The 144,179-nt window shown below is 32.5% G+C and overlaps 1 protein-coding gene across 3 annotated transcripts; it reads left to right on the top strand.

The window, feature by feature from the left end:
• Window positions 1-25,829: 25,829 nt before the first annotated feature.
• LOC107165210 (uncharacterized) lies at window positions 25,830-141,832 on the top strand. 3 transcript variants are annotated; one of them, XM_015513346.2, is made up of 6 exons: window positions 25,830-26,153; window positions 79,563-79,601; window positions 122,370-122,642; window positions 136,248-136,460; window positions 136,540-138,260; window positions 138,945-141,832. In XM_015513346.2, the coding sequence occupies exons 3-6, from the start codon at window positions 122,585-122,587 to the stop codon at window positions 140,259-140,261; spliced, it is 3,309 nt and encodes a 1,102-aa protein (XP_015368832.1). In that variant the 5' UTR covers window positions 25,830-26,153; window positions 79,563-79,601; window positions 122,370-122,584; the 3' UTR covers window positions 140,262-141,832. The 3 variants fall into 3 exon arrangements, with proteins under 3 accessions (XP_015368832.1, XP_015368831.1, XP_015368833.1); XM_015513345.2 differs by lacking the exon at window positions 79,563-79,601; XM_015513347.2 differs by lacking the exons at window positions 25,830-26,153; window positions 79,563-79,601 and adding an exon at window positions 118,257-118,375.
• The last annotated feature ends 2,347 nt before the right edge of the window (window positions 141,833-144,179 follow it).

Genomic DNA, 144,179 nt, shown 5'->3' with positions numbered 1-144,179 from the left:
TTATAATTAATTTCTGGCTCGGACCCAATATTGCAATCGAATTAAAGCAATACTATCCTCGTCTAGTTTGACGCATATAGCAACGAATGAATTAAAATATTGATTTATTCTGTGGCTATACCAACATAAAAAGCATTTTTGTTACCAGTACACGTAATATAACGACGACGACGACGCAATGTCCTTAATTGAGAAGAGTTTTTCAAACAGTTGCTGTATCCAAGTTGTTTAGCTTCACAATATATTTATCATTGTTATGTTTATTGAATCTTAATCTTCCCAATAAACATATTTTTTTTTGACGTTCTGAGTTGACATTTTGATTTAAAAAAAAATTGAATCTTAATTTAAGAATGTAAATATTTCTTTAATAAATGTATATAATATCTTTTCTAATTTTTGTAAATATTGTAATAAATTAGCAAATGCTAAACAAACCAGAGACAATAATATAGCGCAAAAATGTTTGATAAATTTAAACACGACTTAACAGTAAAATTAAGTAGTCCAATGTGGCTACTGAACGGTAATCAAATTATATTTTATATCACAATCTCGCAAATTGTTGAATTCTGTATAATTATTTCTAAAATTTTTTTATTTTAAACCGTAAAGATTGTTGTAGGTACGCGTTTAGTATCTCAATGACTGACCTGACAATGACAGTCCTGACCTTATCGACGATGACAACATTATATTATGACGACCGCGCGTGGAATGCATCGGATCTGCACTGGACGGCCAAAAAAATTAAGTCACAATCAGTTGACTGGTGGGCGGGGGAGGGGGCGAAGAAAATTTGTCACGAGTGATCCGTAATAATTGTTATGGGGAATACCAAACGACGGTTCGTGATGTGCTCAACGGACGAGTCAGCATCATCGCGGTTGACGGTCAAATGAAACATTACAATATTTTATCGTATTATTAAACGCATTTCGTACAGGTAGGTACCAGCTCTATGTGAATATGATGCTCAACTCTATGGTATAAAACGGTATGACATGTTATGTCGTGGTGATGTATGTAGGACCACCGCCGCGTCGATAGGATAGGTTTGCACACGGACACCCGGTGCTACGGAGACGACTATGGCGATATGTGTTGCCGAAGAAGTTTCGTGTATTTTTCATCAATCTCTTGCCGTGAAGGAAAAAAACTCGTTAGTTTTCATAGTAATATGAATATCATATTATTATTCATGAATAAGTGGCCATCGATAGACGTACAAGCTGATGTTTTTGAAATTCTGTAAATTTAATTTAATTTTGTTTTATTATTTTATCTTATATTTCATATACAAATCTTCAACGTCATATCATTGTAAAAAATTTTCTTACCAGGTTTTATAAAGATTAAAAATAATATTATTTCATTATTATTATTTTCCGACTGATGATACGTCGTGATCGCCTCGTAAATATTTTTAAACGTGTGACGTATCATGCCATAATACAAAATATAGGTATTTATGTGGCATACTGTTGATCGGTCCACTTTTGTTTGATTTTCTATTAAAAAAATGTAACGTCTTAAAATATTTTTTAGACATTGTGCAATAAATCACAAACGACATAATAATATTATTAGGTATGAGTATGATTATAACTCTGTGTTAGTGTTAATTGATCACGTGTGATACATCATATAGGAATAATAGTAATAATAAATCATAATATGTTTATTATTATATTAGTACAAAATATGTTTTTGTAATATTAAGGTAATCGGTGCATTTTAATTAAATTTGCTGATTTGTCAGCGTCTTCCAAAAATTGTAGAAAACTGCTGCAACGTCTTATAATATATTTAGTTAGACGTTGTGCAATATATATCATAAAAAACATAATAATAATTATAAACTTTTATTACGACGTGTGTGATAATAATTCTGAGCTAATGCGAATTCATCAAAAATTAGATTCTACCCACTGATATGGTTAGTATAATACTATTATAATATTATACACATAGGTTAGACCTTGGATTTTAGACTTTTTTTTTCTTCGTTAGTTAATACCTAATGATAATAAAGTATACAATGTTATTATTGTTTTTGTCTTATGAATCTGTTATTGAAACGTATAATAATTATATATATATATATATATAATATGTTGTTTTTTTTCACTTCATGTCTATCGTAAGAACTACGTCCTGAATACCATACACATATAGTATTATAATTAATAATATAACATAAGAACGCGCGAGAGTGTGTAAGTAAAACGTAATTAAATTTTGTGCCTCCGAATTGTTAAACAATGAATGGAGTCTTATTGTAACTTTCGAGAAAATAAAAAATATATCGAGGCGGGTTTTTTTCTGTCAAATGTTTCCTGAAATTCACAATAAGTGTCTTATATTATATTTTATTCGTGATACTGCGTACTTACATGGCGTCTACGTGAAAAATGTTTTTTATTAAAAGTTTTCATCAACTCGTCTATCTCAGATGGTGTTTAAAACAACATTATTTCCAAGATCGCGATTTCGCGTTGTACGGCTTCCGTGTCGATTAACTCAAATAAAACTTAATACGACGATTCGTCGAGCGCGCTCATTTTTTTCATTTTAATGCATTTATTTTAATTTTAATTTTAGGAAGTTGAAAGTATACTCACTTAATGGCTATATATTTTTTAATGTGTTTTTGCATCGTAGGTACATAAATACGTGATTATATGAATATATTTAAATATTGTAATAGGTCGAGTAGCTTAGAGTTAACATAACTTAAAGTAGGTATAGATAAAATGTGTGGTGTGCACGGTTACTCGTAAACTACTCATCCTAATTTGGGTTTTGAATGTTTTGATGTATCGAAATACCGAAAAATATATTATTAATTTAAAGTGATTAAATTAAAACTGTAACTTGTAACGTAAAACGTAAAAAAAAAAATTACAACGATGACAGATATTTAAAAATGTTTCCAAAAACATGAATACTTAGTGAAAAATGAATGTCTTACGTCTAATATTTCTCGGTATCCTCCACACGGCAAGCATTGTGTACGTTATATTATTGTTACAACAACAACAATAATATCATATTATGATCGTTTCATCTACCTACAACCATAATAGAACTTAGAACAACAACTGTTGTTGTGCATAAAACAGAATAATGCTGTAAGGCCCGCCGGAAGTTATTATAAAACCCGCGATTACAACCACCCCTCGACTCGTCGTCGAGTACCTACATGGAATTAAAATATAATATACACACTGCAGCACATGTATGACGTTATGGGCGCGTATTTCTCTGACTTGTGCAATCGTAATAATAATAATAATACGTAGGTAGGTAGGTAGGTCTAATATTATAATAATATTTAATACTCGACGCGGCGACGGCTCTTATTTCGATTTAATGCCAAGCGGTATTAAAAATGTGCGCGTGTGTCATATAGGTACCCATACACGAGTCTGTAGCATTGTGATTATTATTATAGTATAATAACGTATACAACCAAAAAACGTAACAATTGTGCGAACGCTGTTTCCGTCGGATTTACACGGCGGGCACGCGATTCTTCTACATCGACGTCGCACGGGCGAAAACGCCGTCTCAGAGACAATGCCCATTGTGTTTTTCGTATTAATTTTTGCAATATTCCCAGTGATGGTGGAAACTCGTCCGGGAAGGAGAAGAAGACTGCTTCGCCCGCTTGTGTGCGCACACGCACGAACGCTCTGAAATAATATACAATATATTATAATAGCTGTACAATGTATAATACAGGCACCTGTGCGATATGTTTTATTCGTCAAATGTCGTATATAATATTATATACGTAGGTATAGCCGGTGTAGGTACATAAAATATGTTGCAGAGATTCATAAACGCACATTACCACCACCACCACCGCCCCCTCCACTCCACCCTCTCACACCAATTAAGGCACGAGGAATGAGGGGACGACCACATGGGGGGAGGGTCTACGTATTCGCGGTACTTATTGCAGAGTACGATGCCCGCGATACCTACCTATCTTCATGATTGTAATATTATAATCGAACGTGTTCCGACTGATCATCAGAGACGCCCTAAGCAAGTTTTTCTCAACTTTTTTCTACGAAGACGCACTAATACATCAAGCCTGATTAAGTTATAATGATAATATTTCCATTTCGGTTTAGTTGATAGGAAACATTTTAAAAAGTTAAAGGTTAATAGTTATTTTAATCTTTATAGACTAACGCCACTTGTTACATAAATAATCAAAAAAAATGTGTGAAGTTAAATAAGAAATTTAAATTTAAAAAGTTGATTTAAAATCAACTTCGGTAACTGAAATTGCTTAACTCGTTAATACCCAGGATTTTAATAATATACCCATACACATGGATGGGACTTATCGTGCATTCAAATGTGATAGAAAAGCACACCTGCAGTTGCCAAAGTGATGGTTACGTGTGATTTAAGTGTTAATGTATCACAATGAACCGTGATCATAAGTAACTGCCACAGTACTAACAATTATATACTATTTCATGACTTAAAATTATTTTCAAAAACGCAAGTGTTTTTTGAAAAAATTAACTCCTTTCGTTAAATCATCATTTATCCGGTTTTAATATCCCGTTCGTACATCATATTATATAATTAGTATTCACCTTATTGGCGAATTTTTTTATGAACCTTTATAGGTTATATTTATTTTTTATTTTTTTTTACAAGAAATAAACAATATGTATCATAAATTATATCTAGACACAATAGGATTATATGCTAAAAGTTAACAGGTCATGAAATGTTATTGAAAGGAGCTACCCATTGATGACACTTTCTGTTAGCTTGAATAGTTTAATTTAATAACATGCCTAAGTTAATTTAATTTATACATTTTTTTTTTTTTAAATCAATTTAATTTAATTTAAGAAATCACGGCACCACTTATGCTTCAAACGCCTCGGAGGATTTCCAGGTATCGTGGGAGTGACCAAGTTTTTAACAAGTTGATTTGGATGATTATTTAGGCGGCAATGGAATATTTATATAAAAGATTTTTGCTTCTTCATTAATTGTTTTGAATCTTAAGTCAGTGTGTAGTGTATGATATGAAACGTAGGGTGTAGCATCCATCAGTTTTTTAAATGCAATATTTTGATAGGTTTGGATTTTTTGAATATTTGTCTTTTTCGTATTGCCTCAAAGTTGAAGGCCGTAGGTATATAGGTTATATAAGTTTATAATTTCGAATACACGTGCAAACGTCACCACAAATCTTGCAATTTGTATCATTAATCAGAACAGTTTTGCCGCTTCTATACTCACAAAAGTACTCGTAAAGTCATAAATATCATATTTTAATAACAAGAAATAAGCTATGAATATTTACTATGAGCTTTAATTGTTAAATTTGATAAAATCTGCATGAGCGGCGTTTGGGTGCTATATGCAAATGAAAATCGTATTTTATTTACGTGTCTCTGAAAGTTATTAATTTTCATTTCATTATCCTTTATATTTCATACCGGTCATTCACACGTACTGAAATGATTTTCGGACCAAAATCCGGGGACAAAAAGTCCGGTATGGAAATAGTTGAACAAAAATTCCGGGTTCATTTTTTGATTGCCGGACAAAAAGTCCGAAATTACAAAATTCACCATTCAAATTTAATTTATAATTATAATTTACCTTATATTATATAATATTATTATGTAGGTATACAAATGTAATATTATAGGGCGCATGTAAACTCCCCTAAAATTTCGTAAATTCCCCTAAAAACATTTTGCTACCGTATTACACTCACGTAAACTCCCCTAAAAACCTTTTGCTACTGTATTACACTAATGTAAATTCCCCTTAAAATATTTTAATAGAACCATTTAGCGTAACCCAGAGGACACCACGTGGAGGCGGTTCTATTTATCCTCCAAAAATATTTGTGTTTTGTATTGCATTTATATTATTTTATTCAATTTTATTTTGAAAAATTATTTTTCATTGTCATACTAGATACTATATGTCTAGGTTTATTTAAACTATAATTATTTTTTAATTGAGTAATAGTGTGAAACTGTTTTTATATAATGGAATGTAGTAATTTTTTGTTCTTTATAATTTTTTATTAACTGGTTTAAAAATTGTTGTCGTCTCTTTAATTTATTATTATGGGAGTTATTTGTTTTATGAATACTTTGTAGTTTTATGTAAATTTCTGTTTGAATATTTTTTAATGTATCTATAAATATAAAAATGTTTGGATGACTGTGATTAAAATTTGCATTAAAATGGGCATGAAATGATTCACATGCATTTGTCGATTTTGTCAATTCAGAAGAATCTTCTGCCCAGACTTTTGGTGGAAAAGTTGCTTCTTCGTCAATATACGTATTTTTTAAATAATTATAAAATTTATCCAGGCGGTCATCGTTTGGTTTAATGTTATACAAGTCAATACTAAAACAGTTTTCAACATCTTCTGATGTTTTTGTGATTTAAAAAAAAAAAATAATAATAATAATAAATTTGTTATTTAGGGGAGTTTACATAAGTGTAATACAGTAGCAAAATGTTTTTAGGGGAGTTTACATAAGTGTAATACAGTAGCAAAATATTTTTAGGGGAGTTTACGTAAGTGTAATACGGTAGCAAAATGTTTTAGGGGAGTTTACATTTGCCCATATTATATATTATAATAGTCAGTTCATAATATATAATTATTATTTATTTAAAAATGTGATTGTAGTACTTTTATTGCATCATTATATTATTGTACTTTTTTTATATTTTCTTATTTTTCATTATTTCTTATACCTAACAAAAATATTACGGAAATCCACTATAGTTTGGTAGGTACGTGCCTATATATGGATCTAATGCGTATCGCAGCTGTTTGTCTACAGTTTATCTACCATTAATATAGCATACCTATATGCTACAACAGCGTTAATCAATATTATTACTACGATTATAATATAAATCAAGATAATATTATATTATATTGGTACCTATAATATAATTTACTTACATTTATATCATATGACTTTTTGTCCTCGGACTTTTTGACCGATTATCTATTGAAATATACCTACTTATTTATTAAAAATGTAAACGTAGTGTAGATATCGAGAAAATTTTTATGAAAACTTTTATATAATATATTAAATTCTGTTTGAAAAAAGCATGGTGGCTGAAAAGCCACATTTTCATATTATCTGTTGTCAAGGAAATATTTTGTATTAGTAATAATAATTTATATTGTTATATGAAATACTTATTTCTGCATAACTATTGTTTTGTGACAAACGTGTTATTGAATAGTGAAATGTTTGATTTTTCTTACCGTTATATTATTTAATAATATTGTAAATAACTCAACATGGACAGAAAAAGACAGCGGATCAACCCAAATGGTGTAGAAGGCGGCGACGAACGCAGGAGAGAAATTGTGGCTGCGGCAACTGAGATAGTTAATGGTCAACTAGAAGAAGTTATTGCGGTTTTGGAGCTAAGCGAGGAACAGACCACTAGTACACCAGCTGACGATGTTCGTCCAGTGACTATGGGTTTAGATGAACAAAATTCGTCTAGAGGGTTGCTGGACACTTTTTTTCAAGAAATAGCCTCTGCCATTGAATCGAGTCACCTACAGTCAAACGAAAACGATAACAACAGCGATGAAGATGACGCAGACAACAGCCTTGAGCTATTGTCATTTTCGACTGCTGATCGATTTGATTTCAACGACGAACTTGTGCCAGTAAGCACGCGGTTTTTCAATAGAGACACGTGGTGCCCTTCAGAAATGCGATCTATGAGTGTGAGTTCTGATAACCAGTTGACAGTTATCGATGATTCAGGGACAGACCTCCGAAACGAACCACGTCAATTAATCGTTTCTTCGCCGTTAATTCTGCCTCGTGACGAGCTGCAAAGATGTTCATCAACAGACGTTTTTACTGGAATTGACGAGGCATTTGGTGATTTGGTGTTGGTCTCTGAAACACAATCTAAAAAACGCAGGTCATTACTGTCCGCACTTGGAAGGCGCATTCTAAGTACAGGCAGAAAGTTATTTTGTTTCTGCGGTGGTCGCCAGTCACGACGAGGTATGGACGTAGGCTATTTTTCTACTTGCAGTTCGGAAGTCACCTTCCTAATACCGATCTTAACGACCTGTTTTTTTAAACTTAGGTTCAGCAACTACCACATAGCCGACTGTCTGTTGGTACCAGTTAATAAGTCTAGCATGTTTCTGGCGCTCGGCGCAGAATGGGATTGTCGATGTAGAGTCGATTAACTGCACGCCTGAGTGGCTAGTATTGAGATGTGGTAAATATTGACCAGCATTACTGTTACGATACCACATAACATAACACAGTGATAAAATAAATAACATTTTACAGTAGTACCGACTCGGGATATATAAATGTGTTATTTTGATTTGCCTAATAAATAACCCCGGAAAAAATAACCCTATAATAAAAATAATTTGTAAGTAATAAAGTATAAATTTGTAATACAATGTCAATAATATATAAATAAAAAATTCTCATATTTTTAAATGCCAACTTTTCTTTGCCCTTCTGGCTCTCGAAAATATCTAGACTATCTATTACTATTCAAAAAGGAATTAAAACAAATGCTTAGCGAATTATATAGTATATATACAAAAGAACACTGTAGTATCGAATACAGAGAAATTAACACACTACACACACAAAATTGATGAACTTTATAAATTACTGCATTACATTACATTTAAGATAAAGTTAGTAGTACCTTTCTTATCCGTTATAATATGTCACTGTACCTAGTTATTGTATATCTGATCGATATGACATACAGACTGTGCTCTTAATCGTTTTTATCGTAGGTATACAATATAATTTATCATTGAATAAAAAATTAATATTATTTGTGGGAACATAACAATTGTAAGTAGGTAATAGGAAAATAGGTATTTTATACATTTTGCATTGATTTGAGATTAATTAGCAAAAACTCATATTATGGGGTTATTTTTCCGTGGGGTTATTTTTTCGCGGTACCGTTATTTTAGTGGTGCGCGTTATAAATTGTATACATTTTTATGAAATATTATAAATATTATAATGTTAAAAATCCTCTTAACTAATACGCAGAGTTGTGAATTTAAAATTTGAGTATTTTTTTTATATTTCATATTAATATATTATAAGAAAATGGATTAGAAATTTTTACAAATCTAGATTTGTATATTTTTTTTCAGCATGAAATTCAGAGCCATTAATTCAGTACAATTATTTAGCGATGAGGGCAACGCACTTTGACGCGTAAGTGACAATAGTGATCATCTGAATTTTTACGTATTTAAAATACGCGTTGAGTTTCGTCGTGTTAGTTGCGTTCCCATCTTCCGAAATTCACGGTAATCCTATAAATGCGGACATCCAAATATCACAACGGTTGGACGGTAAACAAACAGTATGTACGTTTAAAGCTGTATACGGCTTTTGTGATGGACACTATCGGCTACAATGGGTAATCTACGATGATGTATCTTTGTACGACCAGGTTGACAACTTGTTGAAGGGACGAGAAGAGAATGATATAGTGATGGCTATGGCAACAGAGATAGTTAATGATCAATTAGAAGGAGTTATTGCGGTTTTGGAACTAAGCGAGGAGCAGACCGCCAGTAGACCAGCTAACGATTTTCGTCCAATAATTATGGAATCAGCCAAACAAAATTCAGCTAGAGGGTTACAGGACACTTTTTTTTCAAGAAATAACCTTTGCCACTGAATTGAGTCGGCTACAGTCAACCAAAAACGATAACAGCAATGGATATGACGTAGACAACAGCCTCGAGCTATTGTGACCTTCGGCTGTTGACTGGTTTCACTCTGCGAGTAAACTTGTGGCGGTGAGTAGCACACGGTGTTTTCAGCGTGGACCACGGAAGTTGTGATTTTCTATCACTTTTTCTTCCACTTTGTTGTAGGTCATCGGCTCAGGGTAAAAAAATTTATCTTAATCCTTCTTATTACACAGTAGCTGTAGTAATTTAATTAATTATTTCAATTTTCAGTTATAGATACTAGTTATACTTACATAGAAAGTATAAACATGATTTTCACTTAACGTATCATTTTTCAAATTAACTAGAAATAGTTAAGCCCTAAGTGGTTAATTGTAACTATGAGTTCTTTAATTCTTTATGTTATTAAGATAATTATTACACTACTAATTAAGAAGTAGGTTGAAACATTTTTTAGCAGTTAATATCAACCTTTGGTAATATATGAGTTTTGAAAGAAAAACAATTTTATCATACTTATATGGATAATACTAGATAGGTGTAACCTTCCTATTGTATACTCTATAGGTACTATTTTATAATATTTATAATAAAGTAAAAATGTGTTTAAAATTCATTGATTATATTATTACAAAAAGTTCATATTTTGGTTAGTTTTTCAAGTCCCTCATATATTTTATTTGAGGGCCCCTAAAAGAATGCTCCAGGCAAATACTGGATATGAGCATACTTCATATAAAATTATTTTACATTATGCTAATACATGTAAGATTTAAAACAAATTGTAATAGGAAAAAATATTATAATATAAACATTAAATACTCATAAAATAAATTGAATGTACAATAATTTAAATATTAATAGGTATTGTTACTTATATAATATATACCATATTGTTACTTACCATTATGGATTTTGTACTTGTCTATGGAATATGAACTATGCTTGAAATAAAATAAAATTTCAAATTATATAAATAATATAAAATATTTTATGAATTTATGATTTGATATTCACTGTTATTAATAACAGTGAAATCAACTATCAGTTATAAGTTATAACTAATTAACTTAAAACTTATAAATAAAAAATAAGGGAACGCCCGTGACTTCACAATCATACATTTATAAAGACGGTATAGATGGTAACGTATCTTCTATACACGTGGTATAACCTCAATCGTGTAATTAACCGAAAAATGTATACAATTTATAATGCGCGCCATAATTTCATAACGCGCACCACTAAAATAAAATAACACATTTAGATATCCTGAGCCGATTACCTACAACCAAGTGGTGAAAATCGTCATCTTCATCGCTGTTGCTATCGTTTTTGGTTGACTGTAGCCGACTCAATTCAGTGGCAAAGGTTATTTCTTGAAAAAGGTGTCCAACTCTCAAGGTGAATTTTGTTTGGTTGATTCCATAATTATTGGACGAACATCATCAGCTGATGTACTGGTGGTCTGCTTCTTGCTTAGTTCCAACATAACTCATAACCTAACCTAACCACATAACTCCTTCTATTTGATCATTAACTTAAAGATAATTATGCACAGATATATTTTATATTTTGTGATCCACGAAAAATACGATTAATGTTAATTCAATGCATCTATTAAGTTATTTTTTTTTTCATATATATTGTTTTATAAATTATACCTCTTAACACTAAATTTTAAAACTTAATTACTATGTTATAAATATTTCTAAAATTTAAAAATGTTCATCTTAAATACATATTATAATCAATAAAAAAAAAAAATTCTATTTGGTGAATTATACTGTATCATAACTAAATAGCCAACCTATTAGACAGACAGTACGCTATGCATTTTTCTAAATAAAAGTTATTCTCTGGTTCTCTCTTATAATATAAATGCATACCTAAAATAGTTATGTATAATAATATATTTTTTTCTGTCACATCCCATTTGGAACTTACATACGCACCATTGTTTTTTACCAAAGGAACATTGTCACGTCTCATTTATTTTTATATTCGTATAAGAAATGTAACATGCGTACCTTTTTCCATCATTTAGGAACTAAAATATGTGTTTTTTTTTTTACTTGCTACGTCCCTTGTAGGGAAATACCGGCAAACTTCCTATTTTCGTTAGCCATCTTCTACAAAAAAATGTATATTGGTTAATATTTTCGAGAGTTAGACATATTATGGGTTTTATATTTTATTATTATCTGATTAGTGGTAAAAAATAACAATAGGTTTGTATTGTATATTATATTTAAAACTTCAAAAAATCAGAATTTGAATACATCCGTTGCTGAATGAAAAATTGGCGGTAGAGGTGAGCAATATCGGTGAATCATCCTAAAATATATTATTACATAATGCTAATGATCATAAATCGTTCTCTTAAATTTTTCCAATTTTATGGAAATCAATCCGAACGATAGATGATTATATTCACATAATGATATGAGTGTATTTTAATATTATGATAACACGCTTCGTTGAAATTTATTGACGCTTTCAAAAGTTTCCTGGTACAACTGTTTCGTATTAATAACAATATTATAATATGGAAATCGATAAACTCGAACGCTCGGCCATTACAATATACAGCATTTAAGACGAATGGGTGGTGAACTTGGTGATGTTGCTTGAGAACTGAAAATTAAAAAGAAATTGTAAAGTGTAATTCATATTTTGTTTGTAAAAAAACAAGAAATGTTTATGTATTTTCAGTATTATTAAGTTCTATTATGGTATTGTCATTGCATTTTATCTTCGCAAAAGTTATTTGTTATTTTATACTGACTGTTTTATGTTATATAAAAAAACTGCTAACAACCATAAATAAACCAAATGATATCAATTAAGACAAAGAGAGGTAATTACTATGTTTTTTAAAATGTTTTATGAATATTATATTTTTTTTTTTCTGTAAGCGATAATAATCATTGGTTTTAATACTTCAAAATTAACTGTGCATAACACGACAGTTGTTATAGGACCAAAATTTTAAAATTAAAATATAATAACATGTATTCAATACCAAAAATCCAATATATAAACTCAAGGGGAAAAATAATGAAATATCATTAATTAATACAACAAAGCTTCAATATCTTTCTTAAAAGTCTTTTATAATTATTCATATTTTAAATTAAAACTAAAAAATTGGTTTTACAATATTTTATTTCTAGTACTAAACTGTCTTTCTTTTATTTTATATATTCATACATGTCATTAATATGGTTTAAAAGGTCTTATTATATTTGATTTTATTAACTAAACTATATTTTTGATTTTTTTCATTATTATTATAATTTAATCTTTTTGATTTATCTATACTTTATTGTTACTATATATTATTAAGTACTCATACTCAACGAAACGAGGTTCTTCCTCAGTGTAGAGCGATTTCATACCAAATGTTTTTTCATACCATATGTTAATTCTTGTTACTAGATGTAAAAAAATAAAATAAAATACATAATATAAACAAATATGGTACAGTGTACAGAGTCATATTTCATAGATTTTCAAGTTGAAATAACATAACTGTGATATGTTAACTTATAAAATGTTGTCATTCAGAAAATACATATTTCTTATCTGTTACGCGTGGAAATATCATATTTTATAAACACAACATTTTATTTATTATTTAAAAGAAATATATGTAATGGAAATATTTGGGTAAATTATTGTTGATTGGATGTCACATACCAGACAACCATGAAATATTACAGATAATTTTTACTTTATTGATACGTGCAAACTATTCCTGTTTAATTCCAGTAAGATAAATATAATATGTAATCTCATCCAAATTTGAATTTAAAACTACTATAAAAATTCAGTGTATAGTTTAGATATATTTTTTTGCAGAATTAACCACTTACGTAAAATCTTATTTTAAATTTTCAATCATCAGCTATGAAAGTTAATCGTTTTATAAATGTTTAACAACTAAATGATTTGTAAATTTTCATTAAATAAATTTCGTCAAAACTTAAACTTTAAATGGTTATAAAAAAAACGACTGTTATATTGAATTTTTTATTTTAACGTAGGTACAGTGTAAAATGAAATATTAAAAGAAAATATTCAACTTAACGGATTATTTCCATATAAAATGCAAAAAGCTAAGTTATTATTCAACTATTCTGGAAATTAAGCTAGTTCAGACTGTAAGTTAATTAGAAAATCAACTGCCAACTAGTTAATTTAAAAAAAAAATGACGTTTCATTAGGTCAATTCTTTCCATTGTAGGTACTTCACTGCGATCGCACGTTTTGGTTTTCAATTTTATTCCGCCGTGTCGTTTAAATAATATTCCACCCACCGTTGCACCGGGTGGCGACCACCGGTATTTTACGCGTTTAATATTCATACAAATATTAAGCGATTTGGGCCGACTCCAATAACGCAGCTACTTCTTATACTGCTACTATTATTATTATTATTATTATTATAGTTGTAACTGCCAGCGAGGAGCAGTTTGGTCCGCCAAAACCCGTTATTCGATCTTTTTCCCGTCCATTTGATAATAGACATTTTTCTCGATTGTGTAACGATTCCACGCCACACGAACGAGCTACACACCGACGATCGGTTCGGAAGGTTTGGTCATAGAATGCCTACAATAGTCATATATTATATTTTTATTACTACTATTGCTGCTGCCTGCACCGATCTTATCGTCCGATCGCGTCATATTAATTATAAATTATAATATAGATTTTACCGGATCGTATTTATGTCAAAACTCGTGATGTGGAATAATAATATTTTATTCAATCATCCAGAGAATTATAATATTATACCTCATCATCGCGGTAATTATTTTTTTAAATGTCATCCACGCATTATATTACGTATAAAAACGACGGACGGACGCCAACCCGATTTACTACACTCGTAATAATATCCGGAATATTGTATTATTATTATAAGTGGCCTGTTCGACGTTAAAAATCGAATAGAGAATAAGATTTCAAAAATCAAACCAAGTTTAAAAAAAAAAACCGACCGCACTAAACTCATCGAACATATAGTTCGGAAATTATATGGGTAGTTTACACGATGAAATCCAAAAAATAAAATAAAAAAACGGAACATGTCATATTAATATATTAGGTACGTTTTGAACGAAAAATAATTTGCATTTTGGTTAAGCTAAATAGGTATTATATATTTTAGTTCGATTCGACATTTACTTCAAAAGCATCACCGTGGTTATTGTTTGGCACGGTTCGAAACAAAATGTTTACGTTACCTATTATTAACTGTAATTATTTCGATTAGTAAAACTTATTATAATTCGTTTATCTATCTTAAGCCGATTACAATAATTATGTTATAAGTTGTAATTTACGTCGTCAAAATTCAATACAAACGCTTTCATCTCAAACTTGCAAATCACCGAAACCCCCTCATCCAAAACCTCTCTTCACGAACAATCCCGGGCGACCCTGGCCGACGTTTAAAACGTAGGTGGTGTCGTGATCTATTAGTGGACTAGTTAACTAGCCCACTATAATCACAACTATCTCGCCATGAAGTGCTATTACCACAGAATAGATTTGATCAGAAGGGACACTTTCAATGTAAACAAAAACGTGGCGGCCATGTTCCCGTTGTCTACTTTACCAATTTAGTGTTATCAGTTAAAAAACTGGTATCATAATTCATGATTTAATTCAAAACATTTACATTAGGATTATTAGAAATCTTAGTAAAATCATTTGTTACACATTTTTTAGTGTGTACTGCTTTTTAACTGCAGTTAAAGCATGCAGAACATGTTCTGTTGTGATCTGTCGTTTGTACTTTTTTGAATAATACTGTGCATTAGAATCATTAAATAATAACATACTCTTTTTATCTTTTTCCTTCTCAATCTATTTTCTTATTTTTAAACCATAATCTTAATGTACCTCTACTATTCAAGCTTGCCGTCAAAAATCATGATCTATAAATTTCAAAACTACATTTTAGTTTCTAATAAATCAAATACCTATATATTTTATTTAATAAAACGTGTATTTTTTTCCAATATGTATTTAATATGAATACCTATTTAATCATATATTTAATATATACTAATCTTAAGCAGTTGCTAATTTTAAAATTAAGAATTTTAAGCAATTAGTAAGTAATTTGAATAAAACTAGAGTTGGATCTATACATTTTTGAAAAACATTGTATTTAACATTTTGTTTTTCTGATATGGTTACACTGTTTAGCCAACGGGAAGATCGCCGCCACGTTTTTGAGTATTGGGTATCTTTACGGTGTTAATTTTTATCAATGTCCAAGCCCTGCTATTACTGAATATAGCTTCTTCAACCAAGCCAACCACGTAGTCCTTCTATATAACCCTCCATTGTGCTTATTGTAAATTTCTGTTACAGATTGTACAAATTAAAATAAATTTGTAAAAAAAAAAAAAGGTTGTAATTTGTTTTCTACATAAAATATTATTTATAATAATATAAATTTATCGTTCATAGAAAAAAGGTACTACGTTAATGCCATATTATTTACCGACATTTGGCGAATTATTGAAATAGATTGTGATGGGTTTATCCCATTTTCGTGTGTTCTTAATGTAATATGTATCCGAAGAAGCACCGCAGCTCAACCTTGTACTTAGATAAAAAAATATTTTCCGACTGATGGTTAATAATGTGAATTAATAGCTATAGAATATCGTTCAATTTTCAAATATTGTATTAGTTAGTAATTAATTAGTAGTAGGGCTCGTATTTAAATGCTTCTAAAACCTATCGAAAATAATGCTATTAAACATTTGTACAAAGTTTTAATGTGTGAATGCAATTTCTTATTAGGTTCCTACTGAATTTATAATTTAGAAGTAAATTTAAAACGATTTGTTATACATTTATTTGAAGAAAAAAAACTGAAATTTAAAAAAAAAATGTATGAAAATGTATGACAATAAACATTTCGCATTGAACTCCCGGCCTTTAAGGTAAATAGTTATTAACTACCGTGGTAAAATGTTGTTGACACTTTGACATTGGCAGTAACATATTGATGTTCTAATCGTCATAATATTATATGAAATATCGACTATTTTCGTTTCCAAATGTTTGCATTATACAACTACGGGGACCAGATATTGTATACAATTTAAAAAAAATTGCATATTGTATTCAACTTTAGCATATATTTAAAAAAAAAAATGTTATCTATGTTATGTATAAACTTTTTGCAAAAAATTGCAATATGTGATTCATTCGTGATAGTTGAAAAACTTTATGACGTACCTACAACCACTGTATTATTAATATTCAAAAATGCATTTAGTTGAAACTTGAGTTAATATAAGGCAATAATTTATAACATTAGGGAAAATAATAATATTATTAGACTGAAATTTAAAATAAAAAAGGAATGCCTACAGTTGCAGCACAAATGCATGATAGTATTTAACACTGTTAGTAGACACTAAGACAAAGCAATAAAAACAAAAAAAAAATACTACGATAAAAGTACGTCTGCGATCACCCGATGACCATATTATTATAAATCAAAACTGATAAGTAAAAAAGAGGACATCCCGATTCCCGATTGCGTCCCGGATTTAATTTTTTTACCTTGTATATAGCCTGAGTGCGTCCGCAGTCTTATCGAAAAATTATAATGAATAGCCCGAGTAGTGCGTCCCCGGTCTACAGATATAAGTACTTATTTATAGTTTATTTTGATTTCGCAAAAATACTCAAATACATACATATATACATTAATTATAAGTATTCAAAAATTTTTATTAGGCACTCGGACGAAATTAACCGATTAAATTATAATATATTATTATAAATGCCATATAGAATACTATTATAATATGGTATACTGTTGTTATTTTTTAAATTACGTTTAGGAATGTTTAAACCACATAGTTATAGTGTGTAGGTACCTGCTCGGGGTACTCCTTCTTTGTTTGTGACAATAGGTGATACATAATTCAAACATGTGTATAAATTATCATTAAATTATCAGTGGGCCAGGCAATTGTAATAATTATAATAATCTATTTTCAGCCTCTTTGCATTAGGCACTTGGCATTTTATTCAGTATTGTTTTTACAATGGTAACGAAACACCATGATAAATTATTCAATTTTACCAAATTAAAATGATGAACGATTTAATTTTAAGTGGTTGATACAATTTGTATTATCGTTTATATTCATTCGCGAACGGCGAAATCATTCACTAGCATTCGATATTAACTATCTATCTCTATGTTCAAGCACATTGGATTTTCAGTAAAACACGTATATTGTCTTGGCATTTTATTCAATATTGTTTTTACTGGAGAAACTACGATAAATCGTTCAATTTTTCTAACAAATAATTTAATTTTAAAAGGTTTATACGATATTATCAATTTAAACTGTTGCCTTAATTACCTGATTCACAGAGCGAGGATGATATCATGTCATTATCTACAAATTTTTTGAGACAGCGAATTCTTAACTTTGGTAGAAAATATTTTGTTCAAGTTATGTTACGAATAAAACTAATATAATAATGAATAAAAAAATTAAATTACTGTCAGATATATTTTGAGTATTAAGTAGTATTATATTGTTAAGTTTAAGTAATGCACAATTTTTTTAAAGAAAGTGCATAAGAATTCTAGTGTTCTATACATAAAAACTTTTTATTCTTCCGAGTATCTGATCTAATGTACATAAATCTATTAGATCAAAATATACATTTTTAAACGATACAATTTTCAAACCATGAATAGCATAACAAAAATGGATGAAACTATTTTAATTTATATTTTTATCGTATCGTCGACATATTTTATTATTGATAAAAGTCTTTTATTACTAACTTACATTGATCATATTAAATGGTGATAGAACATTTTATAATTCTATTAAACTTACAAAATACAAGCTATAATTACGATGAGTTAATTTTTCATGAATCATGACATAGACGACCCTTTTCAATTCTCAAATTAGCATACCCCACTAATTATTTAATAAAAAGTTTTTAGATCTAACGATGCACAATTGAATTAAGCAAATTTATGCAAACAAACTATTTCTGGAAAAATTGAAAATACAACATTTTCAGCCTTCTTGAATTTGCAATTATTCACTGTTGTCTTGAGATTTTCTAACAGAATTGTTTTTACATTTATAACACCACAATATAATACAAACGATTCAATTTTAAACGGTTGACGGATGATACGATATTGTCACTTAATTCGTACAATCATTTTTATTAACCCGCACACGACAGAAATCGTTCACTCGGTATTAATTACATATATTATATTTATCTTTATACAGAGTGATTCACCAACCATGCTCACCCTCTTTTTTTCTTTAATAATGAAATTATTCAAAATCTGATTTTTGAAATCTTAAAATATACTCAAAGACCATATTTTAAAATTCTTGAGATTTCTGGACCACTTAATGAGTGTCCTGTGGCAATAAAAACTTTTGTTTTTCAAATGAAAAACCTCCTTCTTTTTTACTGTAAATTGTTTAGTGGATAATTTTTCTAAGAATTTTAATGAATCAAAATCAAAATTGGAACGAGTAGTTTCCTAGTTTTTAAAATGTTTGTACTAACTACTAAGGATAATAGTCTATAATAATCGTTTTACAAAAGTATAAAATACTTAAATATAAATGATAATTATTTTATTTTTAAAAATTATTATTAATACTAATACTAGTATTTTCAAATCTACCATATACCACATAATATATCTTATAAACCTAAACCATGGCCTTAAAACACAACTTTAATCACTCAAAAACTAGTCATTAGAATTTTGATTTTAATACATAAAAATTCTCAAAAAAAAAAATATATATGCTAAATAATTTATAATAAAAAAGGGCGCGGTAGTTTCTCATTTCAAAAACACAAGTTATTATCGCCATAGGACACTCCTTAGGTATTTAGGTGGTACAAAAATCTCAACAATTTGAAAATATAGTCTTTGAGGGTATTTAAAGATTTCAAGAACCAGACTGTGAATAACTTAATTATTAAAGAAAAAAGGGGTAAGCATGCTTGGCGAATCACACTGTAAATACATATACACATAAATATATATATTTGTAGATAAATATATAACATAAAAGTCGATATTAGTACTCGAGTATGATATATATATATAACACATGTATATCACATTGTTTTGATATATATATGTGTTTGTGTGTGTACTCACCAATCTCAACAAGACAATTATTTGTGATAGTGCAATTATTTATTTTTTAATAGCGTTTACGCTGCAGCTGTTATAATAATAATAAACAACTAATTTAATATTTATTCCGATTGACATCCGTATGACTTGTAATCATAACAATATTGTTAGCATTGCCTTAAGCCCGTTTTGTATTAGGTACTATTATTTACAGCCGTTCCGACCATATTGTGATTTTGTGTACATGATATAATAATAATCCTATAATGGGTAGTTACACTTTTTAAATGGATTATAATATGATAGCATGTGTTATTATTTCGTTAAGACTGTTACTCACTTAACCAGTGTTAAAATATGACACTTTTATGTCGAACAGAAAAAATAAATATATTTATATTATTCTATCAACGGGATTTTATGTCTTTTGTCTCTTAATTCGGTCATAAAAAATGCATAAACTTGTTTTTGCGGTCCATATTCCCTTGCAGTGGATAATTTTATTGTTGTGTTGTCAAAATCATAAAACGACAATTTATTTTACAGTTTATGGAAACAAACATCGCGTATGTAATAATAATTTAATTGTTATTTTACCGATTAATAATTGACATATATCTGGAGATTAATTAAATTAATTATTCAACTATATATAGGCACTATAGCAGTAGGCAGAAAAACAATAAATTCATTTTTATCGAAAAAAATGAAAAAACGAATAAAAATAACATTTCTCTTATTTTATGAACTAAAATTATAATGTACCTAATATCATTACAAATTTAACAGAAATTGCCAAAGCTTTAGATTTTAAAACGCATAGGTACTTATTTATTATTATTATTATTATTTTTTTTTAACTATAATTAATATTATTTTACTCGTATGATTTGGATTAAAACAAAAAATGTATAAAACATTTTTTTTTATTGTTATTATTGACCGTTTTAATCTAACTTTTAATCAAAAAAGTTTATTGCACATCGGTTCCGTTATACACGTGACCATTGTGGTTTTTAAAAATATTTTGATTGTAAGAATAATAATTTTTGTAATAAAGTATTAAAAGTTTGAGAACATTAATCTTATCCTCATCGCAGTGTTGGGTAATAATTTATTTTATTTCGATGTCATATATTATAATATCGACGACTTTGGTTTCGGATATTGTATTATTATAATGTCGTGCTGAAACCGAATGCGTTAAATGGGACATTTTAATTGCACCGAAAATCATGCGAAATCATAATTATAATAATATACCAAACATTCCGCGATTATCTGCCGGACATCTTTACACGATTTACGCTTACCTGATATAAATAATGACCCTCACGTTTAACGTATTACAACGAATTTCGAAACCTTTAACAATGTTTACACTTGAGTTTCCTAATTTTCACGGCAACTCAACCGAGACAAAACGCTATTGGAACTACAGCACGTGTCCAATTTAGGTAGGTATCCATTTCGGGAAGGAGCTTCAATGATAATTTTGCCGAGAATTCGTATATTGTTGATATAATATAAAATTCATACTAGAACTTACTAGCAATGGAAACATGATCCGCAAAAAGGTTTATTAAGAAATTACAGTAAATGATTTAAAGTTTGTTAATAAGTTATCGGTTTACAGTTGATTTACACGAACGTGAACATTTGATTTATCTGTTAAATCATGAGCACAACATCAGATTTGCACAAAATATTAGTATACTCCTTACAAAAGTGTTTAATCTTAATAATGTGTTCAGTAAAAAATTGCGTTACATCGGTTTTGAATTTACATCGTTCACTAAATATTTCTATGATGTGACTAAACCATTTAAAAATATAATGTTATATTTTAAAGTTAAATGTTTTCAGTTTTATTTTTCTGTAAATTTATTTTGTTGTTTTTTTTTTTTGTTGATAATGTTGATGAACCTCACTCGAAATTTGATTGAATTATTTCTTAGTTGATAAAATGTTCGTACTAAGGATTATTACAGTTCTTAAAAATAGTTTTACAAAAATACGAAGTAGCTAGACGTATAATATTAGAATCAGTATTTATTATACTCGGGTCATTTTTACATATGATCATTGTTTAAATATACATTAATTACTAAAATGTTCATATCTTATAAGCCTATTACTACATAGACCTTTTATAACCCAAAAACTACTCATACACATTTTTAAATTTTTTCATATTTTTACAATCATCCACTAAATAATTTACTGTTCTCGTTTGAAATAAAATGTTATATCTATTAGAGAACACTTCTTAAGTAGATACATAAAAATCTCAAGGATATGAAAATATGGTCTTTAAGCACATTAATAATTCTAAAAATCGGACATTTAAATAACAACATTATTGAAGAGAAAAGGAGGTGAGCATGTTTGAAGAATCACTCTGCATAAGGTAATATTTTGTTAATCATGTATAACACTTATCATACGATTTGTTTATTTTATTTTCTCATATAATTAACAATCGATTTTATTATTATCAATTATAAAAACAATAAGGATAATGGTGGCCTCAAAAAAATGCTTAGATATTAGGGAGGGATAAAGTGTTGCAATTTTAAACTAATATTTTGTAAAATAATGTAAAGATATTCTACTGTTGCAATAAAGTTTATCATTATTATTAACACGACAATTATAGGAAGACTGTATTCCTCTTCATTTACATCATCAGCCAGTGAATAATTAGATGAACGTTAAAAACTATAAACAAACCAAAAAAATAACTTTATATTCCATCTCGCCATAAACCTTTTGACATATTATTTTTGTATGTTAAAAAAAATAAAAATATTTTTATTTCTTACACAATTGTTTCAAATGCGATAAAACAATAATATTATAAACACTTTCGTGCTATAATAGTTGTCACGTTTTGTCAGCGCTGTTTGTCACATAAACATTTAAAAGTAAAACTCATCGTCGTCGTTGTCGTCGTCTCTATGACTATTTCGCACGACTCGTGCAGTGCATTTGATAAATGTTAAAAACCACACGTTTAACTTAATTTCGAAACATTTAACACAATCAAAATTGTAATCGTCTTTACTCAACCGTTAACTCATTCACGTTCGTCGAGTTTGAATTAAAAAATCATAGTAATATATTGTACACGCATTAAAAACAGTTATGAAAAAAATGCGGGCGTATAATATATAATTTTTTTTTTGTTTTTAATGTACAACACTGCTGTGGATTGCCACAAAACGTTTTCTTACCAAACTGTTTATTTATTGCTAATGCGTTTTTTTACTTATTTTTTTCTATTGTTTGAATTGCCATAAATTTAACACCAAAATTACGGTTTTGATTGCAATGTAGTTACTCGACTAGTATTGCGTGGACCTTGAAAAACACAAGTGTACGCAAATGTTAATAAATTAAAATTAAAATTTCCTGTTCAGGTAGGTACCTATGGTATAAGTCGCGAGATATTAATTATGATTTATTGGATCTTCTCAGACGTCTATGTGACTAATGAGCGTATTGCGTAATATAAATAATTATAGTCTGCACGTTTGACATGTCCGACGACGTTCACACAATATACCAAAAGTAAAAGCACCGACAGATCGTTGTCCAAAAATTTCAATTGAAAATGTTCAAAAACAATTATTTGCGTTTTTTTTTTTTTTTTTTTGAAACATTATTTCGTTGCTGATAAGTTTTTCAAGTAACTAAAATACTGTGATCTAATTAAAAAAAAAAATCACGTCTGTCAATCAAACACGATACTAATAAAAGATCATTAGTACCTTCTACTAAGCGATTAGGGCAAAAACTTACGTCTTACCAACTATGGAATGTGAAATATTTTAATGGGCTTATGAAAAGATACTAAATATAATAATATATGATTACCATGGTTCATGACTGCCGACAATATTACGTACAATTAAAATATAATATCGTGTACATGTTTATGACAAGTCATGTACATTTCAATTTGTCTCTTGTTGGAACGTCTTTAGTTTAATTGATTAATTTGTTTTCATTCTGTACGTGCTGTGTTTCTAGACAACAAGTTTGACATATTATTATTCTTTATTCAAATTTCAAATATGCAAATACAGTTTAGGTATCACACCATCCGCAGAGAAAATAAATTTTAAATTATACAAATATTTTAATTCGTGAATTTTTTTTAAATACATAATTATCATACATATTATACTATATACTGCAGTAGAGTATTAAGTTATTTACATAAAATTTTATTTAAAATAAAACGCTAAGCCGTATCATAGCCATAATAGCAGGTAAAGTGTTTCGTTTGTGAAAAATAATAATTTATTGTTTTTGAGCGTTTGAAAATTTCATGATTACAACACTATAATACATCAGCATGATAAAATGTATTATTTTTATCTAAATTATGATAAATTTAAATTTGATAAATAAATAATCAGTAAAAAATTTTAAATACCTGACAAAAATATTAAACTGTTTATCATGTACTGTTGTATAGGTCTTGTAGTAATAATATTGTTTTTATTATCTTGCCCATCATAATATTATAATGGGTGGCTTGGTGAGGCACGGTCGTGAACTTAATCTGCAGAAACGCATTGAGCGTACGTACGGATCCGTACTAACTAGTTGCTAGCTATCGGATGGGTGACCACCCGGGAATTTTAGCAACACATCCTTGTCACACATACATGAATACGTGTTACAACCTACCAACTTAAAAACCTACAAACAAATACACAAAAATAACCCTTACCGTACCCAATCGGCTGTGTTGCGGTACTTCCCACTAATATTTGGTAATAATAATAAAAAATATATAGGTAGGTATATAATGTGTAATTTTTGTACTTATAAAGTCAAAATTAATTTTAATAATTATTCTTGGATTAGTGACAAATTATTATCGGACACTTTATCTCCATCATCGTAGTTGGTTGTCCAATATTATAACATTATATGTTTAACTGCGGTTTATCCCAAACTCCAATATAAAAATAATAGGTATGTTATAATACAGTACCGTTTTATTTTAATAAACATAACAAACATGAAACAATACAAGCCATACATTTGCATAAAAATTATAAATATTGTAACTTACTTTTGAATACTTCAATAAGAAAATCTGGACCTTTTAATTCGTTTAAAATATTTAAAACAAAATCGTCAGACATTTCTGCACATTAAATATCAGTTTCTGTAATTAGGTATTCGATATTTGTTTTTCAACCATTTGATGTTGTTAAATTTGAGGTAACATTTAATATAGTTGAAATAATTACTATAAAATAAGTCGGTGCAGCAATATTTTTTTAACTAATTGATTTTAGTACTCACAATACTTAATACATTGTTTGTTACAACTAAATAAATAATTACGCCCAGACAAAATAATCCAACTATTTACTATACTTAACCAAATTTTTTTTCCGCGTGGACCTCGCATTTTCTTATATATTGTAGACAACGTGTGCTGCGTTTAATCTCCAACCTCGGGATTGTGCTCCCGTGCGAATAATTTCGTAAAATCGATCTATAACGCAATCATCGGTGTAGGCGGCGGCGGTGTGCTATGAAACACGACGGAACGTAACGGAAATAAATTACACCTATATAATATAATTATTATTATTACAAACTAGAGGTGAAATGTAAACACACGCTAGAAAAACGTTCGAAAATAAAATCGAAAACGATCGAATAACACTCGCCGATCGCCTTAACCCATTACCGGGTAAACGGCGAAAACCGCGCGTTTTTCCGGCGACTTTAACGCCGCTGCTGCAGTCGTTGTCATCGTCGCCAGAGACGACCGGTCGGTGGTAAGGACGGCGGCGGCGGCGAGAGCACACGTTCGCCCGGCGAAATGAACGGACCGCGACGACGTCGACGGCGGAGGTTTAATTTCTTGTGCAGTCACCATTTAGACATTACCCGCGCGTGTACACTCGCCGCCACACACATACACAAGTCCGCCGCCCGTCCCGTCCGAACGGAAATTCTTTCACGCGAAATCACAATCATATTATAACAACATCGTAACAATATTTTTGATATAATATCATATTATCAAACTGCATTTTTATACACGCTTGCACCGGGACAGAACCGATTTTCGCCCCGAAGAAGGACGACGATCCTCCGCCGCTGCCGCTGCAGGGCCCAAGTGCGGCGCCACCAGCCGTCGAATATTATACACAGGTAAAGACATTTTTGGGAATTATTATTTTTTAATTTCTCATCGGCGACGCATTCGCCGTCTCAGAACACGTTCGAACACGGGTTTTGGATTTAAAATTTTTTCTCGCCTTTCTACCTTTGTTTTTTTTTTTTTTTTTTTTATGAATTTTGGTCATGTTATTTTAATAATAATAAAATGGCTATAATATTTACAATGATACCTGCCTATTGTACGCCCGAGACTTGAACGATAGTCCACAAAGCTTGTGATGGTTTTTATTGCGGAAACGTCACAAAGGTTTTCTCATGTGTACACTGTACATAATATTAAGTTATCGTCGATAAAAAAAAATTATTTATTTATAAATAATTATAAAACACTATTGCACGGCTATAAAAATAAAATGCAGTGATTTTGTTGAAACTTAACATAAAATATATTATAATATTATGTTTATCATTAAAAGTAACGAAGATAAATATATATACATATATATTTTTTTTTATAAAATTTCATAACATAATTTAATATTAAATAAGCGTAATAGCTATATATAAATGAACATTAAAAAAAGTTTTAATTAGAATATTGTTGAGCCACTTGATTAATGAGAAAAAATATAATTTCAAGACGGGAATATCGGAAATTGGTGGCCAATATTATTAGTTATTGTATTTCCTTGAAATGGCGTATTGTTTAATATCAGGAATGTAATAAATTCCATAAATAACATTACCAATAGTTAAATAGTTGGACATAAAAATGTTTTTCCGTGTATAAGAAATATTAAAATTGGTCGGACTTTTTTTCATATTATTTTTTCCTGAAAATTATTATTTTTTTTATAAGTATTTACATTTTTAATGTGTACAATATTTATTTACCATTTACGTATTATACCCATGTATTTGTTAAATTATTGGAAATGGTTTAAAATGTATTTATCACGTTGGAGTGATTTTTTTTTATTTTTTTTTTTTGTAAATACCTACAAGAAAATAAATTTAGAATTACACGAATAACTTTTTAATGTTTCATTATAAAATCATGCTTTTATTTATTCGAATTATTTGTAGATTTGTTTTAAATTAAGTTTGTTTTTTGCTCTTTAAATAAAAAAAAAAATAATATAAAATATTTTACTATACCATCAGACAATAATACAATACATATTATTATTGTTATGACCATGTTTTAATGCTTAAAACTTTATTTATATTAATAACGTTTAATATTTTACATCAACTTCCTTGCATGAGCTAAATTTTTTTTCTTTGAGATGTAGAAAAATAATGATATTGTTGATTACAATTACCATAAATACATTATAACAATTAAAATAATATAACAATATATATGTATATATATAAATTTTTTTCTACCAATATTGTATGGTAATTGTTTATGCGTGATTTAATTGTTAATAATAATGCTGTAGTTTTTTTTTATCTATTAACTATATTTTTTATTAGGACAATTTTTAATATTATTTTGATTAATAGATATAATATGTTATATTTATTTAATATTTTTTCGTATGCAATTGGATGCATGATAAATTAAAACAAATGAAAATGTAGTTTTTTTTTTTAACTTTAAAACCTATAGTTGACCAATTTTATTTTAAATAAAAATCAATAGTTGATTAAATGCGTTATTTTGTTTTCGTCGAATATATTTATTGGTGAAGCTAGTCAACAACATTTAATGCGATTACCAAACTTCTTTTAAAAATTAATTTCAATTTAATGGCTTCTGCATTTCAAGTCGTCTAACTTAAATTTTTTGACAATGGGCATACTCAAATGTACAGACACTATTATTGTTTTACTTGTAAGAATATTAAATAATTTTCTTCAGTTGTATTGATGGCAGTGACGTTTTTGGAATGTGAGAGAGGTTGGGAGGAGGGTGTGATTGCAACCACCGGTATTGGACGTGATGAATTTGTTTTGTTAAATAAACTCTATAAAAATTAATAACTATGATGACAATATATTACTTACAGTTTATAATTAATATTAGGTACCTATTTACGTAAGTCTTAAAAAGGAACGACAGTCATCTACGGAAAGATATTTGAAATAATAATTTATTTTGAATATTTTTTCGTGCCGAGGTTTTAAATTCGTCGCACCTCCCCCTAAGTTTGATCTAAACCATTATATTATGTACCGATCAATAGTCACAGCTGTTTCATACAAAATATATTATACATGCATATTATTATAACGATAATTACTATTGTGTTGACAATACGATGTCATGGGTAGTCGATTCGTTTCCCACATATCGCGTTGTTACAATAATTTCCTATTTTATAAATAGGTAGCAATAATAATAATAATATTGTATTATGGACGGCCAACGCGCATTGTTTGCCCACGACGACATTCGCAGTTGCGGCCATTGTGTCGTAGTACGATTAAAATGTTTCATCAAATATAGGTTAATGACACGATTTTCAAAAGAGTCCTGCAACAAAAAGGTTTGGTACAAAAAATAATATTACATTATATTATAATATATTCGGGAACGACAATATTTTTTTTTCATCCGCCTTCTAATAAATTTCGATACCAAAGTTGCTGTTTGCGTTCGCACTTTGCGACGGATATCCGAGTCGGACGAAACGTCAGAGTAGACAGAGATCACGCGCTCATAATATTATTTTATGCTCACGGTCGTGTGCTGGACGACGAGGAGAAGTGTAAATCGCGAGGAGAGGAAAAAGAAAGTAAAACATTATGTTATCAAATAATACGTTTTGTGCACAACTCGTCGTCGTTGCTTATATTGTTTTGAATATATTATTATTGTTCTCATTTTTTTTTTTTTTTTTATATCATTCCGTTGTGCGTTATCATTATCACGATAATATTATTAATATATACGTATGACCAACGATATTATATTATAGGTACGCGTATTGGCTTTCGCTCGAAATTTTATTTTAAGGATCTCATCACGGAATATATCTTAACGATTTCCATAGAGACACTCGCCCATCGCACGTGGCACCCCGCGGCTTTACACACACACACACACACAATATATATGCTACGAAGACGTATATCACGTTTATATACTTAAATATTAATAATAATAAATGGTTAGTATACCTAGGTATACGGACATTAATAAAATGCATAGGTATCACACTCTCTCGGTATAATACCGCACTGTTATTAGAAATTCACTTTCGGTCTTAAACTGCACGATATAAATAGGCTCTAGCTGGAGACGTTGACCTTGTTTTCCTGAAAAACATAACGTTTCATTAGACGCCGAAGTGTTACCAAGGTCGTTCAAACCCTAGCGCCGCACCGAGGTACCTATATATACCGTCAGCAATTATGTCCGTTTCCGTTTTTAAACCGTGCGGTGTTTAAGTACAGGTATCATCGGAATGCGTATTGGCCATAAGGTATATAATAATAATATTTTTGAAATTATTAATGATATTATTACAGTAAATTATACCCGGCTAAGCTTGTTTTCAAAACGTCGAACGAAAACGTTAAATCATTTTGGATTTTACCTAGGTGTAGGTATATACATGATGTATACTATACAACTATTATAGACGTATTCGAAATAATACGTTGGCGTTATTAACTACGTATAATGACGTTTTTGGTCTCCATTCTATTCGTACAGAGTCGTCTAAATATAATATAATATTATATTGTATAGGTACCTACGTTTCACGGAATAACACAATTATTATAAATAATCGTCTGTGATGTAGGAGTTGCGTTTTTATTCTGTTTTTTCTTCTCATCTCCGACCCATTTGTAATGAGTTTTTTTTCCCCCAAACTCTAAATTCTATTACGAAATTTTAATTTCTTGTTCGCAAGTACCTATAGTACCTTCAGTATATAATTTCCAAGGTCAAAACTATATTATAATAATAATATTATCTATTGTACAGTAGTCTCGGTGCATAATATCTCATATAAGCACGACATGTGCCATTCGTACGACCGTCGACTTCTTCACATTAACAGTAAATAATAATGATGATATGGTCGCGTGTCATGTTAAGCAAAAAAATAAATAATAGTTCGGAGTTAAACATGGTATATAGGGCAACGAAGTCGAGTCGGACATGCTGGTTTTATTCTTTTTTTTCGCAATTTATAGTCCTTAAACAATTTAGTAAGACGAAGCCTCAAAAGCACTGCAACTTGGTAACTTGGATTTGGAAGGATCAAAAAATGTTTGCTATACAATATAATATACAGAGTGATTCTTATTCTGAGGATTTTTAAATGTACTTGTTTTGCCATGTAATGCCTTATAATGCTATATTATTTTCTCACGACTTCTTATTTAAATTTTATGCACGATTTTAAGAAATTTCCTATCGTTCATAACGACTTGTTTTTGAAATCAAGGAGATCTTCTCTCCTAATAATTGTTGATCTGATGACTTTTTCAAAAATGTCGGCGTACTTAAGAATAGATATTTAAATGAGTTTAGATTTTGAGTTTTTCACTTTGTAGACTGAGGAATATTAATATATACAAAATAAACATACTAAAATTACAGAAAATAGAATAGTTAAAATTATGATTTGGATAGGTACATCGACATTTTCAAAAAAAAAAAGCTTAGTTATCATACCTACATACTCACACTGATTAAGATTGTTTTTATTTAAAAAAATATATATATAATTTTGTATCGCCACTCATACCTATCGCTATGCACTCCCGAATGGAATAGAAATCTGAATAATTTCAGAATTAGGTACCTATAGTCGGATCTCGAATTTATTATTATACTTAAAAGTTTCAAAAATCTGAATTCAAGTAAACTCGTTGACAAACAAATAAACGGTTGCAGCATATTATATGATATATCTGGTGATCAACACGCAGTATACAGTAATAATAATATTATGACGAGTGCAGATTCGTCCTGTCGAAACCGGAAACGGGAAATACGTAACACGATAACCGTCCACTTGGTTTCCAATCTTTCTGGCAATTTCCTCGGAAGCTCATCGTCGTCGTGTCGATGTAAAGTTTGTCGTTAGCGGAACATCTAGGAAACGCGAAATTTTCAAATCGTTATATTCTATACTAGGCAGGGAAAACCATGTTATCACGGCGTGCAACCACATATTTTATACCTACACATAAAACGGTAATCGGCGTTTTATCTTCAGTGACGCGTCTGCCTCAGTTACCGTGCGAGATTACAACAACCGCTGTGTTGTTACACTTGAATATCATTACGGTGCTATCGAACGGAAAATGGAAAAAGTCGAGGATAGAAAATCCCATCGTAATAACGGTATACGTTTTTCTTACTCATCTGCACATTCCCCTCGACGTCTCGTCGCCGGATTGCCAATTACCGGCTGTTACGACGGCGGACGTGTTTGTAACGCTTATTACGCGCGTCTAAAAAGAAAAAAAAAACACCATAACGATAATAATAATATACCGCATACCAGATACCGAGATGACGGAACGACAGTAAAGTTGTACCTATAGTAAGTTATGGTTAGTCGTCGGCCGGAGCGGTCGGCGGCTGCGAAACGTCACTCCGACGCTTGTCCAGCAGCAGTCGCACTGCTGTCGTCGAACTGGTTTTACCGTGGCCGCGACTTGGGGCCCCGGGGCGGCAGTTTTGTGCGAGCGCAGGTCGTTTCGGCGGCGGCGGATTGCACTCTCGCCCGGGCAATGTCAATGTCGATAACCCGATGGGGGCCGGACCGGTTGTCCCGCGTGCACTTTCCATTTCGACGCGGCGAATTCCACCTGTTGCAGACGAGAGTATAATAATCCGACGACGACGTAAAATCGTACTATTATTATTCCTAAAATAATAATGTACACCTCGTTCGGCTGTTTCGCATAATATGTCACAATCAAGAGTAATTGATTTTTTTTTCCCACTGGCACAAAGGCGCTGGTTAAATGCAAATTTTATGCGCGCGCAAAACGAAAGCGTTTCTTTTCCTCCGCGCCGTGTGCAGTTCACGCCGAGTGCTAACAATACCGGATGAAGTGTTCAACTCGAGAGCAGTCGAGACACCATCGTCATCATCGAAAACGTTGATGACGGTTTTTGAAAATACATTTATTTTTTTGGACGAATATTTTTGTAATAAGTACCGATTTAAAGTTTAGAAGACCCAGCTGTACCCTCACAATGTTCGTCCGTTGTAACTGCGACCGTCGACATTTTAAACGAGTACGCTATATAACAAATAAATTATTCTTATCCGATATGCTACGAAATATGATATTAATAATGTAGGTACAATAATGTGTTGTCGTTCGAGAGAGTAAAAACTTTTGTAAAAAATTAGGACAATAAAAATAGTAGAAAATATATTTTTATTCCATAAAATGTTGTTGTTTGGTAAAATTATGTAAAAGAAATATTTTCAAAAATGTTTTATCTAATATTATGTTTTCTGAAGTAATGAGAGTGTCTTATTTACGTTAAACGTATAACCCCGTATGTATAGGTATGCATTTTTTTTATAATAATATTATTATGTAGGTACCACACGTGCGAAGTGAGATCCAAGTCCGGAATAATAATTTATTTCGACGTAAATAACATACACAACATATGATAATAATATAAAAACGCGAAACCAGCCTCGTTTTTCGTTTTAGAATAAAAAACAATTACGCGTGTAATAATATATCCAGACATATGACTACGAGAAAGCCAAAGTTTTTAAATGTTAATTTAGAAACGTATTACGTAGGTACGTAATATGATATTATAAAGTACATTACCATTTCTACTATAATATATTAAATTGTGCAACAATAATAATACGATAGCCATTATGACAATGCAAAAATATGTCCAAGTTCATAATACACTTAATTTGTATAACATATATATATATATATATACGATACAGTATAATATACAATTAGTGTACATATAATGTATATAATTAGTACATTAGATCAACACGTAATAATAACACACACACACGGCTCGTAACATTAACTCGAACTATTTTTTTTTTTTTACTATTATTAATTATTAATTAGGTAGTTAGGTATCTGTAAATAAAAAAAAAGCAAATCATTCGGCTAAGCATGCATTGCTTGTAAAATATTTGTATAATTTGAACAATTTTTATTCTAGACTCCGCGGCGGCGTTAACCCTGAACGTTTATGAATGAATTCCGATTACGCTGTTATGATGACAATCGCAAACGTACGAATCATAAATGTAATATCACAATGACATGAAATAAACCGTAGGTACGACCTAGTGAGGAAAATTGATAGAATATGTCGATGTTGACTCATGCCAAATAAGAATCTCGATAGTTACACGCGACGATCCGACGGGTGAGCTAGCCACGAATCTTTAACAAAACCATCGCACTGAAACCGCTCGTAGTCGATGACAACAGTTACGTGCCTTTTAACCGGTTACTTGGTCTATGGTTACGGGCTTCGAGTGGTCGATATCTGAATGGTATAATAATATTTTTGATGCAGCCAGTTGATTGGTCCGGGTAGGTGTTTCGGTCGGAAGAAAAAGTCGTCGTGTGTAAGTTGTATGCAGGGATGTCCGGTATATTCAGTATACGCGAGGACGCCACGGAGAGAGGTCGACATCTGTGTGTGTGTTCGTAGCGAGTGTGTGTAGTATACCTACATAGTATTATATATTTATATATCTATATTCTATGTGAGTATGCATGGAAATAGGTGGAATGGAGGCAATAAAATTGCTTTTTTATTTTTACCGGAACAAAAGACTCGTCCTATAATAAGATTTATACGTCGTTTGTTGTCGTTGATATTGTGTGTGTGCGTGTGTACGCGTACACGATCAGCGGCGGCGGTGGGAAGTATGAACGCCACCATGTTGCCCAATTTATTATGGAAAAAAAATAATAATAATTCAGACAACAAGGGGGCCAGGCTGTTTTCCGAAATATGCATAATAATAATAATAGCCAGACGTGGGCATTTCAGCGCGCGCCATGCGGTAGAGTAGCAAGCAAATAATGTCATCATAAATCCCGGTGACCGGGTTTTTATCTGCTTTTTGCCATTTAAATTAAAGTTATAAACGGCCCTGAGGAATTTTATTTGTATTTTGTGTATTATTAAACGCGCGTACCACATCCTCGTCACCCGGCGATATTAAACGGCTCGCTTTATATCATAATACACAGTAATAATATCATAATGTTAAAATAATATTATATACCAGCTACGCGTGTCCCCTCATCTGCGCCGACCTGCAGCGACGGAACAATAATAAATATCGTCGTGCTAGACCGACGTCAGACGATCGCATCGTAATTATTAAGTTATTTTGATTTATACGGTAAATCAGGAAAAAAAAAACCTCTCAGACAATCTAGTTGCTGCAGTCTTGTCGTCCAGTGTGATTATAATTATTTTACACACCATCAGCGTTCGAATAATTGGAACGGCAATAATTATTGAGGGAAGACGGTAGATTTAGTTGAGAAAACATCGTTTCATATCAAGCAATTAATACAGTCCCTCTCCCCCAACCCAATATAATCAGCCAAATAATCAAAAAGATTCCACAATGCTCACTACGGGTACGACCAATCGGTTTTTTGATGAAAAATCTATCTATTCGCTTTCCGACATACCTACCGACTTGAGTCTTACTCCGATAATGATAATTTTTAAATTTTAAATTTAGAATTAAATTTTATATTTTTAGAAACTTGAAATGCCTACGTCCTATCAATTCGAAGATTCGAACACTACCTATTATTCCATTCGGGTGACTAATGTATCGTAGTATTAATCAATTTTTGTCCAGATAAATGAAACTTTAATAACGTTATACATTACATGTACACTTATAATATGTATATATGGGTATATTGCGGAGCACCCCTATAGTCAAGTGAAATTATAGAAAACGGAAGCTTTTTATGGCACGACGAGAACTACGAAAAAAAGAAAATGAAATTCGTGTTGACGTAGCGACTGCGAGGGGGTAGAAAATGAAAATGTCACACGCGAAATGTGACGAACTTTACGACATCCCCCCCTTACCCATAATAAATAGTTATGTAGGTGAAAATCGTCGTCGGAAAACTGAAAACGCCGAGCGATATTCGTCCAACCGTCACGAACGCGTTTTCTAGGCGTTCGTCTACCACACGCGACACACGCGTTGGAAAATATCCATTAAAGCACGTAAAAAGGGCGTACACGATTGGTGGTTTGAAAACAAAAATATAATAACATAATGACAAACCGAATATTATTCGTTGTAACAGCTCTTCGAAACGCGTCTGCCGTGGAATGGCCGACCTTTAAACTGTTCACTGCGCACCTCACACGTTCGTGATACGATGCGAGTCGGTTTCGAACACAAAATCTTCGAAACTGCGAAATGAAACTGCACAAGTGTTAGCACTCTGCACGTATTTACCGTATATTATTTTAAAATGAATAATATTAGTGTTCAAGTTCGTGTGTGTGTGTGTGTGTGTGTGTGTGTGTGTGTGTGTGTGTGTGTGTGTGTGTGTATCTTTAGTGATGCCGTGAAGGGGTAAAATACACAACATGGTTATTGGTATATAAAATTATATTTATTATAAGAACGATGCATAAGCATTTGTTATTATTATTAGAAAAATGATTTTGATATATTTAAGAATACAACGTATACAATGATTTGTATGACTTATATACTGATACGTAATAAATTTAAATCATCACTTATCACTAAAATTATATTTACGTTAGATCGGAACCATGACTCAAGTATTAATTTACTCAAAAATAACACGTGTAGGTATAGGTACTATTGTTGTTTTTTATTTTTATTTTTTCACCAAATTATTAAGTAATATGATTTTGGTCATTAGTTTTATAGACTGTGGTGTTCGATTGTTCATAGCAGTTAAGATGACACTATACACGGTTTTATACCGCATACCTTATACCGTATAATGGATTACAATTAAAATGTGAAATACAGCACTTGACAACACTCTATGCGTATACTATTCTGCGGGTGTTTATTGTCAGTATTACATAATTCTCTACGATCATCTGGCAGGTGACAATAAATGTTTCGCACTTTACCGGATTTCACATAAATTTGAGCGTTGTGGCTAGCTTAGAACTATATAAGTATACATAATACGGTTACACAACACGTCGAAGACGAGATGAACGAACAAATGTTAAACTACTTAAACCGCGACACTGCATTTGGTAATTAATTATCATTATTAATATTATAAGGTCGCGTACAGTTTGTCATCACATGCCACTCAGTTCGTATACAGTTCGTGCACTGCTGCAAACATATACCTATCATATAACTGAGTTAGGTCAGGCATGTATACCTTGGTATGTTATTATGCAAACAGTAAAATCGGTTCCATTGCTCATGCGTTTTCATCAGCAGTATGTTAAATGTTTTTCGCTAAATATACGCGCGTATAGTATACATATAAATCTTAATAATAGTTATGATACCGACACTACCCCCCCACCCCCACCAAGAAAATATAGTTTTTATAAAACAAATGCACTCTGTGGTTTCGACGATCGATAATTTAGCTGTGTTTAATGATGGAATTTTACGCGTACCTATGCACTACTGCAGCACGTCGGATCGTTTTTTACTTTCATTATTTTTCAATAAATAAAATTATCATAATAAAATTATTTTAACATACTCGCCGACTATTTTTGATTTTTTTTCCGTCCTGTAATCATATAATATACGATATTGAAAATTGTATCGTAGTGGCAGTTTGTTAATGATGGCCAAATTCGTCCGCGATATGGGTGAAAAGGAAAGGGGGGGGGATCGAACAACTATCGGTTGGATACCTACGGCATACATAATATTATAATATCATACCGGTATATATAAAATATGCAATAAAGAAATGAGAAGAAAGTAGATACAAACCAGTTGTGCGGAGACTATCATCACCGTGTTTTAAATATGTATATCTACCTCATCGTTGTTGGACTGAAGGCGATAAACGAGAGCAATAAATAATAATATTATATAGTCAAGGTTAAGACGACGTTATTAAGATGAAAGTGCGGTAAAATACATTTAATTAATGGATAAGTTGTCCGTGATGTGATAGTGATATACATACCTATGTAAATAATATATACAACAGGTATCTGTTATACACATCATTATTTAACGGTTCAGTAAAAATCGTCTGAATAAATTAAAAACGAAACAAATAAGTACTTTTGATGTTTATATATTATGAATTCGAATTGTCGAACAAAAGTAAAAAAAAATTAAACGAATCGGAAAAAGGAAACTATCCCATTAAATTATTACAATATATTATTCATTATTATACAGTCATTAATGGTACGAAAATAAATTGCCGCAGAGCGGACATTACGACGGAAATGTGTATATTTTATTTGTTGTTCTAGAATTGGAAAAGGAAAATTAAACGCCGCATTCTTGAAAACCGTGGTTCGGGCATTAAATAAAAGCGAACATCGTTAAGCGAGCTATACTAGCAATAGTTGTATAGTGAGATGGGTAGGAAATCGATATGGCTAAAACGTTTTAGCACCGTGGTAACCTTGGTAGCGAGTGGTAACTTATAACTATACACGTATGAATTGAAAAATATTTATTTATTTTCGTTCGTGGCTTTTCACGAGTATAATGTATCTGCGGAGGAAACCTGCTGATTTTGAAATCTTCGTAAAACATATTCACGGCTGCGACCTCAGATCCGGGAAATTTAAAACAAAAAAAAACGATGGAGACTGGTATCGGCCACTCCCTGGTTGGTGGAGGAAGACGTGAAAGTCGAAAAACGATAGTCCCGTGACCTGCAGCAACCCCTGGTCAGGGCTGCACCACACCGGGGCAATGGCAACACGCAATCGCCGAGTTCAATCAAGTCAGTCATTGTATGTGTGTGTGCGCTCCCATTCAATGAAAACGCGTGTGACTGAATGATAATAATAATAATTATTATTATTTTCCGACTCATCGCGTGAATGGTCCGTTAAATTGCGAATAATCGCTCGCTCGTTGTGCATCGGCCACTTCGTCCGGCCGCACCGCGTCGCTTTATTATTATTATTACTGCAGAATCGCATAAACCACGGTAAGGTATATAATAGCAGCGGTATCTAGGTATAGGTATAGGACGTCAGCTGATATTATTGTTATTACAAAAATCGATCTGCTAAGCTCGTATCGATCTCTGAAACGGCGTCGGTGCGGCTGGTTGGCTGTCTGACTGCAGCAATATATTCCATATTATTATTATTATTATTATTATTATATTTATATAAAAACGTCGTCGTCAATCACCTTCGGCTCCGAACCGTGGCGGGTGGAAAGACTAAACGGCGCGTAATCGTCAAAAATATTTGGACGGTGTCTGTGTGTGTTCGTGTTTTGGTGAGGAGGGAGGCGAGGGCTAGAGACACGCAGACAAATGGCTGTTAAATATGTATAACGCCCCTACACACACACACACACACACACACATACGCTCAGCGGCGGCGCAAACATTTCGTACACAAAAGTTGCCGGAAAATCATAAATCATCGGGACGGTGTAATATGGGTTAGGTGTGTGTGTGTGTGTGTTAACCCCTTCACCGCCACCACTGCCACCACCACCCTTGATCGACGGTTGTGGCGGTGGTATTGAAAACTCCGTAAAAACGTGTGGGCGAAGTGAAGCCAGCAGCAGCAGCAGCAGTAGTCGTGGCGGCGTTTCGAGTGCGGTGCGGGCTGCTTTCGCGCAAGAAATTTAAACACAATCCATCAACGTCGAAACTCTGCCGATCGTCTTCACGTCGTCATATGCGGCTCATATACGTACGATATAATATATTATTATTATTATTATACGCCGTCGGAATCGCGAATTTCATGAACGTTTCGTTTTCCAGTGCGTGCTGCAGATAAGACGTGAAAACGTTATGACATAATAGTTAGTGGGCCGCGGTGGTGGAGTGCGTGCGAGGGTAGAACCATCACGAGCGATAAACCGTCGCCCCGACTCGAGGTTGTGGTGGAGGTGAAGAAGAGGATGTGGTTGGTTTGGGGTAGACGGACAGGTGCCAGACGACGGATCGTGCTTCGACGGATATTGTCGTTGTAATTCGTTTTTAATCGCCGTCGCGGCCGTAAATAACTCAAAAGTCATTAGCGACGGCTGTATAACGGCCACGCCCCTCTCGTTCGAGCTATTATTTTCGTGTTTACCACCGCCCGCGAGTCGTCTGAAGACTGAGAATGAGAAACGACGATGTGTGCGTGTTATAGAACTGCGGAGGAGCTGAAGGAGAAAAAACCTCTGAGCGCATGAAAAAAAAAATCACCGACGACGTTATGATTAGAGACAACACCTCGCGGCCGTATAATATACGACAAACGTAGACGTACGGGAAGAGGGAGGGGGGCAAGACGAGCGTGTGTGACCACGGCAGGAAACGTACCTAATATTTTTTTCGCGGATTACGAAATCGTCGTGCGAGAAGCTCCTTTTTTCGTTCCTGTCGCAATGAAGTGAAAGCGGTGGTGCGTCTCAGTCGTCGTCTATGCATATTAGAAGGCGCAGCAGTTATTCAAATGAATAATAAACAAATACGATTTTGGCACCAGGTGTGTGTATTTTAATAATAGGTTTGAGTGTGTAAACACGCGTATTTCTATTTGACAATATGTCACATCGTCGTCGAACCTATACTTCCTCTCCCGATTGCAGAAAAAACACACTTGGCCAGGTGATATAACATCTACGATTGCAGTTTTCCTCGTGGTTTTTACCTATATGAATATATACACGTTACAATAACATGTACCTATAGGTATTATATGAGTATTTATATAATAATTGTGTGTATATGCTTAATCAACGATTAGGACGTATATAGACAAACAAGTTGGTCTTACACTACCTGCGTGGTTAGAAATAAATAATAATAATAAAATAATACAAATTATCGTCCTGTTCCTCACATACTGCAGATGTGCCGCGCAGGACTGCGACTTGGAATAAATCATCGTGTGGTGCCGACGAAAAACGACGACCGTTCATCGATCTATCATATAAAACAATAATATCATTGTAGATGATTGCAGTCTCACGAATATTCATCAAAAACAGATAACAACGACGACGAAGACTACAAAACACGCGGTGGTGTTGGCGGCAAAAACTCGGCAGTCTCGATCCTATTGTGCAATTGGACAGCTCGAAAAACACGACTATATAATAATATATTATTATTATTATGCCCGCGCGGCAGTGTTGTTATTATAATATTACTATTATTGCGGCGGTGGCATCGAATTCGAGTGTATAAAAAAACACATCGTCGGCGTTCCGATACCGTCCACAGTAGAATATTTTTTAACGATCTCATTGTTGTGTTGGCGTTAATTATAAATCGAAATTATTAAACGAGCCGAGTCCTACAACAGCTGCAGTAATAACGAATAGGTACGGAATTTCACTATTCTCTTTTCGGACGATAGCTGCTACCATCGCATAACTCATGTAGCGATATAACATAATAATAATAATTATTATTATAATATATACCTAGATACTATACATATATTTATATATATTATAACGTTACGCGAACAACACTCAAATAACACACGTAATGACCATTAATTTACATATCACAAGCCGATCGCTAATGATAATAATAATGCTCTCATCATAAATTGCATTGTAATATAGCGTTGCAAGTCTATTCCGAGTTCTGCGCATGACCGAAATATTTGTATTCTCGTACCTGGTACATGGTATATTATAATGAAATTAAAGCGGCAATCAGTTTATATAGGTATCAATAGCAACAATAATAATTTACCTTCGTCTTTCTCACTCTCACTATCTCTCTTTCGTCCGGTTGTCAGTCTGCAAGTGATAATCACGAACAAACTTTCAAAACACAATACGCTAGTTTTTGGAGTCTTGGCCATATATATAATTCTGTCTCCAACCGATCGTGTGTGTACAATAATATCATAAAACCTGTGGAAACAGATAGTGTTGAACCTCACGTCGACGTCTTGTTTCCGCACATAAATTGTGTGTATGTGTATAAAACTCGCGCACATAGAGGATTGTTGAGTACATAATATTATTATTATTATTATAAAAAGAGAAAAAAATACAGCGTTGATGAATAATACAATGGATGGTTCGGTGATTTATATTTCGAAACGTTTCTAATACGAATGTGCTGCTGCTGCAGTGGTGTAATATATACAGTCGGCGCATAATATTCACATAAATAATAATTATACGGATGAGGCGCATTTTGTAAATATATATTTCCATCTGCGAGTGTGAATCCGCATAGGTACACACAATATATAATTCTGATATAAAATATTATTAATTCGCATGCACATTCACCGTCGGGGCATTAATAGCATTTGTGCTATTCAGACGATATGACGAGATATTCGACTATGCCGCGGCTGCGGTAGCGGTTATTGCCGTAAGTTTGCATGGAAAGTCGCTATAAATTTGCAATTAGTATAACCACGATGTGTCTTATCGACGATGGAGCACCCACCGATATTGTAAGAACTATAATTTAAGACGATTTTATAGAATTAATAATAACAAATATTATTATTTATTCGTGGACTTAGAGTCTGCAGTAAATACCTGATTGGTATTATTATTATTGTCATGCGTCGTTACTTATTCAACAGTTCAATCGTTTGACCCCTGCAAGACCTAAGTCGTGATGGTACTAACCCGTTTTCACCTGCAATTAAAAATAGCACGAACACGCATTTGGTTGAAGCTTGTAGGTATATTTCTGATTATTACGATTTTTTCAAACGAGTTCAAAACGTGATTTGTTCGTTTCTATATGACGGACTGTAGTCTTTAACGGCCAAAGACGATGACACCTAGAATTCCTTAGAAAACTGTAATCAATATTTTAATTTTTTTTAATTTTTAATATTTACGATCTGTACAGAAGGTGCGAATAAATTGTTTGAGAATATAAGTAGAGGATTGAAATCAAATTGTCGAATGGAGATACCAAGGTTCAACAACAGCATCTCAATATTTAATTTTTAATTCATATGTTTTTTTTTTCCAAAGCTGTTCAACTGGTTTCCGTAACAATTAACGTAACGTTCATTTGTCTTAATCACGTGTTATTGTTAATATTTAAGTACATTTTGTTCGTTTTGAGTATAATAGATATTATGTACCTATTATATAGCTACGGTATTGATCAGTTAAACGACTCTGACGGAGTATCACAGAGCAACTACGCTTCCTGCTTACACGTGATGTTTTCTTTTCTTCATAGTTGCAGTTATTTATTTACTGTAATATCGACGTCGTCATCATTGGTGGTGTGAGCTGTAAAAGTGGTTTTTGATTAATTGTCGTTTGTGTGGATGGAATATAATAAAATATCGACACGTAATAATCGCATGTTTTTTATTATTACAACGTGTGCCGGACGACGACGACGGACGAAAATACGGACCCGACACGGCCTTTTGAGGCTTGTCGAAGATGTGACTTTCGCCGTGACATCAATACCGACACACACACACAGACGTGATGACAGAACGACAGATTTACTGTGAATCAAAAAAAAAAAAAAAAAAGAAAACAAATAAACAAGGCTCGTAATAGTGTATAATCCTCAAACGGAGAAACGAAAAAAAAATAAAAGTTATTCGATAATAACGAGAGAAAATGTAATCAGGAAACGGCAGTGGCGATAGTATATATTAATGCGCTCTGATTCGGACTGGCGGAAAGCAAAGACTACGAGCGCGGGCTCATTAACCACACAATATACCACACATACCGGAGTTAATACCGCGTGCGAGCATGCATGTGGTGAAACACGAAATATTATAATATCTTCAATACTGTAGTAATCTTACGGATACATCAGCTGATGTACAATGATATTATAATAACATATAGTGTGCCGGTCGTAAAATAATATAATCCGATTTGAGTTTTGCGACAGTTTTTTTTTTACACTGTGGCCCCTCAGGTGGGTTCCTACGGTACGTTTCCGAAACTTATTTTTCTCTCCGTCCACTGCAGTCACACCGCCCAAATTGTATGATAATATAATAATAATGCATTTCGCTTTCACCCAACGACGTTGCTTCGTTTTCGACTATATTATGTACCTACGCGTGAGGCCGTTGTACGATTGAAATGCGATCCGGATTTCGAATCCTGTTCTTCGATCCGATCAATCGTTTTAGATAAATAATTGGAAAATTCCACAATTATTGAGCGTTTTATTTTTATTTTTTCTACCATTTCGGGAATGTAATAAAATGATTACGACCGACCACGTGCCATCGTTTCGCGTAATAACATATATTATTATATATAGACGTTCATCTGGTTCACAAGACCACGGTGGTGCGTGTGACTTCCTGTTTGCTCACGCACACACACACATATTTGTATGACACTTGCGGAAGTTTGATGTTTAATTCCGTTATAATTTCATAGGAACAACACATCGCGTGGAGAAGGTGAAAGCGCATGATAAATATATTGCGCGGAGTTACAATATTATTGTGAACAGATATATATATATATATATATATATATTACTAAACCGTGAAAGCGTTTATACAGCACAGCGAACCCGCAAACAATGTCTGGGTTCTTGTTGCAGTTGGCCTACCCGGTTTGGAGTTGTTTTTGTGTGTGAGCTTCCCCGCCATCGGTGGTGAACATCTGCGCGCCACACCCCGCGCCGTCTTCCTCCTACATTTTTGGCTTCGGACTTACATAGTTTTGGCGTGACGGATGTGCGGTTTGGGCTCACTGCAGGCGGCGGCTGCGAGCTTCCGATTGTTTGTACATGTCGACCATTAGTCAAATCCACTGAACGAGGATCGTTATCTATATCAGTCCGACAACATATTATAATATAGACGACGCCACGACGGTGTGTTGATGTGGGTGCTGACGTGGGTGGTGTCGAGGGTGGTGACCGGGTAGAGACCCACTCTGTTGTTCTCGCGCCAGTAGCGTCGAACGAAAGACCGAACAGAACCGAAATTGTGACAATAATAATATAGATACATACTAACCATAAACCAGCCCATCCGATACCAAATAATATATTTAAAGTCGCGTGCTAACATGGCTCAGTGATGCAGTCCGTTTAGTTTAAATATATATATAAGTATACATTGTACCGTATATCAGAGTGACTATGTGTCCAGCCTAACCTAATCTAACCTAACCAGCGCCACCTATCTTTACACGGTGGAAACGTGAAGAGGACCGGTCTATTAGAAAAAAGTCTATGGTACCAACATATTATATTATATTATAAACATATTATGACGTGCACAATACCTCTGGATTGGATCTAAAGCGAAGTTGGTGTGATTGGAGCGGCGATTTACCTCATCCGTTCTCAAGGAGATTGTACTGTACGTGAATAAGCCGAATAATACGTGAAAAAGTGTGGCTAACAAATCGTCATCTTACTCGTAGCATACTCTTGTAAGGCTTTGATACTCTTTTTTTAAATGCATTTTTTATTAAAATGTAAATTTTAATTACTATAACAATATATAAGCGATTTCACGGAAAATTCCATCTACTTAATATTGGTTATTAAAATAATGGATAGAGATTAACGCGCCAGTGATGGTTAACCATGATGATGCATCGATTCATGCAACTAATCTATACTCAAAGGCGGTATTTTGAAAGATACCTATTGAATATTGTACGCCATTTCTCGTTTGCGCTAAACATAAATTATACGCAACACATTATATGCGCGTTCACTGTAACTGAATTGAAACAAAAAGATCAAACGACAGTAATAGTAATAATGTTGCACTATAAACATTCTTCGAACATGACTGTATGTAAATTATTATTATTGGTATTTCCGCTCAAACAAAGCATAACTATTATTCAATTATGTCTAGTGAATCGGATTATTTTGATTGGTCTAGTACGGTCTTATATTATAATAATGCAGTTGATGTTTAATTAAATTGTATGTTTAAAACACACCGTGTTATTAATAGTATTATATATAATATATGTTATATAAACCCATCGCAAACACACACTTATATTTCTAATTAACTTTGTACAGTGCAGCGGTACCATACGGAGGTAGGTACGTATCTAACTTGATAAAGCGAAAACATATTGGTTTGTTCAAATTATATTAAAGTCAGGTGGTAAATAATAAAATAATATATATATATATATACATTATGATATATTATGCAAGAAACGAACGCTTTGTAAAAGTCTATCTCTCTGTGCGGGATAACGCATAATAAATGTTATTACCTAAATCATGAAGTACTAGCTATAACTACTGTTTTATTTGTATGATATATTTTGTAAGTACGCCATATTTGTGTTATGTCTCTCGCCGGAGGTCGCTCAAAACCAAAATATATTCTCATTGGATACGGAATTTGTGACCTGCAATCGGATTCCATATACATTTACCATGATATTAATTAAAGATTTCCATCGATGTTTTCTAAGAAAGTATATAGAAAGTATATTTGTACCTATATAAAAAGCTACCTAGTTGATTTATTTAAACTACTTTAGTTCGGTATGTTTTTGGCTTGTATATTAGTATAGTTAGCCGATGGGATTTTCACTAGAATTCTATTGTACATCTATCTTCTATCCGTATAAAAGTTTTTTTTTGAGTGCCATTACTCACTGCAAAACTTCCTGTAGGCATTACGTAGTGATACGTAAGGTTTGTAGTGATACGTCTTATCTTTGTCTTCGAGGTATTTTCTCCCAGCACCAATTTTTAAATTAGGTGATAGGCCATCGGTAAATATCATACTACACCAGTTGTGTTATCTATCTGCAACAACATTTTCAATGTCGTTTCAAAGTTCTCGAAAAACTTTTAGACGATACTTATATACCGGGCGGAATTCAAAAACTTAATACTTTGAAGTATTAGTATGTTTAGTTTACGAAATAAACTATCGTTATTGCAATCTTACCACTCAATAGTTTGAGGATAGTTTATTCACAGGTATTTGAAATTTATCAATTATTTACTATTCGCGGTTGATCTGTTGATAATACATAATAATAATGACGATATACGCGGTTTTCTATTATATGTTACAGAATTTAATGGAAAATTACTCAGATTATAAGTCAAATATTTTAATGGAAGTCTACATTGTGATGTAGATGTTTAAAATTATTTCCACTCGTTTGCGATCAGTTGATAATTATATTTTTATTTATGTCGTATACATTGACTGGTTTATACCATTTTTTCAGTATCCAAATGTTATATATGGCATGCATATTAATATAGTCTATTCAGGTGTTTATTTTAAAATAAATATTAAACCTTGAGATTTATAATGTATCGATAACATTTTTTAGCCAAATTTAACGGTGAAAATTTTCGTAAAATTGATGATAATTTCTAAGAGTTATTAGCTAAATATTATAAATGGTGAATTGACGATGAGAAAACTCAAAAGCGGATTTCGAATGCGTCATGTCGATTAAAATATCGTTAAAAAAAATAACAATAACTTGTAGCTTATGGAAAACTCGTATTTCGGTGGCTTATAATTTGTCAAGAAGCTATTAGCGAACGTTTAAGACGGAAAAAAAGTTGGACGATAATTAAACGATGGCTCTAACATCGTGTTGACGAACAATGGGTCGTGAACGCTGCGAAGGGTGTGATGGAGAACAAAATAGCGTACGACTTTCGTCTCCAATTCAGCCATAATATAATGTTGGCGAGGACAATACAGTTTTAATGATGGCGGTGACAGCGCTTTAGTCTCGTGATGATTCACCACGTGAAGATAAAAATTTATCTGACTGTGGTATATGATTTATTGCACGTGTTCATACTATATAAGACGGCAATAATTATCTTGCTATTCAACATGTGATAAAATGTCTTTAAAAAAATCCATGGGTAATAATATTCACATAGAATTGATACATTTTAATTAGAGGTAAAGATCAAACTATTCAAAACTCAATAACCAATACAAATTTCAAATTAGATCAAATATCATGATAATGTATAAAATCTGAAAAAAAAAACTGGAATAACTCTTATATTTTTCGATGACTAAGAGTTTGATTCATAACTATTCAATTCAGTAGCTCGTTGCGAATTAAGTTTGGTATTAAATAAAAATATGTTCGATTCAACATAAACCTGCTCGGTTTGAGACCATATTTTTTAGTTTTATCCACATCTAATAATTATAATCGAATAAGCAGAGCGATATACAGGCATGCGGTCGTACTGAAATACCATCTACCCCTTGAAACTAAAACTACTTTTATAGCCCTCTAATGCCAATTAGGATTTCGGCCTGCAGTAACGTTATATAACGTACATATATACATGGTGCGTTCCTTTAATACGCTGTTGCGGCAAGTTATACACACGATTACCCTTATGGGCCGGCTAAAAGTCGGTCTCATTAACAGCAACCATGAGACCAGTGCACCGAAAATCCGTTGTCCGTTTTTCCTCAGCCGACGAATTGGTTTCCCGCCACCGTCTCCACCGGAAGGGGTTGTCAGGCAATTAGCCTCCGGGAAATGCTCTCCGCATATAATAATCATAATAATAATATTCTCGCAAATGGAAAACTGCTAACGAATAATAATATTCATTTTCGACGTCCCTTCCAAACCAGCGGCAGCTATCCTTTCACATCCCTCAACAATATCTCGGACCACGAGAGTGGTTCGGCCGCCGAAACGTGGACTGTGCTACTGATTATATTGCTGACAGTTATTATAATAATATGAAAACTATATACAACCAGCTGTCCAGCCATACCTATACCTATAAAAATAAAACAAAAATCGACTCGTGACGATAATTTAAATGTGCCTATAGATAGACCGGTTTGATTTGTAAATACATAAGATGTGATTCGGCTTTATTGCTTGCTAGGTACAATACAAAATATTTGTATAAAATATCAATCATCATTCATCAAACAAACATTTTATGAATATTTCAGCATTTTAAATTTAAACGATCATCATAATAATTATGGCAGTGGACCACATATTATTCTAAGATAATTAACCTTACATAATGAAGGATAAAAGTTTGTCTTGTGAAACAAACCAAACATGTATAGCTATTGGTTATGATCGGATCAAGCATAATATTATATCTTGACCATTAAATATAAATTATACACATCTAATGGTCGAGTGGTCAATAAAATCTAAAAGTCCGTTATGGCAGTAGCGAAAATTACATATCTAATAATATTTTATTAAATAATAATAATAATATAAAGACAGACTGTGTCATTGATTTTATCCATATTTTCATTTAACTGATTTAAGTTTCAACTCAGACACGGCACAGTACTTTTCGACGAGAACGCTCAAATTTAAAAACAAAAAATCTCACTATGATATTATAATATATTTATATCAACTATAAAAATATGAACTTCAGTGGCTATGAACATTCAGCGACGACGTACCTACTCAAATATTGAGCCACGAATTAGCGTTACGATAATAATTTACGCGTTTCCCAGAAAAAAATATAATGATAATAATTATCATACAATAATTTTTGACCAAACACGGCATACCGAAATAATAATAACAATATTATATTACCTAAATCATGTAGGTATATCGAACCTTTGTGCGTAGTATAATATTATTTTATTATTTTTGATTATGCGCTCACTGTTTCGCCTGCCTTACACAATATTCTCGCCGCCGCCGTCGTTGCGGTAATCGGTCACTCGCCAAAAACATAATATTACACTGCACCTGATTGCGTATACCTAGGTACCGTATATACTGTATAAATATAGATCATCGTTCTCTTTATAACTGCCTAACTATACCATATTTTTTCCTCGTTTACCGCCATACACATAATAATGTACCTACGCTCTTATATTATTATTATTTCGGCTAATATATATTTATATATATATATATATATATATAAATATTATATTACACCGAACACGTATTATATACGTACGATATAATATGTGTTTGGTAAACATATATTATTATACTATATGTACTTACGCGTATCTATTATATCTGTATATTATATCGGAAAACGAACCTTTATGTACCACGGCGGTGATACCGAGCTCGTAAACGATTTTACGGTTGTTTCGCCGTAATTATGTAACTCGTCTGTCGCGATAAACGACACGCACATCAGAATAATGATAACATACTGCATTGGAAGTATAATGAATAATGATATATTGTCATTAAAAATTCGTTCGGCCGCCAAATGTTTATTCTATAATATACAATGTATAGCTACTATAAAGGTGTACAAGCTATATATATGGTTTGTTTTGAAAAAATATAAATTTCGTTAAAAACACACACACGCACACAGCATCGACCACGTTAATGCGTTTGTGACGTTTATACCGCGGTACTGGTAATGTCACGGTGTGGGTAATACCTTGGTATGTGCATCTGGTAACGTGGTAAAAGCGCATTTTCACAACTTCTTCGTGTGATTGGATGTTACTTTTTTGCTGCAGGAAAACCAAATCGTATTTTCGGATTCAACGCTACGCCGTGTGACGCTCAAGGCGAGGTAACTATGGTTACAACTGTTAACCATATTGGTTTAAAAATTGAGTCGTATTCAATTCTTGGTATCCTCGGTTTTAACTTGGTTATACCACTGCACCAAAAGTTAAACGTCCGATCAGAATGTGGTTTGGTCGACACGACGTAGCTGTGAATCCAGCTTTAAACCAATATGGTCATAATTTTTTGTAACCACAGTATAATTACCACGCCCTTGCATGACACGGCTGTGAATCCGGTTTGAGTACGAATAACCGCGAGTGTTTGGTCAAAAGCTCAGTTGCCCATGTGACGTCACAACGAAACTTCTTCGCGATAATAGTGCGATATTAAATAGATCGATAGTATAGTAAGTTGGCACGAGGACTCGCGTGCAACTGTCGGTCGCATCAACCTTGAGTGTGTCGTCCGATTTTCTTTTTCCGAGATGAGTTGAATATAATAATATATTCACGACACGACTTACAATGCGACAACTCGTCGGCATTGAAACGATCGATTGTATATATCATGCGATTTTGTCCGTCTCTCTCTCTCTCTCTCTCTGACGAATACGTAGGGTTTCCGTAAAGTTGTATTTTCTCCAGGGCCTCGGTGCAGGCTGCAATCGGTAACATATTATTTATTTTTCTCGTTAGATCTACAATAAAATATAATAAATTTACACGTTTTTATGCGATCCGTCGAGTTTTTTTTATTATAATATAGACCATGAAATCGCATAAACACGCGCGCGCCGGCATCATAATAATGTTTTGCATAATATACTATGGACTTAGGTTGTGCGGTGCGTAATCTAGTTCAGGAACTTTATAAATTATCATAACGATAATGATATTATTACCGCGTCATGTCGTCGATATAATATTATATTAAGTATTATTATTATTATGGTCGGAGGTCGAGTGCGATATGTATTAACGACACGGCCGCCGGTGCAGAGTGCCGGTCACAGCTGTCATCGCGGACAAACGAGCCAAGTGCTGGTGCAATACCAGAAGTATACCACGACAACCGCTCTTAGTATACCTACCAACGGTAATTATTACAGACTTGCTAGTCGTCGTGTGTGTGTAACAGATATATATACGCTCGTTACAAAACAGTAGAAACCGTTTGAGTGGTCAGATTGACACGTACACGTATTTGGTTTGTACGAATGATAGTAATAGTAATAATAATAGTGTAAATGAGAGGAAAAAAAAACGTAATTGTGTATTTGTGTTATATTATTATTATACTTGTGTTGTACGATGTAGTTAGATAATAATATTCATGGTGCTCTGCACTATATATAGCTGCTGCAAACCGTTTACGCGCAGTGAATTTCTTCGATCCGGATGATTTATTTTGTTTGCGTGGACAAAACGGAATAACAAATTTTCAGAAAAAAACGAAAAAAAAAGGAGTAAGCGAGACGGGCTATTACATTATCCGACAAAAAGAGTGCACACGTATACAATAATAATAAGAATAGTATTGGCGGCACTCCCAAAGTTAAAAAAAAACAAAACAAAAATTCGCAAGTTTTAGAACAATATTTACTATACTTGGCATGAGGGCCACCAGGTCATAACCCACGTAGTTAAGTTGAGTATACAGGGTAATTCACCAAGCACGATGTGGTCTGCGCCATCGCAGCCATCTTATTTTTTATCCATTTTGCTCTTCAAAATCTGATTTTTAGAATTTTCAAAGTACATACTTAGAATTGGTCATGTATTAAAATTTCTTAAGTTTCTTTATAGGGTCTTCTCGATGATCGTCCGTTGGAGTTACACAAAATTATTTCTGTCATAGACGGTTAATTATAATTATTACAAACGGTCTTAGCAACGATTTTGTGTGTAAAGAGACTGCTCTCCAGAACAAATCACTTACCATTCTAGTAGTTAAGAAATTTACTTTCAACAAATAATCACTTTCAGAGTTGGCCACCGTCATAGAATTTGCAATAAATCACGATTACATGATGAATTGAAAACGATGACGTGTAATTGGGGGTGAGTCGGGAACAAACGTTTCTTAATTGGATTCTAAACTTTCATATACTAAATTGAGTCATTATGGTAAACATATTCTCGAAAATAATAGAATTAATTGAAATTTGTGTGTTTTGGAGGTTTAGGCAACCGCAATCATGAGGTTATCAAGTGTTTAGGGGTGGTGGTATTTTAAATCGTATGGGTTTAATAATAGTATTAATTTTGTCCTCTCCAGAATATAATATTTATTTATTTGTTTTAATTAACAATTACAAGTAATATTTTCAAAATATTTTGTATGAAATGTTATGCATAAATTATTAAAAACTCACAGGCTGTCGCCTGAAAGTGATATTAACTAAACTGTTATCAATAGAATAATAGTCAATCAATTTAATGATAAAAATTAAGAACATTTATTTTCGCTAAAAAAAATTTGAAAAAATTAGATATGAGAAACTCGTCGAACAAGAAATACATTTTTTTTTATTTAATATTATTGAAGACTGAAGAGTATTGTTACGATAAGCTAAAAAATACACTGTTATTATTTGGTGGACATTTAGAAAACGTAATAATGTAATAATTATTCAAGTCGAAATAGAAGTGCGGTAACGGGGATAAAAGTGGCCAAACATGTCGTCGATATAATTTCATTTAGATGTCAGAAGAAATGTCATTTTTTAATGCTCTACTTACGAACAGGATACCTAAATGTTTTATGGTTAAACCAATCATTCGTAATATTATTTGTTCAGCAAAAAAACATTCAAATCGATCAGATATAAAAATTCGAGTCTTCCTGCAGCACCATCCACAAATCGTGTTTAAAATAATAATAATAATTTATCAAACAACATATTATTATTATGTAATGTTATAACATTTTTATTTTTACCTTAAAAATTGTACGTTTAAAAGCAATATTTGCATCGTTTTTGCATGTCGTTTAATTACGACGATGAAGTATCGTTGTTTTTGTATTATCGCGTACACAGAGAAGTATTGTTGTCTTTGATGGACATATTATGTGCGCCTAATTTATGATATTATTATTATATTGTATACCTAACCGCAGAGCCGCACAATGTAACATAATATTATTATTACTTAATAAAGTGAAAATATTAAAAATTGAACGACAGCCGACTCATTACCACGGTATATATATACCTATATACCTCTATAATTTATCTAGGTATATATACCGATTATTATTAAATTAATTGTTTATGCGGCGTATTGTACCTACATTATATTATTATTATTATTATTGATCACGAACAATCGAATCATGTGCGCATGCGCGTTTCCAAGCTTGGTGCAAAATGAGTTTACAACATCCGTAACAATCGCACGACGTGTAGCAATGAGTATGCGAACTATTATTACCGTTGCGCAATAATTCATAATAAAATAACAATAATATTATAATAACAGCACAAAAGTGCATCTCTCGCAAGCAGCCGAGATACCTACCCACTACCTTTTATCAGGTATATACCTATATATACGGTCGCAGAAAAGTTGTGTCAAAACCAATCCGACCCGAACCAATAATTGCACATCGACGGTTGCAGAATATTTAATAATGTTATTTCAATATGATATTATATTGTTTTATTACGTCAAACGTTTGATCATCGTTCTGCTTTTAATTATTATTTCAAGCGGAAACGTTCGAGCATTTTTTGTTCAAATACTGATACATCATAATCATACGCTGTTCCTGACATATTGTTATTATACAAGTATAGGTTTACTTAGAAATACAATTTAAATAATAATATGACATAATAATATCGTTACGAAATATCGTGTTTTATTGTCCGTAGTAGTGCATTTCGAATAATTGGCTCGAATTGAAAAAAAAAATGGCAAGACGAGTGAAAATAGTATCTCGCTGAAAATAATAATAATATATTATACATTTTTCCGAAATATGACTGAAAAGGATAAAACGTCGTATTATTATTATTATTATTATTATGATACACCCGACTTTGAACGGTTTCTTCTTTGTCCTAGTTGTCGTGATTTTCATGAAGTGTAATATTCGAGATCGAAGAGAGAGAAAAAATGGTTTTTATTCAAAAATAATAACACCACCGCCGACAATATATACGTACGCAGTGGAAATTCATCTGTCGAGATACTTCACAATATATTACAATACCTGTTTAATGATATGCATAAAATATTATTTACCGGAATCCTTTCTCACCCCTCCCCTTTCTCTCCTCTGATCCCTTACTCAGAATATCGTAATAAACATAGTAAAAAAAATAACGACGAGCTCACGCAATATATAATAATAACATTAATGCTTATTTATAATGTTATTGCGTTCAAGCATACCTGGTATATGGTATGCTACGTGACTATATACCAACACGTAGTATAACCTCGAGGATCAGGCAGATGTGAAAATAGCTGTGTAATTGGCAATCTTCGTTTATAATATTATAATGCTCGACATTTCTATTTACCTGACCTACTCTCACCCAACCACCCTCTCGGGCAGTGTGTATCGGACACATAGTAAGAGGTTTTCGAAGGCGTTCCAAGCCGCTGCAAAAGGGTGGAAAAAAGCATCACGTCTTGACTATTACTTCGTGAAATTAGCGACGCTAAATGTGTAGGTAGAAACTGCATGCGTCAACTGCTGCAGTGACCTTAGAGTTTAAAAAACAGTAAAAGTTAAATAAATTTGTTTTTTTTTAGGAGAGAGAGAGGTGGATAAAGTATGAAAAAAACAAATTGCAAAGAGAAAACACGAATCATACTATTATCGACTACAATGTTAGTGGTCTTGGCGACTTGGGGTCCATACGGGAGGAGGGGCAGAATCGTAGGTACCCATATGCAAATGTATATTAAATATATTTTATGCGTATTATAAATATATTCACTCAAGCCAAATTTCGTGGGGGTACAAAAGAGCATCTGGTATTCTGGGAAAAGTTCATCTTTAAAACTGTGGAATTTGCATTTTTGTCCCGCGTGCATTAAAAACGATTTCAGCATACTTTCCACAAAAAAAAAAAAAAAAATAAGCACCGCTAAAGTTTATTTACAGGGGCGACGGATTTTCATTTGAATATGCATCGCTCCACGATTGTGTTGTTTTAGGTACTATATAATCTCTCTCTATCTCTCTATATATATATATATATGTATATATATATGTATATATATTATAAGTTATACAGCCATATTGTCTGCAGCGTATTGTATATTATTATTTCTCGAGAAATAATACATAGTCTCGTTTCAGAGTCGCTGCACGAGTTTCAGTCTGAGTGACGTACTGTGAGGCTATTTATTCTTCACGTTGACTAATAATCGAACACACAAAAAATATTTTGAAATAAAACTGCTGAAGATACACTGTATGTACTGTAGATAGTTTTTTGATACATGATAACCGAATTTAGGATGACTTGAACGATTAGTTAATAATTTTTAAACATTTTTAAAAATTATATGAGCGGAGTTGTGTAACAACATTTTGCTGTTTAACTGCTCACCTATACTCCACGCTGCATATCTAACCTTTAAATATTCATTAATTAGGCATTCGTCTTAAATTCGATTTATATTCATCGAAATACTCAGAAAAATAATTTGCATTCAAAGATGAAACACAAACTGTCGAAGTCGAAAAAACTTACGATTTTCATGTAAAAAATATATATTTTTTCAAAAATGTTTATACTTTTTAAAGTTACGAGTTTGTTACGATGAACGAATGACACGTCACAAAATTATAATTTTTTATTATTGTCTTGCCCTCCATACTCACAGTACGACCTCCGTCGTGAGTAATATGTCGTCCGCCATTTTAAAATTGTTGATTATTAATAACGTAACGCGTATTCGATTCGTCAAAGATGTTAGTCACCCTTTGGCTTTGCGGTCGTCGACGTCATCATCTGTGCGTGATGGGCGATGGCTGTCGTCTCCGTTATTGAATCACAGCCAAACGATGATCCAACGATGAAATAGTGAGGTCGAAGTTAGGTTATTAAAAAAAAAGTCGATCACATGACCGTCGGAGAAAATCTTTCGATTTTAGTCACTGCACGCACAAAACAAATGTGTAGTCCATCGTGTTAAAGGTCAACGACAAGTCTAAAATTATTTTGTGTGTTTTAAAATAATATTTCGTCGGTGAGTTTGAAACGTTTGTGTTTATTATTATTATAATATTCCATTTGATTTATCGCTCAAGGAATTTTCGATTCCATTATTCCACGATACTCAATCGTTCGTTAATATGTTGTATAGCTCACAATATTGTCACGCGTCTAAAGTTATTATGATTATAAATCTTTTATTATTTACAATTATTTTAAACGATTTAAGACATTATTTTACTTGCCGTTTTCGTGAAGGTTATGTCGTGTGATCGCGTCCAAAATATGATATCGTTCAGCCCATGATCTTGAGACTTAGTCAATACATTTTTAAATCTTTTCTAAAAACTACATTTTTTTTTTCGGAAACAACGTCTCATGGTATTGAGTTGGTTGCAAACATAATAAAAATAAATAAATAAAAATGTGTCATTATAAAAAAATCAATCGAGCTCAAATAGTTAAGGTCAGTAGCTCCCATACTATGACATAGGAAAATTCACAGTGCACAGACAACATGCCGTATTGTTATTTGTTATTATCAGCATCGTCATCATTCGTACGTGTATAGGCGGTCGGCAGCTATCACGTGTGCGCATGTGTGAAATCTGCCGATGAAAATAACGACTAACACAAAAACTTATATATTAAGGTCGACGAACCTTGTGGTCGTAATATCACTCATTTTTTCAACCGTTTCATGGAACTAGGGTTATATATATATATATATATATTATGACGTAAGTGACGCAACCGCGTTTGCGGTTACTCCACGACTGCAGGCTAAAACCTATAGCCACGACGGCGTTATAGTTCGCGTGTAAGTATATGCGTGTATGTGGGAGTTAGCGTCAATTCAGACCCACATTTTAATATTTTTGTTGTAATCTAGTGTTCTACTGAAAACATAAAAAAAAATTTAATTCGCAATATAATTTACAAACCTCAAATCTATGAACGTTATTATAGGTCTATCCACGGTAAGTTGGTACTCAAATTTGCAATAAAGCCATGAACCACTGCTAGACGTATAGTCTGAATTTTTGTGTGCTATTTTATATTTTTTTTATAACATCAATAAACAATCTAGAATAATTTGGTGTTGGTGTCAGACACATTAAAATAGGTAAATTTTTTTTAATCACTCCCCTCCACCACCCTCCGAGTAACCGGACAACACTCCTACTAATCTATTTATTGTACACAAGAAACCCAATTGCATAGACTAACCTAAGCCGTCACTATCGCATATGCTGTGATGTTGGAAAACCCATAGATCTCGACTTTCTGTTTTCATCGTAGTTGAGTTCAAAGATGCTTTTTTCAAGAAACATATTGAATTTAATTACAACACTGTTGTCGACCGATTTTCACGTCTTCCGTAGTAGTCGCCCACTTCAGTGTTCATTCAGGTAAACTCCAGAGAGGGGTGTTGAGGAAAATTCCCCTAAAATTTAATTCTCCTCTTCTCCTTAACGAATAAAAATGTTGACATATTGTATTTATCAAAATATATTTTACAATAATCGTTATTATCATCACTAGAACTCATATCATTAGCTAATTGTGTTCAACAAAATTTGTTTTGTTGTATTATATTATTTTATTTCAAACTTTTCCGTATTGTAACTATTTGTAATAACTAATAAAAATGATTTTATTTTGATATTAAGATATTATATTAAATATAACTCCTCCTAATAAAAGTTGTCTGGGTGTTCCTCTTACTGGTCGCATTGCTGCTATGCACACCTTTGTTCGTTAAAGTTGAAAAATTCCGCTTGTACGGAAAACTTCAAAGTCTTGTGAAATAATAAGAGAGAATTAATTTCACGTTAAACGCGTCACGCATGGACGCCAACATGATAACATGTATTATTAATTTATCAAAATATGAATTGGGCAGGTACGACGTACCTAATATTGTAATATTTGAGTTTTGGCTGTTGCGATTTTCTGTCAATGTCACTGCCGCCGAAATCTGTACCACACACCCCATCCAACCCACTCCACGCTATCTAACTGCCATGGCTATTTATTAATATTTATAACAATAGGTGATCAATTGTTTACAATAGTTATCAAACATAACAATAATAATAATATACAAAACAAAAACAGTGAATTTTACCGTCTCCTCATGTTTTCGTACTTTATTTTTTCTTTCGTTCGGTTGTGGTGAATTTGGGTTAATCGTAACGGTTCGAACCACATCGACGGTGTTAATAATAAAATACTCACTTTATGCATGCCATCGTGTATGGACGCTCGTTTACAATTATTTATAGACCCGATGGTAATAATATTATTATTGTATGATGGGTACGCGTGCTACCTGCAAATACCGAACACGTACATTATTATTATATTACGTATTTGTAGTAATTAACGCGCAGAGCTGTAACGTTCCAATTAACCGGTGTTACCGTGTATAACTGCACAACGTCTCCATCCCCCCCCCGCCTGACAATGTTTTTTTTTCTGTCTCACGCGAGCTATTATTTTCGGATCGTTTGTTCTGTTGCTCAAAAAATATTATTAATGTCCGCAAAACTATTTCCGAATTAAAAAAAAAAAAATCGACGCGCCCAATGCACGACTGCTTACACTAGCTCCACCGTTGCAGTACTTTCAGTTTATCTTTATCGTTTTGAAATTTACAAAAACAACAACAACAGCAACAATAATAATAATATTATGACTGATAATTTTATTATGAGACACAACCAAACGGAATTAAACAAAAAATGATTGTATAAAGTACAAATCTAATCACAATAATAATGAAATTAAAAAAAAAAATTAATATTATAACAATACCATAAGCAGTTGGCAAGAGAGAACGTATTTTAATTATTTATTTTAATGTTATCAGGTTTTCATTTACCGACCGATTTTAAGCCCTTTGCGCTTAGCGAATTTAACAACTGTCGGATGGATGGCAAAGAGAGTGGTGGATAGGGTAGGAGCGGCAGGTCGTGTCGTCCACCTGCAAAAAGCCATCTCATCGAGCCACACGAACGTCACGCGACTGACTAAACGAGTCTATGAAATTTATAATAATAATAATAGTAATTTATAATAATCTATAAATTATTACCATATTTATTTTATTAAGATGATGAACATGCGTGTGCTAGTTTCGACCATCGGTGTTCTGACCTTTCTACATAAGACAGCGATGACTAATTATATATATATATATAATAATAATAATAATAATATTTATTATTATCACTATTCATTTTATATCTCTGGCCTACGCTCAACATAGACAAAACGCATTTAATTGTTTACTCATTTTTTCTCTAAGTAATTAGAGAATAATATTTTTTTTGACATGTCTATTTGTCTAAATATTGTCTCAAAACAATTTAAATATCGTTTAAATTTATAAAATGTATTTGTTTATTTTTCAGGTCGAATACGAAATCAAATAACAATATATATATATATGTCATTCCCTCAAAAGTATTATTCTTTATCTTTTTTTGTAATAGGCGATCACTTACTAAACACATAAAAAACAAAAAATTGTTCTGCGTAAATGCGTTTTGTCTATGTTGCGCGTGGGCAAGAGAGAAAAAACAATTAGCGCACTGACATCCTCTCAACACCACCACTACTACAGAGCACTAGGTATTATGACATTGTGTAATACGCCGTCTTATCTGATTGTACTCACAAATCAATCCTTTTTATTTAAGGCTAAGTGTATATCGCGGTATAATATTATAACATATATACCCAGGTAGGCACTGACTTATTTTCCGCGAATGGTCATAATCATTGGGTCCAGACGACGGCGGTGGCGTTTTTTTTCGCGTGACCTATTATAGCGGTGATCGATTGTAGGAGAAGAGCTTTTTCTCTGACCGGAAAGTCTGCCAACGACGGATGTGCCATTCGGTGTGGAGGTTGGGGGGGGGGGTGCGGGGGTAGTTATTCGCAGCACTTTAACCCTTCGTTGTATTTACACAACCGATCACTGCTCTTTTATATCATATAAATAATATATGCACTAAACCAACAGAGACGGCGGCGGCCAGCAAAATGGATGACGTCCGATGCACACCATCGGTCGGCTCACCTGCATCCCTCGTCTATATTATATCATATTAATGTGTAACGTCTTAATAATATTATGACGCAAAAGTGCAATGATATCACTTCCACGTCGGGGAGGGGGGGACGAGTAAGACGTTTCCTTTATTCCGATGACCAGCCTCTGCAAACTGCAGTATGGTAATACCGTTTATTCTATTCATATTCACATGACACGTTATATTAGGTAATATTCTGATGTGTCATCGTATCGTATTTTTGTTTACACCACACTTAACGGCGGTGACCAACCGACCGAGCTTAAAGTTTATCAAACATCCCCATGTAATTTTTTTTACTCTTGTCAAATCCTGACCAAAGTTAATTCGGATAATACATATTTCTATTCAAACAAACAAATGAAACGCGTGCGTTTAATTGCTTTTGGCGATGTGACATCGGTTCGATCGATGTTCGTTGCGCGTTCGTTTTCTGTCGATAATACTCTGGAGAATCGATGGAAAAACACGCATTAAACGGATACGAAAAACTTATCGACCATCATGGGGCTTAACAGAACGACAACGTCGACGACATCGCAAACAAAAACAACTAAAATAATAACAGGGGGAAAGTTTTTCGCGTCGTACGAGCATAATATGTCTCGTCGGAAATAAAGTCGGGAACGTGCCGGATGGGAACCGCTCATCAAACAGCGTGTGTGTATACACAAGAGAAAAAAAGTTCGAAAAAAACATGTCGAGTTTGGTATTATTATATAGTTGTTACATATTCTTTGTGCAAACTCTGATTTTCTTCTCGGTCCGACGCCGCCAAGTCTAACTAATGCACGGCGCACTGTGTATGCAATATTAATGCACTGATGCGTTGTAGGACCATTGTGCTGTGGGGTGGTATCCGCGCATAATATACATAATGTACGTACAGAGCATAATATTTCGTGTGTACGTGACACAATGATATGTTACGAATAATTTATGCGATATCTCGATATTATTACGATCATAAGTCGTGAATTCGTAAATAGTACAAGATGTCTTATAATGTGCATTTTTGATTAAATCCGAACCATATTATTATTATACATACATCGGCTATAGCGCAGCAGCAGTTTAGGTTAAGGTAGGTACAAAAGTGCGTTTTATTTCTCCCACGTAATAACATTACGGATAATATAAATTATAAATACAATACCGAGCGCGTGATGAGTACATCACACGAACAAAGTCTCGAGTATTATTATACATTATGTACTTCAATTATTATTACTATTATTATCATCACCTCCGAGTGATTAAGAGCATGCTGTCGCTCGCACTCGGTGTCTGCTGTGAGTCTTTACAAAGGCATTCGAGTGTCATATTGTGTATATAGTAAGATTATATTCTTATAACGTTGATATTTCGACAGAAAATCTCAGTCCAGTTTGCAACTACATCTTGTCGTTTTTCCGATTGGCTACCGACTGTTCGCCGTGATAAAAATTTCAATTGAAAAGTCGTCGCTTTTTTTTTAAGTGAACTGGACATTTTTAATAATTATCTACAGTATTTTTATTCTTTAAAATCGCTAAGTATTGTCTGATCTGATAACATTATTATTCTTATAATTCCACCAAAAATGATTTTTTTTAGTTATTAAATGTTAGTATTGAAACGGTTCTCATTCGACATAGGTTCTCATTCAACATAGGTTTAGAATTTCATCTGTTTTAATTCGTTTATGAAAGACGTACTGAAAAATTACGACTAACATTACAGGTTATATTTTAATATTCGAGAATGTCTTTGACTTATTTCTAGTACTGTATTAGAAAACAATAATAATATTATAATTGCGATTATACAGCGACGCTATATTTCTAGAGACATGGTAGTAAAAATGTCTAATGCTCATAAAAATGAAAATATCTTTGAGCTTCCTGCAACACGCGTGCTCTCGTCCACCAAACACAAATGTTTTTCGATGATATTATTCCATTGACGTTTCCCTGTTCAATGGGGTTTGAAAATGTCTTATTTGTACAAACAACCGCCGTTTAATATAGTATATAATATTAATTTAATCGTCCCCAGAAAATTACCTAACCTTAGATGAGAATTTTTACGATCGGTACAAACCATCTATACTGACGTCCGTTCGTAAACATCAGCCGTTTTACCTTATCTCTAACCATTCCTCTTGATCGAGTTTTGAGAAAAATTTTATCCGCACACACACAAACTCGTTCGATGGAAGACCGTTCTGTATTTGAGAGTAAAAATAGTACTTACCTAATATCTACAATTTTCTACCACCATCACCCCCTTCTCTACCATCAACCACCCCGATTTCATCGCAAACATCTCTGCAGAAATGTCTACGGTTTATACGAAATCAAATTGTTAGCACGGTACTCGTGACAAACTTTTTTAGCCCGAAGACTCGTCGAAGAAATTATTAGTTTCTTGGGAAATCGAATATCGTTTTTCACGTCTGTTTATCGAAGTCTGTCTGGTGGTTTTTTTTTTATAGATTGTTCGATAGACTGTTTTTTCTCTTTTGCACACTACCCCCTACGCAATACGATTTAACATATCGCTAAGTATGTGGCGCGCTATGGCAAAGAATATTTACGACGATATTACTGTGACCGCATACTAGGTACATGTTTACTGGAAACCGCTGTGCGTGTAACGAAGTTTGCGTTGTTTATACGCGTGCACCATACCAGGCGCAATATATACGTGGTATATGCAAATACTACAATGGTCGAACGAGGTTTTTGAAAGTTCATCTTCGAAAAGTCGTCCATTTAAGTAGTATAGTATAAAACTCATTATTCACTGACTTACTCCTCCGTCTTCGTCGTCGTCGTCAGCATCGTTGACGAAACCATTTTCCGGATAGTCAATTAAGATCGCTGGCGAACCGGAAAACCCTATGACCTGCGTAATTAAAGTCTAGTCCCCCAGCTTATTATTATTATTATTGTTATTACTACTGCTCCTAATATAATGCTATTGCTGCTCTAATATTATATTATTATCGTTATTATTATTATACGTATAGACGAGATTATTATAAATTTAATCAAAATTCCAGTGCGCTTCCACCGAGTATATTAAAAATTATTATGACGATTTCGAAAAACTACGAAATTTTCACAATAGTTAAATATTATCACTTTATTTTACTCGCACGCGTCGCTTTTACTTTCAATAGATCTGTACCTATTTGTATTCCAGTTTTGATTGCAGTTGTTAAATATAACTACGCTGTTTCCGCCGCCACTCTTTTACACAACATAATATTATAAACATAACAATTCATTATAACATATAAATGCGTTATAGGCGTTAGATTGTATACATTATTATTTCACGTGCTCATGTGTCGGGATAGAAACGGGTTGAATAAAATAAAATACGACCTATGTTTGTTTTACTACAAAACTAGAAGAAATCGACAAATTATTATTCATTATTTTCAACTTATTTTGTAAATACTAAGGTTTTAAATGATTATAAATTCTCTATTCGTATTCATTTGACTCTATACAATTACTTATCTAGTATTATTTCCATGTCTGCTGCACTGATCATTATTGCAACTAAAATAAATTCAAATAGTTTCTGAAATATTATAACATTAACTAATATTAATATTAGCTTGATGATTAAGATAATATTATTTTTTTTCAAAACAAACTAAAATTATTAAAACCATAATATAATATAATTAATTTCAGAAACACTTAAACATCGAAACGATTTTTTTTTTGATTGGATGAGCTAACAAAAATATTATAAAATACCTACACTTAATGAATACAATGAAATTAATGTATTTCAAACAAAATGTTTAAACTGTTTAATTGCACAAGTTAATTAGGTACAAAAAAGTTGAACAATTATAAAAAAAAAGGTATAAACTAAAAACAAAAGTCCATTTGAATGGACATCAAGCACATACAATTATAATTGTAATAAATAGGCCATATGCATCATTGGGGTTTAATGATTTGACCATTTTAATGGACACTAGGTAGTTATAATTATTACAAGACATAAAAACGAAGTATGTGTCAGAAGGACTATTATAAAGTGTAATTAATTATAGTTATTGTTTCAGTTATATGTGTACAGTGAGTTGTACCACTAATTACTGCGGTATTATTAGAATAAAAACTTATAAAAGGTGATTTTTATCAGTTATAAAAATATATTTCATCATTTCATCATTACTTTTTGCTTGTTCAAATTAAAATTTACCCGCTGAACTTTCCAAGATCAGATCTCAAATTTATACTTTTAAGTTGACATGAAACTTATCATCCAGTCGATAGGTTAGGACAGCTGCTATTTGAAATAGCCTCATAATTAAGTCCAATTTTTTGTTGATTTTCCATTTGATGTACGGCTTGGAACAGCAAATAATACTCATCATCAAACGAAAATAAATTATTTTAATTAAATAAAAAATATCAATTAATACCTAACCATCGATATTTTAATGTTATATAGGTATAACAGATTATAAATGATAATATTTTTCAAACTTAATTTCTCGGAGTTATGACTCATTACAATTTATTATTTTATAATACTTTTAAGTATCAACAAAATTGCTCAAAACGACTGTTTAAAACGTTTGATTGAATTAAAAATCGAAAAACGTATTTGTATTTTTATGCGTAGTCTATTTCAGTTCACGTTTTAATTTAATTGAATTAATGGAAATCCTTGAAACATACTATTATTAAAAATATTACGTATTTTTTTTTAATCTTTTCCCACAGCACATCTATTTTAACGATAAAATAATACAATATTATACAACTTACGAAACAATTTGTTAGTTATGTTGTGTATTATACAAGTAACATCATTAGCCGCAATTTATTTACGGTAGCCGTGGTAACAAAATATACGACCATCGATTGCGTAATAATTAACTATCAATCGTCTCGTCGATCTAAGTAACAAAAACGTACACAACAATCGTTACTAAATAAATCGTGTTTGAATTAAGATTAACATATTATTAAAATAAAATATATTTTTGTCACATAAATTAGATATGAAGTTGACCCACAACTATTATTGTGACCATTAAACGTTCTATATACCAGTTGATTCTCTTTAATCATAAGCCGCTCGTCAATTAAAACAGAGTATTACTGTTTTCATAATGTTTGGTCACTAAAACATATCATTTTTTTAATTTGTTTTATGCTTATCATTTTTTTCTTCGTTTTATTGAATGATAACATACAGTTTTAATGTCGTCTCCAACGCAGAATATTTTTCTGATAATTTCAATACACAACAATTTTGTTAAGGATGAGTAATAGTTCATGATGAGTTATAAGCATTTAATGTTTAGATTAGCAGGAGTATAATATAGTGAGCCAACATTCTGTAAAGTAACCGCACACCCCTCCACTCCACTCATCTAAACTTTAAATACTCATACTCATAAAATAAAAGTTAAAAGGTTAAAAAAAATGATTAGAATAAAAACACCGAAAAATATATTTAAAAAAATAAAAGTTATTTTGTAACAACTTGATTTCGCGGTAAAAAATAATAATTTTCGAGAAAACGTTAATACTATTTAAAACAATATTTGACGTTACAACATGAATCACCCTATAGTTAGATTACCTATGATAGTTGTTAAACATTCGAACGTAATTCATATTATTATGAACAGGGCTGTGAATTTAATGCACTTAAAAACTATTAAATATGCATGCATGTATGCACTAAAATCTGACAAAATATGTTCTAAAAATTCTTAAAATATGCTAAAAAAACTACAAAAATTAAATTTTTATTTTTATTTTTTTCATTAGTAAATGTTTTTTTTATTAATTTTAGTTTAAATATTAGTATTTTTACTTCTTGATATGAGTATATGAGTTATTGATCTTAACTAGTCTTGGTCTTCGTCGAGTTGATATCAGCAAATTAATTTAATCTCGACTTCAATAGTACAATAGGTAGTCAATAATATTATACATTAAATACCCGAGTAAAAATAGAATTATTTCGATAAAACTATAAAAGTTATAGTTTATACCTACTATAAGATTGACCGAAAAAATGTAAATATTACGAAAAAAAAAGCATTTAAACAAAAATATTATTAAAACATGCATTTGTATGCCCTAACCCATGAAATATGCGAAAATATGCAAAATAAAATTTAGTATATGAATTACAAATAAGTCAAAACAAATTTTGACCGAATCCATTTTTTTATAAAGTGTAGCAAAAAAAACATGCAAATGCATTAAATTCACAGCCCTGATTATGAATAACGTGCTTTAATTTCAATCAATATTATAATTATTCCGAAGTGCCTTCGCTGGTTGGTTCTTCCCTCAAGACACTCAAGCTGATATATGTATATATAATTTTAAAATATAACATCATTTATACTTATAGTACTTTTTTTATGTACAGATTGTATAAAATCTAGATTAAAAATAAAAAAATAAAATAAAAAAATATTATAATAACCCTCTCGGAAGACTCAAGCGACAATGGCCTCGTGATCTTATAGACTAAATAAACAAACATGAATATCTAAATAATTGTTAATTCAAAACGAAGTACCTTCGCTGGTTAGTTCTTTTCTTAAGCCCATCAAGCCACTGTACTTATAGTTAAAATACATTATGCTTATTGTACATTTTTTTTTTTTTTCGTATAAATTCTAGTTTAAAAATAAAAATGAAAAATATATTATATTAACATATATTGTTTAATTATACCTGACGGACTTGCGGAAGACTCAACAATCTAACATCCGGAAAATCCAGATGGGGTGACAGTAATATACCGTACGATTTCACATCGGCGAGGATGAAGATGTTCGAAAATACCTAAAAATTATTTTAAAATTTCAACAGACTTCCAAATATTCGAAAAATCTTAATATTATAATTATTATTATTGTCTTATAAGAATTTGGTATGACTCGAACTACCTATATAATATAGTGCATTTTCAATGTTGTGTGGATAACAAAATATTTCGTATACAAATTATTAATTATTATTGAATTGGTTAAATATGGATCATAATATTACAAAACAGCTCATTACTTAAGCTTATTTTAATAAAAATAATAGTAATAATAATATTTTAAAGTATACGGCTTTATTGGGTGGTGGAAATATATTTTCCAAAGGTTTCTTATATGCTGCAAAAAGATCCGTTTTGACGTCATATTATTGATCTTAAAATAATACATTGAAACTAACCTCCGACACTTCCAAACATCAGATGTGTTTTTGGGAACCAACTAGAAACTTTCTACGAACTCAACTACCTTTTGAATATGGCTGAAACCTCCACGAATGGTGCAGGTAAAAACGTTATCGGCCGAGAGTGTGCGGTATTCGGAGGCTCCTCGGTTGTTTTTTTTTCTTGTCCAGTACTCTCAACATCGATACCATTTTTTTCTTTTTGCGTGCTATAAACGTAATGCAACTTTATTATTCAAGTGCTTTACGCGCATTGTATTATACATGGTTATCTTATCACATTGTTGTAAAAGTGTTTCATAACACAACTTTTTTAATTATTCATAGATTCAAAGTAGTTGCAGTTGTTGTTGTGTCTCGTCGGCTGCGCGTATGAATAAATAAATACGTGAAATGACTTTAAAACCATTTTAATAAAGCCACTCCTGTTTAATATGCATAATATTGTAGTCGCAGTGAAACTAAGTTTAACTCGAATACGACATAGAAACGGTTTATAATAATATAATCGTTGCGAGTAATAAATATTCCGCGACGACCTGTTACCGGATGACATAAGACTCGAGAACGACAATTTTATTCGTCGAAAATATTAGTATGATAATATTAATAATAATATATTAATATGTCAAATTGCCCGCGTAAAAAGATATATTATATTGTAGTAGGTACGCTTGAGATTTAAAATTTTTTTTAGCTCTTAACTCATAGGTGCCCTCAAGTATCATTGAAACACGAGAATATAGCTATTAGATTAAACATTATTATTATCCTTTTCAAACGTCCTTAGTGAAACGTATTTTCACATAATACGAGATGACAACTATTATATTATTACTGTTCAAACGGTATGTTTACGATTCTTTTTTTTTTTTATATTATTATTGTAAATATCATACGCGCGTTTTATGATTGATTAGAGGACATTATTTTGGCGCAACACTAAATCAAATTCGTCGCGCACAAACGCAATCGCCACTTGTTGATTAATACGCTGTACCCGCTGACACGCGCGTAGGTAGGTGCCTAAATAATAATAGTAATATATAACTGACATCGGGCCTTGAAAATTTGGCATAATATTTTAAGCGTTTACTGCGCAGGTCAAGAGTAAGTATCCATCTATTATACCCACTGCACCTGCAGATGGGTCTTGACTTCTAACGACCCATAACAATAATACGCGTCTTATAATCCTATACGACACTGACATCGACAGCGGTGCTGCAGGTGTTACATTAATTTAACAACTGTCGTGGTTACGTTGTGTGCATATATCAATAGTCCGATTTCCTTTCCATATTTGTCCTGAAATATTATTATTATTATAAATCGACATTGACCGCACACGTCATTTTATGATGCGATCGAAATATAATAATGTATTGAATGCCGAAACCGTTCCTAATACGATCGAACATAGTACATATTATAATATGAAGTAATATATTATCTATAAACTAATATTGTTATTGTGTAATTATTTTTAGAACACGCACGTTCGCGTTTTTTATATACTACTCGGCGACCGCAGTGCGATTTCTCTACAATTTGTCTCACGATAGATAATAATCAGCTGCAGTTTGTCTTAGGAGCAAGAGAGCAGGGCCGAGAAATGATTGACAATAGAGGTTGTTATCGAAGACATTAAGCGATTATCGACTATCGACGTTTATATTATGTAAATCGTATAACAATAAAAATTATTAGACATTATTGTCATTTATTAGAATTTAATTTTTGTACTCTGTGCCTCCACCACAAGCCAATTTAAAGGAGGTATTCATAATTTAATCATAATTTAAATTGTTTAATTATTGGTCACGTTTAATTTTTTTCTGAAAATCATGAAAAGTACTTAGGTTCATTCCCCGAGCGCTGAGGGAATAAGCTTCGATTGGGAACAACTGTGTACGATAAAATATAGTGACGACTGTGTAAAAATATATTTCGTGAAACGATTTATTGATACATTAAAAAGAATATCGTATTACATATATTGTTTTATTAAATACTAGTTTTTTTAAATATTACATTTTTGACTCAAAAAAAGCTTCCATATTCTATGACCTCGATATTTGAGAAAAAACAAGAACAATTAATCAAACTGCAAATGATTTACAGAAACAAATTTCGAAAAGATAAAACTATGGAAAATCTTATTTAAAAGAAATTCAATATTCGTAGAAATTTACTATGAATTGTCATTGTTAATATTGTTGTTCATAATTTTTGCCAGGGAAGTTTTTTTAACAGTAGGTGTTATATATTATTATACATTTTTATCGATCACATTCGGAAGGTATTTCATAAACGATTTGTTAAGGGCATCACAGAGGAGATTTTATAAAAAAAATTTTCATTAATTCTACGATGAATATAGGCACATATTATATGAGATAATATCGTTAAATGATTACTAATTTTTTTTTATATATATTCAGGGACACGATAACTTCGAGGTTGTAAATTTGAGAAATGGGAGGTTTTTTTATGTCAACGAGACGATAGACTGATGATCGCGTATAGAATGTATCAGTAGTATTAATATGAATAATAATGACGAAGTGTTGAGCATGCGCAGTAAGTAATATATCATAAAGTACGGTTATTGTCGCACGGGTTGGACGCGTCGTCGTTTCAAACGGCAGCCGCGGCGCCACCGAGAACCAGTGACCCAGGGGCCAGGGCGTGGTATGCGTGGTCTAAGAACATCGGTGGACTTTGGCGTTTAAAACTGCGCCAAGTGGGTCGGTAAGGAGAGTTGCACGAGGGTAGGGTCTGTGGTGGGTTATAGGACGAGGGTTAAGGACACATCTGGCGCCCGCAATATTAACTCCTCCGGCTACATATTCGTTTCTTAAAAACTTTTACGATCACGATACTTATATACATAATATAGTATATATATATACAGTGCATCGAGCGCGTAGAATTTTCGTATATCTTCGGGGCGTAGAGGGTTGTGTGATGCAGGGAGGGGGAGGGGTTTGCGCGATAAATCGACCGTGGCGCGCATTCGGTACTTTATTATTATATTCTTTCTTTAATACACACATATTTTATTATCTACTCTCATCGACGTGATGGATAAAATATATAAAATAATAAATTTTGTTGAACGCGCAACAATATTCTATACACCATCGCCATCGTTGGCACTCGGGGACAAGTCCAGCAGCTAATTTTCTTGAAGTTCCCAAAATTGAGCTTTTACTCACGCAATATCTCCGGAACGCCGTCATTTCCGGTTCCATTTTTATTTCATAATTTTCAGTCTTCATATAATTATATTGTTATCGTGTAACGTACGGTCTTACTGACTCGCTCCGATAATAACGCGAAAATGATAACGTAATATGGGAAGGGGGTAAAAGGTCGACCTAGATCATGCGGTAACGTAGTTAACTTTTATTATACTAAAAATTCGTTTAATTTTTGTCACGCGGAAACCACACTTGAAAGTCAATATTATTCTGATTAAAAATGTTTATATTTTGAACCTGATTTTGGATGAGGTTCATGATTCCTATATCGGGATACAAACAGCGAAGACAAACACTCCACGTGAGTACGAACTGTTCGCGAGTACAGGATGTAGAAAAAGTTTGATTATTTAATCAAGACTGACCATAATAATATGATCCGTTTAATTATGATCAAACATCTATATTATCGAACTGAAAAATAATAACAACCACTTCGAGTACTGAGAAATTTGATTTTGAATATTTGGTTTCTTGGTCCTTTCGCCAAATTAATATTATTTTCTCGTATAGAAACACTCGTTGTTATTAATAATCGGTACCATCATAATCGATACCAAAATCTGCTGACAGATATCGTAAGTTACCGGGGCGGTGGTAAACTCTCCCGATTGTATGGTAAACTCTCCCGGGTAAATATTATGTTTACCTGAAAGAAATGTGCAAACTCTCCCGAGTTATTTTAAATGTTATTGCTACTCTATGAATTGGCTACACTGCAGAGATTGTGATTATAATTTTTATTATGAATTGTAGTATCGCATTTAATCTGTATTTATCTTATGTTAACCTGTACCGTTAGAGTATTTTTAATTCAAATATTTAAAACGATATCGACTATAATGGCTCAACCAATTCTAACTGTGTAAAACGAATAATACCCCATGCTCCCCAGCTAGCTTAGTAGTACTGAAGTAGACCCGGAAGAGTTTACATGTTCTCTTCCGGTAGTACTGAACTAGACCCGGGAGAGTTTACCATCGGGATAGTTTACATGCCATTAAAATCGGGAGAGTTTACAATCGCCCAGTTACCGACCAATAGTTGGATGCAGGTTTCGCCGATCCTAAACAGCCACGATGTCAGCTGTGGTACCTATCTACCTGCTAAAGTTTAATTATAATCAAAAATCTATATTAGTGATTGCTGACAAATTGTAAACATCTAACTACCCAACGGATTCTGAGTGGAGATTTGACGTGATTTTGAAAATTCGGTTTCTCGGCCTCTTCGCCACATCACATATTTTTTTCTCATGCTGGGTGACCTTGGTCGTATAGAAACACCCGGTATTATATTATTATGTATGTGACATGTCGAGTGGGATCAAAAGTCGTTGCGGCAGTCGTTATCGGTACAACGTGGTCGGCGATCGCGAAACTCGTGCGGAGAAAACGTTGTTGAATTAAAAAAAAATAATACATCAACAATAATAATTTGAATAAAAAACGCATACGTTACGTCGTCGTCGTCGTCGGTATGCGGACGATTGACAATAATATATTCCCGTTATAGGTACACACGCGGGTTCGGTAAACAAAACCGACAACCGTATACCTATATATAATATATTGTGAGCGTGGTTACGTTATTTATGGTTTTGAATAATATCTATGGCGCGATAAACCGTTTTCGACGGTCTTCCGCTTGTTGTGCTTATATACGTGAAAACTACACAGCCGTATCGTAGGTAAAAAAGTTAAGACCACACGTACCTATATGTGCTTGGTAAATATTTTGTGATAAACGCGTAACAATGGTTGTATTACGTTTCCCCCTCCCTCGTCGTTGGTCGTTGATCGATGTACAAATAATATGAAATATACGCGAATATGTGACGTGCGGCGGTGATTTGGTAATCAATTTATTTTTTTTTTGGAAGTTTAACGTACATAATATGTAGGCGGGTACTGGGTAAAGACAAATAAATTAAGGGGCTTTATCACACTTCCCCATCCATTTCAGACTTATAGGTTCCTGCTTATCTTCGATCATGTCAATGCGCGTCGCACGCATAATATTATGTATTATAAAAAGCCAAGAAAGTCGACATAACAAAAAACTCATGGTATCTGAGCACACTCAATTAACTGCTTATCAACGTGTTTTCTTGGAAATTATTTGCTATCACTTATATTTAAATTTAATTGAAAAATTATACTATCTCACCGTGATCTTATATAATTGAGTTGTCTTCAGGTATCCATCTCTGACATAAGGTCAGTATATTTTATCATATTTTTATGATATTATGAATTAATATAATATACATTTATCGTGTGTAGGTTATATACTGCGCACGCGCAAATCTGTTAAAATATTGTAATGTATAAAATATAAAAATGAAACATTAATGGAAACGCATCGGATTTAATCACATATTATATAGGATACAGTCCGAGTATATCACGACGGTCGATAGGCATATTATGCTAATAGTAACTGACACTGTCTTTGGTTTTTTGACAAAAATATAATATACAAAATAAAACAAAGAAATAATATTATTATAGTATATTTATCGCAGGTACGATCCTACCTATGGAACGAAAGGTCATCGTGGCATTTATAAAAACGTTACAAAACGACTGTGCTCTGCCGCTGCAGCGGACTCCGATAATATATTATCATCGTCGCGCGTCGTTATTATTATTTTTATTATAAAAAGGTGTTTTCTCGAGAGTCCACAACCATACGATTGTCCGACGATGACGACGATGCCGGTCGACCGTACAAGAAACAATAATAAATCATATAAAAAAAAAAAAATAAGAAGAAGAAAATGGGTTTTTCGAAATGTTAAAAACGGCGGCGGCAGAGTTGAGACCATCCGACGGATATAAAACGTGCATATATATAAAATAGTTTTTCTTTCGTTCTACCTATATAATATTGTTTTATACGCTTATAGGTAGAGCACTACACGATGATATATGATATAACTGTATGCGACCGAACACCAAAAAAAAAAAAATAAAAACAAATATAGAAATGTGTAAGTACGCAGTATAAATAAATAAATAAAATGAATAATAGATGTCCGCTAAAATCCATCTGTTACGTTCGTTTTGTCGCGTCCTGGTTTTTCAAACATTTTACCTATTTTTCATTGTCTTCGGAAAACTACTAACGAAGTATTTTCATCCTGCGCCACGGTTAACAGGATCAACAGGAACATTTTCCTGGCCAATAGAGTGGTTTTTACAACATATTATTACACGGCTGAATATTAAAAAGTAATAATTTCATAAATATAATTTTGTTTTATTCATTAAAAAAAGCATAAAATATATCATATAAATTGGGGCAATTCAAATCAAAATGGATCGTTCGACTTTTAAGAGTATATTTCATTTCGTTTACTATCCAAACTATATGTACCTGTGACGTTTTAATCCCTGTTTTGTTGTTTCGGATTATATTTTATATGGTTTACCCATATTATGGTTATAATCATGTTCGTCGATGCAAACTTAGCGTTTTTTTAATGATATTATATTTACGCTCGTCGACATTTTTGTGTTATGATACGTATATGTTATATCGTACGTACAGTATTATGTAAGGAACGAAGTAATTTATTTTGTCGCTTGAATATGTTAACACCGCATATTATTATAAGTTTTTGAGTTGAATTATAATTTCGATGGGTCTTATAATACTTGTACGTCAATGGAAGTTTTCAACACAAAGTCTCGGTGGCTGATGTATGATATTTTATTACGGCAGCATCTGTGCCATAATTATTTATTTTCTTCAATAACCATATACCTAATATATTGATGTTAATGAGAAACAAAAAAATGTTTTGTACGATCAACGGCATCTCAAAATCACACGTAAAGCTCAGTCGACAAGCTGTGTAACTACGGAGATAAGTAATAGAATAATAATTTTTGCAATATACTTAGGTACGTGATTGAGTGCGAAAAACAGTTCCCATGCTGCAGTTACCAAACAAACAATATTTTATATCCAGTTTATTCATTCAAACGAATAAAAAATATTATAATATATTAATTAATATCAGCTCGCCACATCAGTTCATGCGTATTTTTTGTGGTTTTTTTTTAAATTCTATTTTATTGTAAAATCTTTGATCGGGGAGACACGTGCTTTGTCGTCTTCACCATAATGATTGCGCGAAGAAATTTGTAATCATTTACAAATTATTATAATATATCGTTCTACATGTTTGGTCATTAAAATCGCGACTAAAACCCTATGCCTTCACCTTGTCGTATTATACGCGTCCGCCATAACATTATTATAATGTAATACGACATTAAATGAACAATGGCGAAATCCGCAGATTATGGAAATTGCATCGGGTAATCGAGTAGTGGCCCTTTGCGTACTTACAGGTAGTTAAGTACACCTACGCAATTACTCGGTGCAGGGCACACACTGCTGCAGAATAGTATTATTATAATTTTCCTGTGTATTTGCGTACACTTATCGCCGCAGTCGCAGATTACTTTTTGCCCGTGTTTTCAGCACGTCTCGCTTTTCTTTTTTTTGCTACGTCAGCTTAGAATTTTCTAGGCAAAAGTCTTCGCGTGTTATCCAAATATTTGTAAGTTGTCGCATCGACTTCCGAACGTAACGCAGAATCATTCTGTAATAACGTGGTACCTATTATTAAATATAAAAGGATTTTCGCGATATATTTCAAACCATTTTTCCACACGCATCCTACGCGAATTTTAAAGAGACTTAAAATGCAAAGTAACGATTTCCTCAGTGGCGTACACAAACATATTTTTAATTAGACTGCAGTCTTATAAAACATTTATATGTTTATTAGGTATATGTATTTTGTATACATATTATCAAAAAGTTTTCAAATTTTTAATTGTTTTAATTACCCTCTCTTCTCGTGTTTGGTACACACCATTGGACGATGTCCGTCTGGTTTCGATATCCAAATGAAAGAAAAATGATTTCGTCGCGACGATAACAGTAATAATAAAACCAATAAATATTTAAATACCGACTACCTAGAATCATTCTTGTACATTATATACGTCAGATGAATTTACTATGTATACCAACTTGTAGCGGGCGAGCGATAGCTGCAACCTAACATACACGTCACTGGACAATTGCTGCGGCAACTACTTATATATTATATAGTATACTGCAAGTGTGTCGTTAAACGAGAGTTTTATTTTCTCCCACGTTCGTCTAAATAATGTATATTATCGAGTGGCACTTTTCGCGAAGAAAATTTTATGTGAGCGCGCGCGTTTTTCAGATTACTAAGGCGGCTAATACGGTTGTCTAACAACCGTAAAATCGACCGCCGGCCAATTGTCGGTCCAAAAGTGTTTTTCCCCCTTTATGTTCTCTGGTACACACAATATAATTTGTTTTTTTATACATACGCGTCGTTTTTCTTTCTTCGGTTTTTTTACCCCGCTTCCTTCCGATTGCCCAGCCCCTCCATCACCCCCGAACAGTTCGATTTATATATATATATATATAATTGTGCGTTCGGCGACCTTTTTTCTTTCCTACCCGCCGTTGTCGTCGTGGCCATACACTGCTGGAATACCAAAACTATGTCGAAGGGTAGCGCTCGCCGTTTGTTATATATATATATATATAGGTATATATATATATATATATATAAGTTATTTTTAAGAAGTCAATATATATATACGTATATATATACATACAATTTAATATGAGCATTTTATTGGTACACACGAGCTTTTTTTTCTAAAATCGTGAACGCAATCGCCTCCGTGCACACACAGACACACACCCTAGCAAGTCTAATGATCCGAAATCCGATTTGGCGTCCCTCGTCGCGGGTTATGTAGCAACGAATATATACTTGGAGCTTATCGAACGACGAAGCGAGAGAGTGCGTTTAATATACGTATGTACATTATATATATATATATAATATCGGGGAAAAATCGTCGTGGGAGGTAGAAGCGGCGGTAGCGTCGCTATCGTGTCTACCACGATTGGGATTTGGCCGTCTCGAATAAACCGTACATAGTGCACGTGCACCACATCGCTGAAATTGAACGTAAGCCCGTCCCGGACGCGAGACGAAACGCAAGCCGACTTAGCCGTCCCACGAACAAGCGCTCGTTTCGTTGATTGGACGATTTTGAAAGAAAAAAGTGGCTTAATTAAAATTCCGGACCCGACCCGTCTCGACACTAGTACAGGCGGTTACCAGCCGCCGCGGTCTACGATAGAATCGATGTACCGAAGATAATAACCGTACCGCGTGCGATATATTATAGAGCACTGGAAAATAAATGCATTGCACTAACTATTCGTGTAATGTAGTATTATTATTGTGTGTTTATACAGAGTGACCGGTGGTTGGGATCATGATATTTCAAAACTAGAATAATCATTATTACGTTGCTCGAGGTCAAGAAAATGAGTGAATATTTTTTATATCGTCTGGACTTCGAAACCTCATAAAATTAATTACCCAAATGTATACACACTTATAACTTTATATGCTTTCGTGTGGAGGTTAAGTGTATATTAATAAAATATATATTATATTTATAACGACTGTAAAGTCACTATCTACGAGAGAAAAATGCATTAAACTAATTAAATTCTCCGGTACTCGCGTAAAAAAAGAAAATCTAAAGTTGAATAGATGCATCTCGCTGGGGTTTACGGACCGAATGAATAATTTTCTATATAGGTGTATACGCGAAAAATTGCATATTACGTGTCAAACGGCTGGTTTCCCTTTTGGATTTTCCTGAAATGAAAAATGAACTCCAACCGCGCCTTTTATTTTTTTATTTTACTGCGGGGCAATAATTGAATGCAATTAATTTTTTATTAAAAATTATAATAGTATATACCTACAATGTACGCGCTTTTTATAGAGAAGGTACATAGTGCATGAACTATATATATATATATAGCTATTAAGTTGAAGTTGAGTTAAAGAGTTAATTTTTTAAGCTTCTAAACTTGACTATAGTTACTTAATTGTCTTATGGACTCGAGAACTTAATTAGATTAAATGACTGTTTTTGTTTTTTCGGTTGGTTGGCAAAAAATATTATATGAAACTAAAATTAAAAAGACTGTGCAAGGTTAAAATAAAAATATTTAGTCTATTAATATAGGTACTAAGATTCTGTTATGTTTTTTTCATAAGACAAATTTAAGAAAGTATTTCATAGATACGTAAAAAATGCTGTTCATTATGTGTTTGATTTTCGTACTAATTATAAAAGTAAATTAGGTACCTAACCTGTTTTAAACTAAACTGAGTTAATATTATTTATTTTAACTATTGACTTTAAACTTTGCTAGTTAGGTTTACTAGTTTACTAAGTTTACTATTAGACGATTAAATTATTCTAATTGAACAATATTGTGTTCACTTAACTCAAGTCGAGTTCATTATTTTTATTAACTTGCTCACTGCGCCTTTGCTTTATAGGAATATCGCGTACGAGTGTTATTTTTTATTTGAGTTATTATATATGCTTCATCGTAGCAACCGCGTTCTTATAACAATATTACAGCCGTTCGCGATAATACCTAATATGTTTTATTATTCCGTGCGAACCTTGGCCACCATTTTATTTTAATTCTCGTGTGAATCGCAGATTATAAAATATTATCATTCTCACATTACCTACAATATGATGATGATATTATTGCTTATCCTTCGAATACGACCGCTTATTTATTCCAGCGCGCAGTCATTGTTTACGGTTCGTCTTCCATTATAAATAAAATGAAATATCCTCGTGTATAATATATATATCCTTGTAACGAATATACATAGTAGTAATCGGTATTATGCAAATGAGGAGTAAACTATAATCTCCATTGAGGTCCGTTCGCGTCGTGTACAGCTCTCGACAGTAAATTTATCGCAATTACATGGTGTAAAATATATATGTATAATAGGTACACTCGTACTTCGGGCTTGAATCGGCTGTACACTCGAATAAACGACATGTAAAATATATTTGTATATACCACAACAGCGGTATATACAACTGCGGCTGTAGGTTACACAATGTATTGTATATACAGTGAATCATTTCAATATAAGATACGACCTTTCTGTCTGTATAAAATATTATTATATTATTAAGCATTGAAAACTTTCAATACTTTAAATACAACTATAGATATATTGTAACATAATTAAGTTTTTAACGTTTTAACTATTGTGCTTAAAAGTTAATCTTCAAAACAATTATTACTAGGCATTATAATATTATTACATAATACAGTTCACAGAATAATTCTCTCATCAGCTAGACATAATATCTGGAAAATGATTTTGAAAAAATAAATTTGTTTTTCCAAAAAAAATTATTATGTGACGGTCTACACCCTTATATTGTAATAAAAATAACACAAATTCACCGAGAAAATTACTTACAATTGATTGGTATAGCATTACTATGTATATTGTGTCTATATAATAATAATACATGTACGATATTAGATAATATAATATATGTTTTTTTGGCGTTGTTTCTCTCGTATGGTAGGTCGCTGCCGTAAGATCATACTATTTATGTAGCGGACGAATAAGACGTGAATGCGAGCTACCTACCAAATACAGTACATATATATATATATATACATTATATTACACGCATCTGCAATATTATTATAATGTGGCACCGTGGGGAATTGGACGCGCCGCGGGGCGAATATTCCCGGTTTTCCGCCGTAAAAACAAAACGCGTATCGCACTTATTTGATTGAGCGCTCCGACGGCAGTAAAACGTGCCTAATAATAGTAATAGTATAATATTATATTATTTACTATATTACTATATACAGGATACGCCCGCGACGGGTATATAATAATTTTATATGGAACGCGTGCAAAATAAATTACCTACCTATAGTTCTATGTTTTATTATTATACAACACTGCAGTTGCAAGTATATAACGAAAGTGTTTTTTTCTTCCATATCTATATAATAAATATTGTATATCTACACGAAAACTATAATATGTAATAAAATATAGGCGAAAATAATAATAATATAATATATAATATGATAAATAAACTAATAATTTTCTTTTTCGTTTTTGTGTTACAGGTACGTGTTTGCGTTGCAGTCGGCCTACGATTACTATAGGTATATATAACATCACATCTTACACACGACGTCGTGCCATATACTGATATATTATTATTATTATTAAGCGTTTTATTTACTGTCGAGTATTATTCGGTCGGTCAAATGTGAGAGAGACGTGTTTACGTTTTAAACGGACATATTATTATTTTTGAACGTCCGAAACTGGAAGTAGGATAATAATATAAGGTACGTTGTATAATATTATTGTTATTATATTTTAGTCCGCTCGTTCTAAGTCCCTCCGCGTCCACACGAATATGCGCAAAATCCAAAAAGATGTTGACGTTTTGAAATCGTTGTGCAATTAATCGCACATTTCGTAAAAAAAAAAAGAAAGAAATTCGCAACTCACTCAGTACAATCATACGCTTTAACGGCAGTTTCTATAGATTCATTCTCGATTCCATATTAGATTTTTAAATGAGCTGAATTTGTATGAAATTTTAATGGAGTAGTTTCTCAGTTATTAAAATGTATAAATCTACCATGGATTAAAGGATAGTACTAAAAATCTGTATATTTTAAGAAAAAAGGACCATTACTGGTGAATCATTCTATACATACATAATGTTATCGTAAAAATTGCTTGAAAGTGTGTATTGCGAATGTGATAAAAATCTCAGAGAAAATCACGAGTTTCCTTGCAGTTACGAGCTGCTGCAATAACAAAATAATTAATCGGAAGCTCATATACACGTGCTTACACATAACGCAATAATAATACGTGCCATTATTATAGCACTCGGTCGGCCGGACCGACGATAATAAAATAATAATGTTCACGATCGCGTTGGAACAACCAACAAGAACAAAAAAAAAACTTTATCACGAGATCTACATAATATGGCGTTATACACATATTTATATTATAAATAGTTAATAGTTATCGTAGCGCGAGCGTGATAACTATACAACAACTGTACCGTGCGATTATAATGTTGTAAATAATAATATAGATAGTCACGTTACGAAGTAATTATCGTTGGGTTTTCTGTATTTAAAAGACAACCCTGGTTGAATTGTAATGTTGTATATTATTATATGATTCGGAGCGACAAACGAAAACGTGTAAGATCGCCACTCCAGGTGGTTTAAAATGATTATCGCCATTGCATTTTTTTTAAATATAGTTTTGATGTAATATTGTATAATATACAAACAAGTAGTCGGGAATGTTTTGCGCGTACACTTCTTCGTTTCGTGGCGAGAAATTGAAACTTGGAAACGGTCCAAAACAAACCGCTCGATCGGTAGTCGTGTGTAAACGATAATCGCGTGCGGCCAATTCTGAATACAAACGCGTCCATCCCTCTCCTAGCCCACCCCCACCTTTCACACACCATTCAACAGAGTCGTGACCGTTTGGCGTTTTACGTTAATGGTATTCATTTTTGCAGGTAGGTAGATATAAAATACAAAAAACAGTTTTCTAAAATAATAACGATAATGAGCGCGACATCCACTTTAACTGAGTGTGGCGTGAGGGGGAAAGATAAAGATCACAGAATCTTGAAACCAGATCAAAAATGTATATTTTTTGTTCGTTGTTTGTTCGGTAATACTTATAATATTTACTTATGCGGTTTGTTTGTTTTTGGCAGTGATCTACGAATTCACTGCTAAGTTCAGTTAATATTTTTGAGGGCTGACTTTATATTACATAGTTTCGGGTCGGAAGTTTTTGTTGAGTATAATATACGGACTACATCGCGTCATTAAAAAAACATTACACAATAACAAAATAATTTATGTACGTGTAATTTATCAAAGTACAAGATATCATACACGACGTCTGAAATAATAATGTGGGTTAATTGTCGTGGTCATCAGGAATCGAGGGAAGGGGTGGGGAAACATAGCTATATTATAAAGTGTACAAAAATCTCTTCAGTGTATATAATATGTTTACGAATCGTTTTTCAGAAAATTTAACGACACCAAGACTGCACTGGTGTTGTCACATATTATATTATTGTTTAATCGTCGTGTTCAACACTTAAATATCCACTATAAATTTTATTTCGAAAATTCTAATTGTTTATAATATTATATAAGACACCTATACCTCATTCAGGATACTCCGAATAAAAAGTTTTCAAATTTTAATTTTTTTTCTAACGCCTCTTAAACGTTTTATAATCCAATAGGTTTATTAGTACGCATCTCATATAATTATAGTCGTCTTTCAATTTGATTTTTATTATCATACTAGGATTTTGGTTTTTGGTTTTTATTAGTGATGTCGTAATGGAATTCAACTTTTATTCGTGAATATAATAACATACGTCATTTATATAGTTTGATAATACAATTAACCGACATTATATTTTACCGAACAAAGAGCCCTCACTTTATATTTATATGTATACAATATGTAATATGTATGTATGTATGTATGTATGTATGTATGTATGTATGTATGCATGTATGTACTATGTAGTAAGAACAGTAGTACAATAATATCATACAATGTTTCTGTTAGGGTACTTCCGTTACGCTGACCGTTTTTATGACTTATTTAATGAAAACGCATGATTATTTTTGTAATAAAAATACTATAAATTATTGTTTACAATACTTGTAACTATATTATTCGTGGAACGGAAAATGTACACTTCTGTATAGTTTGGGCATTTTATTATTGTTTTATTGTCGACCATTAAACGCACTATATGCGATGCGAATATCAAAATATAGCAACTTTATGTTATTATATCGTACACGTTAAAACCGAATTTATCGTAAGTATAAGTGCTTATAAACTCGTACGTTTGATTTATTTTCAAAGTTCATAACGCTAATGTACATCATCGCAAACGGTGCAAATTGTTTGTAAATACTTCCACCGTTAGGTCAAAAATAAAAATAAATAATAACGATACGTATAGGTAGTGCCGCAACAACCATTTGTCATTACTATACCTACTCCGTAACGGCTGTGTTTGTCTATCATATGATATTAATAATAATTATTGTATACATGCCTATTACAACAAAATCAGAGTGATAATGTGAAAACCTTGACGAAAGGATAATGATGTGGTTTTCAATCTCGATCGCTTTATTTATTCAGCAAAACTGTCGGGTACGGAAAACCTGTTCAAAAGTGCGTCATCGCGAAAAGTTTTATCCGCGATGTCGTCGCAGAATTGAAGGCACGAGCACACATGGTGCAGTTGGAAAAGTTTCAAATCGTTAATGATTTTTTCCCTCAAGTTTGCCGTTCGTCATCCTACAGTCGTTCGATATCAACAATATTATTTTCCTCCGTATATCGTGATAACTGCACTGTAATATTATTATTGTTATTAAAGGTCGGGTAGAATATCTTTGCAGTCTTATATCGTCGGCGATGCACGTGTATACTATACAATATTATGATAATATACGTTTTACATAATAGCGTAGTATAATACCGGCATAAATTGCGACGATATCGGTGGCCGAAGAGACCGCCGTCGCTGTCTTGGTATATTATTATACCATGGTCCAAACCGCGATCGGAGGTTGTAGACAAGACGTAAGCGTGGGATTCTTTTGGTACTGTCCGACACTATCCAGTGATGTCAGTGCTTCGTGTGCGCGAGTCCTGACCGGTTAGGTACGGGTTTAGCATCGCCCACGAGGTGAAAAATGGGAAAACGATTTATACATAGGTTGATTTGCATATTACAGGTTATTCGTATTTTTATCTTACTTTTTTTCCGAAATTGTCGCTTGCAGTCGGCCACCACCTAACCGGTTCATCGCGCGGAATAATATTATAATATTATTATCACTTATATAGGCACAGAATATGTCATGGCGATGGCAATTATTGCACGACTGCTAAAGACATTTCCGTGGAACACGACCACCCCCTTACCCCGCCGACAAGGATACAGTAGTTGTACTAACAGCTTCGTATCGAAAGGGCTGGTAATAGATTTAAATCCCGCAAAATCGTAGACGAGACGACGTCAGCAATGACGCGTTGAAGTCGTTTACGATATTAATATATAATAATATCGTGCGATCGCCTCGTGACATCATTATGTCGATGTCGAATGACTCGCTCTGCGACGGTTCGTAATCGAAAACGATGCGACGCAATTTCCGGTAACGACGAGGTGTATAAATGGTATTTTTCATCCCCGTAGACGTCATCATATTATTATTATTATTATTATACAACAAAACTGTGTGCGTGTGTGTGCGGGGGAAATTTCGTTTTTTTTTTTTTTTTTTTTTTAACGGCATTTCTCCGCAGCAAAGAGGTGTGGAAGTTGTCGCAGTGACGTCTGTATATATATATATAATTATTATTACATCATTTGAACCGACAGCTCTCGTGACAATTAATGTTTGTTTAATTCCGAGCACTCAGGGCACTTTCATCTATATATATAGGTATGAGAAATGATAATTATGTTATTACTTTGACGTCGAATTTCCTCACAGGAAACTGGCCCCGTCTGATGGCTGCGTAATATTATCATTATTTAGTATTTACTGTACACTACAATTGCAGCAAATATACCTACGTGCATACGGTAAACAACGAAAAGCTTTTCTTCCGGTCTTCCGCACTCGTATCGATCTGTTATAATAGCGTGCCTATATTTAATATTTTTTTCCCTCCCTCGTCCTAATCTCGTCATTATTTTTGAATTGAATTACCTGGGTATTTTATTTGCACTACATATATGTATCTGTATTATTGGCTTTTCACATTTATCGATGCGTAATATTTGTTGAAGTCCGATATATTATTATAATAAATACGATGGGTATTATTATGCACATTTCATATAATGTAATAACGAATATTGACCCTAATATGATTATGCAAACAAACATTATATTGTTAATATCGTATATTGTAGGAAGGTATGACTCTCATATTATTTCATTACGGGTTTAATAACATACAGTTAAATTGTTGATTTTTTTTTTATATTATTATTGTGAACGCCTCCGCGGGGTCGTATAATTTAGAACACACTATATTACAATACGTGGCTATATAATATCATGTTATAAATTACTATGATTTGTATTATATTATGTAGAGCTCGATAAGTTTACTCCAAAAATTAATGCATTGATGAACCTCATTGCCCATTGGAAAGTATTTTAAAAGAATAGCATAGAAACTTTTTGATTATATTATGCCATCCGTGCATATCCGTATTTATGAAAACACTACCTACTCACAAACTTCTTGAATTAAGATATTATTCGTTCGTGACTATTCCCTAGGTAGGTAATACATAATATGAAGTTCCTAAAATACTTAAAAACAAACGTACCCCTACTTAATAATAAATTGAATAAGTTATTTGATTAAATAATATAGTTTTATATTATTTAATTTAAGGAATGTTTGCGTAAAAGCTTAAATGCTAATGCCAATTATTTATGAAATATTTTCATGGGAAAACGTGTCTGGAAAATTATTAGTATTGTATTTGTTCAGAGAAACTGCAGGTACATCATCAAAAGTCAATTAGGATTTTTAAAATTTGCGAACGCAATATGTTGTAAACAATTTAAGTCGCAGTAGTAACGATTTTATAAAGATGATATAATATAATTTACAACGACGATTTTCAGTGTCAGAGATTAATACACAATATTATGTACTTCGATGTATTAAATAGAGCGAAAATCAAGTACGTCCCTGTAGCTGTTTGAAGGTTGCAGACAATGTTCTACCCAACCACGTGCGCCGTGTGATGATTCATACTTTTGAATATTTTATTTATTTTTAGTGTTTTTTGGCAAATACAATATTAATTCGTCCTCCCTCCCACGGGATTGAACCCAGAGAAACCCTTCTTGCAAGAACTTTGTAACCTCATATACAACCGTACTCAGAAATTATACATCCTCGACATAATTGCGTGCGCGATTCAGAAACTCGTGAACATTTTTTTTTTCCACCTAAACGAAAACCGTCACAGCGTACATTATAATATTATAGCGTCTATACCAGCTGCCTCCATCATAACAAGTAAAAACGTGCCTTGTCTTGTTTGTAAATTCAGCAATCGCAATCATATAATACGCATACACAGTTACACGCGCTACGTAATATTATGTATTACATTATAGTACTGTCGTCGAACATTTAGGTACACGTATGTAATAATAATAGCATTATACGAGTCTCCCTCGTCTGTCCGCAAGTCGATGGGCGGAAGACGATGCGGTCGTCGGCAAACGCATCGGAATGCGACGTCCGCCGGTCGGACCGAGTGAAATTGAAACTTTTTTTTGTGTTTACTTTTCTCTTTGGATTTTTTTTTTCTCTCGCTAGTGCGTCACACACGATATCGTGTGGAGATCCATCGCGCGGAATCGCTCGGCCGAGGTAACGACGAAGAACAAGAAGAAAAAAATGCAGAAAACAAAACATCATATATACCTACATGGATATGTGGTCAATAAATAATCGTATGTACGCATAGTCGCAGCAGCCGGCATTCCCCGACGCGACCGGTTGCCAAGACCAGCTCCGCTCCTCGGGCCAGTGAAGTTCAAGGACACGATAATAGTCGCATATTGTCGGTTGACACTGCGTGCGACCGTCGAGGTACCAGATCGCGTATTGTTCACCACCCCCGTTTTTGAATTAATTTTTTTACTATAAAATTCTACGGTCGTGAGGTAAAGAGTAAAATGTCATAGGTTTCTCTCCCACGTATTATCTATGTTTAATAAACAGTGGTTTGTCCGTGAAACGAAAAATTACATATTTTTCAATCAAAAAGCACATTCAGTTTTTTCACTCAATTGCAAGGGACACCAGAAAATAAAATGTAAAACGCGTTGAACACATTAAACGACCGTCGCCAATATTTTATTGAAAATTGTTTGATCGAAAATCAAACGGAAAAACAGACTTTCAAAGAAAGAAGCTAGACAGTAGTGATCGCGTCTTTCTTAGACAGACTTATGACGGACGAACACAAACGTAATCCAGGTAATCCGCTTACTGAGTATACTACCGACAATTTCATATTTTCAAAACGGTTTTCAAGAAATCATCTAGAATCGGAAACAGGTCAGATGTGAAGAAAAACGGTTAAAATAATTCACGGATACCAGATAGTGAGTACCTACTGAGTAAAATAATAACCAATAACTACCATACTAGTTATACCTATTATACTGATGCGTGAAATTGTCTTGATTTGAAAAATACATATTTATATCGAAACAGTATAGTGTTCCGCTGACACCATTGTTGTAAACAAACGATAATTTCAGCGTATATACGTTTTTAAGAGATATTAATTTCGATTTGTCAAAAATAATGAATAATAATGTATTGGGATTATACATAATGAATCATATTTTTTGTTATTGTCTTTTCCGAGTTAATCACATATTCATTATGAATTCGTAGGCTTAAACACTCGGTAGGAGGCGTATCGTTTTAATCGTCTTCTAACTGCCGTCGAAAACGTTGTTCGATGACTAATCCTTCCACAAATGACCGCTGAAATTTCAACCAAATACAACAGAAATATTATATAAACGTATAGTTTTCATTTCATCACGTTTTTTTGCATAATCTTAAATACAAATTCATTAATACTTACTACTATTACAATCGTATTTGAAAACATTATTCTGCTGCCTATATTCCAGCCACAGGTACCTATTATTTTTCGATAATTTTATAATAATATAACATAGTTTACTATTCTATATTTTATGCGTCATTATATAGTCGTTAGAATATTATATTATAATGATATACGCGTTTAAACCACATCGGTGAAATTATACATCCGATTGTACTTGTGTTCAGCCATATAATATAATTATACAATAAATAATATGCCAAACATTAATAATAATCGTGTTCAGCCGTGCAAAACCATTAAAAGAGGTGGATAATGTGCATATATTATTATTATAGGTATTAAATATAACGCCGAAATCGCGTGCCGAACACTATCATCGAAAACGCGTGCCGAGATTTTATTTTTATTCGCCTTAGTCACCTGCATAATAATATTATAATATTCATAAAATATTTATTTAAGTCGTGTTATATTAATATTGTGATCCAAAAAGTTGAAACCGTTTGATCGCACAACATCGACCATCGACAAAACTGGAAATGCCGAGGCTTGCGAGAAGCGTTTTAATTTTTTACACGGAAAAAGGTCTTCATAATAATATAATATTATTATACCATCATATCTTTTGCTATCAAAATAATAATAATAATAATAATAATAATCGTGGCATAACACGTGGCTCTTCGGGGGTTTAAATCGTGTAAATAGTAAATAATAGGTACGCATGGCGTGCAAAACACTAAAAGTCTGTATTATTCATGACGATAAGCATCGTCGGCAAGCGCAGCAGCGGTCGGTTACCGCGGTCCCCGTCGGGTATTCGTTTATAAATTTACCACGCTACCTAGGTATAATACGAATGGTAGCTTTAAAATAGTACAATAATTACAGTGCAACGGCGTGCGTCTGGCTTCTCTTAAGTCCTAAATCACGTCGGAGTCGCCCGCGACCAAAGCATCATTTGCTTTAAGTCTTGTAGTACATAATGATATTGCACGATGGTCCAAAATTGAAATATTATTATTTGGATGTCCCAACGATCGTACGATGAGAAATTTAATAAATTAATATTTTCAACTGCGAAAGCGGAAATTAATTAATAACGTTATAGGTATTCGTTTTCAAACTTTTCTGTTTGAACGTGCAGCGCGCGTCTTCCTTTAAACTTACATACTTAGAACTGACAATGATTTAGGTTGCGAAGTATCATTGGTCGAGGAGTAATGCTAGTAATGGTACTGCTTTTTGTTGGTACATAACGTCAAAGCAATTCAAAACTTTTCGAATTACCAAGTAAAATAATAATAATAAATAAGCACATTAACAAAATTAATGTTATTTTCTCTATTCGTGTAAATAAAATAATAATAATAATAGCGTTTTAAAAAATAAATTCATATTATTATGCTTAGAAATAATAAACTAATGATATTTTAGAGGTGGAAATACTCTGGGTGCACCCTCCTATAAAAATATTAAGATTTTTGTAACGGACACAGTTTCTGTAGGTACCATTTCTTGAACCATTGCACGAATTAATACTATAGCCATTTACGCACGTCTGTCAATTTGATGTGGCTATGTAATATGTAACCTAACCACATAGTTTGGAGGGTTTGAGAAGAGAATTATTTGTCTCGACTTATCGTTATATTACCGTCACGGCGTGCGTTGTCAAGTGTGTGCGCATAATATAGATTTTAATCACAAAACTCAAGACTAAACAGACTACCCGGCACACGGCTTCACGTAATCTCGACGATCATCCCACAGGGACCTGAACGACGTACTATTTAATAATAATAATAATAATAATAATAATAATCTTCTGTAATATAGTAAGTTGTTCACCAGTTCACCACAACGGACTATACGTGTAGGTACACGAAATTGGCTATATATATATATATATATATATATGTGTGTGTGTGGGTTCCCAGATGGGACATCATCATCTCGAGCTCTCTCGTGGGAATTTATTGAAACAAGTTATCGATTTCAAACAATTATAGATTTGAATCAAATAAAATTCCCGTGACCTGTTAAAATGTACCCAATATTTTTTTGGTACAATTAGTCTTTGTTATTATTTTAATAATAATATTATTATGGTCATCGGTTACAGCGCTGTTACTTAATAGTTCTAACATCATATTCGCAATCGAGTCATAAATAAATAAAAGATAATTACAAGAGAACCTACTACTAATTTTAAGTAACTATTTCAATGATATAATTACATTATTATGCGATCGACTTGTTTATTTATCGCGAATGAACTTGTCTGAACATAATATTGTATAATATATTATTATATTATGTTTAGATTAGAAATTAGAATATATTATTTATTATAATACGTCCTAAACAGTTGCAGTTACAATTACAACCGAGTTGTTGTAAGTATTCATTATATAATTAAAACAATTCTAAATTTAACTCTAAAACAACAATCACAATTTTTTTATTTACCCGAGAACGAAAATTGCGTAATACCTTCTTGCTATACCTATTCATTAATAAATATGTCCGTCAAATGATTTAATGACGATATTATACTGTGGTGCTCATCCATTCGTTTACGCGAATATGTGAAATGTAATTAAATGGTTTGATATACGAAAAGATAACGCGTTTGTTAGGTTAAATCAGATAAACGATTTAATTTAGCCAGATTAGCCGGGGAAACCTTGACACGCCTGACATATTCTTTCACTTCCATGTTTTTACGTAAAATAATTATGATAAAGTTACGTTTGACTTGTATATAATATTATAACATTATGTTCGATGTAGAACACGATATTATTCTAAAATATTTGACAACAAACACAAAGCAGAGAACGAATAAATAATACAACAACAACAACTACTATACATACTACTAACTACTAATACTAGGTACCTACTACAACAGCAGACACAGTAGCAACAATGGCTACGATGACAACGTACGAATAAATTGGAAAATAACATGGACGTTTTATTTCCAACCAAAAATATCCACAAGTTCGAGCGTTCAAAATTGTAATTAATAGTATAAAATAAAATAAAAACGACGAAAATAATAATAAAAAAAGGCCGAAAATAGTTTTTTCGCGTTATACGCACTCGCCGTTAGACATTTATCGTGAAAACACGCCCGAAACCTACAAGAGGGACATAAAATATTAGATTGCCTTACTTGCAAACATTTACATAACATTATACGGAAAAATAAATAAATAAAACAAAATACAATCCACAACCCCGAGAGGGTGAGAGGGACGCACAACTTTGGGTTCGCGTGACGGGTGGAATTTACTTAGTGCGTAATTCGTGGCCAACAACTGACCGACAGTTAAGAAAATTATGGATAATTAAATTTAAAAATCCGTTTCTAGACGTGTACACGAATAATTTCTATATTTTTTTTAAATTTAATTTTAAACGATATATTATACATTTAACAATATTATCTTTTACAATTATTGCAATCTGTATAATTTTATTTTCCCATTTTGATTGTGAACATGTATTTTTATTTTTTTTACACTGTTTTAATATAATATCCTGATATATTAAAGAAGTATTATTATTTTTAATACTTCAAAAATTAGGTCTTAACGTACAGTCTTGTCAAGAAGCCATCTTAAGACAAAGCGACATCATCATCACCTTTACATGAGAATTATTCTTTTTTATGTTATTCATAAAGTCGTTTTTCAATTTGCATTGAAATAACATTGTTATAGTTATTAGATTTCAATAGAATTCATTTAATTCGTAGTTAGTGTAATCACAATTATAGCTGTATATGCACATATATAAATCAATTGTTTTATTTTTTTATTTTATGTAATTGATTTTAATCGATTTAACTTTGAAAGCGCACGAAATAGGTACCTCCATACGTTTAAGAAAGGTAAATTCATATTTGTTCGTAATATTTATTTTCAAACGTCTACACAGGTATAATTTATTAGTACACCGCATAGCGTTAATTTATTTGGGTTGTTTTCATTATTGGAATATTTTGAAATTCTTTAATAAATAACTTAGGTAAATGTAATGCAAAACAATATTAAATATATTACTGAAGATACAATTCGTATTATGGTGTGCTAAAAAAAAGAGCAATAATACAGATCTCATTTGGAAATAGGTAATAATAAATACAACAATAAAAAGAAACAGAAAAGAAGAAGTCTAAAAACTTTACAAAGTCTCGGTCTTTACTTCCAAAAACTTTTCATGATTGTTTCCCATCTTATTTATTTTTATTTTTTTATCAGTTGTTATTTTATTTTTGGCTTTTCATTTTTATATTTCCAAGTCACAAAAAATACGTATCACTGACTACGCGTAAAGGTTTTCGTTTCGTATTTTTAAATTATCTCCCGCAGATAGAGATATATCTAAAAAAAATTGTTTTATTCATAATTCATTTCGAAAATCTTTCACGTGTTCACGTGTATACAACTCAGAAGTTACAATAATAAAAATATGCCCCATAAACTGCGTGGGTACAACATTGTTTATATATACATATATACCACCACGATTTAAGTTCTCGAGATACAATTTCGAGGTGTTAAAATTTAAAATAATAAAAATAAACGCAATAATCACAGTCACATCATCGCAAGAAAGTTATTTATCTAGTAAAAATAAAAACCTACCTATCAACTTTCAGGAGCATTCGTCCCGCAGTGTTAATTACGATTGATGTTTCCTAAAGAAACCAAATCCGCGTGATGTGTGCGATTTTGTTTGATCTCTCATATCCTGATGACTTGTGCCACCAACAGACGGAAATCGTTCTCGTGGTGGCCAGAAATCTTGAAAGATATACCATTCAAAAGTATTAGAGTACAGACACAGCTCAAACTATTTAAAATACATATTCGAGTAGTCAGAAAAAAAGTCTTTGAAACCAATACATTCAATTTTTTAGATAAATATTGTTTTCTACTTTACATAGGTACATATACCAAATTTTCATGTTTAAAGTTAATTGTATAGATTATTTTACACTGTATCATTTTTCATGTAACAATCAATTACTCATCTTTTTTTCGGTTGAAAATGATTTAAAAACATACGTATTATACTATGATTAATTTTCAATTTTTTATTTTTCATATTATGTGATTAAACTACCCTAAGAATATATTCTATTTGATTTAAACACAGATACTTTTAGAAAGCATTTATAAAAGACTTTGTCCTAGATCACTTTTCTAATACGTATTTGAGTAAGTACTTATATTTGAATACATTCACTCGGATATTTTAGCTCAAACGCTTTACAAGGGTTTGTGACCACTGGCCAGCGATGGTGACACTAACCATGTGTCACATATAGGCGATGAGTGATATAACTGTGTCGAGGGTTTATTTTTACGTTTGGACGAAAATAAAACCTGAAACGGTTGAAAATACGGAATCGTATAAGTACGTACAACTAAAAAAAATTGATGATACTGGGTGAAGCGAGTGGTAAATTTATTCTGTAAATTGGATAAATCATGAAAAATATATAACAAATTTAATCGTCGTTTCCCAGCAGCAATAACGCATAAAAGTACCTATAAATACACATAATATAATATTATAATAGTATAAACAATTGTACGATTGTGTGACGATAATAACAAATAAAAAACGATAAAACGTCCAACACACGATGTTATTGCAATACTAGAATTTATTTCATAATGTCCGTAGTTGTCGTTGTGTGTATATAGGTATGGATTATATTATTATTATTAAACATGTCTTCGCGAAAATTAATGTAAAAAAAAAAAAAATTTCAAATAATAACATGATTACATTTATTACTACGCATTAGCCGCTGTAATATAGTAATCCAGGGTACATGTTTCTTGCGGTTTATAATATTTGTGCGTTTAGTCTTCATTATGTTTGCGCATTTAATTTACATAATCGTATCACTTAATCCTGGAAACACAAATTTTCCGATTGTATAGCGTAGATCCTGAACTCTTGACCACCGCCAGCCCTATGAGCTGTGTGAGTATTGTATTGTTTCGTCGTGCTTTACCTACCTACTGGAATAGGGATAAGACCACAAAAGTTGTTTTCTAAAATATTTATTACAATAATAATAAACACGAGCGTCTTGCACAACACTGGTACACCACGCACCGATGCACCATGCGCTGATGCATTTTCCATATTATTTTATTGTTAAATACTTATGCGTAAGAACGGTCTTTCGACACGACGACGTCACGCATACACACACACCGTACACTTTCGATTAAAATCTCGTGAATTATAATACTATACATATATATACTGAATGTGTTCTTTTTTATTTTGTTAATGTAGATTTGTACATGTTTCTGTCATATTATTTATATACATTAATGATTCCAAGTCTTGCTTCTCGGTCCTTGGCATAGGTAAACATGCGCGTACGCTGTCGAGTACACAAGTCTCTCAGTTTTTTACGATGTTTGCGTTCGACAGTAAACACGGTACATCCGAGAAAAACGAAATAAAACTAACAAATCGGCTTTAAACGAATTGTACCTACTTGTACATGCGCTCGGGTGAATTTATTATTTATATCATTATTATTATTATAACATGTGTGCGTACATCAACAGTTATTATCGCGTAGATCGTTGGCTGCATGTCGCCATTTTGTATTCTGAAATGCAGAGTAGTTAGATATCCGTTTTTATGGTATTTATTTTCACGTAAAAAAATAATTACATTTTTTTACGATTGCATACAGGTGCAATCATGTCCGTTAAAATTTTAGTAAACATATTATTATTTTCGACTAACGATTATACTAATACTCTTTCGTCTACAGATACGTCGACGGTGAATCCATTTTGGTCGTAAATATTAATAAACGAGTTAAAGTTTAAAATTAAAATACTTATGTATATGTTATACGTATCATTTCGGCGTTTTACGACCTTTCTACGACGACATAAAGTTTTACAAATCACAAATTTATCTGATGTACATTTGCACGACAAAACGATTTCGTAATTAGTAATTACAATACCTACTATAATGATTGATCGAATTTAGTTCGTTTCGACTAAGTTTTTTATTTGTATTTTTTTTACTCTTTCAATGTCATGTACGTCATTAGATGGATAATATTTTACAAACTTTACAATGCAATGCCCAAATAAACGCAACTATACTCAAATTGGACAACACGTGTACAATTATTATATAAGTACGGTCGTCCAAAAAACTTCTAATGGCCATATAATACATATTTTTAGTATATCCTATTCATATTATATAATAGTCGATACTACCTATATATTTAATCATTATTATTTCATAATAAGCTCATACTCTCACACGATAGCGAGCCGAGTGAAAACCTGAGCTTAACCTAACCTAGCTATATACCTACATAGTTTTTTTCAAAAATAATTATAGCCTATAAAAAGATTTTATTAAATTATGATATCTGTTTACTACGATGGAACAAATTACTATCATGAAACTGACGGTAACCAAAATATTAAAATGTTTTTTATATATTTATTTAGTTATAGCGTATATGTATATCGTTGAGGATATATGTATATAATTCGTATCTAAACCCTAGTGTGGCATAAATCGTCGAACATCACTATGACTGAGCATACATATTATTATATATCCACGCGCTGCTTACATAGAATGGGAAACAAGTTTAAAAAAAAAGAAATAAAAAAAAAGACCTCTCTTCATTACTATTTTATTATCAATAATAATAATAATAGTAATCCGTACCTTTCAACTGCCCACACACACGATATGCCGTCGTTATAATATACGAGCTCAGCCCCTCGTGAGTTTTGACCCACGATATAACTTATGCAATTTTATATACGTTATGTATTTTTATGATATACAAAATAGAAATCTTGGTGGGGAAATGTCAGTATACAAGAGTTCCAAAACGTGAACTTAAGCCTCCCTAAAATATTTATTGGTTATTTATGTTATTTTATTTTGTCCTTTCATCCTGGTAGTTATGTCGCTAAGTTATTTCACTAACATAATATTTCAATTTATTTGAATGATGTTTCTCAGAAACACTTTGAATTTCCAAAATAAATATCATACAAAGGCACTTAAAAACATATTTGCAGTATAACACCACCCCTTGCTCCTTATAAATTTCTTGTTCAACTAAATAATTTACGCCACGTATGGATTATAATATTACCTATGCAATTTCCTCAAGTCCCGAACTACGAGTACATACCCGGAACCCTGGACCATATTACGCGTATGTAATTTCATCGATCATAAACTTATTATAATTTAAAATTATATTATATTTTTATAATAAATAATGATAAATATTATATATATATGACATCGTTTACTTATTCGTAGACTTCGATATTTTATATTATTATTACTATTGATATCGAATATTGTTTATAGAAATAAATATTACTATTGCCCTATATTGCTCGACGTGTAGTTGCATATTGTAAATATGGCTCACGTATGAATTATAATCAGGTACAAAAGTATTGGGCAGTAGCCCCACCCTACCCTCCCCCCAGAGATTTTACTACATTTCTGTCAATTTATTCATTATTTTATTTACATAATAAATAATTGTATGTGTTGCTGAAAAAATTATTGATAATACGACGACGACGATAAAACGGTTATCTTAATCTGGTGTCGTCTTATGGATGCCGTATCGCGAAACACAATTTATAATATTTTAGAATAATTTTAATTATAATTGGAAAATGATTCGAAGAGTAAGTAACCTAACCTTCGAGGGTAGTTTAAACCAATCGAAAATAGATTAGCAAAGCAACTACAATACAATCGTTGGAATGACATGTATCGACATATACGTACGAATCTCTAGAGTATAGGATCAAAGAACGCCCTATCATAATATTGCAGATACCAACTGTAACCATAGTAACCAATTTCTACTGATTTATTGGGTATTGTTTCTGTTACAATCTATCTACTACAAATTGCAATGTAACTACAATACAATTGACAAGACTACATACTCACAAACCATCTGAACAGGATCAAAGGATATATCATATTACATATACCTAATGTAACCGCAGTAACAACTTTTGATCGGTCAGCTAAGTACTGTTTTTCTTTATTTAGCCATATTATTCTAACGAGCTATTGAGTACCTAAAATCTTCATGTGTTATCATATGAATGTTTGCTTCAACTGGTGAATTGGATACCTAATCTCGCCCACGACAATATTACTATAGTATTGAAAAAATCTCTACGTGGGTGCTGCACGTATGTGTGTGTTTTAAGAAAAAAACAACAACAAAAATAAATAATTGACGGAATAATATTTGTATTTATTATTTATTTAATATATGTATATATATATATATATATATATATATATATATATATATATATAATGCCAATTACGTTCGAAATGTGAGTAATTATGCTGTCACGCGTTCTCCGACGACTACGTTGCATCAATCAAACGAACAGACAAGCAAACGAGTTGAAAATCGTATATTCATTGCGTTCAGTCGCAGCAGATTTCTTCGGGTCGTACAATATATAGCTCGTTAGGTCCGTGTTTCGATAACAATACTGTAATTCGATTTGGACCGTGCAATTATATATTATTATATAATGTATACTTGTGAAAATTGTACGATTGCGCAAATCGATTTCCCTTGTCGGGTATATAATATAAAGCCTATCACGGAGGACTATGTTTCAACCCTCTCCCCCTACCTCCATTGGGTCTCCCAGGAATGGAGGTCTGAGTAACTATGCATAATATTGTATTATTACTGCTACCAGCTGGTCGGAATCTTAAACATTGAGGAGCACAAAACTAAAATAAATAAATGTTCACTCGGTAAAAAGAAAAAATAAAAAACGCTTTTTTAATTAACCTAACTCGTTTTACACAACTGTATTCTTCACCGGCGCTTAGACTGTCGTTTGAATAATTAATGGATTGTTTTTCTCATGCACGTGATAATTACTTTTTAAACGCGCACGTGGCAATATTCAATGATTGAACTTTGTAAGCGCAGTCACAGTATCCCACGAAGAGTTTGCGCAGCATGATGTGTTGAAAATCAACTTTCGCGAAAGTAGAAAACAGAACACTATGTGAATAGTCACACAGACATGAATCAATCGCGCTCGCTCGGCGACTGTTTACCGCTGTTTTCAGACCAAAATAATATGTTTGCTGGATTTATGTATACATTCACTACCTAAATACCTATATTATAGTATAATAATAAATTACTATTACGGACAATTTGAAATCAGACGAAAAGATTAAACGCTCTACGTATATTGATCTTCGTCATTTCGACGTATTAACTATATAGAGCTAAAATTGGACGATAGACAGTGTAACATATAGGAAAATACTCGCAGAGGTCGATGATGATGACATTTTCCAACGAGTGTTGGCCTTTAAATTGGTATAATATAGATTATCAAAATATTTAATTAAATAAAATTAATAATAATCGATAAAACTTCTGAATCGGCAGCGGTGAATTATCGCATATATTATATAATACTGATTACAAGTCAGCGAATTGCAACGACTGCAATGCGATAAAATATGCACAGGACCGACGATAATAAAACAATGCACTTCAATTATATAATATTATTAACGAGGAATGGCAACCGAGTTTTGCGTTTTGTTTCGGCCAATTAGGAACTTTGATGAAACAAACAGTCGTTATTATATCCGATCACCACTACAATACACTCCCCATTCCTGTTTCAAAAATATTATACTCCTGAGATGAGTTTCATCGAACAAATTATTAACGAGAATCCGATTGTCACGCAATTGACGGTGATTATGATATTATAACAAAACATCATCATGATATTCATATACTATACACTGCGGACACGCAATTATAGCGCAATATTCAAGTCTGCTCGAGGAAGTTCTACGTACAACTCTCATGAACTTGAGACAGAGTTGTAAACGGGTAGGCTCGAATGAACAACTCCGGTACCTGAAGCAAGTGTACAATTATTATAATTTATAACAGATTATGTACGATATCCCCGAATCCTAATTTTAACCAATATAAGCGCACATGAAGTTGAGCGTCGGATTCGCGTAGTTAATTAATATTTTATACCAAGGTAATTGTAGGTACCTATATTATACTACGACACACTGCAGCAGCAACTCAATACAATCGATCGAATAATGCACGAGGTGGTCGCTTTCATCTAAAGATCCGAATGTACATTACATCGTCATAATAATAATATTATATATAATTACATCACTATCGTAATTATGATTTGCAGCTGATTACGAATCGTGTCCCGTTGCAGCATACTGGCACACAATAATTTATATTATATTGTTTGCGGACACTCCTACTCCGGGATCGTAGGAAGTCGTATAGTGTTTTCGAACTCGTCTCGATTAGGACGTCCACATAATATTTTATAATACGATCGTGATGTGTTATTCAACGACTGGTAGGTACATCGAACAATCGTGGTATTATATCGGTATTAGAATACTATTGTTATGGTTATTGTTGTGTGCTCACTTAACGATTCTGTTTTGTAATTACTGCGGCGGTGGCGGCGAGTCTATAACAATATAATATATTAATATGAAGTCAAAAACTGGACAACGAAAGCCGCTATGTAGGTGCTTACCAAAATCCAAATTGTTAAGATATTAATGTTATAACCGACATCAGTGACAACGAATATACAGAGTGGGCCCGGGACTGTAGTTGTGGTTAACAATCATCTGTTTGGGTCTTCATCAATGTGTTTGTCCAAAACCAAATTAGTAGTTTGAAGTAATTCTCTTGAGGTATACGAACCTCGCCGTATTGCGATGGCGGACAAACACGATGTCATAACGCCCAATGATTGAAAGTAGCTGACGACAGTGAGCCATTATCAGATACGCTGATATTGAATTCCAGCAGAAGTTTTGTGGATCAGCAAAAATTGATAAAATATTAACATTAAAATCGTTCGTCTAAGCATTAAGACACATCGAATCAAAGACCTTGATTGGCATCGTAGGGATCGTAAATAACAATGCAAGATTCTGTTTGCCATCTCAACACCAATATTATCTGCGAGGTGTTGGTTTGTCAGTGTTAAAACCAGAAAAAAATTAAACTTTCCCGTTGCAATCGCCGGCTGCTGCTTGTCATCGTCCAGGCATAATAATATGCTTTCCATTGTGCTTACCATTGTACCTGCCATTGTGATTATACAATACGAACGAAGGGTGTGTCAGAAATTCGAGGGTCTTCCGCGTACGACACCTACGGAGTCGCGTAAAGAACACGACGACGTCTTAAACGTCCGAAAAAATCGAAAGTTGCTGACTACGACAGTGAGCGATCTGCTGCAGATAGGTACTACGATCCCGCACACATTAAATTTAGTGACGTTCAGGCTGCGAGTGAATACAAAAACAAGACACGTCGGGCAGCATATCATTATTATATAACGACATAATATTATAGTGTTCCGGTCGAATTTTCGGTCGTATCCGACAAACGCGTGGGCGTTTTGTGGGTCAGCGCCGTGGGCGTGCGCGCGGGTATATGGTGGCGTGGTGCAGAAGAGGACGAGAAACATCGTATCCCCGCGTCCGATCCTCCTCCCTCCAGACATCTTACTCACACACACACACACACACACACACACACACACACACACACACACACACCGGAGTAGCGAACCCGGCACTGGCCAGCCATTATCATCCGCGGATGACGGCCGAGGGCGATAACCACCTCGGCTCCACGCGATTAATGAAGTCGTTTGTATTCGGCGTGGCTAACGCGCTGCGAAAATTCGCACCCTATCTGCAGGCCGGAGACCCGAAAGGAATATCAATTTCTAGCGACAACGACCGAGTGCGCAGCGGGCCGAGTATATATGTATGTATGCCGAAACAAACGGAATATCCGGCGGACGAAATCGAATTTACGAGAGACGGGATTTATATACTCGCGATAATATAATAAATATATATGTGCGTGTGTAAGTGTGTAGGTACCTACTCTCCGGGAAGTTCGGAATTTACGAAATAGTAAATGTATAATATTTAATGTATAGGTCATTCAGATCCATTTGCAGGGCTAGCGCGATCGTCCGTCCGTGAGTCGGGTTCGCAATAATAATAATAATAGTAATAATAACGATAATATTTATAGTGGAAGTCAGCTATTTCAAAGATTTATGCGTGCAATCCACCCTCTCAACATCGGGGGGGGGGGGAGGATTTTTTCGATCGCTAACAGACTTTATAATATTATAATATTCGCTGTTTCGTCGTTGTATATTTCGCGTCGGAATAAACACGATTTTTCGTGAAACGCCCACGACCGCTGTTGTACGCGTATTGTTGCATACCTCATAAAAGTATTATAACATTATGTGATATAGAGACAACATGATAATAATAACACAAGAATTTTTCGGGTTAAACCGTGTCGGTGGCTTACTAGCACGAATGCGTGTTCTCCAAGACCTCGTGCGTCGTACCTATGTTCATGGGACGGTGCAGTTGTATGTACATCCGTCGTGACTGTCTGTCGCAATTTTCCGCAGGCACAACCGATGACGACGGCCACGCGAACTGTGACCCGTCGAGGAATTTCTGCTCCGTAGCCGCAATTACCTGTGGCGAGTGATTAGAAAATGAATAAGAAAAAGAAATCAATTTTAACACTCTCTGCAGTAGTACACATTAGGGATTATTGTTACAATATTATATTATTATTCTCGTCTCGATGTAGGTAGCTGCGAGTGCCCATAAATCCGTCCGTCGACGACAGGACGTCGAGTAGGTTAATAAATTATCAACACAATAATTCGTCGAAATCCAGGGGTATTATATAGCCCGCCAAAAACACTCAATTTTTAAAAGCACAGTGTAGAAATGAGATGCAAATAAACAAATTTATATAAAAATAATTCAATAAAACATTAGGTAATATTGACTTTCTATAAAAAAATTAATCGCTTTGATGTCAAAAATTTATTTAGAGTACCTTCTCAATGAAAATTTTATTCGTCTTTCTCTATACCTATGTATGTGATTGAAAAAATGCAAAGCGCTCTCTAAGAGCTCAAACCTTTTCAATAGAGTATCTTGTAGACATAGATGAGCCTCGTAGTCTCGATAATCAGGAAAAGTTGTCAAATATATCATAAAAGCTATACATGACATTTATAAAACATTGTTAAAATATTATACACGAACTCAATATTTCTCACAAGTATCTGTGGCACAACCACAGACACACAACTTAGATAACAGGCATGGATTCCGTTCTCCAAATCGGATCGTTTTTAAAGATTTATAAGGATGTTAAATTTGTATTTTGTTCTTTACACACTAAACGTACTGATATCAGTCATTAATATTCGTCTATTGAATGTAAAAATATTTTTTACAATAATATAATATTTTCTTGTGTTTAAAACTTTAAACGATATTTCAATGAACAAAAACACAAAAAGTTCTTTGACGAATTTGGGAGGGAGGGTAAAATGCGTTTGCTATAATTATTCAACTACAGAGGATATCAACCCCCAGTTTCACTTACTAATATTGCCATTATGACTTTCGTTGCAGCCACCCTTTTAGATAATATTACATTATTTACCGCTTTTCGAATACTTCGTAATAACATCATTTATTATAATTAAAATAATAATATAATATCATGTGCCAGGCCGGTTATCCCGCTCACAGCGTACTTTTAACGATCAACCATTAGTCAGTATACCTATTACCTAACCTAACCTAACCTGACCTAATCTAATCTATAGGTAGCAGCATTTTGTGACGGCGGCGTGTTTCACGCCTTTCGCCCGTTTTCCGCCGTCGTCCGAACTTATATTATTAACGACGTTCCGGCGATACATCTACTTCAAGAAAAATCACCTTCGAAACGAATCTCTTTTCGTGCTCTGAAAAATTGGTTGATTATCTGCAGTTGGACGTGTGTTTGTTTTCGAAACAAATCATTTGTAGTTTTGTTATATTTTTTCCCACCGCCACCACACACACACACCCGCACCACTGCAGTGGGTATTGCTTTTCCTGCCGTCTCGTCTGTTGTAGGCCATACGCTATACGCTCACAAACGCTCAAACACCGGTCCACGTCGTAATTTGTCTTCATTAGTCTCGACCGAGTTAAGTTTTATTTGCAACCATTAATACCGGTATAGTGTAATATACCCACGCACACGTATGTGGTATATATCGTGGTAGTGCTGGCCTTTAACCTGCAGTAACTAAGGTAGAAGAGTACAACAAAGAGGTCCAAAAACGTTGCCGAGCGGAAAAGTTAATGTTTAATATCGAACCATCGCACCGCCCGGGCAGGTCACGTGGAGGGTAGATAGGTAGGTTTCAAATATTTTCTGTCGCTTTCTCAACCGCACTACCCCTTCTGCTCCGGACGCTATCCATCCGTCCGGCTGAAAATCTGTAATTGGATAACGTGCACTTCCTAGTGTATGTATTCTATACAATACCTATGAATGTATATATCGTATACATTTACACACACCATTATAGGTATATAAAGTGCGGTATATTGCGGATGTCGGTCGGAGGAGGAGGCGGTGGCGAACGTTATTTCAACGAAATCACAACAAAGGGGAAGTCTCTACCGTCCACAGCGCACCTGATATCCAGGACGCCGACACACTAAATTCTATTCAAACAACACCTATACGCCTTATGTGTATTCGTTTGTGTATGGGTGTGCTGTCGCTAAAACTCGTCTAGAAGTGTTTTTAGATTTGGCACACGTACGACGGAATTGAATACAGAAATTACCAATACACGTTTTAACGATGTCGGCTGTAATTCGGTGCCGGGCACAATATTATTATTATTATTACTATATATAAAGATCTCTTCACGTCTAAGAGACGCACATGTGCCAACCTGCAATCCAAACTGCTGAAAAGCCCCCTGGATATGTATAGCAACTACAGGGTCCGTTAGTTTTTATAATATTACGATTTTTGAGTTTCTCGAAACTTCCTCCCGAAAAACCTGGTTAAAAAACTGTTCTTTTACAGATTCTGATCTGAGGACGGATATTATTATTTTATCGTGACAACTATTACAGGCCAACATCCAAACCAATAGATTTTTGAGTTTTCGTTTGATCTAGATCCGTTTTCAAATCGACCTGCATCTTTAAATCACGACTCAGTTTCAAAAAAAAAGTAAAACACTGCAATTCCACAAAATCCTGCTTCACCCACATTATCCACATTCCTGACCTTGGTCACACAAGTACCAACTTCCTCCAACCCCTAATCGCCACCAAGATTGAGCACATAATATAAAAAAAAAAATATCAAATTATCAGTCATAGTAGGCGGCCAAACGCCGTTTTGAAAAAGCAGAATAAATCCTTTTCTTTCGGTGGGTGGTGCATTTAAATAACGTTATGCATGCCGGCGATGATTCAGCAAGGGTATAAATTCTGATTGTTATTAATTTAAATCGAAGTCACGCGACATTATAACATTTATAGCCGGATCGGGTTCAGGACCTGAAAAAAAACCTTGTCCAGTCATCCAAAAGGGTCACCCAAAAGGGTCAACCCATCGGGCTATTTTATTGTATAATAAACAATATAACGGGCCGAAAACGCCTTTATCGCGTCTTTTGGATTTATCGTCCGGAAAACTTTTAGCATTTGTAGAAAATATACTAATATAATAAAGGTGGGTCTTCGCGTTATTTTATTTGGTATTTTCAGTCCACTGATTAATAAGACTATTGTCTTTTTTTTTTCACTTTAATATTATGTGCAATATACATACATGAAATTATCGTCATACTTACTGCGCATGCTCGTGATGTATTTGTAAGATTCGTGAATTACTGCGAAAACACGATGTTGAGAAATTATGCGTGTGAAAAACTATATAATACCAATAAAACTGTGTGTTTGATTACAGTTGTCGTACACGATTATTTTTATTTTTAAATGCATAATAGAAATTATTATTATTATTATTATTATTTTCTCGTTATATCATAGTGTAAGGTATTTCATAATGTAAAGCGTTCCCATGACATCATCGACGTTGACATTATGTTTTTTAATATCCATCTGCTCTGATGACGTTGTCGTACTATTTGGTAGCAGCGAACGTTTAACTGTAAAAAATTAGACTTTTATTATCGTGTTGATATTTTATTTATTGCAAATATTTCATTTATAAACATAATATTATTATTTGTTAACGCAATGTCGTTTATTAAAAAATACACACACACGCACCCAAAAATGAGAAATCTACATGACGACAACAACACATTCGCAGAAGTTCTGGTTCGAATATCATACACTCTGGTCCACACCTTATTACGGTCATCATACAGTAGTGGTTGGATGATAAATAAATAATAATATCCAACGACATGTGTAATTGACTCGCTAAAAACCAACACATACACATTTTTATTACTCATGTAGTCATCATATAGTTTACAGCCACATAAACACGCCAATTTAGACTATAAAAAAGTTATATAAATACGTAATAGACCTCCACTGATTACGATTACCGTTGAGTGTCATTTAATTTGCTGGTAGAAACCAATAAATCAAAACGACATTATATTATACCAAAAACATTTTTTAAATATTAGGTATCCTTATATTTACCTGATTCGCTGAACAGTGTGGTTGGCGTTGCTTATTACTCGAAAAATAAATTATAAACTTACATAGGTGGTACAAAATGTTTAGACGAAACAAGTCGATGTCAAATCTTTAAAAATACATCAATTCTACTCTACGGGGACATATTTCAAGTTACATAAACACGATAGAGGGATGATAGCTGTTGTTTGACATAAGTTGCTGTTTATTGCTTTATATTCCACTTACCATCATTTTGTCTACACGTAGAATCAGTATAAATCGAAATAACTTTCCTACATCAAACACATTTTTTTTAAACGTCGTTTGTATCTGCTGCAGTCGTGTTATGTGTGTATATAATCCAACCGGCCATGTAGTTGCCAATAGCCTACTCGAAAATAAAAACTTATGAAGGTTCAAAATTTCCAGTCGGTTGAACATCTATAAAAAAACACTCATGCTCTGCAGAACAAGCATTTTAATGTAGATCGTTGTTTTCAAATATTTTGCACATAAAATATATATTTTTTTTTTTACATCGATTGTACCTATACCTATTGAATATGTTTTAGGTGTTTATATTATAATAATTAGAGTACGAATTTTAAGGCAATAAAAATTAAAGAAAACACCTAAAATAAAGCTCTCCAAATTAAAAAAAAATTACACACGACGTAAGGTTGTCGAAAATGACTCAAAAGGTAGGTACCGAAATTTTATCGATAAACTTATAAATCAAACATAATGGGATAAAATCGATTGATCAGCGACCAACATATTTTGAAAAAAAAAATATTATAGTAGTAAAATAATAAATACCAATATTAAGTATACCTACTCGAAAAACCTGATAAAGCGCAAAATAATATTTCATAGTGTTTGCTTTTAACTAGTATAAACCAAATATATAGCTAACACAATTTCGTTTTAGACCAAAAAGAATAAAACGAATGGCTTCAAGTTTCGTAAAATAATATTATAATCCACCTTGCAGTGTATTTGACGACTTCGAATCAAAAATATATAAACTCACTGAGTTACGAAATGTCCAGCCGTCACAAGTCGATGGCACATCGATAATCACTTTTGTTGCAGTACATAATATAATCTCATTGTATGTTTATGTTGTATGTACGTATACCCACTTATTATTATTGTGATTGTTATACCTATATTTCGGACAATCGAAAACTCCGGACCCGTCTGTTCGGTAATTTATCGATAAAATATTAAAATATCGAAATGATTTACGACTTAAGCGTGCGTGCCGTGCTACAACAGACTACAGACAGCATTATATTATACTGCGGGACATAATAATATTATTGTTAATAAACGATTGAACGTTTTCTCAAAACACGTATGGACACTGTATGCAAATTGGGATTATTATGCATCCGTGTCATATTCATTACGTTATATTTTGGTCGTTACGATTAAATCGTAATTATTATTGGGCGTTTAATGATAGATACAGCAAAGCATCGTTCATGGTTTATAGAATATACGAGTATTTGGTATTTGTAGAAAAATATTTAAATAATATTTTATACAATAACAATTTAGACCAAATGTGTTGTACCAGAGTACCGCGAGAAACGATTGCGCAACTTGTACTCAGCTATATTGCGTGGATAGTGATTTTGTTGGGCAAAAACCGCGAATGCGGATTAATGTTTTTATCTTTTTATTTTTAAGTAAACGTTTAAGTAATTTAAACGGTTATTAAATCTTCCCTCAAAATAATGTCGTACTTAAAAAACACATTAAATGGAACGTAAATTCAAATAGATCCTCTTGACTGTATATATATATATATTTATTATATATAATATGTACAAAGTGGTATTCCTCACTGCGAGGGTAGGTAAAATATTTAAAAACATGGACGAAGCGGCTGGAGGCATCTGTTCACTCGCGGAATGGTCGATAAAACTCGTCTGAATTATTATTACTTTTATTATTATTATTACTATCATTTTTTTTTCGATTACGTTTCATTTCATTAGGCAAAGGCGAACGAAAAAAAAAACGAAAGGAAATGGGTGTCCGATGGCGGGATTAAGGGAGAAGGGTGTAGAGTGGGTAGTATACTCAAAACTAAAGAAATATTTACCAATTCTTATACAACCAGCAACAACTCACTCAAAAGAGACGTTTGTTTTCGGCCCCCGTGAATTTATTAGTCTCAGTCATTTTTAATTGTCGAGGTGGTTTCGCTTTTCTTTCGATTGTTTTTTCCACCGTTTCACCCCACGCAAGCTACTACACTGCAATACTATTTTCTTTCTCTCACCTTCTCTCTCTCTATTTCTCTGTTTCTCGTTCTCTGTATCTCTCTCCATCTTGTACTCTCCCTCTTCCACCCTCTTTCGCCTTCTCAAACATTCAATAGCCCGGGTCGTCGTTTTAATGGACGCCATCAATTCAAAGCTTAAAACACAACAAAACCGAGGAATAATAATTGTTATTATCCACCGCGGAAAACCATAAATTCCCGAACCAAAAACATTAATACACGTGCGAGCTGCAGTGCCACACTTACATAAATTCATTAGACGATTGAACTTCTCGGCGTGTACCGTTAATTATTGCATCCCTCACCATTATCCAACTGACCTATGTATATTAAATTGTATTCGATTTTTTTTTTCGAGTGAATAATATCGGTACCAGTTCAACACGTATTATAGTGTCCCACGAGCGTCAACACTTTTCGCCCACTAAACACCATACAGTATACAATATTATTATTATATGATGAAAGTAAACGTCATAAATTCATAATATTATAATCGTTTTACGGTGTCGAAGTTTATTGGTAACAATATATACCTATATTATAATTAGAATACATCCCCGAGTCACACCACTTTAGTGTAAGGACGAATTTCAATAATTTCATTAAATAGGAGGGTGTGTTCTCTCTATCGGCCATCATAATAATATAATAGTACGCATTTTTTTATGATGAATCGCGTGCGGTACCTATAATAAAGGAATAAATCGCAATATTTTTATTTATATTTGGAGGCGTGCCAAAGCAGATCGGAAAGATGCACGCGGGTCAAACACGTTTTACCGCTGATTTGAAGCTCGTGTGGGCCACGCGTGTGTGTATAAGTGAATACCTGTCGACTCGTTACCGTAATATAATAATTATAATCATTATTATTATTATTATTATTATCGTATTTATAACTGATGTTGGGCGAGGATGAGCTGCAGGTGTTACGAAACGGTACGGGTGTCGACGATAACGGTTAATTTTCCGTTTCAAGAGAGCAAATATATTACAAATGTGTATAATATATTATTACTATCGTTAATGCGTTATATAATTATTTTATTCGTTCGACGCTCGTCACTCGATTTCCGGTGGTCTCGCGAAAGGGAATAAAATAATTATTATTGTCGCTCCCACTCGAGATGAGACTTCGGAGAAGGGTTGACTATATACATAATAAGTTATTATTAATAGCCTATATCTATGAACTTTCGACGAAAGACAGTAAACTGTACACAACGGTGACCGACGTGTGGGTGCGACATGAGACATTAATTATTGTAAAACATTTCAAATTATAAAACTACATTAGTTTCAATGGTTTTTTTTTTTTTGGAAAAACGTTTGTTTTATGACACCACGTAGTATTACGGTCACTAAACTTTATGTTTAGCTCGTTTTTTTCTTTATTTTTATGATAGTATACTTGTATTTTAACATAAATTCTAAATAAACTCAAATTTATTTTTTTTTGTTTGTTGTTTATTTTATAATATTATGATAATAACATATCAAAAACAAACTATCTGCAAGTGAATCGTATTTTTGTACGTGTTTGAAATGTTTATTTTATTTTTAATTATACCTACTTAACAATATAATATTTCGTTACTCGTTCTTTTAAACTTTTTCAACAAACATAAATATGTTTTGTCTAATGATTAATAAGATTTATGCAAAACAGTAAGACTTATGAGTATATTATGATATCGATTTAAAACGGATATATTCATAAATTAAAAACGTTGCTGTTAAATAAATAAAGATTATCGAAAATTCTGAAACGACTGAAATAATAATTAATGTAATCGGGGGTTTTTACGCTGAATGCCTGAATATAAATTAATTTATTATATTAATAAATCACCAGTGTGAAGAATAATATAATAGTAGGTAAGTACTTAAAAGTACTAATTATAGAAGAAAAAACAAACAATTAAATATTTTGGCATTCATTGCGTTGAATTGAATAATATTTGTTATTTTTTTCTACACTCTTTAAGATAGTTTTTTTTTTTTTTTAATCTTGTTTGAGTTTCTGATATGATATTCAGTCGAGTGGTACATTTCACAGCTATCAAATAAAACCAATCAAACAAAAAGTGTAATGGCGCAGGCGTTTATAAGTACCACTCGTTTCAGGAGAATTTTCCAACTAGACATTTCTTTTATGCCTATTGTGTTTGCATTTGCTGGCTAGATAGTGTTCAATTCGCTGGTCATATCATATAGTCTTCTTAAACCATTCACATTCAGCCACGCGCGATCACAGAACACAAGATATCCTCTCACTCGTGAATCGTGACAGGTGTTAAGGAAAACGTTTGGCGTATAGTATATAATATATATTTCAATTCGAGCTTTTTATATTTTGATCGCCGGGGACACCCTTCTTGAAAACCTCGAGATACGCTGGATTTACAGCCTCACTCGTTATTAAACTTCATACTTTGTTGTTGTTTTTTTTTCAATCAACGAAAAAACTTTCCCCGAATTTTCTGGGATAGATATTTGTTGATAAACATTCGACATAAATACTTGAGCATAAACTTTGATATTTTAGTCAACGGTTGTTCATTCTACCTACACGATAAAATATAATCACACCAGTCGATATACCCGAGTAATGTATCACGATATACTTTGATTTGTATGAAATATTAGAAAATCAACAAAAATTCGAAAAGTTTGAAAAGTTTGCGAGCGCGTTTTGCGATGAAGTTATTTATACCATAATTCTAAGTTTTTGCTGTCGCATAATATTTATTATTGTTATACACAAAAAATTTGTAACTTTGATGACTATTTTTAAATCTTTTTTTTCATAATCGATTGATAAATAAACAACACAATTATTAATAATTAAAATGACTATTATAGTAATATTACTATCCACTATTTAATTATATTTTGTTTAAATGGTGTTTTTTGTTGCTTTTTAGTAGACTTTAATTAAACATTTTATAATATTCACGGAATGTACCTCCTATTATAATAAGTGTATAAATAACGAGATATTTGCAACTTTATTAATTAAATGGAAGTTTCGAGAAAAGTACGTGGTACACAAACTGTGCGCATACCAATAGTCTTATAATTTGCGCGACTTAGACGAAAAAAAAGTCTATATAAATAACCGTCACCGAAACACTCGGCCTGCAGATATATTATTATTGTTATTATACTTCTACTTAGTCCCAAGTGAAATATTATCTGAAAACTCGACTGCGAACTTTCTCGTATCGGCAGCGATAAATATTTTCTTGCTTAATTTGGTGCGATTATTTTGGTCGCGTATAATGGCGCTGATATACAATATACATATATATATATATATATATATAGCACCGTCGCCCTCGTGAAGTAATTCTGAAATCATAAATTTAAAATGCACAGTAAAGATTTTCATACACTCAAGTTGTGTAATATGCATCGTGTAAAGAAGCAAGACTCGAGCACAAAATAAACCCAAACTTAATATACGAATCAATATAACTATAGAACCTGTAGACATATCGAGTGACCTCATCTCTTCCTTCGAAGAAATCGGGACCAAATTTTTAACTTTTTTGAATGACAACGTACAATATTCATTTTAAAGCAGAATATTTTTCTGAGTATTTTAAGTTTTTAAAATCTAGATTTAAGCGGAATGGGTCAAAACTTTAAATTATTATAATTATTAAAACACTCATCCTAAATTCAATTTTTATGTTTTGAAATACTCCAAAATATATTCTGCTTTTGAAGATAATATTTATAAATGTGTGCTGTTTTCAACAAATAAAATACGTAAAAAGTATACAGATAAAAAATATCTAAGATAACTATTTTATTAATAAAAAACGTGTAAGGACTTTAAACCATATGAAAAAAATACTACCAACAATTATCAATACCTTTTGTGCAGTGTGTGTCTTACGTTAAGTGAATCACTTATTAGAAATACACTTAAAAATAAAAATAATAATGATGTAATAGAATTTTTATATTTATAAACTTTGTCTAAAAATGCTAAAAAGCAACGACCTTAATAGTTAATTGTTTAAAAATTTCTACCTAGATCAATATAAAACAAAAAAAAAAAACCGTGTAAAATTACGATATTTTTTTTATCAATGGGCTGAGGAAAAAAAACATCCCTCTCCAACTCCTGCACCACCCACTTGCAAATAATCTCTTTTTTTGATCGGCTAAAACAGCATTTCGTGACGGTCATTGACAACCACGCACACGTAGTCACGTCAAATAGATAGTTTATGCGACTAATATCGTATCTACGTAACCTACGTGGATAGGACGTACCATAATAACAATAAATATTTCATATTAATATGCGAGTATGTGACCGCCAACGATCGTAACGACCCGGAGGTCAGTGTCCGCGTATATTGTGTGCGAATGTCAACGACAATGCTATCGCGAAATAATAACATAATTTTACATTTTTTATTTATATTATATCTACACTAATATATTATATCTGTGATATTATTGAACTCTTCACGGATTAAGGATTCGAGACGCGTGCGGGACCGTGACTATGTTGTGATTTCGTTGTCGTCGTGTATTTCAGGATAAAAAAAAAATGCACACACAATAATAATAATATAATCCGTACGACAATGCTATACCCTAATATCATAAATATGAGTCGTTTGTGTTCGAACGATGGGTTGCCATTTTTTATTTTATTTTTATTTTTTGTAGTTTTGGATCACAGTCAAAAACGGCTGAAGCAGACATACGCAGACAATAACAATATTATTTTAGTAATAATAATTAATTACGATGTTATATTCGAACGCGCAAATCCAATGCACTATCGGCAGGATAATATTATAATTATTTTTGTCTCGTGGAATTCGTGGATGGTTTTGGTAATGATTGAACATACAACAAAATATTTGTTTTGCGCGCTACTGTAGCGATTATATGCGTTTGAAAATTAAAAATCGAATCGTATAGCATATTATGTTTTGAACGTTTACATCGTTATACCATATTATACTCTATTCATTTTTAGTTGTAAGTATTTAGACTCAAATTTTATAAATTTTATTTTTAGCCGTATAAAATAATTAAATAAATTTATTATAACCAGGTGTAGCTATGGTATATACTACATATTATGGTTATACGCGAGACGTACATGGCCACGTGCGATGTCGTCTGTATAGCGTGTTAGTCATCTTTTATGTTCAGCAAGCAACGAGATATACAATTATTAATGGAATGAAATACAAGGCCGTACAAAAAGTTCAACGATAACAATACATAATATTATTATATACATTTACTGTCAATACTTTTAATGACCTATCAAAAAATGTCTTTAAACGAAGTAACGCGCTTAAAAAATAACTAATTCAATTTTGATAGACACGCAAGCCAAAGGAAAACAACTGTTACATTTTAGGCGATGCAACACTTCTATAGTTCAACTAAACACTAACAATCATACAAAAACAAAATACCGAGTTAGCACAATATATTAAAAGCGTATAGACTCGAGATAAACGCGATCGCGGCGCAACTTCAACTGACCAAGACGTATAGTTGATATTTGCTTAAATCTCCCCGTAAGACACTAAATCCGATAATTGATGCGTGTAAAAAGAAGACGTTATATCATAATAGAACGATTGACATTTTTGTACGGATGAAAAATACTCGAAAACTACCTAAAAATAAAATAATATTATAAAAACAATATTTTTCGATTTAATAATATTTTGATTTTCTTGATATTCACTTAAGGCGCTCGTATGACACATATTAATGTGTACTGAAAATGAATACGATTAAAAAAAAAAAAAAAAATAAAAAACAAAAAATGGAAAATCAGTAAAAAAAATAAAGTTTTATCTTTGAATTATGTAGTGGTATGTTTTCTGTAAAATAAAACAAATCGTGTAGGTCCCTACATAATATTATTTTGGAATGCATTTTCTTAGAACAGTAGAACACCCAAAATAATATATATAATGCACTTTGAATTGAATTCTGGGACTTCAACATAATAGGCACCTATACAATTTTTAACGGTCTTGTGCACACTTGACTAGAGAGTTGAGATAATTATTATACAATAAGGGATGGATGTCTACCACCGGAGCAGCACTGATGATACTATACAATATTATATTATATAGCCGTCTCTTGACCGCACCACATTCGGAAGGATTGCAACTATTTGAAACGTATAATAATTCGAGCATATTGGTGCGCATAATAATAATAATAATATTATTATTAAATTTTCACATCTTAATGATCCGGCCGAGGTACTACGTAGGAGTAAAATTATATCGAAGATTCGACGGAAACCGTCAAATGACGGAATTTGGCGTCTTGGTGGCCAGTATACACGTTTATATATATATATATATATATATATATCCGATTCGAATGTGACAATAATAATACAGTATACCGTCATCGTGGCGAGCAACCATGGTAACCGCACGTGTCTCCCTTATCGTGGTATTATATTACATTATAATAACATTATATCGCATCTGGACGACGACGACGAGCCGGACCGCGGTAGTGCGGGAATCTTCCGAAAATGTTATCTCAATTCAAACGGAGAAACACGCCGGTACAGTCGGTGCCGCAGACAGACGTGGGCATTCTCTCTCGTTACAATAATAATATTATCATTCAATTGTGTGACGGGTCCCATTGTGCGGCACAAAGACGCCGTCATCGGATACAATAAATATATATATATAAATCGCGTATAGTGACGTATATTATGCACATTGTAAACTCTGTCGCTCGTATTTCGAGTACGAATAACGAATTTATAATATCCCAACATTATACATATAGTTATACCACGGTACAGCAACTATAATTATTGTTGCAGTTGTAACAACTCTTCTTCATATCCTCTGAGTTTTCCCGTCCAGCTACTACGCGGTAATGATTGTTGGTTGCCGGAGCTGAACTTCCGTTTCGCTATATAATAATATTGATATTGTCAAACAGCCAAATCGTAATAATATCATCGTCTGATTGGTTTTATACGATGGACATATAATAAAGGTTTGACGTACGTTTGTGTAGTTTTCGGTTTCAGTCGCAACTCTCCGAGAACTGTACATATTATACTATGCTGGGTACTTCAACTAAACTTTCAAACGTAATATATATATATGTATATAATCCGGATGATGAAAATTTAATTTTTTTCTATTAATATCGGAAATCGTGAATGCGTTACGTTCGTTGGTCACACGTGACTCTAATGATTAGAATTGTAGGTAGGTATTTATGAAACATTTTTCAAATCAGATATTCAGATATTTAAAATTCATTGCATGGAGACAGATGACTTCTCTCATCATGGTGCTTTTTGTGTATTATTTTACGCTATACGTATTCACAGTCATAAATTTTACGTATTTTACATAAATAATTATGAATTGTAAATTTTCTCAAAAAAAAAATCGATAGGTTTCCGAATATGCACAGGCATCGATGACCTCATAATATATTTTATATTTATAATAAACTACCTACTAATATATATTACCTACTTGCAACCATAACAAGAGCTTGTTTAATAGGTAATCGACACGTTTGACTCGATTAAAGCGGCGCTTATACATGTATAATATTATATTATTATGATATTGTAACACGTTTGGATCATAGATCAAGGATTCAATACACTTGCAAGACGTGTTGTAGCTGTAACATGAAACTTGTGATGTGCAAACTTATGTCGTAACGGAAAAACGGCAGTCGGAACATGATGATGTCGATTTCAATTTTATAATCCTACCTTTACCGATACAATTATACTCGTGATGGCATAGGTACAACCAGAGGATTCCATCGCAAATATTATCATCGTTTAGTGACAATATTATTACTATAAATAGGATTAGATTCGTCGTCTTTGGAAACTCGTGTGACAATAACCACGGTCGTTGCGTTTATAATAGGTAGGTATAACGATAACATGTGTGCTTACGGTTTTTCTTCTGCGTCACGACTTTGACTAATAATTTATCTGCAGCGATGCGAATCCTCGTGAATTATTGTTTGACACGATATAATATTATTATTTCGATTGCAGTTAAATGATTCAATAATTTACTTTGAATAATGTCATATTATTGTCTATAGCAGTGGTTTTCATTGAAAAATTCTTATATAATTTTAAAGAATTGTTTTTATTGATGGGGGCCCACAACCGTGTATTGGCTCCTGGGCCCCTGAATGTCTTAATCCGGGCTTGGTTTTCAAACTTGTATTGAACATGGTACACCGTAGGTATACTTCAAAAAAATTCTCACGGCACCCTAAACTTTTATAGATGAACAAAATTGTTTTAAATTAATTATAATTTTATAGATATTTAATTAGAAATGTGTGATTGATGGGCTAACAAATATTTATTAATTATAATTACATTGTATTATAGTAATTAGTTAGTGAAAAGTGAATAATGATAATGTAAAGACTAGGTATATTGTAGAAAAAAAAAATACTGAAAAATCGCAAACATTAACCAATATATAACTAGCTGATAAATGGCATTTACCGTAATAATGGTAATACCATACTATGTATGTAAATGTGTTATATCGCGGTTCTTTGCGGTACGAGTACAAATATCTTGTAAATTCCACACTCTGATATTTTTTAGATTTTTAATTTTGAAATTTTTAGCTAAATTTTTTTAATTTAACCTTTCCCTACCCTAAAGACATTTTAAAAAGTACAGCTTACTAAGCCACCTCACGACTATATCAATAATATATTATAATAAACTATATTAATACATTCGTAAACGAATTATTAAATACACACATGCACATGATACATTCCTATATAATAATCATAATATTATAAAGTGGTGGTTTTAGATTTTTTTTCATGCTTTTGATAAATTTACCCGTCCCGAGAAATTAAACATGGTATTGGACATCGTCACCGAAATATTAATTTATATAATGTCAATAGAATAAGAACGATGAAAATAAAATCCATAAATTATTTTTTATCATCGTTTACAATATTATTATTATTTTATTAAAAACCACGGATAGATTTTGATACTTTTACGTATTATTTTTCGAGTTTTATGACACCGCGGTGGTGGTTGCATGGCGACGGATCGGTGAAAGTGAACTGTTACAAAAACAACGGTCGGCCGATTGCAAAGGACGAGGAAAAGACAGAAAAACACACTCGCAAACACATAATAATAACATATCGTTTATTAAATTATTGTAATTTATAATCATATGTGTCACCATGCGTATATTACGCATGTGCAGTGTGCGTGTGTGTAAAATTTAAACACTAAAAAGATCGGAAATTTTATCGAAACTATTACCGTAAGCCGCGACCGTGGACCATCTGTTACGCGTAATCTGCGCTTATATAATTTATGACTATTATTCGATGTTGTTGCTAATGTAAACACAAGTTTTACTACCTATATTAGTTTATTATATATAAATATCATTATTATTACCGATATCCATTCGATTCGTCGTCGTCATCGTCTTTGCCGTTATCGTTATTTTTTACCGTTGACCAATTTTTCAGGATTTTTAGGTCCAAAGTGACGTAAGTAACCTACCGAACGTGTGTGCGTTCTTTCGCCGGGATGATAACCAGTATAATCTAATATAATATTAACATTATATGACGGCCTATCGGTAATAAATTTTGTCCATCGATGGAGGTCTTTCGTGTGTTTTTTTTTTTAAACGCAAAACCGTGCGGGATCTATAACGATGGCGATTTGAATTGCTTAAATTGCTCAACAGCGTTTAAGCCGTCAACTAATTTCAATAAATTATTAAAATTTTATTATTAATTGTTCTTACGCAGGCTGTACGCTGTGCAGCGATCGAATAATATTATTGCTGTGCTATATGGCGATACTGTGAATATTTAAAAAAAGCAACCTATACAAACGTTTCAAATTTAAAGTTTTTCAACCCTTGGGTTGTAAAATATATTATTATGTATATTATAGTCTCCGGCCGAATCCAGAGACGTCAGTATGGCGTCGACGGTGACGGATTCCGAGGATACATTTTCATCAATATTCATTATCAATTAAGCAGAGCGGAGATTTTTTTCATTTAGATTTTATTAAAATTTTCGTGACGAGTTTCACAAATCAACGTTCGTCGGAATCATCCATCTGCCGACGTGTTGTGGATTTTTCACAATAGAACAGTAAACAGGATTTTGCAACAGTCAGAATGTTTTTTTTTTTCTGGAGACATCAATTGGATACATTTTTCATCGTTGTACCTTTTAATAAAAACTTTTGTAAACAATAAAACTCGAATTGAAACGCAGAGATCGATTTAATTTGAATTGAAACGCACATATCGATTTGGTTGTCATTGTTTCTTTTTCTTTTTTTTTTTTTGCCTTTGTCGAATAACATTCCAACAGGAATATTACATGTACGTAAATATCATTATTTGGAAATAGACCATAGGCCATATAGACAATTACAAGTCGATATCAACGTCTTATTAAAATTACTGTTTATATTATATTTACGAACAAGATCGTACATGCAATCTTAGAGTTAAATTGTCAAAAAAAAAAACGAGATGACCAAATATGTATAACACAGTAAAGTCTCAAGAGAAATAAAAATAAATTATACACAGCAAACACAACTTCAAAGCACTTAGATAAGAAAGATACAAGAAAAATATTCGAGTTATATTATACTGTTTAATATTATGACTGTTATTTACGATTAGTCATACACATTGTAAGTTCGTGAAAAATATTTGTTTAGAAATCTTATTTTTTGTCGCTTTAATATTATTTGACAGCAGTCAAGTCGGATAATAAAAACAAGTGACTTTCTAATTTGTACCGTTTGATTTAATTTGGATGTTTATACAACTGTACTTAAGTTCATAATAATACTTAGCTGGATATCATAAAATGTCAAACTTGATGGTTAGGTTACATAATATTAATATATTATATCTATTATTACGTCACTCACACCAAAACTCCTGTTACTTCAAAATACATATAAATTAATTACTAATCAAATTGTAATTAATTTAAGATAAAACTTTATCAGTTTTTGTTTAGGATTAAACAATCGTTAAGATTCGTTTCGAATTGGATGTCGAAAAGGTTAAAGCAATTGATTTTCAAATATATTTTGTTTGTGTGCAAGAGGACAGTGGTGTCGACCTCAGTTTTTATAGGTAAGGCAAAGTACAAACATTAATTCCCACCCACCCAGATACACCTAACTAAATCGCGTATTCACATCGGTTTTTGGTATTCGGGAATATTTATATTTGATTTTTCCTTATATGAATTATTTGTATACATCACAATCATATCCTACCCCCATCCATAACCACCCTAACCACCTAAGACCCACACACCCACTTTCAAAGGTGTCGGCGGTTGCCACATGCCCACATAGGTATGAACATTGGTTTCCGCGACACTGCAAGAGGACATAAAATATTTATTTATTTCCTATGCATCTCTGTATGTAACTCAAGGTGAAATGTGAAAAATAATTATTTTTAAATATTTTCCAATCATACACCTGATAAGCCATCGTGATAGTAGCTTACACAATTATTGTTCTACTAACATGTTATTGTTACAATATTTACTGATGGGAACTTCACCAAACTCTGCCAATTTTTTTTTTGTTTCGTTCGTACTAATATAATCTTGTGTTTTACAATCGGCCATCAACAACTATTAAACATTTTCTAGGTAGTTTTAGTGTTACGATGATGCACGACAGACAGACTGCAGTTCGATGGACATTTTTATCCATTTCTTATTATGAAAGTATCGACTGAAAATCGAAATCGTTTAATCTTCGTGTTTTTCCACAGTCACCCTCAGTATGATTTATATATAAAAAAAAATCATATTTGGGCAGTTATCTTGGTAATATTATTTATCAACACCACTTGAAGCCCGTCAACAATCACGCGAATAAATTCGAGTTCCATACAAAGCAATGACCAAGCGTGACCATTACCGATTTGGAATATTCCCGATTGCTGCCCACACATTATCTGTCAATATTTGATGCGAACTAATAATAATTTATAAGTGAATTTTGCGTTCGTAATAACGTATAACATATAACTAGGTTCATAACATTAACTATATACAAGTCATAAAATTGTAATTGAAAAAAAAAACGATTCGAAAAAAGTAATAACATAATAATAAGTAGGTATTATAGGTATTTGAATAATTGTTACGAATATTTGTTTGGATTAAACTCATATTTTAACACGTTACACGTCAAGCTGATCTTCCACGCGCTTCCCATGAAAATTAACGTAAATGCCACCCTTGGATTCACTCTTTCTTAAATTCTGTCAAATGTGAACCACACAGACTTTTTAAACGTCAATACAGGTCTAATTATAGGTAAATATCCATGTGACAACCATTTTAATGATCAAATTTTGTGTTTCCAAAAAATCTTTGAGCGAACCCCAATTAAAAATGCAAATTAATAAAAAAAAAATTACTCCGAAGTGCACATAATCCGTGGGTATATGTGTAGGATTACCAATGTACCAAATTTTGGAATCGCGAGAGCGATGGACTTGGCTAAGGATCGCTACACACACACACAACACTATGCGTAGTATATAATATTGTGTGAATTATTAAAACTTTTATAATATGAGTCGAACAGGAACGCTGTAACGACGGGGCTCGTATAGGATGTGATTAAAATAATAATAATAATAATATATAAATACTTTCCGGCTTCGGGGATTAAAGCGTCCGTCCGTCCGAAAGGACTGCGCACGGTCGCGTGCGTCGTTATATGCAGTGGCCGTTTTTAAGCATCGCATTCGTGCGTGTAAATAACGTCCGTCGCTCTCGGATTTACTGCAAATTGAAAGGGAGCGAATGTGTACTTCGGCGAAAAAAAAACAAAAACAAAAAACAGCGCGTCTGGGAAAGAAATGGGGTCGAGGGTGGTTAGGGTGGTGAAAAAAACAACAAAAATGCCAATTTCACCATTGACTCGACATCGTATTTCCACGGTCCACCCGCGCTCGTCGCCGACCCGCTTATATGTCTTTAGGGAAAATACGATCGGCTCGATATATTATATAGAGTAATACACTCGTTCGATTGTTCGCTCGCACACACCAGCAAAACCCGCGCAGCCGGAAACTAATAAAGTGCCCTTTGTTAGGATCTACTTTCGCGTGTACATATTACATACGTATACGCCGACCAGATCAGTGTTGGGCTCACGCGTGTGGGTTAGGCGGTATGTGGGTCGATGGGTAGGTGGCGGGGTGGTGATCAAATCCGACGGTGTTAAACGTATGCACGCGTTCACGGTACATCAGCCATGAGGGTTTCGTTTGCTTGCCGCCGTCGTTCTGTTTTTCGATCGGTCCGTTTCGGGACTGACGTCAATAATTTCCACCGTGTACAATATAATACATAAATAGGTTTACACATAAACACAACAATGCGAACAAAATTATATATAAACACACACTCGCGAGCAATCCTAAGTTCGAACACGTATCTTGGTCCATATATAGTGGGTGGTAGCTGCAGCAGCAGTGGTAAAGAAGTATTATATGGAACGTATATGACGCGACGGCTTTGGTAGTGGTATTATACACGCGATATACATAACAAAAAAAAAAAAACCACTTTACTTTACTCGGAATAGCGGAAAGAATACCGAAGCGATATTATTATTATTATTATTATTATTATATATTATCGTAGGAGTGTACATATATAAACTGCTTTTTTTTAAATTTCACAGCAAATATCTTCTTCGCCCCTCCCGCGAGTCTATATACGTAAATTCTCTCTCTCTATATATATGTATATATATATACTACACGCCTCTGGCCGGAGAGCGACACCCTATTAGATTTTCGCTCGAAAAACTCGTTTATATGAAAATGTTGAATATATCATTATATTGTCTCTCGTTTTTATATAGCCTCTCAATATACGCCACCGTAGCGTGTAATATATTATATATATTTTATGGTTTGCCATGTACTCGCGCCAATTGTCTATAAATGTTAAGGGCTCTATAATAATATTATAGGCACAGAGCGAAATTGATTGCATCACGCAGCAGAATCATATTATTATCGACGTAGTAGGACGTTTATGAAAAGAAAAAAGAAACATTATTTCTATATTATTTTTTGTACGTATGGAATCAACTCAACATTGGACAAATATAGCTTAAGACTAGGAAGTTATAGTCTGAGCTTTAAGTCTTAAGAGTGTTGGATCGACCTACAAAATACGGGGTGTAACGATAAGACTGACAAATAATCTAATCTTATTTGTTTATATATTAGCATGTATAGATAATTATTACGCTACTCGTATTCGTATAGTATAATATTTTTTGTTTCCGAAAATTAAAAAAAATTAAACCCGATATACAACTATGTTCTTCAAATTCAAAATAAACAATTTGAAAATCAGATTTTTAGAAAATTGTACACTAAAAACATTAATTTAAGTTAATATATGTAGATTACGTTTGAATTTTTTTTTGAAATTTCATCATTTAGTTAAGCAAATTTTAAAATTTAAATTCAGAAACTATAAATTTTTTTCAAATATTTTAAGTAAATCTATATGTAATTTTTTAAAAACTTATCATTTTTAAAACTAATGATATTTATTTGAAAAGAATTTCACAAAACAAACTATTTGACATAAATAAAAGCCATAATTTACAAATTGGCTAAATTTGAAAATTCATAAAAAAATACAATTTTAACTAAAAATGAAAAGATCTTGTAATACATGTGTAGCGAACGAGTCAATTAATTTATATAAAAAAAAATAACAATGAATATTTGATTAATCGAGTCTTCCTGTTACACTCTATATAATATGAGAGCATATTTAATGTTACAATTATTATCAAGCTGATTGTAATATTCATAAATTGTTATATTATACCAATATTTGCTGATTTAAACTGAATATCATAAAATTATTATGATGTGATAATACATTTTATCATTCAAAAAGATAATATTATAATTGGCATTCAACTATTACACTCGTGGTTCCAAAGGTTCTTTGCATCCCCGAGATCTGTTATTATATCATAATTTCTAGAATATGCAATGATACACTTATGACTGTAGTTATTATTATTTTTATTTCATAATTTTGGTTTTTTCATTTCAGATTTTTTATCCACCGCCAGTTGGCTTGTTGAGATGACTTCTTGCAGGCGAAGACTGCAATACTGAACGTCATCCGAGACACACTTAAGCAGACGCGATCACCTCCTTAGGATATATAATATTATCCTTCACCCCCTTTCACCGTAGAAAACGTTTGATAAAAACACAGAGATAAGCACATAGACAAACGGAATTCGGTCGTCAACGCTCGTCAAAATGATATTCACCGAGATGAAAACGTTTACGCTGTGCTTCGTCTTACTGCTGGCGAAAAGTGAGTCACACATAAAATTAATATTATATTCTATAAGTAGGTACTAGGTGGGAGTTGAACTTAGCTTAAAAAAAATCGAACGGAACTGAACTCGAACAAAAAGTTTAAAATATAACAATTAATCCCCCCCCAAAAAAAAAAAAAAAAAACAATCAATACACGTCATACGTGTCGAACAAAAAATGTTTTATTTTATACTTTTGTTTGATATGAAACTAAAAATGTTTGATTTGTTATTCAATTCAAAACTTTGGTGAAAATTTAGGTTGCTATTAAATACATTGTTTGGTTCAAGTTCTACGTCATCACACTAAATTTTTCTGTTTGACAAACGATTAAAAAGTTCGGATTGAGTCATATTTTTGAGTCTGATTCACTTTTGTTTCGTAGCTTACCTTTAAAAATTATAAAAATAATTTAAAGTGTTATACGTGAGTATAGATGCGCGTGTTCAGGGTTGTGACACGATAGTAGTTTTGGTCGATCGACTCGTCTTAGTGGCGACGTTTTAGCGTAATATAATAGTTATTTATTGAAGACGTATAAATATTTTATTGCTATTTTTACGGACGTGACTGTCAGAGCTTATCATAATTATTTAGACACACAGAAAGGACAGTATTTATTTTATAGTCATTTGACGATTCGAGTTTATAAAAATTCGAATATATAACGCAGGTAGTTGAAATTAGGTCGAGTGGACTTGAATTTAATAATATTGCTTCCGAGAAAACTACTCGAAAAGTATAAATGATATAAAAGCTAAAACTTTTGTTTTGCGTGTCCCTTAAATATTGAAAACAGAAATACATATAAATTACATAGTAGCCAGTAGGCCAGTAGGTACATTATATTATTAAGTTTTTGAAAATTATAAAACATTTTTTTAATTGGTTATTTTTTTCTTTGACTATGTGAATTAAAATCTAATAATTTATTTATTATTGTTATGTTTTTCGTTGCACAAAACAGAGACGTACTAAAACTAATTGTATACCTACTTTAAAATGTATTACTATTTTTTATTCATGATACATGATTGTTAATATTAAAATGTGTTATGATCAATTTCGAATATTGGGTTATTGTTTAAAACAAATATTCATAATTAAATAATTAAATAATTTCGGTATTATTTTTTAGGATTTTCAAGATGTTTAAACGTTTAGCAAAAATATCATTAAATAATATTATTATTTTTTATCAAAAATCCTTTTTAAAATTAGAGTTACCTTATTGGAGCACTATGTTTAAAATATTACTCAAAAAAATATAATACTTAAGATTTGATTATTAACATTCTAATAATAATTATAAAACTTATGCATCCCTAATAATATTAAATACTTTAATATTTATTATACGTTTGGCTATAAGATCAGAATATATAACGGATTTAAGCCATAAAAAATAATGAATTTTGTTAATATGTTAAGTACACTTAAATTTCTATGTTTACAAAAGGTCTTAAATTATTATTTATCATTTTATTGTTTATTTTATAAACACGGATTTTTATATATATATATTATTAATCAGTTGGTAGCTATTTGTTTGAGCTACTTGCTCACAAGAGTCATCGTCACTGGCTTATACTTTCTTATTAAAATTATATTTTTATATTTTGCAATGGCGATACATACTTCATTATTCAGTTACGCATACTTGAATATTGTACAATAATTGCTTACGTATCATTTTTTCTTATAATGACAATGATTAAACTATTTTGATTAATCGGTGTACATTATAATGATTAAGGCTGAATCAACCAGTTAAAATACCATTCAAATTGAACCTATCGTTAGCCAATCAAATTTCAGGCCCCTGAACTTATTTTTTCGCTGGCTCTAATAAAACAAAAACTTCCAATAAAATATAATCCATTTTAAGCGACACGAGTTTTTCATGTATGATTTTTACTTTATATATTTTATACCATAAAATATTATTCAATATAATAAAAAATTTCAATTTTTCAAAAATTACGAATTAATTTCAACGGGCCTTTCATATATTATATTCTAGTCCTTGTGTTCCAGGACCAACAGCTGGTTGAATTTGTTTTCGACTAAAACCATTTTCCCTTCCCTTTTCAGCTGATTCACTTTTCGACCAAAACAAAAATTTAAATTAATAAAATAATGATATACAATTTTTGTCAATAACTATTAAGTTTTATATTAATATAAAAACAATGTCAATATTATATAGGCAATTTAAAATTTAAAATAATTTTATATATTTCATTTTATAATATTTTATGCCACTTATAATTTTAATAATTTTTTATAGGTATAACATAAAGTAAATAATATTTGTCATTATTTAACAACAATTTTATACCTATTAGCTTATATTTTTTAAATGTACCTATATTAAAATTATACATACTATTGACAAACATTTTATGTTATTATTTTATTTGTTTGTGTTAATATGTCACAATATGTATAAAACTATTATAAAAATATAAAAGAATAGTAATATATAGAATCTATAGATATTATTATATTTTAAATAATTTTCTACATTTAATTTTAAATTTATTATATACATTTTTGTTTTGGTCGAAAAGTGAATCGGCCGAAAAGGAAAGGGCACGTTTTTGGTCGAAAACGGCCATGTCCCCAACAACTGCTTCCTTTTCATGGACGCCTAATCTATCATAATAGTTTCTACACGAATTATTTATCATTTTATTGTTTATTTAAGTTTATTTAAGAAGCACGGATTTATATATATACGTATATATTTTATCAATTTAATCTTATAAGTATCTGTTCATGTAAGTTGCATTACCTTAACCTTTCACGTTCAAATATTTTTTAATTTGGCAATATCGGTACCTACCTAATTGCTCAGTTACATGTACTCACACTATCATAATTTATTACTTACGTATCATTTTTCTCATCACGACAATGATTAATCTCTTTTGATTCCTACATCATAATTATTAGTGCTGAACCAACGAATTAAAAAAACGTTTCAAGTAATAATTACACCGTAATGGTTTCCAAACAAATTAACACAATACTCACGTCTGTCAAAATCATATTTTCGAGCGCAAATTAACATAAAATTCAGCACTTTTTTCTTTTTATATTTTACTCGCAATAAATTATTATTTAACATCTCACATACTGCAGTACTACAAAATTAGAGTTGCACATTTTTGGTAGACATTTTCAATCATAAAAATGTTCAACGAGTTTCATCAGTTATCTAAGTAGCTTAACTGACGGATGTCTTGCGTTTAAGTTGTATAACGGTGGTATATTACTATGGGTACCTATTTAATGGCATAGTGTGTGATTGATATGTAAACCACACACACCGTAGTTACGTTACGCCGTTCTAAACTTTTGAGTGATTCCTATATAGTAGCGAGGAATTACAATATAGATCTTAAGCGAAACTATCAACAGTTTATGTTCACGCCAGTGCACCTATTTATTACGGATAAGTATAATAATAATGTACAAAGCGAATGTCTTTTTTGGATGTGAATCCTCGCCTGTCGTCGTCGATCAAAACGACGTCATTTGCAATGGCAATTACGCCGAAACGTTCACCAACACATCATCGTTATGTACGTGACTATTTCATTAAAATGTTACGCTCAATAAATACTAATACCTATAGGTAGTAAGATTGATCACTCCGTCGATTATACGCGTTCTCTCATCGTCTCTCGTCCAATATGGCTTGGTCTTGGTGAGTGCACTTAGGATTTTATTTGTATAGTTTTTTTTTTTTTTTTTGTATTCCGTTGCACAAACGCACACTTATATGGTAATCGAGAAAAAATAACGTACAAGAGGCGTATAACTTTATGACGACAGCTACCTCTTACCTCTTAGATCAGGTTCTTATTATAGAGGAACGTAGTCGAAGGTGGGTGTTCAATCAATAGAGTCAAAACGTCGCAATTATTCAGAAAACCACGGATGTGAGTACTTAAATATTGTTTGGATCCCCTCTGATTAAAATATAAAACCCACTCTCTTGCTAATGTCGATGTCACCTACTACTAAATTAAAGTATACGCGATGACACCTAATCAAGTTTTCGATCGTAATTTTTTTTTTTTTTTTCAAAGTTTATTAAGGCTTCAACAACACAGGTTTTAAGCCTACTTTAGTTAAAATTTATACAAGAAAAAGAAAAAGAAAGGAAAAAATATATATATATATATATATGTATACATTAAATTTTGGAATACATTTTACTACATTATTATAGTTACTATTTACAATGGGTATTTAGTGTTTATATTATGGAAAAATGTACTGATTGCAGCTGTGTTTTCATCTTTGAAGGCTTGATAGAGTGATGCTGGATTTTGGAGTATCTTGCGCGCTTCAGTGAATTTGGGGCAGATGACTACGATATGTTCAATTGATAGAGTTACGTTGCAAGTGATCGTAATTTTATTTGTTGCCAGTTTGTAGATTTTTCAATATTGCATCCTAAGATTAATATAAAAAAATCGACTGCTTCTACTTTAAGTAACATAAAAATATTAGCAGCATAATATAACATATAATATAAATGCATATCTGGATTAGACCGAGGATAAATAATTAATTATATTTTAGACACAAACACTTGTTCAAATATAAACATTAAACTTGAATTATAAGTTAGTCATAATTTATCTTCAAAATTCAGAGTACAGTAAAATATAATTAAATAAACGTTGACAATATGCGTTCTCTTGTCTCCCGTTCAATATAAGCCATAGAACTAATAAAATATATCTTTGGTTTTTAAAATTTGAATATATGAAACGAAATTCTAAGCTGTTTTACTACGTCTGAAAATAGCATAACATATCTTCGTCAAAAAAAAACGCAGCTTTGAATTTGCTATTTGATTAAAAAATAGTTATGCTAGGTATGCAGAATCACGTTTAAATAAAAATATTAAACCTGCTCATTCGGTCGTTTATTTTTGTTTGTAAAATGAATTATTGTTACTCGAGACTGTGCAATTAGTGTAATAATATGCATCCGTACGCACAAATGTACGATAATGATAAAAAACATATTTTATTTTGGTACTTAAACCGTCGTGCTACGTAGACAGATTAAAAACAATTTTTGTGTTTCATTGAGTTGTAGTTCGTTAATAATATTATTATAAGAGAACACCACAGCTGTATGTGTCGTCTCCGTCTTATTAGTGCGTAACATAGCAAATTTTACGCTCAGCAGATCATATTTAGCTATATTAGTTTAAAATTTAAAGTGAATTGACCTCTTATAAAAACTAAAGGTAACATTATTATTTAGGGCTTCTCTTAGGTTTTTTATTATATTTTAATTTTAAAGCGAGTTATGAGTATTTTATAAGATGTATAAATAATTTACAATTTTAAAATACTCATAACTCACTATAAAATTAAAATATAATGAGAAGCCCTAAATAATGGTATTACCTTTAATTTTAATAAGAGGTTAATTCACTCTAAATTTTAAACTAACGTAGGTAAACTTGATCTGTTGAGTGTAAAATTTGTTATGATACGCATTCGTAAGACGAGAAGGAGACAACACATGCTGGTGTGCGTCCTCTTAACGTTTCGATTTTGTTTGAGACACATCTTACAACACAACATTATTTTGATCAGAAAATTATACCAAATAATATTATAATAATAATAATAATAATAATAATAATAATATGCCTAATAATATGTAGGTCATTAAATACATATACCGTCGTTTGGGAGTAAAATCTCGCGGGAGTGTTTGAAATAACAATAATAAAGTTCGAGGGCACGGTTTATAATTTGTTGACACATTGACTCTACTTGAACACAATATAAACACAGATTGCGGTTGGGTCCGTGAAAATGCTATGCACATGATGCTCTTCGGCTAGGAAAAGTTTGAATAATTATGTTTATAGTAATTTTGAATTCACAATGAATAATCTAAATGTGTGATCACACAGTTGGACAAATTATAATAATAAACTCCGGTAACAATTTACTCTCTCTATCCGTGTTATCGTCGATTGGAGACGAAAAATAGATCAAACTTCGATCAATCGTGGATCATTCTAAAGTGCACAACAATAACGGTGGCTTAGGGTCAACCAGCTAAAGATTCGTAAAATAACGATCGATTTTTGTGCTCACACTATCATAAAGGTGGTAAAGTGTATAACATATACCCATTATAATATACTTATATTTTAACGCCATTATTATTGTTATCGTCATCATTATCCTCACCATTGCTATTATGATCGGTGTATTACATTTATAGTCGTTACCACAGATTTCGATCATTTAGCGTTTTTTTGTAATGGCGGTTAGTCACAACAATGGTATTATAGGTATATCACTATCCGCGTGTGAGATTTTGCTCTAGTACACGATCATCATCATCATCATCATTATCATCGTGTCAGAGTCGGAATCGGAATCGGAGTCGGAGTCATAGTCGTCATCGTCGAGTCTCTCAGGTCTAATTATCCACCGATGTCATTGGCGGATCTAGGTCAGAGGTCGGGTTCGTGCGATCTTTTTTTCCTTCTCCCAACCCGCGACGCACTCGTAAACCTCATCATCGGGCTGATCCACCTCACTCATTGTGCGCCAGATCGAACGTGAATATTTCGTTTTAAACGATAAATATGTATGGCGGTTGGTAAAGGTGTATTGTTAAAAACCACAGTTATGCGATTTAAAAAATACAGTGAAATTTTTAATACATGCGTGAGATGAGAACGAGATGAAGTCTAAGTCTCTCACGAGCACATTTTCCGAATAATGCTTGCGTGGTACTCACACACCCTTGAGCATCGGACCTCATGCATACGTCATGGTTTTGATACACTTTAACAGATAGTGTTAAATAATTATAACAATATAATTTAGGTCAGGGAAAACGATTTCGGTTCACGGTCACGTAAAGTTTAGGCACCTCTGTATTTATGCGATTATCAACATCATTATCGTCATTCACACTGCCTCTGTAATAATGATTCTATTATATTTCTTCTATTCAATTTGTTCACTTACTAGACACTCCGACACAATGTTTTGTATTAAATTTTTTTCATTTCTAACCTCCGTGTTTTCAACAGATTACTCGGGTGTGGGAGTTTTCGAGAAATTACTGCAGCCATATAACGATTTTTCTTTTTTTTCAATTGCTGTCGCTCACCATCGTCTGATTTAAATAACGATCAACAAACGCAATATTATTCAATAAAAAATGGAACGTTTTAGTTACCTATCTGTTTTATCGTTGAATTGTTTGCATATTCAAAACGTATCAAATATTATTATAATTCGAAATTTCTATAAAATCTGTACACTTAGAAGTCCAAAAAAGATTTTTAGGGTCTTGGAGAGAGTCTGATTTTGAGGTTATTGATGAAACTGAATCATTAGATGAATACAATATCATGAACTATGGACCCTATATTTTTTATTTGCGACAGGCCACCGCATAATTCGAACTGTCTTTGAGCCATACTTGGGTGTATTTTTAGCATATTATTATAATATAAACTAGATGCCAACGCAATTACTATATCTGACAAGATATTATAGAATATATTAAAATTTTTAAAGTGTTCGACTATAGATTACACAGCTGTGGCGTTATTTTGAAAATCGCAGCTGTATGACTGTCACGATTTTTCAACGTAGTCGTTGCGGATCGATCCGTCGACTAATTTAAATATCAATCTGTGTACAAAAAAATCGAGTGGTGGTTGGAATTATTCAATATAAATTATACATTATATTGTATCAGAGTATTCAGGGCCAGCTCGATGAATATCGGGTCTGCGTGAAATGCATTTGCTTGGTCTATTTAGTGAATGTTATAGGTGTTACTTTGGGGTGTTAGAGACAGTCCGATTTTAAGCTTACTGATGAATCTAAATCATTAGACAAGTAGGCACATCATAAACTATGGAAAAAATGTAGACAAATTATAATACGAAACCAAATGTAAAAATTCTAAATTTCTACTAAATATCTGCACTTAGATGTCAAAACAATTACACTCCGACATTATAATATAAAATAAAATATATTTCTTTTTCATGTTTGACTAGACCAGAGGTCTTCAAACTTTGTTTCGGTGCGCCAAATCTGTGATACGCTTTGGCATCACAGGCCAACATGTGTTCGATAGAGACAGAAAGTTAACGAAATTAAATATTAAATACAGTAATTTTTAGTAGGTAATAAATGAGTGCATTAAATATATTTTAAAATATAAATTGTCTCGCGAATCTTAGATTAGTGACCTCTAAACTAGTTTATTCACGTGTGTAAGTTTTTGAGAACTGTAGACACATGATTGTCGTGATTTTTCCATTTAACTTTACTACCTATCACTGTCTACTAATTCCGTTACTTAACATCACTGTAGTTGATTGGATCAATTAGTCATCAAATTTAAAAAAAAAAACGTTATGTGTACATAAATGCTTCATGGTCAATTTTACACAATATATAATATTATATGCACTGTGTTTTATCGGTGCATTGTTGGCATATTTTTTATGTAGGTAATATTATACTACTAAATCTACTGATTAAATTATTAGAAGTTCATTTTACACTATCAAAGTTGATGAAGTTTTAATGTGTTTTACATGTTTTCAGTAAAGTTAATTGCAACGCCCACCTGATGCTAAATTAATTTTAAGTACTCAGAAAACAAAAATCGTTATTTCATATTTATTCGGGCTTTTGTGTTCTATGTACGGTCGCAGCAAGTTTATTTTTATTTTTTAAGTGCAAACTATTCTAATAATATTAGGGCGGTCTGAGAACTTTTTCCATTAATTTGGAAATATGCATATATTATATTTCTTTTGTAAGACGAAAATTAAATTCTTATTTTCTTCCAAAGATGTTATAAATGTACGTACATTATTAGAATTTTCTTCGTTATTGTTTTCTTAAACATACATATCATAATACTGTTAAATTTTTTATTTTATTTTCCAATGAATTGTTTACAAAAAGAAATATTTAAATAAAATTACACTTACTTTTCAATAAGATAACATTTAGTATGTACAATTAGTCTTAAAACGTATTAGTGGTTTTTGAGAAATTATTTACCTCTAATCATAATCATTTTTTATTTATTTGTTTTCCGTTTAAAACTAAAACTTGATCTTTAACGTTATTTTTTCCCATCAGTGTTTATTTTAGTTCGATGTTATTTTGTACCATCTGTTAAGAAAACTTCAATATCGCGTAATATTTCAACTACTGAAATAATTTTCATAATAATTTTCACCATATTCTTGAAACCCAGCTGTGAGTTATTAAAAAAAACAAATTAACTCGAGGCGATAGCTTAAAAGATTTAATTGACATATTTTGTCCTTCTGTCAATAATTGTAATTATAACTCAAAATTTTTGAATGGTTATATTTGTTGAACTAAATAAATAAAAGTTAAATTGTACTCTATTCAATCAGTATCTCACAATCGTATCGATTCTACGATGCCCTTTGCTTCGATCGGCGTACAGTGAAAAATTGTGAAATAATTTGTGCTCAATCTTTAATCACTTTATTCCGGGTCGGTCACAACTTCACAAGAACGAAAGAATGAATAAATTATCCAAAACATTAATATATTTTAATATCACACTTATCTTTATGTTGATTTCGAAGGATTGTTGGGAAACAATTGGGCACACATTTTCTGTGCTGAAAGTTTATTACGGCGCGTGAGAAAAGTTTTCAAATGAGTAAAATGTTGTCATCAGCTGTTGGATTTTTTCCCGCATAGCAATAAGGTCGTACACAGTTGTTGTGCTGTACACAAAAACGTATCTGTTGTAACCCGTGGACAAGTTTTGTGGTACCTACTGTTGGCAGCAGCAGCATCCTTCATCATATTTTGTCGTTCACAATATTCGGTGTCATTAAAATTTTTTTTCAATCACGACAAAAAATAAATATGGATATTCAACCCATGGCATTTGAATAAATTGAATTACATATTATCAGTAATATATAAGGAACTAAATCTGAATTTTTAACCATTTCAACAAATACATAAAAATTATAATTTTCAATCAAAAATCAACTTATAGTTAAATTATATTATATTTAATAAATTGTGTTTTTTAAATGAACCGTTCGTGACCGAGTGCGTTAATAATAATGGTCTGTACTTTGACATAGAGTTTTTCATGCTTATTTCCATCTTCAGCGTAATATAATAGAAATATATTATTAATATTATGTATTGACCACCGTTAAAAAAGGCCAGATAAAACTTTTGAACTTGAAAAATTTGTTCATCCACTAACAGTATACATTTATAAAGCTGAAAATAGTTTTTAGTTTTTTTATGTTTTTTTTCGTATCTACATCTGGATGATGACTTATCTTATTTTATATACTTTACCGAGTGTACCTACATAACTTTTAATGGGGACGCGTAAGCACTATCGTTTATCGTAATGGTCTATTTATAATATTGGTAACTCACACAGTAGATACCTTATCACTTATAATAATATATTTCTAACTGCAAAACTTTAATGAGTGTGTCTGATGCTCAAAAAATCTATAATCGATGGAAGACCAAGACTAAGTCATAATATCATGCAATAACACGTGGTGGCCAATCCACTATAGAAGTCTCAGATGATTTCAATTGGAAATGATATTTATCATGTACAAAGGATGAAACCACGTGAGAAAATATTGTGTTGTAATCTATTTATACTATCACCGATGTATCCAATGCTAATTGAATGTGTTGTGATTAGCTTGTTCTGATTGAGTTCCTTACTTCTAATCATCATTTACATAGGTAGTGAGATGAATGTGAAGAAGCTATATATTATTCTATTGTAGCTCGTCATGTTTTGGATATACAATATAAATTCTAAAAATGCAATTAGAAAACAATTTATAGAAGAAGAGGGGGCTTAACAAAATTTTAGAGGCAGGGCTATTGCCTCATTAAACTCTCCAATATTAACTCTCCAATCTACAACTATGGTTAGCGCTATCATGTTTCGTAATGACATATTTACAACAATATTGTAACTCACAGATTATCCAATTGCTCATAATAATAATTTGTCCACTTGTACAACTAATGTCCACTTGTTCAAAGCTCAAAAGGTCGGTTATCGATGAAAGACTAATACTAACTCTTAATGATAAGCCGTAAAACGTGGTTGACGATCTACGTTTAAACGGTTTTACGATTTCAATTTGAAAATAATTATCTTGAATAAAAAATGAAATTACTTTGTCTAAAAATACAAATATTGTATTATTATTAGTTATACATTTATTGTTTATTGTTTGTTTGTTTATTACGGAAATAAATTCCAATTACATTTTAAATAAATATGTAAGAGTTAAAATATATAAGTTACATTAGTAGCTACTTTGGGGAAAAAGAAGAGAGAAAAAAATTTGTGTCCATGTAACGGACCTTAATCGACTCTCCAGTATGGTTGAGTTAGCGAGTTGTCTATCCAGCCCACTCAACCCAGTCATGTGAAAAGCACAATATTGGGCAATGACACAGTTCGGAGTATGTTATCTCACGAGACCATGAACCATGGGCAAGATCGTGATATCAAAGTGCACACGTCGGTTATGTTCAGGCGCATGTATGGAGTATTGAATTCAAAATGAATTTATGAAGACAAAACATATTGTTAAGAATACTGACAACTGCAATAATGGACAACTAAACAACGGATGATAAGTTGGTGGGATTTTTTATTAGAAATCTCCTGCACGCCAATAAATTTTAAAATACACCAATTGCTGATAAAGTACTTAAAAAGTTTATACGTTTTCTAGTATTAAAAATTAAATGAATAATATATTTGAGTTAACTGTTTTTTTTTGTCTTTAAGTCTCTATTCTCGATTTTGAAATTCTTTTAAAATGAAATACAACATTTTCCATTTTTTTTTTAAACATATGGAACTATATATTATATGTTCTGATTTAACGATCTAAAATCAGTTAAATTTACTGACCAGTAGTCTTACTAGGCGATGAGAAATATCTTGACAAATAATTAATTTATACAGGTTCTAAGATTATGTATGATATTAAGTTACATGTTTAATGACTAATGCGTGTTATATGATATCTATGGTGTTCTATTGAAATGTATAGATCTTAATGACTAGAAAATTATTAATCATGTAAGTGCATCCACTCATTTTACATTTTCATTAATATGTAGTCTTTTACGTGTTAATAAATCACAATAATTCAGTAATGGCGTTGTATTGGTTGTCCTGATTACTAACACCTCAATATGAAATTGATTTATTATGCAATTTCAATTTATTATAGTAATTTCAGAAGTGATGAGCATTTTTATCTAAGATATTATTTTCTATTCTAATTTAGGAACTGTTATACGAGAAAATACTATAGTTATATATTAATTATTATATTGTGTTTATAATCTCGCTTTATTTGATGTGAAATAATAATTAAAAATTTTTTTTTTTACTTAAACAATAAGTTACATTCTAAAATTAATAACTTTATTGCACATAATAATGCAACTATCAAGAAAAATATTGATCTTCGCCGGGTATATTTAGTTTTCTTTATGAATTCTAGAGGTTAGATTAATTTTTATCGTTATTAAAGTAAATAAATCGTCCATTAGGTGATGCTTTTGGCATTTCATTTTTGATGTTTATTATAGTTAATATAATATATTAAAATAAATATAATCCATGGTCCCATGCATAAAGATAATAATACACATATTAAGTTTTATAAAAGCGTGCTAGTGCGAGTGGAAAGGATGAATTCTTCCGATCGATCCACAAACCGTAAATTTCGTGATTGTATTATATTGTTATCACCCCTGTCAACGTGTTACAATAATAAATTCCTATGGTCGGGTGCCATACGCTGACACATGCACACATAAATGATGCATACAAATACATATACATTCACACAAACGTATATAATAAACATATAAATATATATTCATAGCGTGTACATCGAGTTAATGACCATCTATTGTTTGAACGAAATAGTGCAAATAGTGTTCCATGTTATTTGAATCCACGAATAAACGATATTTTGTTTATTCGCCAAGCGTTTATCTATCATCAGTAATAATTTTATGACCTTTCCTCTGGACTCAGCTACTATCAATTTCTCACATCGTTCACTATACAAACCTACCTCTTTTTTGTAATAGACAGTTTCATTTGAAGCTATGGTGTTTATCTGAAATAATGAAGATTAAATCAATAAAGTTCGTTCATCCTTATTACAACTATATTGCGTTTTTCTCTAATTTAATTTGTATAAATTTACAAATTTGAAAATAATTCACTAGTTTGCTACGAACAAAATAGTCATGTTTTTTAGGCATTTATTAAATAAATGATGCGGTAAAGAACGCCGTAATGGGGAAACCTAATTCCCCCTTGTTTCGCGATGTAACCAGGAAAAAAAAAGATTATATTGTCGGGGGTATATTGTCATATTAAAAAAAAATTGTGTATATTCATAAAATACTTTTCATTAACTATGTTTACAGTAATTATTACAGTCATTGTTTAAAATATTTTATATTTTTAGTTTCAGTTTTTGGATTAGTCAATGGTGATTCATCACCGGGGCCCGTATATGTCAATCCAGATTTAATTTACGAAAAACCAGAACCTGTCGCTTCACAGGTAGTTTCACCAGATTCTCAAATCACTCAAACAGTATATGGATTTCTGGACTTCACTACAACAATTGGTAACACTGTTATGGTTTTCATGCCACAAAGTGCATCTACTTCACCAGGTGAATACTAAGCTATATATAAAAAAAAAAATGTAAATAATGATTATTGTATGTAAATAATATAAATAATGTTTATCAGGTACTACTACAACCGAAGAATCATTGACTACAGAAGGTATGACCACCACTATTGAAGAAAAGCCTATTACAAAGGAACAGCTGGAAACAGAGTCCATTGGAATTACTCCCAGTAAGCCAGTGAACCTACCAATTGATTCAAAAAATGAAGAAATAGTTATGACATCAAATGAGCCTAAAACCACCGCTGAAATAACTACCAAAGAACCGACGACCACTACTACAAAAGAACCACCAACTACGAAAAACGTGGTGAAAAAATCGGAACAAGAAAAAAAATCAACAGGAGCACCAGTGACGACAAAAAAAACAAATGCTAAACCGACAACGCCATCGCCTCTAAAACCAAAACTAGTTGGAAACGTAAATAAAGAACCAATGGTAAGCTCAAAGGTTATAGTTATGGCGGGTTCTAAAGTTTTAGAAAATATTCAAACCAAAGTAGAAGTCATTGAAGGAAGTACACCAGAACCATCAAAAGTGGTGGAAAAGGCGATTTACAGTAAAGTAGAAGTTATTTCTGGTGAACCAGTTGAAGAAGTGGCAGTGAACCATTTACAACCAACACCAGAATATGATTTTCTTTCACGACAACCTTCAGAAGTTGTGGACGAGACATTCAAAGTAATTGATTTGAAGCCTAGTCTATCCAGACACGTCCTCGTTCAGAAAAGTCGAGGGCCTGATGGAAAACTTAGAGCATTCAACTCAATAGCAAATTTCAACGTAGAAGAAGAACCTACGACAAATAAAGCACCGAAAAAAGTAGCTGTAAAAATATCCCCATCAGCTTCTGGTGTTCGAATTCTGAAAACAGCAGCACCGAAGCCCTCCTCCAGATCACCAAATGTTGAACCTACACCAGCTGCATCTGGATTGGACGACGAATCTCTAGAGTCGTTAGTGGGCTCACAACCAGGCTCGGTCTTGGTTCGACAATCCAGGAGGCCGGCTATTGGTGGAGGTTTTAATAAAAACAAGTACACGCCTACGCCAAAAAGTAAATCAAAAGAATTTGAAGATTATTCGACTACCGATGAAGAACAAAATGAATTCACCTCTGTTCAAAATGAACCTACAACTCCAAGTTATAGAAAAGGATCTAAATTCACCTCAAAAATAACTACTACAACACAGAGAGTTCCCAGCTTTAAACAAAACCGATTTAACAGACCAACCACCGCTGAACCAGAAGTGGAGTTGACTGAAGGATCAGCTACTCAAAGAAGGTTCCAGCCTAGTTCCAAGCGTTATGACAGTAACACCAATGCAGCGGTAGTGACACCAGCTAACCGTCGGGCTTTCAAAAAACACTTTCAACAACAAGAACAATCACCTCAGTCCAGCCCACAACCTATTCCGACAGCTCCATTGACGTTCAAATCTAAACTAATCCGACCAACTGGACGTTGGGAGTACAAGACATCTCCCAAACCTCGTGTAACCATTCGTCGTATCGATGAAAACCGACATGGACAGGAAAATGCTACCACACCACTGACACCACATTTCCCCGATGTACAAGTTGACAACGGAGACCAAGCGTTGGCTGGTTCAGGTTTATTACCAGCCTTACAACATGATGATGACAACGACGTTCTCGTTCAAGACGTAAGTCCGACTGCAAATGCTGAGACAATCCGGGTAGAAATCTCTACTCCAGCTGAATTCAAAGACATATACTACGAAATTGCCACGATCAAATCACCGTACTCATTCCAAGTAAAATATATAAATAATTTTATTTCATGAAATATTATGCCATTTTTTTGACATAATTTTATTTTTTATGTTTAACTAACCTACCAAGGTAAACTTATTTTTACAAATTATCATATTACAGAGAACGAGATATATTGATTTGAATATAGGAATAAAAAGTAGATTTACATTAAAAATAGATACCCAGTAATGAGTGGACACTGGACATAGTATCTCCAAGATAAAATTGTTTCTTAAATATTTTATTTCAACATTTTAAAGCAGGAAGTTAAGGCATTTTTTTCGAAAATTACAACAGAATCGATACAATGTGGCTTAAATTTATATGTCAAAATTACTTATTAAAACTTAGAAACTTAGTAAACGACAAAATTAACACTTTTATTTAAATTTTAAACAAAACAATTTAAAAAATAATTATAATATTAATAAATGTAAAAAAAATTATGTAATTATAATACTTAAAATATAATTTATTTTCATAAATTTATATCAACATTTTATTGAGTTACAAAAATACGCCAAAATTTACTATCTGTTAAAGATAAAACCACTAAAGGTTAGAAATTAAAAATGTGTTTACCAAAATTGACCACATGAGTAAATAATAATGAATTTTTAATAATATCATAATATAATTTTACGCAGTCGTTTTAATGCTTATGATATTCCATTTTCTCGCAGGTGGGTTCAGTGAAGAATACCAGGTTCATAACCGTCACGTCAACAATCCAAAAGAGTCTGGTGGAGCAGACCGACAGTCCATCGCCAGCCAGAGTGGAACCACTGTCTGAGAATATACTGGCCAGCCAGGCACCCAACTTGTACGGCCGTGAGCAGCCACTCGATTCCAGCCTGGCCACTCTGCCACCGATCTCCTTGTCTCCGGACCAGGCCACACCACCGCTGGAAACTATGACCGAGAGCTTCAGCACCACCGAGCTAATGCTCAAAACACATATCTTGCCAGTGGTCCGCGGAACAGACACCAGCAGTGTGACGCTGGTCCAGTCATACAAGGTGACCAGACTGGTGACCGCGGTCAAGACGCTGCCGCCGATGGAGGTTTACCAGTTCGTGCCCAGCAAGACACTTAACGAGTTCAACACCAGGCTGGACGAGGCCGGGTCAGAGCTGCACCTGGAACTCGAGTATGGGGACAACGGCAACCACGACGATGAGCACCCGAGTGCAGCCAAGGCGTTCCTGGACAGCCTGGACCTATCCAACGTGGGATCTTCGTTTGATCTGTCACAAATGGACAAAGCCAATGGTCCACGATCAAAGAAAGCTCACCGAATGGCGTCGGCGTCAGGCAATTCATCTTCCACCGAACACCCATCAAATCAATACCAACAGCAGCAGCAGCAGCAGCAAGCGCCCACCATGAGCCCCGAACAGCTCCAGCAGTTGGCCCTGTACCGGTTACTGAACCCGAATGCACCGATACCAGCTCCGGTTATAACCACCTCCCGACCGGTGTTGCGGTACGAGACCGTGTTCGAGACACACGCTCTGCCCGTGGTAAACGGCGGCACCACGTACTATACTACCTTGTCTCGACCCGTGGGTACGGTGACCAGAACCGATTATGAGATGGTCACCACCACGTTGGCCATACCGCAACCTCAATCACTACCATTCCAACCACCACAGCTCCAACCCACTCCGTTGTTCCAGTTCCAGCAGACTCCCTTGTTCCCGCCACAGCTTCAGCAACAGCAACAGCAACAGTTTCCAGTTCAACCTACGCTTTTCCCCGCCCAGCCATCGTTCGCCATCACTTCTACGCCCGTTATCACCCAATCGATGGTCACGCAGACCGACAGCAAGGTGTTGAAGCTAACATTTGGTGCGAAGACCGCCTACACTACTATCTACTCCAGCTCGGTAGTGCCCACCCAGGTTACGTCATACGTGACCCAGTCTGTGGCCGTCCAACCAACCGTCGCCCAGTTCCCCAACTTCATACCGTACGGTGGTTACCCATTCTTGGGTTAGATATCACTCCACCGTCACCTACGTGCCATTGTATATTATTACCCGAAGAGCAGCGACCGGACATCCGAATGATGGCCACCAATCGTCGTGACTTGTACATAACTACATTATTATTATTTTTTTCGTTTCCAAAAATCGCTCAAATGTCGTGAAATCGTCTGGTGGGAGCATTAATTAATATTATTATTATTATGCGTATCGCGTTGTACATAATATTTTTATTATATTATTATACTTTTATTCACCCTTCTAATCTATTATAAATATAACGGTTGGAAGACGCAACCTACTCTTGATACACGCAATAATATTATGACGTGTATAAATATTGTTTGGTTTCGTCTGACATCTTGTTACGATTGTTTATATTTCTTTTATTTTTCGACTATTTTACATATCGTCGGAACCTTGTTTGTAATACCATTTGCGCGACTGACACTGTAGTGAAAGAAAAATAGAAAAATAATAGAAAATGAACTGTAATCGTTGCACTTTCGACGATCACCTACAGTAGATTTCCGATCCCGTCGTTGAATTGTGTAGGGTCCCATGAAAAAAAATAAATATAAAACGAAACAAAACTATTTTCATCAAACATCCGGTTTAAACAATATTTGTTAAAGGAATAAAATTATGAATGAATTTGTACAAGAATGAGACAAATCTAAAAACCTGTAGGTAGGTATAGGAAATATGACATACCTTGAAAATTTCTTGTTTTTTGATTTTTTGTTGAAAACCCTGATAACTCTGAGATATTATTAAAATTAATGAAACCTGAGTTTTGGTCAGAACACAAGATAGCTCCATAAATTAAAATTGGCATCGACCCTTTTGAATATTATATCATCGCACGCGTTTCTTTCACCTCATCGATGATTACCTCCAGTGAGTTTTTGCGCATTTGGTATAGGTTAAGCTAACCCTGCGTGAGCTGAATCTCATAATATTATATTCAAGTGCTACGTATATATTATATAACAATAACAAACAAAAAAGTCTACGATTATTAGCACTATTATTACAGTTCGTCATAAACGGTTTCCACCGTATTCTTGTGCGCATGGTTGTGTCTATACACTAGCTGGTTCATTTATCACCCTACTGAAATAAAACTTTGAAAGTCAGCCAAAAGTTTGTGGTGTATCTTTTCTCCCTCTGCTTCATTCACTTTGCTCCTGGCCCTCACCGTTTTTTGTCTGGGTGTTAAATAACAAATCCGGATGCCGGTTATGATTAATCGCTTTTTCCTGATAGAAAATAATTTCCGAAAAGAGAGGACGGTGCCAAATACAAAGAGGTCAAAAAAACAATTTTGATTAGGATTAGACTATTATTATTATTATCATTACTATAGAACATAGTGAAATTATGTTTTAATCATAAATTAAATTTTAGTGTAATTATGTTTATAATATTATAATGTATTATTGTATTATTATGTTTATTTTTATACTATAATGTGTAACTAATGTTTTTTTTTTTTATGTATAAGATAAATATTATTTAGTAATAAAATATGTGTACAGTTTAATCGAAAATATGTAATTATAATAATATTATTGTTCTTATATAGTTTGTCACTCAATTACTGCGTACCTGAAAAAATATCAATCTCAATATTGCAAATCGCAAACACTTTAACTCGCTTTCTAAGTAGTAGGCAGGTATAATATCGATAGCAAACTTTATTCGTTTTTTTTTTTTTTTAGTTGATTTTAGCGTATCGTAACGTTAAGTTACTTATTCGTATGATTTGCAATAATATGACGTGTAGGCATGTATAATAATAATGTGCACTAACCCAGTTGGCACGAATAACCCAGTTTGATTCGCTTTCGATTTCGATTTCTTCGCAGTGGAATAAAATCCTTGAACGGAGTCAACACCACGCCGACTTATTCCTCGGGCGCGTCGTGATTGTCGACGCGTAACCACGACCTTGATCTCGGTTACTCGCGCAATACCGGTAGCTATTAGGCATTTCTGGTACAGGGTATTAAAATAATATTAAATATGCGTGTACTTATGATATTACGATCGATGTCGATTAGCAGTGTTTATAAATACTTGTTAAAACCGAAATCTACGCACAGCTGAACACAGCCGACGAGTATTATAATAAAATTATAAACTTTATTTCGTGACCGCCCACGGGTGCACAGGGCCGACGCAATAATATTATTATTTTATATTTATATGATTATTACTATAAAAAACACCAAACGAATACACGAGTCTATTTTCCGTAGCCGCCCCTTCACGAAGTCACGCGCTATATTATTTGAATCGTTTTCGCGGCTTCGTCGAGCTATCACTTTAATTTTCTTTCGACGATTGTCTTCCTTCCCTACCGTTCCGCTGACGCTGATTTCCGGGAATCCTTGAACTTTGGTTATTCGTGTGCGTGTGTATAAATAAAATATATTGGCGCCCGCACAACTCGTATATCAAGCGGCCGCGAAACTGCTGGGCGGACGTCTCGTGTGGCGTATCATATACTTCTGCAGCTGGCCACAAACTTGTGATATACCTTCGGGACGCAACACTATAACTATATTATAGATAGCGACTATAGTTATTTACAACAATACGTATATACAGGGTGTTTAGCACTAGAAAATGTTTTAACACCAATATGAATATACACTACTTACATTCAGCGAAAATATCCAATACGAGTACTGCATTTATTCAAACCCAAAACTATTTATTTCATAAAAAAGACTTTGGTGTACCTACCATTCTTGTGTATGCTAAATATATATATATATATATATATATATATATATTATGGACCTTCCATCTATCAAATAATGATAAAGACAAAACCACCTATTCTATATAGTTCAAAATACATTTGAGATAAAAATAATTATTTAGCTACATTTTGGACTTTCAGTCTTCCACGTTTCTGTAGACTTCTAGGTATCTACCACCAGTGGTAAAATAAAATACAACATAGATTCTTTATCCTGTTGTTTTTGCGTTCTAATTATTTGTTCTTAATTGAATGGTCATACATTTTCACGTAATATCATGTAGTCTTCTGTTTACCACCAGTGGTACGTATACCACTGTTAGTGAGCTGCTAAGATATAATATAACTGAGCCTGAGTGCGTAAAATAATTGTTAAAAATTCCTAAAATGTGTCACAGCCTGCATATTTGTTGTGTATATAATGTATATACTATATACCTACTTTAATTATGCTTCGATTTTAAACTTAACTTTTTTTTTTCTATAAATTTCAATAAAATTTTATTTGTTAGGTAAAAAATCTTAAAAATTGAATACATTGTTAAAATGCTGGTTGAAACATATAAGTTTAGTGTGTTCCTATACCATGCTTAATAAATAAATATTAAGTTTTATTTTGCAGGAATTTAATTTAAATGTAAAATAATAGAAACAATTAAGACTTAACCAAATCAAATAAATATGCTTATATAAAACCGAAAATAAACTAATTTGTATTTAAAAAATAAAAGAAGTTAAAATGTATATAGAAAAATTGGTTTCAAACAAAACTAGCAAACATATTTGAAATGACAAACTAATAATTATTACTTAGCACCATAACATCTATAGTTGAAACATTCGTGCAAATATCTGGATTAAAGTGAAATCTCATATTAACCGATTTGATTTTTTCAGTCAGTATAATATAAAGTAAAAAATAAGATTCGTATAAATCCGAGGCCCTCTAATAACGGAGGCCATAGGCAGTTGCCTATCCTGCCTAATGGTAAATATGTCCCTGTACACACTATATCAATCATTATAACTTCACAAAAATAACTTCTATGTGAAATTACATAATGGTAATCACATACACCATTACGGCAGGAAGTTACAGAGCAATATCTCAATTTAATTTTTTTCTCTTACTTCCATTTTAAGGTACATAGATATTA

Source organism: Diuraphis noxia, unplaced genomic scaffold, assembly GCF_037042655.1.
Source record: "Diuraphis noxia isolate RWA-SAM2 unplaced genomic scaffold, SU_Dnox_SAM2 contig0003, whole genome shotgun sequence".
In the NCBI taxonomy this organism is placed as follows: Eukaryota; Metazoa; Arthropoda; class Insecta; order Hemiptera; family Aphididae; genus Diuraphis; species Diuraphis noxia.
The sequence above is the reverse complement of the archived record's forward strand: the minus strand, read 5'-3'. Positions and strand labels throughout refer to the sequence as shown.

What these genes read in the sequence shown, in the direction of transcription:
- LOC107165210 (XM_015513345.2), top strand. Translation starts at nt 122,585, where the DNA reads ATGATATTCACCGAGATGAAAACGTTTACGCTGTGCTTCGTCTTACTG. An exon ending in CGTCTTACTGCTGGCGAAAA is followed by an intron (nt 122,643 to 136,247) that starts GTGAGTCACACA and finishes TTATATTTTTAG; the next exon opens with TTTCAGTTTTTGGATTAGTC. An exon ending in AATCACCGTACTCATTCCAA is followed by an intron (nt 138,261 to 138,944) that starts GTAAAATATATA and finishes ATTTTCTCGCAG; the next exon opens with GTGGGTTCAGTGAAGAATAC.